The following is a 144,179-nucleotide window of genomic DNA, read 5'->3' as shown; positions in this document are numbered from 1 at the left end:
ACACTTTGTTCACGTGATAGCGACACCATTAAATTGGTATTGACCTCCATACGATACAGCTCATGACACTGTGTGTTGATTATGCTGGTATCCATATGGAAAAGTATACTTAGCCTTCGTAAGCAAATCGTTTACAATGTGGACGTGCTATTCTTTGGTGCCTATATGCCGTATTCTCCCATAATGTGAGACCTCCGAAAGAAGAAAGTGAGTATATCCATTATAGCTGACTAAGAATGTTAATTGTGAAGGTAAAAGCCCAAAGTAGGGTGGAATTTGTATCAGTGTAACTTGATGTCTTTGCCATTTTGCAGACGAAAGACAACACAGAATAGTCTGTAACACTGGGCGGTCGTGACGCGATTCGCCCTATTTAGCATATGTCTTCTTTTGCAACGTCTTTGGTGATGTGGTTTTACATTTTGTTTTGGCCATATTATTTGCTTGCTTTGCGATTGGCCAGCCAGCGTTTCCTTATACTCCTTGTGTATGAGTGATAACTTTTTACAAATTTTGCTCTCATTTAAGGGATTCACGATGGTATGGGACCGATTTGCATAGTATACCTTTATCTTATATTTTCAAACGCTTGTTGAATCATCTTGTTTGCTTGTTTGTTTGTTTGTATGTTTTTGTGACCGTAAGTCATAAAGCAAGCGTGAAGAGAACACTTATGTCGTAGCATAATATTGTTTGTCCCAAGGTTCCAAAACACTATTGCGGATGATATTTTAGCCAGACCATGAAGGATATTCGTGTGGTTATTATCGTGTTTACACACCTTCACAGGACGGGAAGCAGGTATCTTGGTGTGCACATGTTGCCCCGTAATAATTTCCTTCAGAATGGATTCTCATCAGCTCTGGCAAGAACATCATTACGGGTATAGGGAATGTGAAGTTCTTCAGAATGTACATGATTGTAGCCTCAATGAGGGCCCTAGGGTTGAGCTATACGGTGGGCCAGAACACTGTGACTTTCACTAGCTATCTCTCTTTTGCTATATAAGAGGTAAAGTGTATTTTGTGCAGATAACTTAACAGGTAAAGAATGACACATTGAAGTTCCCCAAAGACAATATGAGACAAATAGTTACAATTCAATTAATGAAATACCAATGATAGGCACCACAAATGGTTACAGTTCATAATTCCCAAAATAAAATAAGGTTCGTTATTCCAAATGGCTGTTAATCGGAAAATGAAAATAAAAGTTTGTTATTCCGAAGGATCATTTTCATTTTCGTATTAGCAAACCTTCGGAATAACGAACATCACCCAACAAGTTGCATCATACTTTGACGTGTCGTGAAGGTTAGGTTAGCGTGAAGCACCCCGGGGCTCTTGTGTATTATGTTTAAAGGACCAAATTAAATCGGAATGATTTGGGTTAGAGTTGACGTCCTTTGTATTGTCTCTGATCTCTGCTGGCACTAATTAAGCCGCCATGTTTTTTAACAGACTCTGAAGCTGCACACTCTCCTCAACCTTTCTTTTGACCCCACCCATTTTCTGTAAAATGGCAAAAAAGCTACACAAACAAACAACAAACAAACTACCCATTTAATAACTAATTGAGATCCGACACGTTTCCGACTAATTCTATGCATTAAGTTTAATATGTTGATTTTTTTTGGGGGGGGGGGGGGGATTTGCCTAATACTTACAGAAGACGCCGTCTCTGTCAAAGGTTGCTGTACAAACGAAACAAGATTTTATCTATTTTTCCCATTTTTGCAACTGATGTCACAAGCAGCCACCCACGAAAGGAATGTATGTTTACTGTCGCTGAAAACTACCACACTAGTGAACTGCCTGACTTGACTGATAAAAGCAATATATTGTACATTGAAAAGTGTCACCAATTTTCACATTTGATGTTACCTACGAATCAAATTGCCTTTTACTGTTGCTGAAAATAATACGCTTGTGAATTGCTTGCCTTGAATAATAGAAGAATTACACTGAGAGCGTCACTAATTTGCATATCTGATGCCAATTTACTCAATTATGCCCAGAGAGATGAAGAATCAAATTGTCTTCTTAGAATGTGTCTCTGGATATATACAGAATATGCATTTATATTATATTCCCTGATTAACATTGGTATTTTTTAAATGTAATGTCAACATTCATCAAGGACTCATTTATCAGGCATCAGTTTCCTATAAGCTATGCAAAATATTGGACTATTCCGATAGAGCTGCTGAGCTACATCTTCCGCTTGGCAAAATAAAATGAGGCAAAATACGGAAAAGACACTTAGATAGAGAACCTTTCATCAAATATTGCTTTGATACATTTTTGTAGAATTTTGTGTATAGGATAGTTTGAGACCTTGGATTATTATGCTTGAAGTTATTGGCAAATTATTAAGTAGAGACCGTAAGATACTGAGCGACTTTGGAAATGTACCTTCACTCATTTCCATATTTTAAAACAACGTTCATTACATTCTATTTGAAATGAATTTTGAAGTAGTTAGGAATGAATATACTGTAAATTGGTACTGCATGTGATGGTAATTAGGGTTTATATACCAGAAGACTAGATGTCCCAGATTTGTTTCAATCCTTCTTTTTTAACCCAAAAAAACGTTTCTACTACGTGTAAAACAGGGTACAAAATGTGTGTTCTGAATTAAAAGTATTTCGAAATTTCACGTATTAAAACCTTTGCCTAATTTATCATGCGACTAAGGTGAATTCTTGCATGCATACTGAATATACTCATTTGGAAGCATTTTTGACCACTTGACTACTGAATGTTTTCAATATTTAAGTCATTTCTTCCATGACGAATTTGTTTTTATGCATGTATGTTAGAAATATCTAATCATTTTTCAATATTTTACACTAATTTGCAAATGTGAGGTTATTTGTAAAAATACAGAATCATTTTTGATACACACACACACACATTTCCGCCACGAACTTTTGTGTCAAGTGAGAGTTCTGTATCAAAAAATGCAGCGTTAAAGCTCCTACCAAACCTACCATAGCGAAGAGAGTGACGGACGGACACTTTGAGAAATATTACACACACAAAAAAAATCTTCTGAACAATTGCATCTGGCATTGTTTTCTTTGACAATTTCACCTCTCATAATCTGGTAACTTAACACTTGATACTGTTTTTGCTCCTAATTTGTTAGTGTATGCTTTAGTTAATTGGAACCAAAGAAAAAAAGTCACGCAGACGTCAGGAACTTGAAGAGTTAGCGAAAGGCGACGAAATAACACACAAAGGTTTGATGTGGAAGTACCATCATAATTATTCAAGACAGTGTACACAAGCGCATACAAGGATTCATTAAGTTGCTCTCTTGAGATCGAGCATTGTGAAGTTAATGTACAATGAGATGTCACCATTAATCACAGCGCTAATCATTCAGTACATTACTAGGTCACCATTTTCGTCTGTAAAAACATGATTGCATGAGTTGATGCATCCACGTTTTAATCGTGTTAATGGATGGGGCCGGGTTTTATTCACGTGTACCAATGTGTCAATTAACTTCGAGCAGGAGGTATCATAATACCTCCCATCAGATGATTCAACGTATACCTTTACCAGCGGAAGTAATTAGTGGTTGGTTATCACTGACAGCTTTCTCGTCATAACTTGTCCACGTTTTCATTGATATACCGACAAATCATAGGCCCTAATATATTATGATTGATATCTACAGTAACAGACATTGCTTCCAAATCCTACACGTTTTGACTACTGTTTCCAGCAAACATTCGTAATGCACCCTCACTTAAAACTTGAAGACAACTAGAAATGTCGCTATGGCGACTGATGCCTCCGCCATAATGCATGATTCTCCCAGTAGGTGTATAGTACAATGTCTTCACAATGTGTGATGACAGTTTCACATAACTAGCAAAATATTGATATGACAGGTTTGTCAGAAATGTCTTGAATGTTCACTTTCCTCAAACTGGGTTTGCTATAATTGTCTAAGAGTGCAGGTACATTATATTTGGGGAATTGAGGATTTCTACTTGACTTCTGACCGACCCTGTTATAAGTTTATGCATTGAGTAATTTTCAAGGTATGAACGAAGAGTGTAATTACAGTACAAAATAGATTTTTTTTTTCATTTAAACCTGACCTTTGATCCTTAATCTTTAACCTTTGACCTTCTGGCTGGAAATTTCACAGAGAATCTCCATTAGATAATACATGTATATATTAAGTTTTAAAATTAATAATGCAAGCATTGCATTATATACTAGTATATGAGGGAAACAGTAAAATTTTGAGGAGTTGACCTTGACCTTGACTATTGACCCATGACCCCAAAATTCCCTAGATAATCCCTGCCAGTCAGTACATGCATATGTACCAAGTTCCATGAAGATACGTTGAAGCATTTGCGAGAAAAGTGAAATTGCAACATTTTCACCTCACCTTTGACCTTTTGACCTTTGACCTTATGACATGAAACTCTCTCTAGAAAATCTTTACGCAGTAATACATGTCTACAACATAAGTTTCAATGAAATACCTTTGGGCATTGCATAGATATGGGGAAAATAGCAACATTTTTAGCATTACATTTTGACCTTGACCTTTTGACCTTTGACCTCTTGCCAATGTCACTAAAATCTTCTCAACTAATTGCCTTATCATACATCATCCTTGGACCAAGTTTGGTGAAAGCTGCTTCATCCAGTTTTGAGTTATCACATAAACAGATAAATTTTAGGATTTGACCTTGATCTTTGACCTTTGACCTCTGTCCGATTTCACTAAAAAACTAATCATGTAATTGTCCCATCATACTTTATACTTGGACCAAGTCTGGTAAAATTCCAGTCCATATTTCTCAAGTTATCGCGTAAACGAATGCGGACGGACGTACGGACGGACGGACGGACGGACGGACGCACGCACGGGCGGACGAACGGACGGACAACCCGAAAACATAATGCCTCCGGCACCACTTCGTGGCGGAGGCATAAAAAAAAATCCCGAAGACTAATTCAATAACTGATCGATCTTCCTGTCGCTTTAATCAGTAAAACGCCCTGAAACCGATTCATGTAGAAACACTATAATGTATCATTATGATTAGAGTTGTTGTTACTTGTATCATTACGATTGTTATTATCATTATCATAACACAGCTATTATACCTTCATAATTGCCATTGTTATCGTCAGTAATAATGAACGTCATCCTTTTCCAGGGCGTATCCAGCTTTTTGCTGAAAAGGGGTTGGTGGTAGGGTTTAGTTTGGGTCAAGACAAGCAAAAAATGAATAGATGAAAAAAGTCCTCACAGTTCGTTTTGCTGTCACTTCTCCGCTATAAACAAGTCAAAAAAAAAAGGGGGGAAGCTCAAGCGGCCGGGGGGGGGGGGGGGTGAGGCTAAACCCCTAAAGCACCCCCCCCCCCAAAAAAAAAAAAAACAATAAGAAGCCGAAGGGGAGGAGGGGGGGGGGTAAACCCCTAACCCCCCCCCGATCCGCCACCACCCTCACCAACTTTTTCTCTCCTTTTTTTGCAAGCATCTCTATGCACTAGAATGGCTTCAGACAGTCGCATTTTTTTTTTTCATTTTCGATCTCATATTTTATTCATCTTTATGAAATAAGATTTCAGGATTCCATGCACACCTTGCATTGGCATCTGTGTTTTTGCCGATTACAGGGGGGGGGGGGGTATTCGAGGTAAAGTGTAGCGTAGTATAGTGATAACGTAATGACACAAATGCCAAGACTTATGTCAAAATGATCAGTCGCAACAATATCTTACGTAGATGATAATATACTGAAGTTGGAATATAATGTGTACCCATGTTGCAAGTCAACACAAAGACAAGTAACAAGTTTTACTAGAAACTAAGAGATGAATAGAAGTTCTGATTTGCTGTATCATTATAGCTAAGAAATTTCTATTTTTTAAGGATACGCAAACCAGTCTTCTTTTTTTTCTCAACGTTTTCGCCCCTCATATTTCTTCTCTGAAAACGATCGATAAATTTCGCGCTTTAACAAATGTTCGCTTGATTTCTTATCTTCCGGTAGATCAATAAGAGATTCCAAAATGCGATGACCTTTCAGCTGTCATTTGGCGCATGCCCGGTAAAATCTCAGAAGGGATATGAAAGCTCACACATTACTTATTCCTGCTCAACGTGTATATAATTTCCCCTTGAGGACGGAATGCAGTACAGCGTGAATTTTCACTATATCGGGCAGCGTGCCTTGACAATGCTTGGAAAGTATCCTTTTAGATAGTCTACACAGTCCCCCATGGGTAATAGAGTACCTGTAATACCGTCACGATTTATCTCCTTGGAAGCGAAAGAAAACGACTTTGCATTTACGTCTTCGGAAGATATAAAGCTGTTATTACAAAAACAAACAAGAAGATGTCAGCGTCTGATCGGCTTCTTCACATTTTTTTTTAAAACCAGAAACCATGTAGTGAAGCACGCTGCAACAGTCTTCTTTACCAAGGGTTTGCGCAGAATTTCTTTCTTTCATCATTATAGGAGACCACCAAAGGCTTTTACTCTGCTGTCCTCTTTCCGCTTGCGTTTCAATAAATCAAATTTCGCTGGTAATCAGGTCTACAAGAAAGCTACTCAGGGAGAAATCACTTGACATCATGCTCAAGCAGATACTAGTCTCTTTTTTTGCCGTATCCCGGTTTGTAGGTCTGAGAGCCCGGAAATCATACTTATGTTCCCGGCATCTTTATAGTCATGTATAACATGCTGACGCAGTTTTGTGATCCCTTCCTTATTATTCTTGGCACCGAGCCAGCATAGCAAATGTGGGACTGGATGAGGTTTCATGAGTGAAGTCATGCAAAGAAGGCACGGTGAGGATGAGATAGTTTATTCATTGTATGTAGAACATAGTGCTTGAAACGATGAGGGGTTTTAAGAAAGCTCACTGCATGTATCTCGATATTTTCCTCTTATAACTATATCCTTGTCTCATTGAGATATGCATCACATTGCATAAAGGCCTAATATGGCCACGAAATGTCAAGTTAATAGATGCACCGTATTTATTCTTGACAGCCAATATCATCGTGCACCTATTGCCTTTTTATCTTCAGATTCTGGTGTCGTTCTCTTTTTAAGATTAGAATTAGCACTGTCGAGACGTCTATTGAAAGGTCACGATTAGAATTATATGATCCTTTTCTTCTTATCTTTTTCAAAAATAGTTTTTCTCTTCTGAAGAACAGTAGAACCTGAACAGTAATTTTTAAGTGTGAATGTATCAGTGTACCGTATATCTGCTGTTGTTGCTGTACCTAAAATCGAATACAAAGACCGAATATTCCAGGCCAGAGGCAGTAAGTACTACTTTCCTTCTTCAATCTCCTGAGACTTATTGCAGTGCATGAATCTTCCGGTAGTTTGGTGATCGTATACGCACTATGCTCCCAGCAGTATTCAATCTAAGTCGTCCTGGCAACCGTCCTGGGAATCATCCTAATTTATGGGGTTTTCCTTCATTTCTCAGATACACCACACACACACACACACACAAACACACACACACATACATGCATAGTACCCGTGTATCAATGTATAGTAGGCCTATACACACGCGCAAGCACACACAAATTCACACATGGTGGATTGTGACCATTATAATATTTTCGTCAAGCTGCATGGATTAGCAAATTACAGTATGCGAAGTGAAGTTTACTTGCCCCGTCAGCCTGATGAATTAATGAACTTATTACGCGAAAATATGAGAGCAAGGATTTTAGAAAAAAAAAATAATACCTACTACACAACCCCTCATGTTAGCAGCCCTGTTAATAAGCATTACAAGGGTAACACTATGTCATATAATTTAGGTGGGACTTCTTGTAGTTTAAAGCACCTTATATTTCTAACGTATGGCAGTTCCATCTTGGTATGTGCAAGGAAATAGGATGTTCTTTATGTAATTTTACTGCTAATGATTCCACGGAGTATAGTTTGAAAAAAAAAAGTGTTTATCGTTACACATGTGAAAAGCTAACTCCAGCACACATTATAGCTTGACATTTGTTCTTTCTTATGGCTAACATTACAGCAATACGTTATTGAAATACTGTTAGTATACCAGACACAAAACCAGATAACGAAATATTACGTACACGGAAACAGGGTCAGCTGTCACAATGCATATCGCAAGACGGAATTAAATAAGAGAGAGAGAGAGAGAGAGAGAGAGAGAGAGAGAGAGCGGGGGGGGGGGGAAGGAGGCTGATGTAAGTAAAATGTGTGCGTGAGTGGCATAAACGTGTGTTGCTTTTATATAGAGAATGATTACTTTGGTGTTTCACACACTTCACGAAACAAAATAGACGAAGGTATTCGAATTGATATTTCCAACGAATCGACGGTGTTGAGTGTTAATCAGTAGGCTTGATATTTCACGTGTTCATTTGTAATATTTCACGAGATTTCAATTTTATGTTAATGTTTAATGCAAACATTCATACATTTCTCACGATATCAATAATGAAACGACTGAATCTCAAACGAATAGGCGCCAGGATCTCCCATACAGATCCATCGTGCAAATACACTTAACATAGTGTATGTGTGTACGGAGTTCGTCTTGATTTCACCTCAAACACGACATGATCTGGGCATGCAGCTCAAAGCCCGGTTTTGACAAGACAAGAGAGCAGGTGCATAGTAACGATTTCACTTCTCTTGCCAACCATCCATATATATTTAAACGTGTGCATACTGTTTGAAGGAGTCGGGAGGAAGGTCATACCTTACCGGGTGTATTTTTTTTTCCTGCTGAACGTTGTGAAAATGTTGTTTTGAAATCATAATGTGTTCTTGTTTGCATTATGGTAAACACACCAAAAACATGACTCATAGAACTTCACATATACTTACAATCAGGCAGACAGACAAACAAACGGAAAGAGCATTCTTAGATGATATTCGCAATGATGTCGCAATGATGACTTATTCTGAATGGAAGTAAGTGTAGCTGAAGGATCTACCACGATTGTTTCGATTTATTGATATTCTTTAAAAACAACAACAAAATATTATAAGTTGCCTATCATAATTACTTTATAATACACTAAGCAAACTCACTGGCATTACTCAGTCCTATCCTTGGCAATTAAAAGCGTTAGATTATTGGATAAAACGCAGATTACTCTTCTATTCGTCACAGTGACAGGGAAACACAGAGATATTGAAAGCAAACCCTCAAACTGATAAGATTATATCACTACTAATGCACCCCAAGGGAGAGATGCCCAACACAATGGTAAAGCTTGTTGATTTCCCCCTGCACTTATCACCTAATGATAATAATAATGATAATAGTAATAATAATAATAATGATCATCATCATCATCATCATAATCATAATCATAATCATAGCCATTCATTGCTATGAATTTGTCAGATTATACCATGTATTCGTTTTCAAATCTGGACTGCAACGTTAAAAAAAGAGAGACGTGAGAAGTTGTCAGAACAAAAGTTGCTAATAATGTATGTAGGCCTAATGATGTGGCGTAAAATGCCAATGCGTTTTCTGGAGAGTCTCGATTATCGATGTTGGTGACATTTAGAAAAATTCAGCCCCCCCCCCCCCCACTTTCTCTCTTTCTCATTTTCTTTCTATCTGATTTGCCTCGTCTTTTTCTATTTTCTCTCAGCGAGTTCAAGGATACTTGGGAAATCAGGTGAATCGATGCATGTGAAATTCAGCGGACCACTTGCCAAGCTGCTTCGTCTGCTTGATCTGCAAACATGGCTGGGCCACATGGCTAGGCCGGGTGATTCCTTGAGCGAGCTTTTGCCAATTGGGTCAGGGTTTGCTATGGTTCTACATGCATGGCTTCCGGATGGACACTGTACTATGTCCGTGTCTGCACAGAGGTGATTTTATCCCATCTCCCTTCTCTCTCTCGGTCTTAATCTGTCTTTCGTGTGGCAGATTTTTGTACACCGTACTCCACTGTTCTATCGCAGACTCCATCTAATGCCATGCACTTTTGCCAATTTACTGAACAGCTTTAAAAAAGTTATCCAATTCCCTGCTCAGTGGGAACGAATTAAGTAGTTCTAACACCATGTCGAAAAAGAAATAACAGGGCTAAACGACACTAAATATACTCGTGTCTCCCATCTGGAACCCATCTGGAAAGTACCATCACTGTGAACCCTGCGGACTCCTCTCTCGTTTTGTTAGAGATCATCAAGAGCTTGTGGCTAGAAATGTAACTGAAGATATCCAACGAGCGATACTTGTATTCGATGTCAAGTTGAATTTGATAAATTGCAAGTCGAGTTCCTAGTGGTGATGGGGCCCGTTATGCACGAACGCATACAGTATAGCGTTCAAATCCTAGACGGCATTTTATAAAATAAACGAACATATCATAGTGTCAATATTATACCATTCCGTTTCTTCTATGGCCACTGAGCTGAGCTTTGTTCCGCCCACGTTTGAGAAATGGAGTTCTACATTTTGGCTCAAGCCTACAGAGAAGGATGATACACTTAATAGTTCAAACTAACGATCTGTGTTGTGTCGAGAAATGTCCAATTATACAGTCATCTGGCAAACGTCACCGAAGGAATTACCAATGCAGGCTTTATGAAAAAAGTTATTTCATGGAAGTTATAGGTTGGGATGTTTAGTGTTATAGCTATTCCACTAACTGTCATCAGAGTATAAGAGGACATCGTTCCGTTTACACATGATGGATTTTCACGATCGATCCATAAAGAAACTACAGTGTGAAGCAGAGAATGTCGCTGAAACAACCCTAACGTCATTTCTCACATTGATGATTTCACCTGGAAGAGAAAAAAAAAATGACCCCATGTCGAAGATATTGGGAACAATCACCAGAATACAGCACCCCATAGGACAGACAAACATACCGGAACATTTTTGTGCATGTATAGGCATTGTCATTTTTTGTTTTTGAAACTTCCTGAAAATGTTCGTTATGGCATGCCCATCATCGTCTTCTGCGAGTCTTCAGACCTTGAATGTGTATAAAGAGATTGAGGGTAAGAAGTGGTACTTCCTCTCTCATTTCCGAGGATCCATTATTTAAGAGGAGATTAATAGCGTATGAGAGTTTTGTTTCCAGTTTCGTTTTGTTCCTTCCCCATTTTTTTTTTTTTTTTGCAGCCTTCAGGTTGCTGTATCTCTTCCCGTAACTCCTGACGGATTGACTACTACTTCTTACGTCGTCTGGCCTTCTCTTCTCTTCCAGATTAATCACTTCTCGATAAATAGTGACGGTTCTCTTCTTCGCACAATCGGACACATCACTTCTACAATCCTACAATTATAACGAATATTTCCCTGAGATACATATTATTGAAGATACAGGTTTTTACAGCCATCGTGTGATCTTATGTGTTTTATAGACTTAGTAAGTTTTCTGCCTTTTTGATTATTTATCATTTAATACTTTCATGCCATCATGGTCAGCAATACTTTTTTTTGTGCGTCATCATTGTTTCTTTTTTCCGTTTAGCTTTCAGGATTTTTCACATTTAAAACGTTTTGTGTTTGTTCAATAAGTATGCAGCTGTTTCTGCCACTGACTTTAAGATCGATTGCCTTTGTAAACATTATTGTTGTCGTCTTTCTGCTGATTCTGCTTTTTTGTAATGTTCCTCTCCATTCCTCTCCAAATATCCCTTGCGTTATAAGACAATACTTCATCGGTGAGTCAAAATCTTCTCCAGATTTAACCCCCAAAAACAGACAGACACGCGCGCACACACACACACACACACACACACACACACACAGAGAACAATGTAATCCAAAAGCATTTATAATGACAAATTCCCTGCATACCAACAGCATCGCTGCGTTGTTGTCTTTCTGCTGTATTGGTATTGTTGCATGACTTCCGGCGCATGCAGCCTTTAATTTGATTTTCTCAGTCGCTCTCAGTTAAATTCATTTGATATTTCAATTAAGGTAAGTAACACTTAAACAACTTGACCTTGACTCTACACTTGAAGCATTGCAATGGTTGTAGGCCTACTCTTTATAAAGGCTTGTTCAAGGCAAACTGTTCATTAGCCTTGTTTCGAAGGCTAGCGAACACTTTGCTTCGTGTGAGGGGTCATATTGATTAAGATACACCATATAGTTATAATTATGGAACACTATAAAACTTCACACCCCCTCCCCTCAACTTAGATTCCCACTGACTCCACGGCACTGGTTATGTCGGAACGGGGTGAGCAGGTAGAATTTGCAGGCAAGCAAGTTATTAACATGGCAAGGGCAAACAAGGCGTTCGGCAATAAACGGAAAAATCGGTGAGGTGGAGAATTTTGAAATTTCACGTTCTGTCTTGTATAGGCAGTAGTGATATCGGTTTTTGTTTTGTTTGTTTGTTTGTTTGCTCATTTCCATCTGAGAAGATGGATGGATAGCCCACATGCAGCTACGTTAAGCTGGTCTTCCATGGGGTCCAGTTGGATGTGAGGTGGGACCACTTCACCGGGTTAAACACCCTGCCCTTTGCGATGAATGAATGAAGCGGGATCTTTAGCGTGCATGAGTTGTTACTCTCTCATACACGGGACCTCCATTTTATGTCCTATCCGAGGGACAGAGTGTTTTGCCTTGCCTCTTGCTAGAGGGGACGGTATGCCTACACTTAACATTGCTCAGTCCAGACTCGGATTCGAACCCGCGCCCTTGGGATCGTGAGGTAGACGCGCTACTGACTGAGCCAACTCACCGCCCTGGGGAAGGTGTTGATCATTTTCGTCTCATTTGAACGCCAATGTTTGTTTCTTGTGTGTGACCTGGCTTAGTTTATTGCAAGTACAGTAGACATGGAGTGCATGCAACTACACTTTTTCGTTCTTTCTTCCTTTCTTTTTTTTTGTCTTCGATAAGTTGGGAGAATTGTAGCAACAGCGAGCTCGACACTGCTCGCTTCCAAGAAATGCATCAAAAGAAAGACTTTTACTTACAATATTACTGTAAGAGAGCAAATTGCAAGAAAGAAAAAAGAAAGATGAATAATGACTGGGCACAATAGAATCATAAATTCCTCGTGCTTGACAAAACAGGACTGATAAACGCTTCACGATGTAAATGGAGTGTGTATGTGTGCAATGTTTGAAAGCCGGAGGAGTCTTGAATTTTGATAGACCGAGTTCATGCTACCGCTTCTGCTGCAAATGTCAGATATCATCAAATTTCCTACCATGGGACGAAATCAGTATACATGAAATTCAACAGACCATACAGTTAGCGTTTGTTCACGCGTATTACTCTTGGGCATACATGTCTATACGCAGCACTTCGCATCTCAAAACCTCTTTCACGTTAGCTTTCCTGGAATTTTCCTGAATCTTTAAGTGCACACCACACCATATTCACTTTGGACTCGTTAAAACAACCTCTCCCTACCCCCCCCCCCCAAAAAAAAAAGTTACAAGGGAACAACGGCATATGTCTCATCAAACTGACCAACAACAAGAAAGTTCAAGAATTTTTAAGATTCACACATTCACGAAACAGCGATATTGCGTTCAACTGCATTTGAGAATAAATTCAGAGGATTTTCAGTTATGAAACTTCTACCAATCATATATCGTCTTACCTTAAAAATCTGTATTTTCTGTTCGGATGTCATTTTAATCAAGGTGTCAATATGGCATTGCACTTTCATTGAGTTGTTCGTCAGTTTAACTGCTGCCATAATGCAGTTGAGAGAAATGATTGTATCTATCTGTCCTTCGAAATTTCCTCTCCAATGGCTACAGTATGTTGAAAGGGGCAGGCGGGAAATAGAAGAAATGCACCGAAGCTCTGCGGTATGATAATTATTATATTAGATTAGGCTCACTGCGCTTTCCATCCTAGCAAGCAGTAAGCTCTGAATGCTTCCGAATGCATATAGCAGAGTTCTGAAGGCAACCAAACACCAACCTGAATGTCTATTGGTACCCAACAGAAGGCATAGTGAATAGTTTAGGAAATGCTGAACCTCTAATATACATGCAGTTCACTATATTTCCGAGTTTTCATGCCGTGATGGTGACGCATGGTTATATGGAGAGAGATTAACATGAAAAAAAAAGTGGGCCTACATTTTTTAAAATTTAGTTGTCGAAGAAAAAAGAAGTGAAAGCGTTACAGGCAAAAGTAACAGTGATCTTCCTGAGTGATGTTTTAATTTGCTGTGATCTCATCTGTTTTTATGCCTCCGCCACGAAGTGTCGCCGAAGGCATTATGCTTTCGGGTTGTCCGTCCTTCCGTCCTTCCGTCCTTCCGTCCGTCCGTAACCGATTTTGTGGACAGCGTAACTAAAAAACTGTTTGAGGTATCGTAATGAAACTTGGCATGTGTATGTATGAGTGAGTGAAGTTGTGCCTATCAACTTTTGGGTGCACATACTCAAGGTCAAAAGTCAAAGGTCTAGGTCAAATGGTCAAAATTTCACTATTTCCCCCATGTCTATGCAATGCTTGAAGGTGTTTTCTTGAAGCAAAGTGTATACATCTACTACGAAATGAAGATTCTGTAGACAGAGTTTTTGGTCATGAGGTCAAAGTTCAAAGGTCAAAGGTCAAGTGAAAATGTTAAAATTTCATTTTTTCTCCATATCTCGGAAGTGGTTCGTGGTTTCTTCATGGAACTTAGTACATATGCATGTACTGACTGGCAGTGATTATCTAGGAAATTTGGGGGTCATGGGGTCAAAGGTCAGAGTGAAAGGTTAGGGTTAACTCCTCAAAATTTCACTTTTTCCCTCATATTTATGCAATGCCTGCAGGATTTTTCTTGAAACTTGGTGTATACATGTATTACCCAATAGAGATTCTCTGGGAAGTTGCTTGCCAAAAGGTCAAAGGTCAAGTGAAAGTGCTAAATTTCACTTCTTCCTCCACATCTCAAGAGTGACTCAAGTTGTCATCATGAAGGCCCCCCCCCCCCCTTAGCCCCACCGTTGGTACGGGACTAAGCAAAAATTTACAAGTGTAAAAAGCCCATAGGAGAACCATGCATTATGGCGGAGGCATTATACCAGTCGCCATAGCGACATTTCTATTTGTTACTTCTTTTATGATACTCTTTTTGGAAGAGCGTGTACAGTTTATTGGTTTTGCGCAATGGATTTGCAATCTGGGCGTATCGCTTGATTCGAATTGATCGCTAGGTAACCCCCCCCCCCCCCCCAAAAAAAAAAAAGGCTTTTTTTTCATTCGCTAGAAGAAAAAAAAATGACAGACGTCGTTTAACCCTTTATGACTAGAAACTGATGGGGAGGGGAATTAATGCGGTGAGAAAAGATTGGGTGGTTGGCAGGGCCCGAATGATGTTATGCAAAGGCCATTGTCCTCGTCAAGCGCTTGCTTATGATGATGGTCTCCTGAATTTCTGTACATCAAGAATTGCCTAATTTGTCTTTGAGCAAGAGATATACTGTAACTTATATTTGCATAAATGTATGCACAAAATAATTCATTTTCATTTTAAATTGTGTCAGGGGAAAAAGTTGAATATTTGAATTAATCATTTATTTATTTTAATTGTCAGATTCAATTTATACTGTGCTCAATTTGTTTGTTCAATTGACTTTGTATTTCATTTATGTATGAAAAAGAAATTCAGAAATAAAATCAGAATCAGAATCAGAATCAGATCACCCTACCCTAGTTAAAGACGGAGAGAGTGGATGGCGTCAGCGAAAATAGATCGTGTATTGTATACTTCTCTCTGCGAAACAAAATAAGGACTTTTCTACTCGTGTCAACCTACTTTAGTGTCCACGATAATGTTTATGATTAAATGAATTGTTGGTCCATAAATGCATGATTTTCATTATAATACTGTTCAATCTCTCTCGAGCACAATGTAGTTTCCAAAATGGTTATATCCTTACATAGGCCTATCATTGTACGCATTGATACGACGAATAATATACCCTGTCATGCAGTATTCTTCAATACTCTTTTGTGGATAATTCGAGATCATTCGACAATTTAATAGAACAATGTACTCATTAAGCCATGAACATTCTCAATGACATCGATATGCATTTTGATACCCTGCATCATTTGCAAAATCACCATGCTATGTTGTACATCATGGAAAGTGTCATGAACAATGATACACGCCCATTTACAAAGGGATCTTCTAATTTTATAAAGGGATCACTGTCAAAGACATCTCCTGCCCTACCCAATGCATACACGGCTGATGCCGTATTATTGTCATTGTCTTCAGATGTAATAAAGCAAACAGACATAAACAGCCTGTACAGATTCCTCGGAGTTTCATTCATGATCAACACGCTTGTATGATTATCCCTTATAGACTGTGTTCGACATTATGCTATGATTTATTTATTTTTGTACTGTAATTTTCTGTAAGTGTCTCGACAGACAAGCAGTTGATTTTTTTAAAAATCTCACCTCTTTATAATTTCTCCACCTGATCATGAGTAATGAATGTATGCCTCATTTTTTATATCATGTTAGTGTGCCATGCGTTTGTTATCTTTAATTGACAGCAAATTTAATTTACACCCTTACACTTCGCAAAATATGACTGTACGTACTACGTACTTACGGCCTAACTATTGAACACCCTGAATTGTACTGTTCATGTATATGCATTGTTCATAGTTGATTGGACGAATACGGAAAAAGATTCAAACCAATCGAAATTTTTATGAGCAGAGAGAAACGTTTTCCATCCTCCTTTGCTTTTATTTATGTAGTATAGCGATATGAACTATACTAGTAAGACTTTGATCCGCTGCTTTCAAGCGTGTTGGATGCGGTGAAAACTAGGGCCCTTCTTAAATCATGGACAGGTAATAATCCGGAAAAAAACAACAACAAAAGAACCGAAGTCTTCATGATTGCAAAGCGATGACTGGAATACATAGAGAACATAACCATCAAAGAGATTATCAGCGCTGACAATGATATGCAAATAATTTCTGCACGCTTTCGCATCTTTTGTGCGAGATATAATGGGTTGGTATAGTGCCATTACAAGGAAGACATTACATTAAGACATTACATTACATTACATTACTATTAAGGAAGACAACATAAACCGACTGTTTCATCCATAGGGTTTAAAATGCTATGAAGGGATCGATGTTATAACCACATGGAACCCGGCCTGAGGTTGAGCTATCAGAATTCCTGTAGCAGCAAACTTAAAAAAATGTTCCGCTATCTCTTCATCATGTGTATCGAACCTGCCATGAATAATGTTCTTGACTATTTAGTCACGTGATATATCACTATAGGTAGCCTTTGGGGAAAAAAAAAAACACTAAAAGGATTTTTTATAAAGAAATGGAGTATTGTTTTAATAAACGAAGAATATGTCATCTAGTTACAATGTTGTTTTGCACAAGCAGACACAGGGATGGTTTATTTTTAATAGTCACAGAAGACCACGCATTAAAGATCATGTATTTACCGTTTAGGCAGCCTAATGAGCCCACTGGGCAAACAGCAAACTTTCATTGACATTTAACAGATGGAACAAACACGCCTGCATTCAAACAGTTTACAGCTAAACAGAAAGCAAGTTTGCACGACTTCGGCATTTTGTACGACACAGAACAATGAGGATGGAGTCCAGTTGTAGTTTGCAGTTCTGTGTGTCCATGCTCCCGGCCATATCAACTGCACACTACTTTTGAAATTGACTCTTGAAGGGACGACGCACGCAACGGTCTGACATCGTCCTTCAATACCAGTGATTAGTCATAATCATTATAGGCAATCAAAGCCGCCCCTCTGATGGCGCTCATGGCTTTAATTCCACGTAAATGAGGTACGTGTGGACGAAGCATGTGTAATGAATATGCTGATTAATCGCCAACTGAAGCCGATTAAGTGTAGGCCTAATACTATTAGGTACATTACTAGCACGTACGCCATAATATCTACAGTGCATTATTCATCCCCCCTCCCCCCCCCCCCCCCTCCCCCACCATATCCTCAAACTGCAGTTTGCGCTTCCTTTCCTCGGCTTCCCCAATTGGAGGCGCAACATTATTAGGCACTACCTTTGAGAACAGCGAATGGGCGATGCCTCCATATAACATGTCTCCACAGTGCAGAAATCATGGGCATTACTGGTGAATCCAAAAATGAATGAACTCTAGAAGAAAGAAAGAAAAAATCCTTACAGAACGTTGCCAAAAAAAGATACGAATCGGATAAAAAATAAGGAAGATAATTACTGATGACATTTTGAAATTTTCACATTTCTTTGGAACACATTTCTTGACCAGTTCTTATAGATATTCACTGAGCGAGATGATGCCATGCCCTCACAATTTTTCATGTATATGTTATTTATGAAATTCAGAAAAAAAAATTGTTTTTAGCTAATACAGGTAAAACATGTTCTCACACCAAAATATACAAGAGTTAACATTGATTCATTTTTTTTTTTTGGGGGGGGGGGTGGGGGTGGGGGGTGGGGTGGTGTTAAGGCAAGTGTTACTTATACTGCCAAAATATAAGATTTTTATGTCATCCCTCTATAAAATGAATAAAAAATTGTGAGAGCATGACACCATCAACTTCTTGCTTTGAATTATTATTCATAACGACTGGTTACAAAGTGTTTTCCAAAAAATTTTGAAATGTCAAGATGTCATAACTTTCCTATTTCTTATCCGATTTGGATCATTTTTGCACTGTTCTGCTGGGAATTTTTCCCATTCTTATGAAATTGATGAAATTTTGGAGTGGAGTTTTTCGTGTGTGTGTAGATAGACAGATTAGACATTGATATAAACATCAATTGGCAAGAACATTCTCGTTGTTATAGCCTTGGGCGCAAGCGATGTGAAGAAACCGAAGAAACATTATACAATAAAAGCAAAAAGCAAAAACAAAAGCAAAAGCAAATCGACCTCTAAATTTTCTCCGCTCAGCTCAGCAACCGACAATACTTTCGCCAACGTGGGTTTGTTTTCCACATCGAAAGACAATAATCACTGATGTGAAGCGATGATTCCGTAGGCAGAATCAACCAATCCGTTCACTGCTGTAAAGTGCAAACACTCCCTACACGGATGCGCATTGCCTGCCCATCCCCATATCTGCTGTTATGTTATCCTGTCTTCTTTATAGAAAACCTTAGGAAATCTTTATATTGCGCAATTAAGATTTTCTCCTGCCTAAAGTACTCGGAGTTGGCCTAATTTTTTGTCCCAAACATCAATTTACAAACAAACCTACCATTTCCATACCATTTTTTTTTTTGTCATAAATAATATACAGGCATCTTCAACAATTTATCATTCTATCCCAATACGTCTCTTATAAAAAAAAAAACAACTTCTGTTCACAAATTATTCCCTTTTTGTCTTATATCTTAATTACACACCCCTTGAATTCAATGATATTGTACCGTATAGTTCAGATAATATTTCACTTCTTCATATAAACTCTAGGAGTTTGAATAAAAATTTTGAATATTTGGAAAATCTTTTGCAGTCTTTAAACAATTTTGAATTGTCTGTTATTGGAATAAGTGAAACTTGGTTACATCAAAACTCCCCAGATATCTTTAATTTACCCAATCATAAATTAGTTAGGGCTGATCGTCAAGGAAAAAGGGGTGGCGGTGTTGCGTTTTATATTGCGCAAAATTTACAGTTCAAAATCCGTTCTGAAAGCACGTTAAGATATGCAGAAACGTTATTTATTGAAATTGAGAACCCAATCTCTAAAAACGTTATCATAGGTTTAATTTATCGACCCCCTGATCTGAATTGTGAATTATTTTGTGATGAATTGGATTTATATCTCCATAAAATAGGTAATGAAAGTAAACATGTTTTTATTTTTGGTGATTTCAACATTAACTTTTCCCCCACATCCGATAACAATAATTCCCTTAATTTCATGCATTTAATGTATTCATATGGTTTTATGTCGATTATCAATAAACCCACCAGGATAAATCCACACTCATCAACTCAGATTGATAATATATTTTCGAATGTGTATAATAATACAATTATGGGGGGTATATTATGTTCTGAAGTTTCTGATCATTTACCAATATTTTCACTTTGTGAATGTAAATTGGGTCGTAATGAATTACATGATAAAATATGGTATTATGAAGAGTCAAAACGTAATGTGGAATTATTGAAACATAATTTATTTTTAGAGGAATGGACAGATATTTATAGTATTAACAATGTTGATTTGGCATATAAATGTTTTAATGATAAATTATTGTATTATTATGAAAATAGTATTCCTTTATGTAGAATAAAAAGTAACCGAAGTAAACCAAGAAATCCTTGGATTACAAAAGGTATTTTGAAATCCATAAACACTCGTAATTTTTTGTATAAGTTACATATTCGTAACCCAACTGAATTCAATTTGAATATGTACAAAGTTTATCGATAAATTGACAAAATTGATTAGTTTATCCCGCAGATTATATTTCTCTGATAGAATGAAAAAGGTTTCTTCGAATATTAATGCAACATGGAAAATTATTAAAGAGGTCCTAGGTAAAAAGCCTGATTCTCCGCCAACGGATGATATCACATTAAACGGTATTAAAATAAATGATCCCAATATGTATGCTAATTCATTTAACTCATTTTTCGTTAACATCGGTCCGGAACTTGCTACTAAAATTAGCAATACTTCTGCTCATTTTACAGATTATCTTTTTGACCAAAATCAAGAGTCTATTTATTTTAATCCAACAAGTCCCAGTGAAATCATTAGTATCACTAAATCTTTAAATAGCTCTAAATCTTGTGGTTCTGATAAAATAAGTATGGTGTTATTGAAAGAAATAGTTTATCCACTCGCAGAACCGTTATGTTATATATTTAATCTTTCTTTATCACAAGGTATTTTCCCTGATCTGCTGAAAATAGCGAAAGTTAATCCTGTTCATAAAAAAGATGATCCTCATGAAATTAGCAATTATCGTCCTATTACTTTATTGCCTAGTATATCCAAAATCTTAGAAAAAATTGTTTATAATAGACTTCTTAAATTTATTGATAAGTATGATTTACTTATTCCCAATCAATATGGTTTCAGAAAAAATTATTCAACTGATTAAGCACTAATACAAATTTATGATAAAATTACGAGTGCTTTTGCAAACAAAGAACATGTTGCAGGTATATTTTGTGATTTGAGTAAAGCATTCGATACTCTTGATCATTCTATTTTACTCACCAAACTTAGTCATTATGGTATTCGAGGACAAGCACTTTTATGGCTTAAAGATTATCTAACTAATAGAAGACAATATGTTATTTTTAATGGTTGTGAATCTGACCCCCTTTTAATTAAATGTGGTGTTCCTCAAGGTTCAATTCTGGGCCCATTATTATTCCTTCTTTATGTTAATGATATCATAAATACATCCTCTCTTCTCTCTTTTGTTCTATTTGCTGATGATACGAATATATTTTATTCTCATAAAGATCTTAAGATTTTAAATGATACTTTAAATATTGAAATTAGTAAAGTATCAAATTGGTTTAAGTCTAATAAACTTTCTTTGAATATGAAAAGACTCATTTTATTCATTTCAAACTTCATTCTCATAATGAAGATACGTTGATACATATTAACATTGATGATATCCCATTAGAAAGGAAAATGAATTCAAAATTTCTAGGAGTATATATAGATGAAAGTTTGACTTGGAATGAGCATTTACATCATGTTACAACGTGTATTTCTAGAAATATAGGGATAATTTCCAAGCTGAAGTTCTTTCTTCCTCGTTCAACTTTATTTCTATTATATAATTCCTTAATTCTCCCATATATAAGTTATTGCAATGTTGTATGGGGTACTTGCGGCTCTACCAAAATAAATTCTATATTTAAATTACAAAAGAAAGTTATACGTATTTGTACAGGATCGCATTTTCTGGCTCATACTGATTCTTTATTTCATGAGCTTAAAACATTGAAGGTTTTTGATTTTAATATTATTCAAGTAGCAGTAATTATGTTTAAATATATACATCATCAACTTCCATCATCGTTTGATAACATGTTTAGGTTCAATACTTCTGTCCATTCGTACCCTACTCGTATATGTAGAAATTTCCACCTTTTGAATTCCAAATTATTAGTGACACATAAATCTATAAGACATTCGGGTCCGGATATTTGGAATAATCTCCCGGATGATATAAAGTTTTGTTCAAGTATTTATTCTTTGAAAGCTTCACTTAAACGATATTTGATACAATTATATTCTCCAAACCAATTGAGCTAACAAATATTTATAGTATAGATTGTCATCTTATTGTCAATCTCTATTTTCTTCCTTCAACTGCATCTTGCACTCTCACCTGCAACTGCACTGCACTCACCTGATCACCTTCCTCCAAGAGAGTTATGTCGTTGGATAGTCATTTTATGAGGCCTCCATCCGTTTCAAGCTTAATCGCTTATGATGGTGGTCTCCTGCATTCAATTATCTCTGTTGTTTACTGAAAAAATACTGTATATTTTATTTTATGTTTCTGTGTATCTACATTGCTCAATGCAATCACCTATGTGTATCTATTTATGTACTGTTATCGATTTATTTCACTGCACTTGTTATTCTTTGTCTTTGTACTTTTTGAAGTTTGCATTCAAATTGCATCTGATTGAATGCAGAAATAAAAGCAAGCAAACAAGCAAACAAATTAAAAAGGTGTTTGCTTTATCACAAGTCTATATTTTGTTATAAGTTTACGGATTCTTTTGTGCATGGTTGTCAGATTTCTCCCCATGTTGTTCCATTTCTCCCCGAGGTGTTCAATTTCCCCCGAAATTAAGGGTTTAGCAAATCATTAATACACGAAAATGTCTAATATATATGGGGGTATCACTAAATACTCTACTATAAGCTTCAGAATCTATAGTACATAATTATGATCATGACCTAGCTTGACAAATTATTCTAAAAGTTATAAGGAATATTAATGATGATGCAAAAATGCCCCATTTCCGGTCTCCCCTACACTTTCCTGCATCTTTTTTTTTCGCGGATACCCTCTGCAGTTTAATGGAAAGGACCAATAATTGAGTTACAACACAAGAGAAATCCCATAGCAAACTATCGGTTTTCACTCTTACTAGAACAGTCTATTGCTAAAGTTCGTCTCCAGTTGTAATAGGCATAAGTTTGTAAACTGGTCACAATGTGTTCATTGAACTTCAAGATATTTGTTTTTGCGCCATGTGATACTTGAACCTTGTATCAAAATATTGATGTTGATGTCTGCCGGTACATCTACTGTAGTTTGTTTGTTTGCGTTTTTTATTTTTTTTTTTCACTTGCACATTTATGTCGTGATCGGGCCTTGCGAGATAGATACGAAACCCGCCTGAATTTGAGAAAATAACATAAGACAGGTGGAAAATTAGCGGTTTGCTTAGAATATGCGTCATTCACTTCTTCACACTAAACAGTTGCAAAAAATTGAACAATAATGACCATACCATGACCTGGACGTATAGGCAGAATTCGTTTGTGTAAGAGTGTGTATGTAAGAGTATGTACATCTGAGTAGAAGTAAACGTTATTACTAAAAGTAGGTTCGTGTGTGTGTGTGATAACTTCATTGGGCGTAACAACGTGGGATTATACTGTTTAAGGGGTTTGCGGCATTGTTGGAACCCCTTATATCACTAATAATGATAATAACAATAATGATGATGATAATAGTAATAATAATAATTTCCCATATGCTATAGGCTCTTAGCTGGTTTAATATTCCTCTGAACAGACAGATTACGCCACTGCACTGGAAAAAAAAAACTCAGAATATTGAGATTGCTCTCTTTTAAAGACATTATTACCTAAATATTCTTCAAATCTGCAGTTTGGAATTGGTAATTCGATAAATACAGTTTGCTCTGGGTAGGTTATTATATTTATACCTCTTGACATTTTTACCTCCGACATAATTAACTCTGACATTACCTCTGACATAACCTCTGTCATTACTTCTGACATTTTTACTTCTGATATTTTTACCCCTGACATTTTTACCTCTGACATTTTTTACTTCTGACATTTATAACTCTGACATTTTTGCCTCTGACATTTTTACTTCTGACATTTTTACCTCTGACATTTTTACCACTGACATTATTGCCCTGACATTTTTACCGCTGACGTTTTTACTTCTGACATTTTTACCTGTGACATTTTTACCTGTGACATTTTTACTTCTGACATTTTTACCTCTAACATTTTACCTGCACATTATTACACCAAACCGGGAGGATGGGAGGGAAGGAGGGATGGGCCTTTACATCATCTCGTTTGACACCTCAGTGTCAGTCGCAGATATTAAAAAAAAAAAAAAAAAAAAAAAAAAAAAAAAAAAAAAAAAAAAAAAAAAAAACGTTTGTCCATTACAAAAAGTTGACTGGCTGTGTCGCTTGAATGTGGGGCCCCAATTTCTGCATTCCTATGATAGCTCCCAGAAACGATTCCTGTCACGATGGCTATTACGGCTTGATGAAGTAGTGTTCGATGTGTCATTAGGCTGTCAACATGGTATTCACGAGCCTCTAATTCCTCCACTGCTGATAAGGCGTCGGTGTGACAGCGGCTGCTGTCCATGGCCGACACATGTCCGCGTGAAGTGCTGGAAAATTCACACCAGCCCTGAAACTGATTTTTGATATTTAGATGCGAGACATGGAGGGAAAATAATAAGAATTAACGTATATAAAGTATTTAATGAACGATTCAATACAAGTATTTTCAGACTTGTTATCTGCTTATACCTGCACTGCTACCCTGAAATGTCCCGTACTTTGTGTTTTGAGTAAAATTTATTTCTCTGTTCTTGCTTTTGGTTTTTGAAGCTGAGCTCTTCATATATGCAGACTGTTTAATTCCCTTTTGGTCACTTAAAACTACTTTATGATCCTCACTTATCTATGCCTCGTACAATGTAATTATCTTTTTCCAGATACGAGAAAAAGTCTTCTATCGCCCGGTTCACCGTTACCGTCATTCTCGACAAAGTCCTCGTCATCGACGACGAAAGCGTTGATGGTGATGTTCTCGTCTGAAGAGCTGCTTACTCCCAATGATTTGAACACTTCTTCTCGACTGTATAGCGACTCACAATTATAAGGCATTCTTATCTTCATTGACGTCGCCAAATACGAGTGTCAGACCTTCAACAGAAACGCCCGAGTCTCTCCAAGATATTGAGAATACGTTAGGTTCGTCAACAACATCGGTTGTTCATAAATCCGAGTTCGATGTCGGATCAAAGACTGGATCAGTGAGAATTTTCGTAGCCCATCGACGACCAACGATTCTTCCCGCCTTGGAGTATTCAGCAGAGACCTCGACATCGCCACTTGGGGGCGACGTCGGGTCTGTGGTCGCAGCCATGGTGGATGCACAAACGGCTGAGGATTTGGCGAGAAGGACCGATGCAGATGTGGACAACGCCACCAGCGCCTCCTCCGAACTACCCAAGATCCATCTCACTATCTTCACGGACTGGTGGCATGCCACCATTCTTCTAGGCATCGAAGTCATCTTCTACCTGATAACACTGGGTATTATCTATTTCATGAGGAGAAACAACATCCGCTGGCCCCAGGTCATGCAGGACGATTCGGATTCTCAGTCAGATACCGATCCTTATGGATAACCGTATAGATAACCGGATGTTCGTGGAGATTTATGAACATCTATAGACTTTGATTATGTATTTGTGTAATCGAATTCATGTAAAAGAAATACATCAAGGAAACAAAATCTAAACCGCCATGTCATCCATGGCGTTTAACATATAATAGGCCTTTAAAGTGTGTATTTGAGTCGTATTTAATCAAATGATGATATCAAAATCATTGTATATCGTTTTGTATTCATCACTTATGACAGCACAAACTATGACATTTAAGCCACTACATTATGATTCTTTGACTCGTATCACATAGAGGCTGATTTGTGTATTCCTTTTGATTATCTTTGAACAGTTGCATTAAAATGCACGGTACAATTTGCACAGAATAAGTATTTTTGTGTATGTTAACTTTTACGCTGTTCGAACAATATAGATTTATATAGTCTGAGAAAGGTTTGCTTTGAGTCAAATACAAATGACCGATAATCAACGATAGCAACTGAGGAGCATAAGAACACTGCCAATAAAAACAGATAGCGAAGTGATATCATGATTATATCTGCTATATACCAGACGTAAACCTCAGATCATGTCCTTCCTCACAATCTATGTTTTTGGGGTTTTTTTTTCGCTAGCCTCGTATTGGTGCTTTGGTGTCTTTCTGTAAAAATGCAAGTGCCGCCATTTTAACTTTCTCAACTCACGCACTTTTCCAATACATTTTATGTAAACACTCAGCTTCTCTCTCACACCCAACTCGATCAAAGAAAGAAGGAGGAGAAGAAGAAGAAGAAGAAGTAAAAGAGAAATTGTTCCGAATCCTATGTACACTACGTATCTATTCGTCTATCATGCGGCTTAAGATTATGAGGTTGAGAGCTTCCACATAAAGAATGCATGTATAATCTAGCATGTATGGACAGTCATTGTATTCTTGTTTTGTTTTCTTTTCGGGGTTTTTACGTTTGTTTTGTCTAAAGTCTATAGTTTATATCACATTTTAAGGTATATAAGAATTTGATATCGATAACACCCATCACCATATGCACAAACTCTCCCCCCCCCCCCCAATATTTCGTTGGTCATTTCTATTCCAGAAAATTAATTTGTGACACAGGACATACGGGGGGGGGGGGGGAGTGACTTAAACCCTGTTTTAACAGACCTTACCGCGGCAACGTCACGACAAAGTCCGGAGAACAAAATTCCTATAAAATTCCAACAAAACTGCAGACGAGCAAAGGGGTACCGTTTTAACAGACACACATTGAAAACCTTACCCGGGCTGGTTTCCACGGAGAGGGTGTGTCCACTGACGAGACTACCACGCCTACCGGCCAGCGCGGCCAGTGCGGCCTATTGTTCTGGATTATGTACAATGTGTACATGCAATCACTGATCTCTGGTTCAGTCTATCAAAGTGATGTTACCGCAGTTACGTTCAAAAATAGAAGGGTTGCCAGGATAATGTCGCGGTAATACCAGGGCAATGCGAGGGTAGAATTTGGCAAAAAAAAAGTTACCGCGACATCCGAGCAACATTTTGCTGGTATTGTTTTAAGAGGCAAGGTTAAAAAAAAGATACTCTGACGTGACGTTACCCGGACGTCGCTGCGGTAACTCTAGCTTGAAAAGCTCTATTTTAACATAACGCAGTACCTATATGACTATAACAAACACGGTCTCGCGGATATCTTGAGACACTTAGTTTCCAATGAGGTATCACAGTGTTAAAAAGAAATCAAATGGTTAGATTTTAGCTAAAAATCAAGTCGTCGACACGTTTAGAAGTGAGAAACAAACATGTGTGGTCAACTCCGAATAACATTTTGGTCCCAGGCATTTTGGTTAAGGTGCCTTCCTAAATTCTTTAGGGATATTTAGGCTTTGCTTTTGTCATGTAGACATGGGCATAATATGGGTCGCATGTCGAGTGTATACGTTTGTTAATATTGTTAAAGCGCATACTAGTATAATAACCGCAGTGACGTACACGGCCGTCTATCATAGCCTTGTATGAATGAAAGCTAGCTGCTAATTTTTGGAACGTAGATAATAAAAGAGATAAAAAAAATAAAATCAGCAAATGGTGTTAACACCTTACATGATTTCCTTACCGGCTCCTTCACGTTCATGATTCTGTGTGTGTGTGTGTGTGTGTGTGTGTGTGTGTGTGTATTTATTGTAATTTTATGGTCAAACCCTCATAGGACTACTTTGGAATACAATCTTATGAATTAAAACACATGGAATGGAGAGAGATATTTTGTGGAATTTCGGGTTTTTCAAAAGATTGAAGTGTGTAAATAGTTTGATTATTCTAATGAAATACATGATTTTTACATCTAGGATAGAAAAAAAAAAGGATGCCCTCTAAAGAAAACATACGAAATGTTATTGTGGAAATGACAGAAGCCTAACAGAATTTAGTGATAAAGGCTTGGAGGTAACACATTACAAAGTGTCGAGAAGCTTTATATAAGTCTGGAATATTGTTTGGTTTTTAGTGGAATCATAGCTAAGAGCGTTCCTAGTTAACTGAAGGACACATTTTGTTGTTGTTGTTGTCAATGATTTGTAAATTAGTGTGTTTTGGTTGCAGTTTAAGGTTCTGCATGGTATTTGCTTGTAAACGAGTCTGTTTTTAGCGCGGAGTTGTCTCTTTCCCTCTTGATCTTTTTTTTTTCTTTTATCCTTCTTTTTCTCTCTCCCCCTCTTTCCCTTCTTTTTCGATCTCTCTTTTTTCTTTTACTGTCTTTTTTTCTCAATTTCTTTTCTTCTCTTTCCCCCTACATTTCCCCATGTACTCCTGTTCGAAAAACTTTCGTCTGTAAGCTTGCACTTCTTGCGGAGGCTATATTGGGCATGAAAGCAGTATACCAATATTTGTCATAAAATGCATTTGCGTGTGTGTGTATTCATTTTTCGGGTGTAGTACGTGCGTGTGTTGTTTGTGTGCAAGTATGGGTGTGTATAATTGTGTGTATATGTATGTGTGTTGTTTTTTTTCTTCGCGTGTAGTGTGTGTGTGCGTCTGTATGTATGTGTACCAGGTATTTGTGTATAGAAAGCCGGGGAGGGGGAGGTTGACAGGTGCAAGGGCAAGAAGGGGTGAAGGGGAATGAAAAAAAAAAAAAATACGTGTCATCATAAATAGCAGGGTTATGAGGGGCAGCTGTGGAGGGCTGCGGGGGAGTGGGGTCTTTGCTCAATATACAATATGACTAAATTCTGTTTTGCTGTAGGCCTACACTACAGTTGTGCGTTTGTTTGTGTGTATGTGTGTGTGTGTGTGTGTGCTTTTTTCTTACATTTCAATCTTTAATTTTGATGACTGGAATGTCAGGTGTGTCAAAATATCCAGTTTTAACTTTTGGTTCGGATGAATAATATTACTGTATGTAACATTATCCGAGACATATGTCAGTAAACGAGTCAACGGAAGAATAAAGATTATTGAAAAAAAGGTGTGTGTGTGTATGTGTGCGTGTGTGCAAGTGCGTGTGTCCATGCGTAAGCGGTTTGTTTGTGCCAAATTGTCTCTTGTCACGGTCCAGCTCGGAACGCTGGCTTAGCTTCCATGCTGGATACTTCGTTAGGTGTTTGTATATCCATTTTGATTTGTATGCTGTGTCGTGTCCCATACATGTGACTTATTCCAATGACAGTCCACCATAACTTACTATGCATTTATAATATTTAAATTTGCAGAAGCATATGTATTTTATTTCAAGTGAGTGTCTGTCTCTGTGGTTTTACACTCTTTTAATCTGAAGGTGTTTCGTGTGAAGTTAAAGTATCACGGGGAAACTATTGTATTGGATAACGTACGATGTACATGTATATGTATTGACACCATGAAGCCAGTTCAGAGTTCTCTTTGCGCATGAGCAGAAAAAAAATCCGAAGGCATGTTGGTCTTCAAATTCTCTGAGAGAAGCATCCGCGCCGTTATGTATTATTATTCATGTGATCCTTACAAGTACTGGTGCCTGCTTGCACATTCACCCGACAGCAAGCTTTGTGTTATGCTATGCAGGCTTGCTGTCGTGTGGATGTTGCCAAAATTGCCAAATTTTGGTACTGTTAATAGAAAAAAAAGGTTGTTATTGCATTCATTACAAAACTCAATGAAATGGATCCCTGCTGACGTGTCAACTATAGCTGACATTCCATTCGGTCACTCACTGTTTGCACATTAATTTCATTCTTTGATTGAACATGAATTTCATAATAAATTGTTACATCGGGTCAGCTTATGCATTATGCCGCTATGAAAACGAGAGATATCAAACCAACTGAGAGAAAAATAAAGAGTGTACATGAGCTAATTATGCATGGCTTTCTGTCGCATAGTTCGTGCAGATTTTCCCCATGATGGCGGGATGCATGGATGAACAACAGCCCCACAAGCGATTCGATCATTACTGGAAGAGTCGAGTCCCATGTAAGAAAGTTGATCCGTGTGCAGAAACCCTTAAGTTGCACATCATGATACGTGGAAAAATGAGCAAAGAAAATGGGATTCCATCGGGATTAGAACCCGATTCCTGCGGAGCTAGCCCGGTGCTCTACCGACTGAGCTATAGAAAGAAATGATACGTATTACAATTGCCACCGGATGTCTATTTTCAGTTTTTGATTAAAGGGGCCCTGAAATCCAAATGCATGTTGATTTGTGTTGATTTATGATAACCTCATAATCAGACAACGAGAGAAAATAACTTTGCGGAAACAGCCGCTTGCAAACAAAGCGACAAAGACCCTCCCTACCTATATGAACCCCAACTCTACATCATACCCATTCCCACTAATCCACATAGACTTCTGTCAGCCTATACCCAACCAACTTACTTCCCTAAATCCAGACACCCACCCCCACCCCATCCGGGAGTATGCATTAACCTCCTATACCCTTCCCTTCCCTCCAAACCCGCATTCATGAATAAATGAGGAAAGCGCTATATGTCACATCTATTTTGAGAATTAGTGAGGGTCATATTTATCGGGAAAAGATATCAAGCATTGAGGTTGTTGTTTTTTACGAGAAATAGAAGCACAACAACGAATAAAGATAATGCAGGGGGCAGAGAGGATTAAAACTAAACTACAGGGTATGCATACACTACCATTTCAACAAATACAACTTTATAATCCCAAATACAATGTACTGTAATTTCTTTTCATGGTAATATTCTTTTCCGCGCAATACAAATTGTATGTGCATGGTTGATACAATTCTTTAGTTTTGGCAAAAGGCGGTGTTGTGATTGTGATCTTGAATAAACAATATTGTACAATCATCATAAACTTGATTATGCAAATGACCGTATTACACCATTGATTCTACGAGAAATTCCTTTGGAAGTGTGGAAATGAGTGATCGGTCTTATTTATTCTTTGTCAAACGGTTGTTCCAAATGGCAAACCTTTTGCCTGTGTAGGCGAATTGCCTGTGTAGATCTGCATTGAAAGGTCTTAGTTATTGAACATAATTGGTTTAATTTTTCCTTTTTAAAAGTTTCTGCAGTTGTATAAATCCTGCCAGGCCTTTAACATTTTTAAGTAAAACAAAGGTGTTTTAAGTGATAGTTTTGACCTCATACTCAAGCGGCAATGAAAGATACATCTACAATGCACTCTCGTTTTAACGAACACGGTTATCGGTTATAACGAAGTAGAAATTCAGGCTGCAACATCATCCGCTCTTTGTTGTTTTTTTATTGTTCGTTTATTACGAAATTTCAATATAATGAAAGAAAAATGCCAGTCCCGAGGTTATAACGGGAGTCCACTGTAGTACCTTCTGACCTGAAACTGTAATGAAAATATACTTTATAGCTCACCCTCTGTGTTTTGTCAAATAATTCAACATTTATTATCTTAAAATCACCATCTTTTAAACTTTGATACATTATAGGTTCCACCAATAATGATAATAACCAGCATTTATATGGCGTCAATTTGAACTTAGTCTGATTTAGAATACTTACTTACATTTAATATGTTGTGATAAAAATGTACTTCTCCCCAGTTTTCCTCTCCCAAAGCAATAATTATTTATCTGATATGAATGTTATGATTAATGTCACTGGGCACTGGCTGAAGATTGACTCTCTTACGTCTACATATGAAATAATCACAATAGTCTAGCACACCTGTCGGGCATAAATATAAAAACAGACAATTTGTGCAAGCACAGAGTGCCACAAGTGCATAGGTCTGAACTTCTATACTAGAAGTGATATTGCTATGAATAATACACTGTAGGTACATTTGCTATTCACACTGTATGTGACTTCATATTACAGACTGCACATCATTTAGCCAGTAATAGAAGTTTTGCGTAAGTTTCCAACAGACATCTACAGTCAGTTATGGCATCAGCCTTGTACAAAACATTTGAAACTTACATAAATAAACTCATCTGGTTACTCATTATGAAAGGCATGATATCAATCTGCATCACATCATTAACATAATTACAATGTGTCACTTTCATATTGAAGTTAAAACCTGGAGTGCTGTCATCTATCGCTAAGTTTCATATATGATAAGATTGCATTACAATATTGCTAACCTAGAAAATACAACAGAAGTAATTCTAATTGAGAATGGTATGGTTTTTCATTTATTCTGGGACTAAAATTCAAGTATTGATTACTTTCCTTTTGAAAGGTCTGTGTTAGTCAGAGCAAGAAGGCACTATAATAGGAGCCTAGGACCTCCTTGTTCAGAGTAAAATCACTGATTTGAGCAGTATAGATATTTCACATAATTATTTCAGAATCCTTATTTTTTGTCTTTACATTTACTACCAGAGAAAGATTTTTCATACACCATATGGATATCTAAACTACTGATGATTGTATACAGTCACGCTGAGTCTTCATCTCCTTGTAATCGTTTTGCAGTCTAGAAAATAAATGTTAAATGAACCATGTACAAATGATGTCATATTGCTACCATATTGTGTTCCAACACCATAGTATTCAGCAAAATTGGAATGAGATGTTTCACACCTTCCCCTTCCTCACAGCCATCTAAGAATGTTTACAAACATTAGTGACACACTGGTTTGCGCACTTGTTTCATTGCAGTAAAAAAAAAATAAAACAATAATGATAATGATAATAATAATAATGATATATATGTATATATATTATCTCATATACATGTATATATATATATATATATATATATATATATACAGGGGCGGATCCAGGAATTCCGTAAAGAGGGGGCGCGTTTACAAAATTAAAGGGGGGCGCACGCACCCCTCCCCCCATTTTTTTCTTTTTATTTCTTTTGTTTCAACAAAAAATAAAGGGGGGCGTGCGCCGGTTGCGATCCTCCCTGGATCCGCCCCTGATATATATATATATATATATATATATATATATATATAGATATATACATATATATATATATTGTCTTCGGATTTGAATACCAGCATCTTTGCATAAATAGTCAACAGACAATTGTGTACACTTAAGGCTGACGATATAGCAGTAAATGGTAAATACATGCATACTTCAGAAAGACAAAAAAGAAAAAAAGCGAAATGGACAAAATCTAAAGACATGGCAGCACGAACACATTTCTAAAGGAAAGAGAGAACGATACTGATTGAGTACCATAACCGGTAACTTATCTTACCTGTAACAGCAATCCTATTAAGGCTGTAATGTTTGCTCACGGCAAAACCACTCAGAAATGGGATCATAAGTGCAAACATTTGGAAGATTATCAAGCATTATAATACTCACTTTCTTGAAAATAAACACCGAGTAAGCAAACAAAGACAAATATACCACAAAGTACAGCACTGAAGTGTGATCTCAATCACTGATACAGTATCAACAATGTAGCATAGCACTAATATTTCTATTTGGAATGAAGTCACTCCAGAGGATAGTATACGAATAATTTATGAGTTGTGAGTGCATAGGGCACGAATACCGCACGAGGCGCGAGATAAGTCACTGGTCTATTCAACTGAGGCGCGTAGCGCCGCGTTGAATAGACCAGTGGCGAATCTCGCGCCGAGTGCGGTATTACGTGCCCCAATGCACGAACAAAATCATAAATTATTCGTTTTATACAACACCTTGTCCACAATCACAGTACTAAATTAGTCACCGCTAACTCAGGAAGGCCCAAAAATAAATGTAACAATTAGGCTGAGAATTGTAAACCACCCTGTGTACTGCTTTCAAACACTCGTCATGATTCGACCACACAGTCACAGGTACCGGTATCACAAACTCCGCAGGGTCTATACCCATTCTACGCTAACGTTAGATCGAGTTAGGCCCGACTGTTAAGCCTACCTGAGATGTCGGTAGATCTAGTAGTAGGTCTAGACTTTCTCTATTTCCGAAAATGATTTTGTATAAAAACACAGAAAAATAATCAAATTACGGTTTCTCAACTTGAAATGAAGTCTTGATTTTGGGATCACTGTGGTCCACGTAGCAGATCAGAGTCAAAACTAAAAACACAGCAGTAGGTAGGCCGCAATACATGCAACTAGCTAGGTAAAGTAGCTGCGCGTACACGTTAACGTTGCAGTACACTGTACTCCGCCGCGATTGGTCTGTTTACCGGCAGCGCATCGCAGCGCAGCCGGCCAGCACGTACAATGTAGTTTGCAGGCGCTTTGCTGCTGTGAGCCACAGAACTCTGTGAGCGGCCATGCATTAGTAGCCCCCCACGAAGCCGTGCTATAGTACCTTCGAGTCGTGCAATAGGCCCATGCCAGGGGCCTATTGTATGGCTGTCACTCTCAATGAGTTTGATAGGTATTTTCTATTGAATGTCATGTGACATGTTCTTGGCCAATCACAATTCGACATCATTCTGAGGTGTTGTATAACATTTGATACACAGATGAGTGAGTTTATAAGATTAGAGCAGTGTATAAATGAATGCAGTGTATCATCAATGGTTGAATTTTCTTCATGGAAGCTCGGGACTGCCATCACCAGCTGAGTTCATACAGCTTGGATGCACACTCAAGCAGGCGATCTTTGAATTCTACGTGATTATAATTACACAAGGGCACGGGACTGAAGCCGTGCTGAATGCCCCACCAGCTGGCTGCGAGGGCGCCAGACACTTTTCCCTGGCCAGAGTGGAACATGGAGTTGTTGCAAAGAGCCTCCCAGCTGCTACCCGACGACAGCAGGGCATCATACCTGAACCAAGAGAACATCAAGTGCTACAAACATATCTATAGTTTTTGTCAAGATAAAGAAGAGAACAATGATGGATATGATTTCATTAAAATATTTCCCTAGCTATAATGGGCTACCTCCATTAAAAAAACTTGTAAAAGTGGAATAATCAGGTACTCCCTCAGTAACGAAAATGGCTACAATGAAATTTTGTTTCAGCAGAGTAAAAATATCTATATACATGTATCTTTATATTTTGTTTTGCTATGATGAAATTTGATATAACAAAAGAAAGCAGCCAGTCTCAAGGACTTCAATAGTTGTACAGGGATTTGCCTGTATACAAATTAAGTGGAACTGTAAGGAGAATAAACTATTCAATTTAGAATACAATGTACATTGTACATGTATAGGTAACATCAGGATAATATACTTGAGAAAAATAAAGTGTTTATAGTTTTCTGAAATCTACTAAAATGGCAATATTCAGTAAAGATGTATTTCAAAATAACACAAAGAATTTCTCATATAATCCTGATCTGAAAAGAGCATCATTCTATTTCACAACTTTCTGTGTACTTCAACATAACACAAAGGATTTCTCATATACTCCTAATCTTAAAAGAGCATCACTGTTTCACAATTTTCTGTATTTTATTTTTCATCAACACCAAAATGACCTCTGGTGCATGAATTTGTTTCATAACAAATTGTACATACGCTATAAGAGTTGCATCCAGTCCAGTTGACCCTAGCTCTTTGTTGGGGAGAGCAAAGCTCTGGTAGAGCATGTCACGCTTCTTTATGTCATATTTCCGAGGGAAATTTGGCTGCCGCTCCCCATCAGTTATCCCCCGCATGTGAAGATACTCCCTCCATGTCTGTTCAAACACCTGTCAAATTGAAAAGATGTATTCTCATATAACATGATATTAGATTTATCACGATTAACCTATTACATAATGGTATATCAAATGTCATAAATATACTGTATACATCAAAATCTATCATATTAGTCTATTATATTACATATCACATTATAATCATGTTGTAATACATAACACTGTATCAATATAACTCATATATTCACTGCATAATGTAAAATATCATATTGTATGCGCAAGACTATACGACTATATATTTCACGATATATCTCATCCTTGTCCTATTTCCCACCTTTTTGTTAATTTTTCACACTATCCTCCAAACAATGATACCAATCTGAGGAAATGAAAATTATTCATTTGAAGTATTTGTCATAACATTTTTGTGCAGTAAAGCTCACAAACAAATTATATTTGGGAATACACATATGCCTAGATTCCTGTATCTCGTTATTTGCACATGTGAGATCAGCAAGATCAGCAAGATTGAGATGATCCAGCGGAGGGCAGCCAGATACACTCTAAACCGATATCGGAATACATCAAGTGTATCATCAATGCTGCAGGAGCTGGGATGGACATCACTACAACAGAGACGTGAACATCTGCGTCTTGTGATGTTCTACAAGATCCACACCCAGCTTGTACCATTCAACTGTGAGGCTTTCATCACCAAATCCACCAGACCATCCAGAGGTGTGAACACCCAAGGCTACCTCATCCCTCAATCCCAGACACAACAGCACCAAAACTCGTTCTTTCCTAGAACTGTTAGATCCTGGAATGCCCTCCCTGACGATGTTGTGACGGCCTCTTCAGTTAACGCCTTTCGTCTCCTGCTGACGGAAGGCAGCAACAGCTAGATTCAAGGCAGTTTTTACTTGCACCCTGTGAATTATTGGCACATGCACCTTACCCCTATGACACACACTATCACCAAGTTCTGCAAGAATCTTCAAGGTTGAAGGAAGCAGACTACTGACAAGAAGACAAGAAGAAGAAGAGATTACTGGTATGTTGTAAGAGCTACTATGGAAGAGTTGCATCTACGGTATGTCTGTACAGCATATTGTTGAACTTATGAACCCTCAAGTAGGCTCTACATGAGACATTGGCTGAGGTATGCACCTGGTATGTTGACATGTTCTGGATGACGTCTCTGCCGCTTGAGGCCACAAACTCCAAAATCATGGGGAGGGTAGTCAGGAGTCCCGCGCCCCACTCTCGCATTTCTTTTTCTTGTATGGCGTATGAAGTAAACAGGGCTGCCGTCACTGCACCCATGTAGGCTACAGGGTGGTGATGAAGAATCCTAGCGATGTCGACAGTGGCTGCTACTAGCTCCCGAACGTGTTTGGCCTTGTGGTATCGCAGTCCCGCACACAGGCCTCGCAGAGCTGCTGAGGAGTGAGTTGCGTGGTCGTTGTAATCTTGGAATATGCCGTCTTCGAGATCGGCCGGCTGCAAGCGAGAAACTTCCCTTAGCATGTAGGTACTTATAGGTCGGTTGTGCATGTCGGTGGCCAGACTATCGGCGTATCTCATTGCAATATCACGGATTAAATCACCACCGGTTTTGCCCGTTGCCACGGATTGAACCGTAGCTACGGTGAAGACGCTCTCCTCGGGTACGGGCCAGGCGGGCGGGCCGACAGTAATTGCCCCGACACCACCAAGCTGTTGAACTACCCGCTGTTTTTCAGCGCTAGATTCCGCATGTCCCCAGTCTTCATTTCTACTGCCGAATGCACTACCTGTCATACCAAGAGTTAGAGCAGCTTGGAATGATTCAAGAGACATGATGGCTCCTCATCACAACGTCTAAATGACATGATCTAGATATAATTTTATGTCTACATGCATGTCTGTATCCGTGGATACGGCAGACGCGTTTGGAGCTGAATAAACTAGAAATGAGTGCGTGCTGTGTTTACAAATCTAGCGCCACCACATGTCAAAGCAGAAAACATGAACAGAGACTAACATGACTGCTTTTCGAGCGATGTCCATGTCCGGAGTTGCATGGCCTTGTCACTGCTGCATTTGTAAGTCATAGTTTAGGCCGAGCTAAGTCCAGTTCGACTGGAAAGTGGTTTTGTTATTTTCGTCACCTGTGTGGTCCCAGAACCAAGTAACCAAGCAGTTACGCCTTCTTCATCAATCAGTCACTGAATCGAGGTACACCGTCACATCAGTACTGTAGTCCCACAGTAAGTCTTTCTGTGTGACTCTCTAACGTTAAGACTTAAGTCTCTTTCTCTCCTTAGTTAAAACTTCCGATCATCAGAATGTAAGTACATTACAGTAAATATCAAAAGCAAAATGATGTTCATAATTAAGTTGACTCGTCTGTGACAACTTTTTTCAAGGTGTGTGAAATGCTAACAAGGCCGGGCAGATGTAGAGGCAATTTTGAATGGTTGACATAGTTTTCATAACATGTTGATGTTTAAATCATCTGTCTTCTCCCAAGTTCCTCTCTGCAAATTCGTAGGTATGCTCACTTTTGTTTTTTTGTTTTTGTTTTTTTTGTTGTTTTTTTTTATATAGCCACACAGAATCTCGGTTAATATTTCAGAAGAATATGTTACTTTCTCGCAAAAGAATACATGACACATGTAGTATGACCCACCCATTTATTTTAAAGATAATGTATAATTTCTACAATGGTTGTGCCTCTTCATTTTAAAGGAAGAGCAGTGACAGCAGCTTTCAAATTCTCATCAATGTTAGTGAATAGTAGAATATGATTAATATACCAGGTACTTCTTTATTATTTGTAACAGTGTTATTGAATATCAGTTCGGGAAACCCACTCACAAGGGGGGCCCCTCCTTATAAGTAACCCGTCCCCCTTATAAGTAACCCCGTCCCCCTTATAAGTAACCCCCGGGGCACCCCTTATAAGGAGTCTCCACGCTTTTTTGCAATGCAACGCGAAAATGAAAGGACTGCGGCAATTCGCTTGATTATGTCCATAAAGCTTCACAAGTTTCCTAGTTACTCACGAAATTTGAGCAAAATCGGTTTGAAGCATCATATCTAAAATCATGGATTTAAATGCGATGTCAAACGACCCATGCGAATGCTGAAATGCGAGCGATTACTGGCGCGAGTGTCGCCAGGCGCGGCGGCGCGGCAATGCTTGAGTGCAGACGTGGCGACTGAGTACGAGAGAGTCTCCGTACTCAGTCGCCACGTCTGCACTCAAGCATTGCCGCGCCGCCGCGCCTGGCGACACTCACGCCAGTAATCGCTCGCATTTCAGCATTCGCATGGGTCGTTGGACATCGCATTTAAATCCATGATTTTAGATATGATGCCTCAAACCGATTTTGCTCAAATTTCGTGAGTAACTAGGAAACTTGTGAAGCTTTATGGACATAATCAAGCGAATTGCCGCAGTCCTTTCATTTTCGCGTTGCATTGCAAAAAAGCGTGGAGACTCCTTATAAGGGGTGCCCCGGGGGTTACTTATAAGGGGGACGGGGTTACTTATAAGGGGGACGGGTTACTTATAAGGAGGGGCCCCCCTTGTGAGTGGGTTTCCCGAACTGATATGCAATGCAGTTGGCTGTATTTTTTATTATCATTATGTTATGTAACATTTAATCATTATTATTGATCACTATTATATTTATAAACAGTAATAGTTTGTGTACATCTGCTAGCTTCAAGATTTACAGACTATAGTAGAAGATCAAGGTAGTGCCTTCATAGCAGAGTTTGACTTCACTGGCAACTAGCATGCTGAAGATGGCAGCAGGTAACCCAAGCCTCCGCTCTAGATTCCAAGGCTGCCTGGTGAGTGCAGTGGCAGGAGACTGCCTTGGTGCACCTTATGAGGTCAAAGGTGTGCCTGCTAACACCTTCCAGGAACTCGTGCAGTTCTTTCAACAGATTGGAACAGATATAACAGAAAAGGGTACGGAATTTGTAAAAATAATAGGAAGCTAATATTTTTATCAGTTTGTAACATGTTCTCATTGAAAATGCAGAGTTCGGGTGTTTCAGTTTTTAAATATAATAGATGTCTAGATGGTAAACTATATGAGCACAATTTCTTCTAGAGAGAATGATTCTCCCTTACCCAGCAACTGTCTTGATACAATTGTCTTTAAGAGCATGAAACGCTTTACATTGTACACTGTACAAGAAATGTAAATGATACAATGTATTACGCTATTCATTTTCCTCATGACAATGCCATATGAATTAAGGTGGTGGTGGTGATGATAGATGATGATGATTATCAAAGGCTAATGAAGTTGTTCAATTCTGTTATACTGCTACATGCTTTAGTATTCATTTCATTGATATTTCTACTACAACTTTGTGAAGGATGCGGTGAGGATGCAGACCAAAAAAATAAAAAATAAAAAAAAAAAATAAGTTGGGAGATCCTGTACATATATGAGTTTTGCAAACAGTCACTGAATAAACCCATGTTTGTATATATTTGAATATGTGTAGTGAGTACTATCTGCATGTAAAAAGAAAAAAAAGTAATTTAAAGAGTTTTGTGGGTGAAAACTGTTTTTGACAGATTATCTCTGCTACACCGATGACACAGCAATGGCTCGCAGTGTTGCACAGTCCCTGATTGATAATAGAGGAAAGCTCAATGGCAGCGATTTGGCCAAGAAGTAAGTCCACATTGGGCATTATCAGTATCATAGTGCATATCATATAGCAGACATCTTGATGTTGATCTAGTCTGCTTGATTTGACAACTTAAGCTGATGTGAAGGATACCTTTGTCAAGTGTACTTGTCATTTATTGATATCAGTTTGTATTTTGACCATCCTACCAATAGGCAATACTTATCTCTTAATTTTGTTACGATCATATGTACACCAAAGTTCTCTGGATATGAAGATACAAAGAAGAATATTCATCAAGAAAACATTTAAGCCCAGATTTTCAACAGCGTTAGTAGTGAGAAACTGCAACTTTGGGATATTGTCACTTTTGAACCAAAGGTTCAAGTGAGCTATAGCAATTGTTCATCATATAACATGTGCATCATGCGCAAACTTTTCACATTATCAGCTTTTTTTGAAAATCCCATGATGGATTTTCACCAAACTTGGCAGGTAGTGCCCCTAGGTTTATTGGATCTGAATTTGTACAAATGGGCACCATGCTCCCACTGGGGGGGGGGGGGGGGGGGGGGGGGGGGGGGGGGGGGGGCAGGGCAGGGCAGGCAGGGAGCCCAGAACCCTATTAGAGAGAATCTTTAAGAAATTCTATTCCATTAAAGGGCAAGTCCAAGATAAGGTCCCCTCAGAAGGCAAAATTTCATCTTTGCTCAATATTGACATGTTTGGTATCATTTTGAAGCTTATGAGTTGAAGTTTTGATTTCCATGGAGGAAAAAATGATATTACGTAAATTTATGCAAATTTCAAGGGCTTCATTTGCATAAATGTGAAACACACTGTTACGTATGGGACATTTATAAAAATTAATATTTATTCAAAGGAAAGCAAATGATATTTGATTAATATGTGGACATAAGAAGTTCATCAAATAGTTTAACTTGGTATGAAAATTTAGGGATTATGCAAATGATTATGCAAATTAGCTCGTGTCCTATCATGAGATGTCCCATACGTAACAAATTGAGGTCATTTTTTTTAGGTTTTTTCTGAGATTGCTAAGGTTATTTGAATGCCCTTTTGGAAAGTTCTAATTTATTGTTTAGAGAAGTTAAATAACATAGAAAGAAGAAAAAATAGTAAAAGAAATATTTTTTATTAGGCAATGAAATAATGTTACGTATGGGACAAATGCGTTACGTATGGGACATCCTCATACATATTGCATGTGAATGCATGTAGCTAGCTGGGAAGGTCTCTCAGTACACAAATGGTCAATAATCCTGAAGAAAGCATCCCAACTTTGCAGCTACTTTTGAGTTATAGACACTTGAAACAATACATGTACTTGACTGAACAATTTTCAGAAAGGGGGAGGGGGAGATGGCAAAATACACAATGAAAATCAGCATTAAAGGGATGGTGTAGTTTTTGTAGAAATGGGGATTCAGTTTTCAACATTTTTCGAGATGATTGGAAACCAATTATATGAATTATTAAAGAGCATACAATTCTAAGACTAGAGGAATTCAAAGTTTATCTGATGGAGATCCAATTTGAAATGACTGAGATATCAAAAAACAAACAAATACAAAGTAAAATGAAGTGGTCTTAATAAAAAATGTGACCCATCTTTTGTTAGGACACCACGTTTCTGGATATCTCAGCCATTTCAAAACGGATTTTTGTCATGTTAACTTTAAATTCCTCCTAGAATTGTATGCTATTTAAATATTTCATAAAAGAAGTGCTAATTATCTTGTAAAAGTTGAAATCAGAATTCCCATCTGAACCAGAACTATACAGTCCCTTTAAGTAGAGACCTCTGATTTAAGGGTTCTGAAACCGAATACACAAGCAGATTGAAAAATTGCAGTTCAACTACTACATTGTAGTATATTGGGTACTGTTCACCACACAATGTAGAGCTCTAGCTATGTTGTAGCTGCATTGTATAACACATGTATGTGATGATAATGAAGATGTTACTTCAAATTAGTGTTTTTTGTACCATTTTTTTTTTTTATTGCAAGTGATAAACAAATTGTCCTTATTCAGTTTTCAGAAGTAGCCATGACAAAATTCATGGGTATACATACTGAGGTGTGACTCGAATCAATGACCTGATTGCTAGACAGACATCATATATCTACTCGATTACTGGGGTTCCACGCAGCAGGTATTGCATATTTATTAAAATTACCGTAATATTTCTTGTGTCAAGTTGTGTTTTTATCGAAACTGAATGGCAAACTGCCCGTCATCAATGGAAGTAAACACTTCAATGCTATTCAATCTTTTAGTAGTAACTATCCTGATAAAAATACAGGGCATCCTACATACTCAGATTGGTCATAAAAATATAGAATATGATTAAATATGATTATGATGGTAAATATTTGGGGAATATTGTTCCCTTGACAATCTGGATCAGTATTTGAGTAATTTCAACTGATTCTACATCAATAATTATGCAAAAATTTGTTTATGGGTATTTTGCAAAATTATTTTGCAAAATACTCATAAACATGGTTCTCAACACACTAAACAAATGGGGGACAAAGGGCATGCATACTCAGGTTGGTCATAAAAATATAAAGATATGATTGAATATGATTATGATGGTAAATATTTGGGGAATATTGTTTCCTTGACAATCTGGATCAGTATTTGAGTAGTTTCAACTGATTTTACTTGAGGTTGAAAAAAATGTTCAAAAAAACAAAAATTTTCTGGTCCCATACGTAACGGCACATATTTTCTCTTCTGGAATATAATTGTGATGGTCATTTTTCTCCATTTTTTACATGATTATACTTCTCCTAGATATCAATCACCATGATAAAGTTCAATAAGATCAAAGGCCATTAACACCATTTTTCAGGTCATAAAAGTCTCTGAATGTCCCATACGTCACGCGCGTGTTATCTTGGACTTGCCCTAAACCAGAAATGCTGAGAGTAAATACAGCAGTACTGAGTATACTTTGTCACTTAATATCAGTCATAAAGAATGAAAATTTCATTTTTTTTATATTTTGGTAGATTACGCCACAGGTAACATGTGTGCCAATTTTCATGATGTTATTGTGCAATCGATGGCCGAGATCTCAGGGGGGATTGATTCCCTTTTGCTTTTTTATTTAATTGTTTCTTTCAATTACTCAAAGACTTTACTAGATCTAATCAGATGTAAGACCATAGTGAAATCTGAACAGTTATATCCTGTTCTTCTTTCTCCTTATTCTTTTCTTTCTTTTGTGTTGATGCTGTGAATAATGGTTTGTGTCCTTTCTGCTTTCAGATTTGCTGCTGAATATATCCAGAGTCCCAACAGAGGCTATGGAGCTGATGTTATCTCTATCTTGAAACCTCTGGGGGAGGATCTTGATGATGTCTACCAGCCAGCCAGGACACAGTTTGGGGGATCTGGTTCCTATGGCAATGGAGGAGCCATGAGAGTGGCGCCAGTTGGTCTGTGTCCTGCCGACAACTTTGACCAAATGATTGAGGTGTCTAGCATCAACTTTTGCTACATGCATTGTTAATTTCTGTGTTAAGATGCTTTTGATTGCTTTTCATAGTGCACAAACTTTCTTCAGCATATTCATGATTTCGATAGCATCATTAGCCTGTTGAGGACGGCCTGATTTTGCTACAACACACATATCCCATAGACACCTGCCCGAGTATATTCGGGACTCGTCCTCAATAGGTTAATGCTGTAATTGCAGTTATGCTCATCCTAATGATGATGATGATGATCTGCTATAACTACTACTACGACTACTACTACTATTTAAACTACTGTTACTTTATAAATTATCATGTTACGACTAATGGTAGTAGAAGTCATAGTGATGACAATAATAACAATAGCTAGTTTTTACAAAGCGCATTTCAGACTTTATAGGGAGCTTTCGTTACAGGACGGAAAGACTGAGAGTACACGAAAGCAATCGGCTGTGACAGTCCCTGTACTTGGACTCCCGTCCCCATATCTAAGCAGTTTCGCTTTCCTGTTTGGATGGAGGCGTAGCGACAAGATCGCTGATTGGCTGGTTGAATCCAGCCCAGCATAGGGACCGAACGGTATTTTGGCCGAGTACCATTCTCGTTTTCCCCAGGACAGGACGTTTCTCGGATTTGATCATGTGCAGAAGCAAAGTTTGCACACAGCACACTCAACTACCGGCCGCGTTGTGCTTGCGAAAGCTCACTGTTAAGAATTTAAGTGGAAAATTGAGCAAAGAAAATGGGATTCCATCAGAATCTCAAGAATTTCAATACACTTTACAGACTATTTATTACCCTGGTCACTGGATACATTATTTCCAACCAGCACTGACAGTGCTCACTCTCCACTTCGTGGGGAGCATTCCAGCCGGTCATTATTTCACAGGCGTGCACATGCTGATCAACCAACATAAACATGCTCATCCTATGGGGCACCCATTTATACTCCATGGTTGAGAGCAGCAATATGGGCAAGGTGCCTTGCTAGAGTAGTAGCTAAAAGTAGCAGTGGTTTTAGCAGTGATATAAGTAGTAGTAGCTAAAAGTAGCAGTGGTTTTAGCAGGGATATCAGTAGTAGTAGTAGTAGTAGTAGTAGTAGTAGTAGTAGTAGCAGTAGTAGTAGTAGTAGTTGTAGTAGTAGTAGTAGTAGTAGTAGTAGCAGTAGTAGTAGTAGTAGTAGTAGTGGTAGTAGTAGCAGCAGTAGCAGTAGTAGTAGTAGTAGTAATAGTGGTAATAGTAGTAGTAGTAGTAATAGTAGTAGTAGTAGTAGTAATAGTGGTAATAGTAGTAGTAGTAGTAATAGTAGTAGTAGTAGATGTATTACCATTTTATTGTTATCATTTCAATATAGCCACTTTTATATATACAGTCAAACCTGCCTTAGCGGCCACCTGTCTATAGCGACCACCTGTCTACAGCGGCCACTGAAAAATCCCCCCGAGAGAAATGCCCTGTTAAAGACCCTGTGTATAGCGGCCACCCGTCTAACGTGGCCAGCGGCCACAAATTTTGTTTCCCGCGGTAGATTTTAACCTGTCTATAGCAGCCAAAAACCCTAAGGAGCCGTAGCCGAGATGATAATTCAGCGTGTTTTTCTGCTTTGTAGCCATGCGGGCAACGTTCGGTGATAGTCACCGCGGCATTCATCCCTCATTCAGTCATAATAATGCACTTTTGTTAAGCTTACTTCACGACAATACACATACTATACTGTGCAACAATTTCATATACACCGGCATGGTTAAATGCATGAAATACACTGTGTGTGCATACGTACTCACATACAATTATGTACATGTACATGTAAGGATACAACGATGATAAGCAATGCACACAAAGTTGGATTACCTGTCTATAGCGGCCACCTGTCTATAACGGCCACTTTTTCCGTCTCCCTTGGGTGGCCGCTATAGACAGGTTTGACTGTACCAGGTAAGTTACCCCTATTCATGATCCTTTGGACATGTCAGGCAGCTCGTCAGAGTGCCCAGCTGACCCATGCCAATGCCAAGGGCTACAATGGGGCCATCCTTCAGTGTTTGGCGGTTCATCTGGCACTCCACTCAGACCCGTCATCGTTTGATGCCAACACTTTCGTCGACAGGCTCCTAGAGGTGATGGAGAAAGAGGAGGTGGTGGCTGTTCCCCCTGAAGCTAAAGTCTCCAGGTATCTGCACATCATGCAGTCTTAGTCATGCAGTCTTAGAATATAAAGAAAATTCTGCAAAAACTCACTTTTCTAGCATAATGAAAGAGCACTTGACTATTAAACCGCTTTCAGAAAGCAGGGGGAATAATTGCTACTCTTAACATAATTATGTCAGTATCAAGTTGATGGAATGTGTAATTTTCATGAAAAATGAATTTTTGTGGAATTCCCTTTATATTTTCTTTGTATTGGTGTCCACACATGATGCCATAACCTCAAGAAGTCTCCTCATCCAGCGATTCCAACACCAAAACTTTAAAAATTCATAACTTTTGCATCGACAGGAAAGGAGATGGTACACCTGAGCAGGATGAAGCAAAAGTATACTGCCAGAAGTTGAGGTTGATGAAAACTCTTCTGAAGGAGAATGCAGACATCAAGAGGATAGCTGCTGAGTTAGGTAGGAGCAACAGCATTTCAAACACTAATATCTTGTGTGTAGGAGTGTGTGTGCATGAGTGTGTGTTTGTGCACGCATACACATACATGCTATGAGCAATGAGCTGGCTTGGACCCCGTTTACAGTGAGCGAAAAGGCCGGGCTCGGCCGCGGCCAAGCCTGGCCTTCATTTCAGTGTATACGCGCAAAAGGCCAAATGCGGGGCCAAAATTGGTCGCGCATTTGGCCACGCTCTGGAGGTGGTCTCGGCCGTGGCCGAGCCCGGCCTTTTCTCAGTGTAAACGCAAACTGCGCCAAATGCGGGTACCAAATTTAGTCTGGCTTCCAGACCCTCTGCTGTACTATTTCGCTATTCAGGATATTAATGCCCTCAACGTCGACAGCTAGCATAGTTTAAGGTGGTTTTGTCCTGCAAAGGATTTTTCCTTCGGCAAAGGCGGCGGCGACGCGTAGTCCAGTTGGCAAAGGGTCTGGAAACCAGACTACAGTGCACTCTTGTTACAACGAACACGGTTATAACGAAGTAAAACTTCTGGTCCCAAAATTATCGCCATTAAAGCCTATGGTACAAAATTCGCTTATAACGAACACGGTCATAACGAAGTCTTTTTCGAGCGCCACTGACAAAGAAAAACAAAAGAAATGTGCTCCGTTATAACGAAATGCGGATCGCTTTCGAAAATACGTAGTGGAACAAGCATTTATAGCTTCTCTGCATGGGCGAACGCTTCACATCACTGTGTGTTCGCTCCGTGTGTCACGCACAGTTTCCGATGGGTAATCTGAAATTATTAAAATAACTGTTCGTTTTATTGTTCTGAAGGTTCTTTATTACAAAACACACAGTTTCCGATACACCTAAAATGTCCGTTAGTTTGGAAACGAAATAGGGTTTGTTATTACGAACATTTTGCCGTTAGTCCATCCAAAGGTTCGTTATCAATTTAAGGTTCGTTAATCCGACAATATGAAATATGGTTCTTATTACGAAGGTTCGTTAGTCTGAAAATGATAGAAATTCCAAACGTTTGTTAATCAGAACATAAAAAAAAAGTTTTGTTAATCCAAGAGAGAAAAAGGTGAATCCACTAACCTAGCTTATAATCATCTGAAGATATCCGAACCTTCGAAATAACTAACCTTTCTCATTTTGTGATTAACAAACCTTCTTCAGAATAACAAACCTTATTTCATTTTTGGATTAAAAAACCTTCGGAACAACGAACCTTCGGAATAGAAAACCTTTCTCAGTTTTTGATTTACAAACCTTCGGAATGACGAACCTCATTTTATTTTCCGATCAACGAACCTTCGGAATAGTGAACCTTTCTCAGTTTTTGATTAACAAATCTTCGGAATGATGAATTTCATTTCATTTTCCGATCAACGAACCTTCTAAATTATGAACTTTTGGAATAACGAATCTTCGGAAGAGCGAAGCTTCAGATGAACAAACCTTCGGAATCCCAGGAATGGCGAAACTTCGGAATAAGGATCCTTCAGAGTAACGAACTTTAGTACAAAACGAACCTTTGGAATAGCGAACTGTAACCGAATCCTAAACCATCATTTTCTATACATGTATGACAATACAAACAACATTATGCTCTCTTTTAAATGAAATATTTAAACAAAATTGAAAAGGTACCATCCCATTCCATGTAGCTTTCCAGTGTATGATGAGTATTCAACAAACAGAATATGATTTAATATGCGTGGTTTCCTTGTTTTCGCTTTATATTGTATTTGTTCGGTGTTATAACGAAATCGTTATAACGAAAGAAAACTGGTGGTCCCGAGCATTTCGTTATAACGGGAGTGCACTGTATACCAAATTGTGTTTGTTTACAAGCAGAGCGCCACTACGACAAAATATCGAAAGGTTTGAATTAAAAGCCTGGGCCGAGCCCGGCACTGTAAACAGACAAAATTGTGGGGCTCGGCCCCGCAATTGAGGCCGGGCTCGGCGGCGGCTCGGCCCAGCCCCGCACTGTAAACGGGGTCTGAGTTAATGGCATGTCAGCCGTGCAAAATCAAAGATTCGGGGCTCTGATGCTTGATGGGTCCAGATGAGCTATCTGGTGTTTTAGTCATACTGTCTCCTCCGATAAGACATATGTACTATAGAATTCCCGAGTTATGAGAAAGTGGCAATATATGCAGCATAGAAGAACCCACCTCACTTCATGCAGCCTGGGTTTCAGGCCCTATACTAGGGTTCATCCTTGTCCTACACACACTACACACAACACACACACAAAGACACACACAAACACACTCGCACTCACTAACACACACTCTCTCACACATACTCCATAACAGTTTACATGCTTGCAGATGATACTGAACCTATGTTGGTCATTGGAAGCGACTAACAGTCATCAGCAAAGGGCACCAACAGTGCCATCTCAACAAGTTATATTGATTTCATGACATTTTGTCACAAATTTATAAGGCTTTGTGACCAGTAGACTTTTGTAGTAGTGGTAGTGCATAAGGTCAAGATGACCAGTGGCTGCATGAGAAAGTCATTCAGCTTCACTTATCAATGCCTCCCCCAACTGGTCACCATCATGCCTTATGAAATGTTGGGAAGTTGAATTATGACACTGGCTAAAAAGAATGAGAGAAATCTGATGATACATTAAAAAGTCAAGTGAGTTCTGACCCTGCACCTAATTGTCACACCTTCTTCCAATGTTGACCCCAGGAAACGAAATATTAGCCCACAAGAGTGTCCCAGCTGCTGTCTACTCCTTCCTCCGCTGCCAGAAACCTGTGAGGGGTATCGACCTGTCTTGCGCCCTCGAGCGCACCGTGATGTATGCCATCGCTCTTGACGGGGACACAGACACCATAGGGTCAATGGCAGGAGCCATTGCAGGTGCATTCTACGGGATTGAGTCTGTCCCCAGTGGCTGGCTTACTGTCTGTGAAGGGGCTGATCATGCAATGGCTCAGGCTAGCCAACTTCACGATATCTTTTTTTGATGTGTCATGACATCTCATCATTCCCATTTAGTTGTTTACCTCTAAGGCAAACTGTTTCTCATATTGTGTCAGAATATGGTGCATCAAAATGTCATTTCAAATTGCTGCCCAATCCCAAACTGAAATGTGAAAGTGCGTTTTGCATTCTATCTCTTAAAATTTATGGAGTCTTCAACCGCTTGAAGATAAAACCACTCTCTCTGCTGTAAACATCACCAACGAAATGACAAAATATTTTCAACACCAATAACATACAAATTGTATGATGAAACAGCAAAATCAGTCACCTAATGAGCCATCAGTCTGGCTGCAAGAAGAATGTTTCTTTTCCAACCTCCCCCCATCATTTTTGCCTTTGCCAACTCCCACCCATGATGATATCCTCTGTCAACTCAGGTGATTCAAAGCCATTTACCTTAAGTTAGCATTTTGATATTTTGATGCAGTTTATTGTAAATTGTTTGGTGTTCAAGTAATTAACATTACCATGCAATTGAAAACCTAGTTGATCTTTAGCCAAGCTGAGTACTAAATCATGTAATATTAACCTGTACAATATGTACTGCATTTTGAATGGAAACAAGAACCTTTCATTCATTCTACAACTGTTGGCATCACAAAGAAAATTTACTTATAATCATTTTGTTATGAGAAACATGAGCAGTCATTATTACTCAAAGAGTTGTGACTGTAAAAATGGATTCTTGGTATATTATAGAAGTCTGTCAAAACAAATTTTGTTTATTTACACATCTATGTAGGTTTTTTAAAAAATATATTTATTTCAGGAGTCGTAAAAGTGAAAGAACAAATATGTAATATATTTTCCACTAGGATGAAGAAAAGGGTTTCTGATATCATTTCTGATGTGGATCAAACTACTCTCTCACTTTTAAAGCACCAAGCCAGCTCAGAGTTCCAGTTTGCCCACGAGCAGAAGAATTTCATTTGTATAGACCGATTCGGGTTCGTTGAGGGCAGCAGACAATTTGTGGCACTGGGCGCAGCCATGAGCTCATTTTGAGGTGTCTTAACCGACCCTCCCTCCTCTCCCCCACCCCCGGGCAACATGTTTATCACGCACTTGTAACAAAGGTTCGCGCGCTAAGCAAGCATTCGTGCACTCAGTACGAGACACCTATTGGCTAAAACGACCATGCATCAGTTTTTCATTCCGTGCGCGGAAGGGGGTGGAGGAGAGGGGAGGGGGGGTCGGCTAAGACACCGCGTTAATGGCGCTGTCCATGCCAAAAATACACATAGCGCGTCACAGAATCGGTATATTGACAGGCATGTTTGGTTTGAAATAAAGTATTCACTGAGATAAGTATCTGTAATATGATTATTATTTATGTCATCCTTATAAATTGTGCTTGCCATTACATCAACCTGACAGCAAGCCTGGTATTTGGCAATATCAATGGAAAAAGTTTGTTGAGACACTCAGTGCAAAGCAATGAAATGGATGCTCTCCCAAGTGTTGATTGATGGACCATTCTGGTCACCTGGTTTACTCAAGTTCATTCTTTGCTTGAAATAAATTCCACATATTGTCACATCAGACAAACTTGTGCATTATGTTGCTTTGAAAAAACTAATGAACTGCCAAACCAACTGAGAAATTAGCCATGTAAGGGAGGGGGTGGGGAATGGGGAATCAGGTATCAGTCACACATGATCATCTTGAAAACTTGAGGTTCCCAAATCAAAATATATCTAATGATATTATGAAATAATATGATATGATAGAATGGGAATACAAATGCAACCTACATTGTGTCAACTGACACAATGTACCACAATCATAAACATAATATGGCAAAATTAGTTTGCAGGTATTTTAAAACAATAGTACCTACATTTGGGGCCCCATTACAAGTAAATGTCTGTGTGCAATTTCTGTCAACCCACTGGCACTCCATATGTATCATGAGTAATGCATTACAATCCATTCTCTTGGCTCTGCCCTCATGCTCTGTTTCTTTGTCAGAGGTTGTCGTCCCCATGGAAGAAGTGAAGCTGATATTGGATCTCTTTGGCACAAGTATATTATTACCAAAACCTATTTTACCACTCTGCGCTCACCTTACATGTCACTAGCGCTTTTATCAAGTGAGGGGAAAAATATTGAACACAGTCACCTGTCAAAGCCCATGGGTGTACACATCTTCAGGAGTATTCCATTGACCTGAATTAACATTGACACTTGGGTACCAGTGAACGCATAGTGTGTTGACTTCAATATATAAGCTCCCAGTGTACCTTGTAAGTGTATTATTTGATTACATTACTAATAGTAAGATGAACAATATCAAATTGAACACTTGCCATGTACAGCACGTGAGTTCACCATTTACTTCACTTTGGTAGTGGTAGCATGGCGCTATGGTCCGACTGGCATGTCCACTGCCCCAGCTATCAATAGAACAACATCCCACTCAGCCATCACAGAAACATCCATGACGAGAATGAACGCTCAGCCATTCCCAAGGGCAGAATGACAGAAAGTAGCTATACGTGCTAAACCTGCAACCTTACAAAGGCATCTAGCAGGGTGTGGAAAGAAATGCCTTCTTGACCACATTAACTTAGCTCAGGCACCTCCAATCTACCTGCAACTCCCTTACTGGGTATAACAGTAATGAAAATGAAATTTTTCAAGAGTTCAGCTGCACACCTACACCTGGCCCCCAAAAAATTCATTCAGTTCGCAGGCCTACCCACGTTAAGTTATGTAAATCTACACCTGCCAACCTGTCACAGTACATTGGATAAAGAAAAAATAGGAAAGGGGAGGGTGAAAGATAAGTGACCAAAAAGAAAAAGACAAAACAAGGGCAATTTATAACCATGCTTGTGACAAATGGGATTAAAGTATGAGATAGGGTTTGTCAAGTTTATGAAATATGAAATTTCATCTGCACTCTAAAAAAAACAAAAACAAAAACAAAAAACAAAACAAAAGAGGGAGAAAGAAATCTTATGGTGTCAAGATAAAACTACAAGATTGTCGGATGAACTGCATCTGTGTTTTCTGTTCCAGTGCCTTATTAGTGCTAGTGAACGAAGGTAGTGATATTGGGCCCACGTGTGATTTTGCTATATCAAAAGTTTTCATAGACTTTTACATAAAATCTCAAGCTCAATATTTTGATAAACCAATCACATTCAAGTGAAGCTGACATATAAGATGAGTAAATCAAATATTCAGAAGCTACAAATTGAATCCAATAGGTTCTGTCCATAGTTGCCATGATGTTCTTCAAAAATTATAGTCCAGTAAAGTTCGAACACAAGATTTGCAGTATGCAAATTCAGAAAGAAAAAAGAAAGAAATGTTCTGAACAGTGCACGGCAAGTTCAATTGTGTAACTTGTTTATATTCCCAAATAATTGCTCTCTGAAACAATTTGGCCTTCAAAATGAAACTTGAATCAAGGAGTGTATGCATAACCACTGAATACATTTTGGGGTTGTGCCATCAAACTTTCTAATATGTCATTTCAATCTACTGTTAATCATGTGAAACTGTCTTCTTACATTGTCAAGATTTACTGTAGACCTATTGAAAGAGTAATGTGATATAGTGGAGGCATCACTCACTCAATCCCGTAGCCACTGGGGTCGTTGGGACATGAGGAAGATGCAGCAGTGAAGGCATGTATATACCAGTCACCTTGGCAACATTTCTAGTTGCTCAATGTTTGACTTTCAACAAAGCCTTGTGGGTTTCTAAGGTTATGCTGAGTTTGCAATGGTTTTTGCCCTAACAGGCATCCTGCTACATAACCATTAATATGGCCAAGTTTGTTTTCTTCATTTTTGCATTAAGATGTTAAAGACCTTATTGGATCACGTTTTGTAGAAAGGTTAGAAATTTAGTTTTCCATCAAATCACCACGAAGGCTTTATATGACTTTATGTGACCCCTCCTCTGGTAGGGTGTGCCCGTAGAAGACATTTGTTGTCTTGCTCTATTCATCTTGAAACATAATTACTTTACATTTGATGATGAGTACTAATCACATTAAGAGGTCTATTCATGTATAGTCAAATGCTCAATTACACACAAATTATTTCTGATCACAAGGACTTTCTGGATGCCTCTTTGAAGCTGGAACAAAAATTTGTTGCAGCGTGATACCCTTTAGACATCATACAAGCATGGAGGGACCAAGCGATAGCAAAAAGAAGCTCATTCTTACTTAATCGTGAAAACCACAAACCCAAAGTCTCCACACATCCAAGGTTTTTAGCTCACCTGAGCCAAAGGCTCAAGTGAGCTATTGCGATCGCCCTTCGTCCGGCGTCCGTCGTGCGTCGTGCGTCGTCCGTCGTCCGTCGTCCGTCGTCCGTCGTCCGTCGTCCGTCGTCCGTCGTCCGTCGTCCGTCGTCCGTAAACTTTTTACATTTTCATCTTCTTCTGGAAAACCCCAAGACTGATTTTCATCTAACTAGGCAGGTAGCATCCCTAGGGGGTTAGGAACTCAATTTGTTAAAATGGGCACCATGCCCCACCCAGGGGGCCCCCAGGGGGGCCCAAACCCCCCAAAATTAAGGAATCTGTCAAAATCTTCTTCTCTAGAACCAGAAGTGATAGAGCTAAGTTAGTACTATGGGTTAGTACATTGATGACTGTAGTTTCAAGTTTGTTCATGGCAGAATCAGGGGTGCCCCCCTTGGGACCCAGGGGAGGGCGGTGGGGAGGGGTTCTAAAGGGGCCTAAATTGTACATTTTCATCTTCTTCTTGAGAATCCCATGACCCATTTTCACCAAACTTGGCAGGTAGCATCCCTAGGGGGTTAGGAACTCAATTTGTTAAAATGGGCACCATGCCCCACCCAGGGGGCCCCCAGGGGGCCCAAACGCCCCAAAATTAAGGAATCTGTCAAAATTTTCTTCTCTAGAACCAGAAGTGATAGAGCTAAGTTAATACTATGAGTTTGTACATTGATGACTGCAGTTTCAAGTTTGTTCATGGCAGAATCAGGGGTGCCTCCCTTGGGACCCAGGGGAGGGGGTGAGGTGGGGTCCTAATAGGGCCTAAATTGTACATTTTTATCTTCTTCTTGAGAACCCCATGACCCATTTTCACCAAACTTGGCAGGTAGCATCCCTAGGGGGTTAGGATCTCAATTTGTTCAAATGGGCACCATGCCCCACCCAGGGGGCCCCAAGGGGGGCCCAAACCTTCAAAATGAAGGAATCTTTAAAAATCTTCTCTAGAATCAGAAGTTATAGAGTTAAGATAATACTATGAGTGAGTACATTAATGACTGTAGTTTCAAGTTTGTTCATAGGAGATCCAGGGGTGCCCCTCTTGGGGGCAGGGGGGGGGGGGTGGTTGGGAAGGTCCAAATGGGGGCCTGAATTGTACATTTTCATCTTCTTCCTGAAAACCTCATGATGTATTTTCGTCAGACTTGGCAGGTAGCATCCCTAGGGGCTCAGGATCTCAATTTATGAAAATGGGCACAATGCCCCACCCAGAGGGCCCCAGGGGGCCCCAATCTCCCCAAATTAAGGAATCTTAAAAAACTTGGGCCCTTATTGTACATTTTCATCTCCTACTTGAGAATGCCTAGTCAAATTTTGGTAGAGCTGTGAATGATTCAGATTAGTGACTGCGTGAAAGGTGAACTTGCGATACTCAGGTGAGCGCTAGACCCGCGGGTCTCTTGTTGTATTTCCACATACCATCCAACATCAGTGCAATTCATGAAAGAGGGTAGGAAGGAATGGCTGACACTTTACAAGTTCCATCACTAGCCCCTAAATTAGTAGTACATCCCCTGCAGGCCCAATGGCAACCACCAAATCTCCAAAGTCTGCTTACACAATCACAAGTCCACAAACCGATCAGATCTACTGGCAACCAAGAACGTGGGAACAAAAGCTGTCAGATTTGCAACCATCTAGTAGCAGATACAGATATCAAACCTTCAAACCCACACCTTCCATCCGATGTCTGAGGATTGCAACAGTAAGAATGTAACAGCCTAACATGCAAACAATGTCCCCTGGCTGTCTACATCGGGGAACAAACTTGATTCAACAACCACATAAGCACTATAATCAGAAACCAAACAATATCCAGTCACACAACATTTCAACACAATGAACCACACAATAACAAACCTACAATGTTGCATTACATACAAAGACATAGAAGCCTTCAAGGACAGACACATGAAAGAACTGAAAAAGATCAACACAAGGAGCTTCCGGGGACAGGGCCTGAATGTAGATATGTCATGACTCACGAATTACACTTTTTACAAATAATACTCCGCTCACAATTGTATATTTTCTCTTGTACTCTGCTGCAATGCGTGCCAGTCATTATAAATGAGTAACAATGCTAAATATTAGAATGCACCCTCTGTTTAGTACAATTATCATTATCATTCGAAACATATTGTGACTTTTTAGTTTGATTTTGAAAAAAAAAAGTTTATATTCATGATCATGTTGCTCTCAAATAGCACCTCAAGATTATGGAAGTTTGTGTATGTTGAAGTTTTGAGGGAATATACTGCTTGTACAAATTTTGCATCACCATCGAATCAGAGGGAAATACAGCATTTCAAGAATTAGTAGTGAATCAATCATATAATGGCAAGTTTTAATGTATGATTTATATACTCATTTCTTGTAATGTGACATACTGCTGCCAAGATGCGCGCTGGGTGCTATATAGGATGCCCAGCATCTATGCATTTAGGTGAGCATCGGTATCCTTACTAACACAGTGGTACAATGTAGTATGTTACAACCTGTTTTTGTTCTCTCAGAATCAAAATCACTTTACAAAGGGCAGGGAGCCCGAACATTTGTATGTCAGAAAATAAACGGTTTGTTCAAGATGGGACTTCAGGTTTTCAACTTTTTTGTGTGTGTGAGTAAGTAAACAAGGAAAAGTAGAAATTACGCGGTGCGTAATATATGTCCCCGCCGGAAGTAGCATTTAGTAGCAAAATGTACAATATAGGTAAAAAGATCAAGGTCAAAGGTCAAAGAAGTCAAAGGTCAAAATTTTGAAGCCCTCACCTAGTGCCATCACATAAAGCAAACGGAATCTAAATCGGGTTAGAAATGGGGAAGGAGTAGCATTTTGTAGCCAATGTACAATGTAGGTAAAAACTCAAGGTCAAAGGTCAAAGAAGTCAAAGGTCAAAATTCTGTGTAGAAGTTTTGAAGCCCTCACCTAGTGCCATCACATAAAGCAAACGGAATCGAAATCGGGTTAGAAATGGCGAAGGAGTAGCATTTGGTAGTAATATGTACAATACAGGTAAAAAATCAAGGTCAGAGGTCAAAGAAGTCAAAGGTCAAAATTCTGTGTAGAAGTTTTGAAGCCCTCACCTAGTGCCATCACTTAAAGCAAACGGGGTTGAAATCGGGTTACAAATGGCGAAGGAGTAGCATTTTGTAGCAAAATGTACAATATAGGTCAAAAATCAAGGTCAAAGGTCAAAGAAGTCAAAGGTCAAAATTCTGTGTAGAAATTTTGAAGCCCTTACCTAGTGCCATCACATAAAGCAAACGGAATCGAAATCGGGTTAGAAATGGCGAAGGAGTAGCATTTTGTAGGCAATGGACAATATAGGTCAAAAATCAAGGTCAAAGGTCAAAGAAGTCAAAGGTCAAAATTCTGTGTAGAAGTTTTGAAGCCCTCACCTAGTGCCATCATATAAAGCAAACGGAATCAAAATCGGGTTAGAAATGGCGAAGGAGTAGCATTTTGAAGCAAAATGTACAATATAGGTCAAAGGTCAAGGTCAAAGGTCACATCTGAAATTCTGTATAAAAGTTTCAAAGCTCTCATGTAGTGCTATCATATAAAGCAAACAGAATCAAAATCGGGTCAGAAATGGCGAAGGAGTAGCATTTTGAACATTTTGATCACACACGGACGCACGGACGGACAGACGGACACACGGACACACGGACACACACACGTAAGGAGCCCGTTTCATAGTCCCCTGCTCGAACTCGTTCGGCGGGGACAAAAAGCTCTTATGAAATATGAAGGAGTACATGTATATAATTCTGAGAGGAATTCAAAGTTTTTTGATGAAATTGGTTTAGGAATGGCTGAAATATCCAAATAAATTGATCCTAGTAGAAGATGGGACCCACCTTTTATTAGGATCACTTTGTTTTACTTTGATTTTGGATGTCTCAGCCATTTCAAAACCAATATTCCTCACATAAACTTTGAATTCCTATTCAGATGGTATGCTCTTTAACATTTCATAAAGCGGTTTCTAGATATCTCGCAAGAAGTTAAAAAGCTGAATCCTCATCAGACCCCATACTATATAGGCCAGTGGATTGAGGCTGAATTTGGGGGTCAACTGGCAACTATCGTATAACAAACAAATTTTGTAATTTTTTGAAAGTAAATGTGTTAACAAACTTACCAGTAAAATTTACCCAGAAGTTCTGCTCGACAACATGCCCAAATGACGTCATCAACATGGCCACCCCCCAAACCAGAAAAATGAATGGGAATTTTAGGATATCTCAAGTTTCCATTATACAACTGACGTTAATCATGAGATAAGTTGCTAGTGTATGTATTTCTTATTTCCTGCCTTTCTTCGAGCAAAATTGGGCCCATTTGTGACCTCTTTTTCAAAAAATCTGAGCCCAAATTAGGTCATTTCTATGGCAACTTTATGCTGAAAACAATGTTTTTCTCAAACAAAAAATGCATCACCTTCTCAATGATAAACACCATTTTAAATTTATATAAGTAAGTATGTAAATTCATAGCTATTTGATTGACTGGAGTTGAGACCTAACCTGTGAGAGACCACAGTTACCATGGTTACACTCAAACTTGCCTGTAGCCATTATAACACAGCTATCCAGAAATCACAATTTTCATTATTAGTGGTGTATTATGTATCCATCTCAGTAGCTGGATTTTTTGTTGTTTTTTGGTTTGCATTCGGCAAAATCATAAGACAAGCTGATATTTCGTTCAACTCAATTAGGCATAGAATATAGATTAACTCAATTAGGCATAGAATATAGATTAAGTCAATTTCTCATAAAATGAGACCCTCCTCCACCTCCGCCCCCACTCCCAATAAAAATGGGTAGTTCATGGCTGTTCCTTTCTTGCAGTCCTGTAGGGTGTTTCACCAAAATTTTCATTGGTTTCAGTTTCACTTCATTGGTTTCAGTGTCGCTATCTCACTTTTCTGATTGGTATGTTTTAGTCATGAGGACTTGCTAAGTGAAACTGAAAACACTAAGTGGCACTGATCTCACTGAAATCAATGTTGGTGAAACGAGTCTTGCATGGACTTCTGTACGATATCAAAGCAAGCTCATTATACTTGATGGACTACTACAATAAATACTGTACTTCTGAAAGAAATGAAGCACTGTTAACAGAAATTGCATACACATTTTGTCATAGATCACTATCAGACTATACATACTAACAATCTCTTCTGAAAAAAAAATGTCTGAAAGCACAATGTTTTGTTGATACCATTAGGTTATAAAAGTATTTTGAACAATATATGTTTCAAAGGTTGACTATGTATGCCCTCATATGCGCATCGTTTGGATAGGTGATCATCAATAATCATCAATAATTCCACAAATGCAGGGAAGAAGATGGTAAGTCATTTGTCTCTGCCTTACCCTTCCCTAATTGTTACTTGCTAAAACTGTATGTTTATATTAAAAGTTTTAACTGACACTCATTCTTTCCATGGAGCAAACAGCACAACCTGCTTTAAAGAGAGTATCTTATATGAACTAAACGTGCAATTTTGTTACTGCTTGAAGTTTTCCGATAATTACATTATTTTTATCTTTACTATGGCAACAAAACGGAATTATGTGGATGAAGTTTATAAAATTAATACATATATGCAAATTTTATATATTGTGCTCACACAGTAGAAAAGTACGTAGCAAAATATTTAGAACATGTATGGCATTAGTTTACATGTTGAAGGTGAGAGTTCTGGAATGGGGAGGCCGGAGGGTGTGGCCAACTTAAAGGCATAATTTACCATTTGCAGATGAAACAAAAACCCAGCATTAGTGCTTTAAAATAGTTCTAAAATGTGAGTTGGGGATAGAAACAACCACTGTGAAAATTTGAATCAGTAAGATCGATGTTAAGTGCTGTTAAATATACAAAATTTGAACAATAGTTATAATCAAAATGTTTCCAGACTAAACCATATACCGTTACGGTTTATTGAGAAAAACACTGACATCTCCTTATATCTTAGGCTTTATTGCAAAACTTTTATATGGGAGGGTGTTTTGTGGTATAACAGACCTACACATATGCATGAAAATCGATATCTTGAACATTTTTCAAATGACTACTCCCAAAAGTAAACTGGACCTTTAAGATACATGTATGCTATGCTAAAAATCTACAAAACAATTGAATATCATGTTAATCTCATACTTAAAATTTACCAAACTTGTCAGCATCTGAAGCAACATTACATTATTTAAAGCCAATTTTTTAATTAGCAAAAATTTACAATATCCATGCTGGGAAATTTTCTATCAACCGAATAATGAATCAACTGTCATTTATACATAGAGCAAGCTGATTATAAAACCTGTCTATCCAATATGTAAATTTGTCATATTTTAGGAAGAGAATTCTAAGCTGCTGTGTCAATTGTTTGATTTCTGACCCAAGTCCTTTTCTATGGCTTTTCATTTTTCTCCACTTTACATATTTTCCTTTTAGTTGTTTCTTCTCTTCTCTTTTTCTTGCTATTTCCTCTTCCTTCTTTGTTTGTTTGTTTTTTGTTTTTTGTTTTTTGTTTTTTTGGGGGGGGGTTCTTTCTCTTGTTATGTTTTAGGGCTTATTTTCGTTCTCAGTTTTGCTCTTATCTTTATTGCACTTCTCTCTCCCTCTCTCTTTCTAGCCATCTCTTCCATGTTTTCCTCATTCTCTTTGTCAAGTTATTTCATCAATTTATCCTCTTCTCTTTTGAAGTATGATCTATACTTTTATTGTCTCTTGAAACATTATACGGAAAGAGGAAAAACACAAAATATACTCTGAGTTTACTTTTTGGTCACATCTTTATTGTAAATGGCAGGTTATATTACTATTATTATTATTATCATTACTATTATACTACTATATGTGACTAAGGGGGAACTCAAACAATGAGGTTTATTCCGTCACAATAGAGAGTTCACGTTAAGGGGAATCGAGACTGCTATAAGGGGAATCATTCGCTCTCTCGAACAATGAGAGAAGACAAAAGATTCCCCTTAATGTTCCACCTACAGTAATTATTATTATTATTGTTATTAGGTGATCCGAGTATCCTCTCGGATCACCTGTATATGTACGGATTCTTTCTTATTATCATTATTATTTCTCCTTAAAAGTTGTGTAGAGGTTAGCTCGAAAAGTTCTTCGACTTTCATTTTCAAACTTATGCCAAATATGTATCGTGTCCCAAAGACGACAGATCTAATGTAATCATAATGGTCAGTCGACCGTGACGTCACTATGACATCATTATATGAAATCACATTTTCATTCATATCTCATTAATGGAATAGAATTTCTCAATGAAATTTATGTCTCATATAGCTCACGTTAAGCGCTTTCTACTTATATTCACAAATTCATTTCTTCACTTAAAACGTGCGCGTACGCACGCATTGAAATATTTACATGCTCCAATTGAGCTCAAATTTTTTTGCACACGTTTCAGATCATTTGGAGCATTTTTTGAAAAATTGAAAAATATGGACGGACTCGTACGCGCGCGCGCATATACGCATGCACAGCTCGTATCCAATAGAAATTTCCCGTTTTCTCACGTGGATCGGATGTCTATAATGCCGAGGAATAATTCTACCAAGTTTCAAGTCAATCCAACTCAATATGACGTTATACGGGCCCGTCAAAGTTGAAATTCCGCGCGTGCGTCAATGGCGATATACAGTGTAACTATGCCAAAAAACCGCCAATTTTAAATCTAATTTTACTCATCAGGATGGACGGTGACCCCCCATTTTCTTTACATATTCTGAAAGCTGATGAGTTGTACATATCATTTATTCATGGGTTGACGATGCTGGAAAAATGATTAAAAGATATCAAATTTTTCAATGAAATAAAAGCAATTTTTCAAAATGACGTCATCAAATTTCAAGTTCACTCAAGCGTATCTCACTTATCCTTCTCCGATTTTCACCCAGAATGTTGTAGCTTATCAAATGCTCTTCCATTAAGGTAGTATCAAAATTTTGATTGGATGACGGCATCACCTCGTAAAAATGGATGGAAAGTAACCTGTCAAATTTGACCAGTTTACGTGTTATCTCTATGGGAGTGCAGTTTTTCGGGAAATGAAAACTGACATTACGATCTTTTTCGAGCACTAGCTCACTTATCCTTCGGTGAATTTCTCCCAGATTTTAATATGTTGTAGCTGAGACTTTGGACTTTCGTGAATATGCCCTCCGTTTTTTCATAAGACGTCGGGATCACGTAGAAAAATTTGGTCGAAATTGGCACTTGGCTTCGATGTAGCGTCATTTTTCTTAATACGCAGAGCCTATGGCTCAGTGGAAAGTGCATCCGACTTTTAATCTGAAGGTCCCAGGTTCGAGGCTCACCCCTGCCAATTCTTTTGCTTTTTTTTATTAAACACTTTTTTCTTCTTTTTCTTTAGTTAGTCTTATTCTCCCTTCCTAACATTATCTTTTTCTGATTTTTTTATGCTTCTCCTTCAAATTTCTATACAATGCCTTAACCTTTTCTTTATTTTTCTTTCTTCCACTTTCTGTGCAATAGATCAAGAACAACAAGTCCTTTCAACCCCATATTTTGCACATGTTTAGTTCACGTCATGAACATCACTTCATAAAATAACATCTTCTTCCTCCAACACTATCTTGGGTAGGTAAATTAGGGTCAAAGGTCAAAAGTGTTCAATCCTGTATCTTGGTGAATACATGTCCTATCTTTCCCACATTTTGCACACTTAATGACCATGTAGCAAGAATCATTTCACAAAATAACAACTTTTTGCTCAGAGGCCATCTTGGCTGTGTAAAGTGGGGTCAAAGATCAAATATACTTCATTCTGTAATCCCATTAGTGTATATGGTATCACCGTCATATTTTGCACACAGATGGACCTCGATAGGTGGATCATTTTGTAAAATAACGACGCTTTGGTCGGACACCATTTTGGCTGTGCAAATGAGGTATTATCTCTATAGTATGGGAGTACATTTCTTCTGGAAATGAAAAATGACATGACCGTCTTTATCGAGCACTAGCTAATTTATCCTTCAGTGCATTTTCCCAGATTTTGATATGTTGTAGCTGAAACTTTGGGCTATCATTCATGTGCTCCATTTTTTATTGGAAGTCCGGATTACGTCGCTTAGCTTCAATGTCGGGAGATATGTCTCCCTTTCGGTGACTTTCTTTGCAATAGCTCAAGAAAAACAAGCCCTTTCACCCCCACATTTTGCACATGCTTAGACCATGTCACATACATCATTTCATAACATGACAATAAATTCATCAGACATCGTCTTTTGTAGGTAAATTAGGGTCAAAAGTCATAACTGTTTCATCCTGTATCTTGGTAAGTACTTGTCCTATCTTTGCTATATTTTGCACACGTATAGATCATGTTGCACGAATCATTTCATAAATTAACTTTTTGCTCAGATGCCATCTTGGGTGTGCAAAGTGGGGTCAAAGTTCAAAACATGCTCTTTCCATTTTAAATCTGTAGTCATGACAGGTTTGATTCCCAGCTTTTCTTCGATGAGAATCTCAGAAATCTCAGAAATCATTTATATATCGGATCACCTAATTTGTCAGTCTTGACAAATTCTCGAATCTAGTTATTATTATAATCATTATTATAATTATTATGAATAATTCAACGATAAAAGGGGAGTCACGTGGATGCTGGGGGAAAAAATAACACATCAATTGTAACCTTAAGGTCTTGCTTTACAATCCATGTCACTGTAAGCAAATAGAGGTACGTGAGATAATACATACACGCACAACAAAACAACATAACTATTACAACGGCCAGAGAATAAAATGAGAATTAAAATAGAGATGAGGTTAATTAGCAACCAGGGTGCTCGTAAAAACGGTTATGTTGCAAAACATTTGTCTTTGGTGGGAAAAAAAACAACAACTTTCAAACCTATGATATAACAGGAAAAATCAATTTGAAATCTTTGGAGTTACATTAATGATTTATTGAAAGTAATATGGATTATGATTAACTTGCCAAGAATACTAGGAGATACCACTTAGATTGCTGGTTGGTGTTTCATTTTTTGGCATCAAAACAGAAACAACATAATATAGCTGAGAACATGGAGAAGGGATGTATGTGATGCCAATGGCTATGACTGCACAGTAGCTGAGAAGGGGTCACTAGAATAATGACAATGACATGGCTGCACTATATGGCTACACTGTATGGAAAGGCAAACAAAGGTATGCCCACTGTATTGCGCACCTGACCTTGCAGCTGCATGGCCCTGTCCCTAGGGAAGACAAGATCAGGCTGAGTGCTCACCAGGCGGAGTATGCACATGATCGTCACATAGTTCTTTACCTCAAGTGTGACATCCATATTAGTATATTTTAATAAATAGAATACACAAGCAAAATGACACTTGACCAATATGTTGAAATTGTACTCATGAGCATGTTCCTGATTAGATTTTCTGGGTAAATTTCATGTGGGATATTGTCAGGACGTATACTTTATAAAAAAGTTAAAATTTGCTTGTTATACGATAGTTGCCAGTTGAGCCTTTTAAAGCCACTTTTTAGCCATCGTCAGCAGGCCTAATACCATCCCTTTAACCCGTTGAGGACGGTTATATTTTGCTACAACACGCATTTCCCATAGACACCTGCCCGAGTATACTCGGGACTCGTCCTCAACGGGTTAATCTGCCCTTTATTTACACCCCCTACCCTCACAAGAAAACCCCTCATACCCCGTGCACCTACACACCCACAAACTCCATCCATCTCTCCAATACCCAACCTCTGCACCCCCACACATACACACACACAAAATAAAACATAGGTATATTTATATACTGCTCTCATCACTATTTCAGAGACTCCAACCCAAAGCACCCTCTGATCTGGAGATTCTCCCACCTGAAACCCCTAGCAAACGGGAGACTCCAACTTGATGTGTGCAAAATTCCTACGGTTCTAGATGCTCTCTGGTGCTACCCAAGGCCTTTTTTTTTTCCAACATACAATAGCAACAAGTAAGAAATCTTTTCCAACGGGAGACACAGAGCCAGGGCGGGAGAAATTAAATCTCAAGCGGGAGAACGGGAGATATTTCAAAGATGGATTTTCGGCGGGAGATCTCCCATCGAAAACCGGAATGTTGGAGTCTCTGCTATTTGTGAAAAAAAAAAAATCTAAATAAAAAAGATAAGAAAGTGTATCACAACAGATTGCAGCATATTTCAAAGGACTCAATTGTGAGATCAGTAAAAACATCAGAGAAACAGATAAACAAGTCAAGGCCTTAGCTGTGGTTGTGCTATAGATATGGTCATCATTGACAACACAAACATATGGCATGGACTCACAGCCAAAAACCATAGATAAGGAATATCTGTTACAACTTCCTGTCACAGAATTCAGAGCAACAGATGATCCCTGCATCATTTTCCTTTTTTCTCTCTTTTCTCTTTAAGTTCAGTTCCTATCTTCACTCAACTTCCATTATTATGGCACATTATGCATTGTCGAAATTTGCCTCGTCTCCAGAATTCCAGGTGAAAAAAGGCTCTCCATACATCTTGTGCATGTAAGGATGTGTGTGTGTGTGTGTGTGTAAATTCCATGTTCTAACAATTACATACATTGTATTTGAACACGTGATCATTTCACTCTGTTTCCATACACACATAAAATTATTCACAATAAACATTCACAATAAACAAAACACTTGTACATAACACAGAACATCCATATCTGTCATATAGTCAAACCATGTTAATTCAATTTTATTGGTATATTTCAATCACACAGCCATAATCTTCAATATTGAAACAATGCCTTTCATTGACTCCAGCTCAAAAGGCATACCAATGCTTTAAAAGTGAATCTCAAGTGGGACAATACACCTGGACATGGAATGGCCATTCCAACAAATTCATAAACACCATACTTTAGGCAGATATTATGTCATGCTATGTTTCAGGCATATGAAGACTCTCTCTTTTCAATCAGGTCATAAATTATGTACTTTTGAGATAGGTCACAACTGAATTGTACACATATGAAAGCAATCATCTCAAGAAAATGTCAGTAAGTGGGCAATGTTCACATGTGACAGAGAGACCATAAGTTGCATACTGGGTTCACAAAGTTTGACACAACAGACCAGTCTACTAATATACTCAAATTAAAATGCTTACTATCGTAACAAAACTTTTTGCCTTATGACAGGTTAATTTGCATAACACTTGTCAACTTCAAAAAGTAATGTAATGATTATGCATGCAAGCCAGATTTCAATGTTTTTAGATGAAACAGGTAAATGGCTGGCTTTGTACTGGATCCCCAAGGAAAGTAATTTTGATGAATTCGAATACATTAGTAAATCGGCCTACTCAAGATGGACATAAAGTAGACTGGTAGGAATGAAACATTCTACATGACTCCTCTATGAAAAGGAAACTGAATGATTTCCCTCCAGCTACATACCCAAAAATTAAAAGTACACTGTATGTCAAAATGCATAATGGGGCAATTATACAGTAAACTGTAATTTCACACACTTTCATTCTGTGCACACTGAAAAGGGCAGTATCTGGACCAAGACTGAAGGTTACACCATGAATATTTGCTAAAACTCATCTTCTGCTGTGTTCCAAATTGCAGTCTTCTTAAAGTTCCAACTTGTCACTCAACACTTCACTCTTCATGATAAAGCACAAGGACAGTCCACCAGATGCAGATGAAACTGGTCCTGATGCTTTACTCCTTGCAGTCAAAATTCTACAGTATAGATCACTTCAGATGTGTATTCTCACAATATTGCAGGTGTAAGATGGTAGGATTTCACCTGCCATGCATGCCTTACAATCAATACAACCAACAAGTCCTTGATTCCAATCAAGCAATATTCCCTGTTCACAGTAGTAACAAACCAGTAATAAAGAAATTCTTTGTGCCAAACTTCCCTCGCTGTAAATAAACCATGGACACATATCTTTGCAAACTCATTCTGTACACAGCACTATGCCTTTTCCTCTCTTAGTCCATGGAATTCATCTTTATAATAAGGTGTGAAAATTCAGGGAAAGAACATTCCTTGTCAATCCTTTGTATAGCATATAAAAATGAAACAATCATTTAATAATATATTTCAAGCATACTTGTAAACATTTCCCATGGAAATATGCAGTACACTCATCCGTGAAAATTACGACCTGCAGGGGGGTGTTTCATAAAGCTGTTCGTAAAGTTAGGAACGACTTATGAGCGAATGGTGATCAGTTCTTGTGCTGAATTATGGAAATTCCGATAAGTATAGCACATCAGAACTGATCACCAGTCGCTCGTATGTTGTTCGTAACTTTACGAACAGCTTTATGAAACAGGGCCCTGGTATATGTCATAATCTATTTTTAAGGTGCATTCAGCATAGTTAAAACCCATTTTAAAAAAAAAATCAAAAAAAAAATCGAGGAAAAAAAAATAGATATCATTTCGGCTTTCCTGACACTTGTCTGTACTTTGACTTTCTTTACAACCAGATTGTGTCATTCTGGGTCACAAAGCATTCACTGAGAAAATGGCTCACAATCTCCTAAAATCCAACAAATTCGATCAAAATCCCACAGATAACCCACAGTACAGCAACATTTAATGGTGCAACTGACACAGAAATGGTGAGAAACTACTTCCTGTCATCCTTTGTTCTATTTCAGGAGTTAAATGGTATATTCCCACTGGGCTATTTCTTTTACTTGCAATAAGGCCCCGTATGCAGCTTGCATTGGTAGCATGCTCATTTCAGAAGTTGTGATGGTTAGTGCAGCAAAAAAAAAAAAAAAAAAAAAAAAAATTGCACAAACCTGCTACCTTTTGAACAGCCATACATTGCTCCTGCCTGCCAATGACAGCACAGGACCAGTATTTACACTCTACAAATAAATGAAGAGCAACCATCATGAAGCTTGTCACCTACGAAGCCCTGAATGCTTACAAACCTTGATCATTATTATGTGTGACTATATACCTTCACGAGTGTGTGTAAAAGCAAAGGGATTCCCACTAAAGTTAGGTTTGAGGCTTTGCTTGTTTGTCAATACTCCAAGCAATACTGTGTGACCAAGGCCACCCCCCCCCCAAAAAAAAAAAAATAATAATAATAATAATAATAAATAAATAGATAAATAAAAATAAAAATAAATAAATAAAAGGAAAAAAAATACAAGTAACAGAACAGAAGCAAAACTGGAATGGTGGGAAGGGAAAAATGAAGTTGAAAACAGTTAAGTGGCCATTCTCAAAGCCATGATATCCAGACCAGCTGTATGTACACTCTTTACAACGGCCAGTCTCTTGCCTGAGAACAAATTTTCACTCCTTGTATGCTCATTAGTTTCTTTGGGACCACAAACAATAGAGAGATTTTAACAGAGCTTCAAGAGACAGGCACAATGACATCAGTAAAAAGTCCAAACAATGTATGTCCTCTGCACAGCTGCTTTTAAAAGTTCCTATTACAGTTTGCTTTGCATTTTTCTGCATGAGACACACAGCTAGGATATTAACAAATACTAAAACACAAGAACGAATATTGCTTTTTCATAAATTAAAGAAATACCTTTCAACTTTACATGCAGCCATTTCCTAAGCTTACACACATTTATCATGTGATGATGATCATTAAGCTTACAAACAGTCCTCATGTAAAATCTGAATGGAGTCTGCTCATCGTTTCCCATTATTTTCACATCCATAAACAAGTAGAGTCATGCTGACATGAGAGCCTCTGGTTTTGTTGCCTGTTTCTTGGAGCAAAGTTATACCATTCTACACAGATTACATTGATGGTTGACCATTTGCCTTCGTATTACTCTACCAAGCAAGAAACCATTCATCCAGTCTAATGTTAATTTGTTCCTGTTAAATTGCTCGCACTGAATATTATTAAGGCAAATACAAATATAAAACATGTATAAACACTTGTACTGATTTCATGCCATCACACTTTGAAATAATTCTTGAGTGGGATAAAATCTTCCCTCAGAATTTCAAAGAAATAATGAACCAGTAAACTGTGGAATGCAACTGTATTGATGGATGTACTGAAAAGGGTAAAAAAAGATATGTTCATATGGACTACTTCTTTTTTTTTTTTGTATGTCAATACAAGCTCCTTGGGATTCTCTATATTATTCCATGAATAACAAGCAATGAGTGACTGTCCATCGCACAAAAAGTCTGAATGTCTATGCTGATGCTGTTGTGACTGCAGTTGTAACCATTCCATAAAATAGAATTGATAGAAGACACTACAGTCTCTCATCAAATACAGGGCTGCCAACCTTGAGTGAGAGTTTGGAGTGAGACACTGAGGGAGCGAGCAACTAAACCCAAAGGGAGAGTGTGGCTGTGGCAAAATCTTGCAAGTTTGGGCTTGGGCATGAATGCTCTGATTTTCAGGGATTTTGGAGGCATTTCTCTTTTTTTACTCTGTTTTTGAAGTTCAACATGAGAATTCTTTCATCAGAGTGAGACAGTTATAATTTGGTGATTTGAGTGAGTCTCACTCTCATTGCATGAGAGTTGGCAGTCCTGCAAATAGCAGGTAGGGGTGGGGGGGTTCATATCAGTAAAGGACAAAACATCAAACAATGGATTCTACTTTAATACACAATAAGCTTACAATTTAAAAGTCATCTCTAGGTTTAACAATGATACTAAAAATTTATAATCATCATTATTACAATAATACGAAATTATAAAGTTCATGGAAGCAGTGTCTGATGATTTTCACGTATAGTGAGTGTTAACACCTTTCTCACTGAGCCACTTGCCTCTCACACAGGATAATCTTCTATATAGATCCTATGTACATCTTTGTTTCAATGACCCACAAGCACTTGTGTCCTGGACTTGATAAAAACTTGTTGAAACAGAAAACAGTGCCTTTCTACATTCTTATCTATACCATGAATGCATCAGAGGCAAAACAGAGAATATTATAATTAACTCATGACAACATGACAAACAGAGTATTGTCAATAACTTAGTAACTTCCTCTACAAGAAAGACCACTTGACAGCTTTGGGTTTTCAAGGAACATATTACAGTAAAAGACATACTTATAAAAACAAGGGCCCCTTGTTATGAAGCACTCAAAAGCAATGCAGTTACTATGGCAGCAACTAGACAATGGCCAATCAGGTATGAGAGGCATGGATAAGTTGAAATCATGCAATAATTGCACATCTTTTCTAGCAACCACATTCAATGTGCGAATTTGGCATACTGAACAGTATTGCGACCTCATTTACATGCCTTCCCTCTCTTAAATATTCCAAAGTCGGATACACTTTTTTCCCCCTTTTATCCAGTTCGGCTGACGTTACACTGAATCGTTTGACAATACTTCACATAACATGCGCATAAGCTCCATCTTAAAAGTTTTGAGGCTTTTAATACATCCAAATAGTCACTTTAGTATTGAGCAATTGACAGAGGTGCTCAGTACCTGTATAAATATTACCATCAGTTGCCTCAACACCTTACAGAGTGAATGGTATCAACATACACATGGACAAAGCATATTTGACATTCATTCTGGAGCTTGAACTAAGCTATTGAATTAATTATATACAAAATAACAAGCTAAACAAGAAAATGCCATAGTTCTTATCCCAAAATACACATAATCTCTTTTCTTTTCATTCTCATAAACTTTGGTTATATTGCTCTTTTACATATTTACATGTTTTAATTTTCATCAAAAATCATGTTTATCAAAGTATTTGAATAATGTGCAAATTTTGTCTATAGTACAATACACTGAAAGAAATAGAAATCTCTTTGTGCGTTTACAACAGCAGAGTACCTTAGCAAAAGATTGAAACACCACTTCCACTCCCGAGTTCATCTCCCAATAATCCCCAACTAGAGACTGAACTAAACTCCCCTTTTAATTATAAAGAAATGCAGACATTATTGCAGTTTGAATCACCATGCAAAATAGTGACATCATAAACACAATATCAATATCTGATACAGATCCAACCCTGACGAGATTTCTTGAAGTTATTCTTGTGCCATGCATAGTGTGATACAACCTTTCAATAAATCATTAAGACCTTTTAGATCTGGTTCCTATTAATACCTCTTAATGTTTTTGGTTTCAATCGCTACTTATATAATATGCACACATGTAATGATATATATATATGTATATATATATATATACCTCATTTATCACTGAAGGTGGAGATAAAACAAAATATTTTCCTTTTTTCTCTAGAAAGAATGAATCAAGAGAGCAAGTAGCAAGATGGTGAGAGTAGAATGGTGACAATGAAACAATTCTATATGAAACTGACAGCAAGCTGAACATGTAGGGTCTGTCATCTTAGCCTTCTGAATGGACAGTCGAATCACCAAAGTATTTCATAACACAGTCACTCTTTATTCCTTTCCATTTTTCAGGTGAGTGAGCCTCACTGTGGAACACCATTTTCCACGACTCAGCACCATGACAACAGCTGGCCTAATTCTGGTCAAAATTCAATTTCATGCTTTCATGCTCCCTGTTTGGCAATAAGACTCCATACACAAATTCAATAAAACAGCACTACCACCATCATCTTGTTTTCCCTACAAATATCAAGAAACAAGTCATCAAGGCTTATGTGCCTCAATGTACAAGACATGAATACCACAAAGGATTCACTTCCCAGAAAAACAACAAGGTCTATTGGGAATAATACAGAGATGAAGAACACAGCCTTTTCAATCCCACCCTGGTAAACACTGAAATGGATCACACCACCACGCCTGCTACATTTAACAGTACTGACGGTGACACACATACCAACATCATCCGCAAATGAAGTTCAATTTCAGATCAAGCCTCAAGACACTGTGGGCTAATCTCTGAAAGTAGCAGGAAGCTGGTCAGATAAGCAGATCACCTGAGGGGGGGGGGGGGGGGGACTGCTATGACAGGAAGAAGACAAAATCAGGTGACATAATAACAGAGACAGACAATGCTACTGAGTAAGTGAGTAACCATCAGACTGGACAAGCATGGGAGGATAGAGGGAGAGATAAATAGTGCTGTGTGCACTGCATCTATAGTATTAGGACAGAGACATACAATTCCAAGCACAACTTGCAAGCAATGGGTATAGAGTTCTCTGGTATCTACATCAGCTGATCTACCACATCTGAACGCTGAAGGGTTCTGAAGACACCGTGTGTTTTGTTTTATTTCCCCCAAAAGGGGTAAGGGGAGTGATATTAGACAAGGTGAAGGAGGGTCAATGTGGGGTCCTACTACCCAGACTAAACACCAATACTCAATATTAATCTAGTGTTAGAGAAGTTCTGATTATTTGTGCTGCGAAGTGGTAGTACACTGTGCGCTATTGAAAGATGGGTGACAAAAAGTTTTTGCCCTACACACATCTTCCCCTGCCCATACTACAAAAGAAATCTCTGTTTGTGCAACAGTATCCTCAGAAAACAGTTAGTAGGGTTAGAGAAAAATATTCATGCACTGCTCCAGGCTAGGCCAAAAACCACATCTACGGCAAATTTCCTCTAACAGCACATCATTCAATCACAGGGAATAGTTCAGTCCTGACAAGAGTGCATACTATTAACTGTAATCTAGCGTTCAATTTATATTCATCAGTTGAATCTCTCCTCCATGTCAAGTGAGTGTTGCAAACTTGGCAAACTGTGCAACACTGCCCAAAATGTATAAAATTGATGAAGTTGTGGAATGTGTCTGATCACAAATGCATTCACAAATACTTAAGTGTGTACAGCAATACTTAGCAACAAAAGCCAACAAGAGATTAAAAAGGAGAAGAAAACTGGCTCATATTATTATGGCTAGCAAAGAAAGCTCTGGTGGTAGTCACATTACTACATTCCATTGATGACATCTATCTCCACTCCACTAAAATAAAAGACCCCTCTGTATTCATACCACTGGAGGTTACAAAACCCATTCACAGGAAAAGTCACAGACATTTAGGGAATACTTAGCCACTTTCACTGTAACATGTGTAAGCAACTTGAGCATAACTATGATCCATGCTGATTTCCAAACCAAACATGATTAGAGTACATTTAGTGATCACTGAAAAGGATATATCTTGGAGAGAATCTATTTTCAAACCCCTCATACGAGACAAAACAGCAGGACAACAGGCAGAACTGATTGTAATCTGATTATTGGAAGCAATACACAAAAATACAAGATAGTAGACATGGATCCTATCGATCACAAAGAGGAGAAACATATCACTCTCAGCTTCACAGCATTTTCCATTCCACTTCTAGACCCTAAAACTATTTTGGATTTACAATATGTCATCCTTGTAGGGATTCAACTCTTACAACAGAAGTTGGATATGACAGCCATAAGGGTTTGAATCACGGAAATAATGCCACATTGAAAAGTAATCTGAATAAATCAACTGTGTGACCAATAACAATATTGAGTTTGATTATATTCTTATGCAGTTTTGATGTAGAAAAGATATCTAAGCATCTTGTTCAAAAACATGCTAGCAGGACACCTCATGTTATCACAAAAATTATAATTCTATATATTCATAAATTCTGAAAAGTGATCAGTAGCGAGAGGGGAGTGAGCTATAACTTTTGGTGTCAATCTGAACAATTTCTCATATACTTAAGGAACGTTCTTTATACTCCACTGCCTCTCAGGTACTGAATAACACTCTTTCATAAAATCTTTCATGCTTAATCTTTCTACCTTTCATAAAAAGGAGGCCACCGCAAAGTAAGAATAAAAAGCTCAGGCATAGTGTTGAAACATGTACAGAAACATTGCTCCAGCAGAAAACTGCTGTGGTCACTAACACTACAGAGCCATATGAAAGAGTCTACAATCCTATGTTTGCTTCCACTGCACTGTCAGGAAGTACTTGAAGAACTCATACACTGACCACGAGAGTGCAGTGGCAGGCATCTGAAAGACCACTCGCGCCTGGACCCCCTTGAAGTAGCCGCGCACCCCGCCTAGGTCGTAAATAGTCCTACAGGCATGAAGCATGCCATTGATCGACCTGTTCTCCCGTGTGACACTGTGCTCCTGAGTGTTGAGCAGTGTCTTGCAGACGTCGAGTGGCGTTGTCACAGCGGCGGCGATGGCACCTGCTGCGGCCCCTGACAGCATGTGGCTCTTTGGGTTGTACTTGCGGTCAGAGTTTAACAAGTCCTGGCCCAGCTCATACGTCACAAAATGCACTGTCTGGAACGGGATATTCATAGTCAACTGCGTCGTATAGCTGCGGTAGAACGCCGTAGCGCCCTCCGCTCGCCATATCGTCCTCACGCAGTCGGTCACAGTTTTGTAGGGACTGTTGTACATCTGCATTCTCTGCTTGATCACTGAGTTCCAGCGATTCCAGAAATAAGACGAGGGTTTAGTAGCGGTGATAGTCAGCAGACCACAGATCAGATGGCGTTCCAACCAGATGGGTGTTGTATTGACAATGTTGCCAGAGTAGTCACCAAAAGTGAAGTTGTCAGTGAATTTTCCAGACATGGCCAGGTAACATGATTCATCAGGAGCCATTGTGTTGATGACAGCACCAGAAATAAAAAGGGAAAGGAAATTTATTAGTAATCAAAATTAAATATTTTTGTTTTACTTGTAATGCATTGCAACTGCAACCATCAGGTAAGCACAGAGCAGAAGCATATCCATGAATAGCGTACAGTGACATTAGTTGCTCTTTTTCCATGGAGTAGGTTAGTTTTCTTAACAAAGTACATAAAGTTGAATGCTGATGAATCATCCACACCAACATCCTGGATAGTATTCAATATGTTGGTTACTTTCCTGCTTTTATGACATTCCTAACAAATACATTTGCAAACTGCATATTTACATGTACTGGTAAATCCAATTTCTCTTCCAGCAGCATTGCCTTTTTAGGCTAATACATTTTCTCCTTCCTATAACTCACCCCTACAGAAGACAGAATTAGCTCAGATGTATGAGAACAAATGTCAGCAATTAATTCACATACTTGCTAGGATTAAAAACGAACAAACAAACAAACAAACAAACAAACAAACTTGATCATAAAATTATCAGACTAGCACACTGAGAAAATGCAAACAAACAAATTATTCAGCAAGTTTGCAGCTCTTTGGAGGCAAGGTCATTCCTAAGCCCACTTTGAGTGTTCATTCCAGGAAAAACAGCAAACCACACACCCCATGGCTCCTCAAATATCAACCTGTCTACAATGAGAATCCTGTTTGAAGTTTGAGAGTCATTTCCGTTGACAATCATTGGGCAATCACAAAGGGGGGAGGGGGTATCCCTAAGTACTGGTAACAGACACCCATGTCAAAACACTATGACTTTTCTGTGTCTCTTTTACACAAATCCCAGATTTCAGTTCCGAGGGTGTTCTCTATTAATGTATTATGAACATAACATGTTGTCAATGAAAGAACAGGGCAGAAGTCTACCACCCATCTTTGTTCTTGTCTGTTTCATCTCATATTGGTGCAGATCTACAACTACTTTTATGTCTACAACCACAATTGTACAACAACCACAACTTCTACTACCATTTCTAACTCCTACAACATACATATACTACTACAATCACTTCTACTACTTCTTAGTTCTTTAGCTACTTCTTTTCTTCCTCTCTTCTCCTCCCCTCCTCTTCCTTCTTCACCTAGTTCTAATCTAAAATCTTGGGAAGCATGGCTGATGCATCCATATTCCCAAAAATTAATCAGAAGTTTATATGACTGATGGTCAACTATATACATTTCTGTGAAACTTTTGATCACCTGGACACAAGCAAAATCACAAACATTGTTATGGCCCACATTCCAAATGGTTATGATAGAGATAGTGTGTTTACCTGAGGGACAAGATATCAAGACACAATTCTTCAAACCAATTTTTGTATTGTTCATCAAAGCATTACTCTCACACATGTGCAAATCGATAGCAATATGTTGAAGAGTTTGGTTTTGTTTGGTTGATTTTGTCCTGCAGGGGTCCCCCCCCCCCCCCCCACACACACACACGCTTACACACACAAACTCAAAGACAGCAGAAAACATAAGTACCCAGTAAACCTTGGCACAAAGGGCAATGACACCAGTTCCTTGAATCTTAGCCTGACTTCAAGACTGTTGAATCTCACTTTAAATGAGGCTAACACTTTGTATAACAGTACAATTTTGTATCCTGCCTTTTGTAAAGAGCTAAATGCACTCTGGAATGCTCTCTGGATAATTTGATTGTAGTGTCTTTCTTGCCACAGACTCAAATTTCAGGAAGAAATACTAACCTTGGCTAAATGTTAATTGAAAATTATGGGGCAATAGTCAACAAAATGAATCTATAGATACATTTTGGCACTTGACATGGACTGAAAAAGATCCAGTATTTCATATTCCTCAAGAGTGCTTTTAAGTTAAAATAAGTGATTGACCTGCATTTGTTATACAGCTATGGCGGTGTGTAATACCATTCAAATACAGCTACTGTAAAAGTGATTTCTTTCACATACAGCATGGCTCGACACTAACTTTTTTGTTTGGTGGCCCGATGGGGCCACCGAAATCCTAAATTTCAAATTTTGGTGGCCCGAGAGAAAAATTTGGTGTCCCGAAAAAAACCCAATAAAAAACATTAGAAGTCCTTTCTTTAATGAGTCAAATATTTAAGTTTTATGATCGTCAGAATTAGAAGTTGGACATATCTACTCATAAATAAACTTCAACAAACTTGCATCACTCACTCTCAGGCACTCATTCAGTTCTTTTCATCCATCCTTTAAACAAATTTAACTGCTAATTTCCGGCGCAAAAAGTTACGAATTTATTGACATACTTTTCAAAAAATTTTTGTGGCCCAAGGCGGGCCACCAAATTTGCCCTTTTTTGAAATTTGGTGGCCCGACTTTCATTTTTGGTGGCCCCGGGCCACCGTTAGTGTCGAGCCCTGCATACAGATACTTTCGCGGTTTCCATCGGTGCCAAATTTTTCGCGTGCGTTTAAATTTGCGGTCGGGAAAATCTGTGAATTCACAGTCAGCAAAAACTGTTTTATTTTGCACATGAAAACCCAAACTATAATCCAATTATTCTTTTATTTATTAAATAGAAATTGAAATTAACAGCAGGCTTACCTGAAATCCCATCTCTCGAGTACTTTCTTAACATGCTTGTACCTACATAGCGCGGTATCGCTGTGTGTGTGTTGGCCATCAATACACTCAATGCGCGGAATCTTTGTGTGTGCATGTGCGCAATAGCGTTGTAACAAGCGGCGCATTCAAAACATTTTCGCGTGATGTTAAATACGCGGATCAACCTCAAAGCATGAAAAACCACCACGAAAGAAACCACTTTTACAGTATTTGACTGGTGCTGTGTTGTGCTGTTTTTGACAGACAGATTTTGAAGTTAGTAAGAGGAAATATTTGTCAGGACAGTCACTTAAACTTTGTAAATGGAAAACTGGTTCTAACCCAAAATTAATTTGCAAAATTGGCACTATCATAGTATTCCTTTGATAATTATAATACATAGCACCCTACCATAAAGTTTCTGAACATCATTTGACAAAATAACAAATTGGCAGACCATTGGATGCTTCCCAGTGATACAACCAGTGCCATAAATGCTTTAGTTTGTAGTTACACCATTCCCCCTTTTGTATGTGTCATCCCCTTTGGAACTTTCTGTTTGCAGCACTACTTAACAGAGGTTTAGTTCCCATTCAAACTGATAATAAATGTATGCCACCACATGAGGATGTATAAATGGTGGAATAGTGATGACAATAACAATTCTCATAAGCTTTCTAAAATAACAGAAACCCTTCAACTCTACTGGCACGGAACAGCAAATAGGCCTACGGTATAGGGAAATGGTCTTTATTGCTGGGGCCCAAGGAAAACAGTCTTTGGTTCGCTTTAAACCCCAAATTCATATGTGCAAACAAAATAGGCCATTTACTGAACTGACACATTTCAAAAAGTTATGCATACCTTTAGGCAATAATTGTTACCAACAAAAAAGTTTGCCAGGTCTGCCTAGCGCAGCAATATCCACTGCATATAAAAGTTGATATGAGGGATTGAATTGCATTCAGTAGGAACATGGAATACCTCGTTACAAGATCATCTTAAAAAATGTGCCCAACTTTAACTTACACGTTATCATGTGAGCATAGTTAGAAAATCTGATGAAAACATCATGGCATCTCCACTGCTTGTGCATGTATGACATTAGCACATAGCCTACTAACAAACTCTTGAGAGTTCTTAAAGGGATAGTACAGTATTGGTGGAGATAAAATTTGGGCTTTTAAGTTTTTGCAAGATACCAAGAAAACACGTATGAAATAGTACAGAGCATACCATTTTAAGAGGAATTCAAAGTTTATTTGATGAAAATCAGGTTTGGAATGGCTGAAACATCCAAAAACAAAGGAAAACAAAGTAATCGTAATAAAATGTGGGTCCCACACTCCACTCTGGAGCTCTGTTTTGGATATCTCAGCCATTTCAAAACCAATTTTCATCAAATAAACATTGAATTCCTCATGGATTTACATGCTCTTTCATATTTCATAAGAGGTTTCTCATTATCTCACCCAAAAATGTTAGATACCTGAAATTAGGTCACAACCAAAACTATACGATCCCTTTAAAATGTCTTCTTTCTTTCAGATTTCCAGGAAATGAGGTTTCCTAACAAGCACCTACCGTCCACTGGATTCATTGCAGCATCGTGGATAACTGTTGCCAAGCTTCCTGCGATTGCTGTCAAGGCCAAAAAGGAAAAGTTAGGAAGGCAGTAACATGTTTTCAGTACATACTGTATGGAAGGCACTCTCTTTTTACATCAACACACAGAATACCTACCCTCTACATAATTTATGCCTACCCTTTACATAATTAGTGAAGATTATAGTCACAAACAAAAAGAGCACAACAATTGGGTTTTGGTCTTTTGCCCTCTCAGGGTAAACCCACAAGGAATAAGATTCATCACACTATCACGTAGGAGATTTTAAATACTGTTTTCTGCAAATAACGAAAATATACAAACTACAGGAATAGTGTCTGTTGAGTTACACACTGCGCCACAATACTTGAACTACTGACAGTCAGACTGTCAGACTCTAGAATTTAACTTGATTTCCCTTTTGCTCCTGCTGATCATTTGTTTTGCATTAATTCTTCTTTCTATTCCTATCAACTTTCTCAGTCATTTGCTCTTTTTTTCCCCCAATGGGATAAGACTTTACCATAAGCAGTCAGTCACATAATACACTGTATTGGTACTTGAAACTTCATCTTTTAAGAAAAATTAGTTTTCAAAATAGCCATGATAATAAGATGTTTCTAATCAATGGTTTGATGCAAAAATTTTGGTAAAACGATAGAAAAACATTTCTATCAGGATAATAATTCTTCTGATGCTCCTTTTGCTTGCTTGCCACACAGCTAGTGGCATGTCTTTCTCTGTCCTGCAAAATAATACAGCAATCAGATACTACAAGTCAAAAATGAAAATGCAGTTAAAAAAAAAAAAAATCACCCCAAAACCAAGAACAGAAAGTAAAGACTGGCAGTCCATGAAAAACAAATTTCATACTTGGCCACTTCGGAGTAATTCACAGCATATATGGAGGTGGCTTGAAAAGGTCGTGGTTTGATACTAAGTACACTATCTTACTTTAATCGTCACAAATTTTACAGCAACTGATGGAGAGAAGCTAACACCAGGCTCCATTGCAATGTAGATAGTGTTGGTCTTCAAAGTGAGTTGATCATTCTTTATTTTTTCCTCTTCCCAGGAAGAAGTGTTGGGTGCCCCACATGCTCATTCTATAATCAATAAAATATCTGTCGTTCCTTTTGAACACCATGCTCTGCATAGACATTGTCTGAGGAATGTGTTTGATGGAAGTTTGATGAAGTCATCTGTTGCAGAGGAAATACCCGACATCATGTGACCTTCTCACTCTTTTTACGTTCTTGAGACTTGGATTTGAATACTCTTATCTCTCCACCCCCTCCCCCCTCCGATTCCTTTGCAGGACTGCAGGAGAGAGTGAGGGGTTACGTTTTAACAGACACACACCAAAAACCTTCTCCAGGTAGGTTTTAGTGGTAATGTCAGGGTAAATTTCCCTAGCCTGGCTTGGAGAGAATTTGGTAACAATTATCGTGACAACGTCTGAGCAAGATTCTGCAGGGAACGTTTTAACTGGCATGGTAAAAAAAGACTACCGGACACTACCTAGATGTTGTCGCAGTAACTCTAGTTTGAAAAGCTCTGTTAAAACAGGGCTTTAGAGTAAGAAAAAAGTGCTTTGATCACATAATTCATGTGTACAGTTTATCTCTGTTACTGAATCATGACACAAAGCTAAAAGAGGGCATGGACAAACAAAAATTACTTGTAAAATGGCTACTTAAACTCACTGCTGGACAACAAAGTGAATGGGGATTGGCCTATTCAAAGCATGTAGCTATAACATAAAATCAAAGGGAAGTGGGAGAAACGATTTTTGTCATGCCTTGCAGGGGCTACAAAAATCTTAATGCCACTAAAACAAGTCACAGCAACACTAATTACCCAATTTCTAATTTCCATATCTACATTTTCTCTACTATATACAGACATATTCAAAATGAATAGAGAGACATTAAACCTCTCTGTCAGAAAACCAAATCTCTTTCTGTGTTTTCTGATCATCAACAAAGTCTCTTTACCCTACTCTCTCAACAAAAAGGAGAAAAAAAAAATCCAGAAGAGCTACCAGTGCCTCCTTAGGTAAACCAAGACTCACCAAACCTTACCTGAAATGGGCAGTGCATAGGCTGTGTATATTAAATGCATGGGTTAATTCATTTATTCAGAAACAAACATGCCACTGGACTGCATTTGTTCCAATAAAATGAAAAATAACACCTTTAAACAAAGAACAAAGAATGCTAGTATACCACCCAGAGCAGGATTCACCCGTCCCTGTGCAGTATCCATCCCAGTATGGGTCAACCACCAGGTATTAAACATGGTGCTGTTCATATCTTTCAGGTATCACAAATATACTCTTATCTTACCAGCCTCAGTCATGAGCTGATGTATTATCTTCACTATGCCTTTAAGAATAATGAAAGTATCATGGTCAAGTAAGACATTTCAGGAGTCTAAAATTTACATGTTGCTGTTTTCTATGTCCTCATGTAAGGGCGGACGTCCACTTGGGCGCGGACAAGCCCCGGAAGGGTTGCGGAAGCAAATTTTGTTATTTCGGCATCCTGTCCGCGACAGACGCGGAATAACTTTGTGAATCGGCTTGTCCTGGGACATTCCTAGGACTGTCCGCGGACTGTCCGCGGACTGTCCGCGGACTGACTGCGGACAAACCTAGGAATCACTCCGGAAGAGCGCGAAATACCTCGAAATATGCTAATCGTATCCGGGCAGCGCGGAAACATCTAGGATTACACCAGGAATGAACGCGGACAATCAGGATGCCTTCCGGACAACACAAGTTAGGCATGCGGACAAACTGCGGACAATACCAGGAAAATGGAAAGGTATAAATTTGGCGCTGACTTTGACTTTTCCTCATTTGACTGCTAGCCGTCATTGATGCTCCTTGTTGTGCTTCCGCAGTAGCGGCTGATATTATATTGATATGATTGGTTAATATTATTTGATAATAGAATGTGACCACCAAAAGTCGAAGAATAGGATTGTCTGCATGTCGGCTGACGACTCATTTTTTTTTTTTTTTTGATTTGTCTCATCTGGGAGAACAATTTTTTCTCTGCCTACAGTCACATGGATGATATTCGCAAACTTTTTGAACCATATATATATATATATATATATATATATATATATCATATACATAAAAATGTAAATGTATATACATATATATATGTATATATCATCATTTTGATAAGGTAGTCCACGTTTGGGCAAGGTAAAAAGATAAGTACCAAAACTGCAACAAAGTTCATGCTGTATTCACCAACGGTTTATTTCTTCACAAGAAATAAACCGTTGGTGAATACAGCATGAACTTTGTTGCAGTTTTGTTACTTATGTGTGTATATATATATATATATATATATATATATATTCTTTATTCCCTTTTTTTTTTCCTGCTTAGAGCTTACTAGCCTATTGTCAATGAAGTGTAAAAATGGGGAAACATTTTTAACCTACTTTAATTTACTTTTTTTTTTGGGGGGGGGGGTTCAGCTGGGCTGTCAAATTGGACAATCGAGTTTATTTGCAACCAAAACAAAAAGAGAAGAAAAAATTATTAGGTAATAACAACTACGAAAATCATTCAGGTAAAGAATATTTCTGAAATGATTTGTGATGCTTAATGTGCACTTTTAACACTCAGCAAAAAAACAAAACAAAAGAAAGACAGAAATTTAACACTGATTTATTGCTATTTCTCTCATTTCACTTGAATTTTGAAGTGACAGAAAATTCTTCATTTTCCTCCATCATCTTTAGCTTTCATTGTTATATTACATTGTAATGAGACCACAAGTATATCTTTGCAATTGAATTCATGCTTTTTAGTGTGATGAATTTGTCTTTTGTTCTAATATGTTGTATCATTAGAAAGCATTTACGTATGAATAACAACTTGTTCATGCGTTCGTGTTTATATAATACATTAACATTTAGCCAAAAATTCTATGCTTTTTTTTCTGAGTGTACTTCCACCTACTTTTGTGATTTTTCAGCTGGGCTGTCACATGGGACAACATAGTTTGTTTGCAAATAAAATACGAAAACAACATAAAGGAAAATGTATTATAGTAAGTAATAGGAACCAGGAAAGTCACTCAGATGAAAAATAATTTCTGAAAAGATCAAATCAAAACAAACTTACTAGGAAGTTAGGGGGCTGATTTTACTTCTTTCTGGTTGCTTTTGGCACAGTCTCTACTACCTTCTTCTTTGCCTTCTGGGACCGGAAATTCCTTAGATTTACCTGTTCTTCATCACTAGACGAAAGGTGTGCCTGTGATGGAGATATTTGCATGGGGGCCTCGCCTCCCTTCTTGCTAATTTTGCGTTTCATTGGCATGACGCTCGCGGAAAGTGTCGACATTTTCGTGTCTGGATCACAAAATTTCCGCATAGGTTCCGGACACTTGCATATATAGATCCGCATCGGCTCCGCGCTGTCCTAAAACATTCCTGGTGTCTTCCGCTTTCATTCGGGAAGCTTCCCCACACCGCGGGATTCTTTCTGGAGCGTGTGCGGAAGGAGCGGAAGGGTTCCGGACAAGCGGGACATCCTCAGGACATCGTCAGGACAAGTCGCCGAAGGTGTCAGGAAGTTCATTTCCGCGTCCAAATTTTGGTCTCGATCAAAATTTGGACGCGGAAATTTTTCTCTCTCCCGAAGGTGCGGAAACGCCCGGACATGTTTAGGACAGTGAGCGGACACGTTCAGGAACGTGCGGACAGGTTCCCGAAGGAGTGCGGAATACCAAATTTGCATTCCGGGGCTTGTCCGCGTCTTGTCCGCACCCTAGTGGACGCCTGGTCTAAGACAAATTTGGATTTGAATGATATGCTATACAAAGCACACAAATATGAAATTTGGTCATTCTGTGGATGCAGTTTTGAAAATACAACTTTTTGGTGCATTCAAGAAAGCTCAGCTTAACAGAAAAGAAAAAAAAAATGTTTTGTATGCATTCTATGAAGTACCAGATTATCAACTGTAATTCCTCATAAATGAAATTATCACTCTCTTTCATACATCAAAGTGGTCAAACTAAAAACTAACAAATGAAGTATTAGTATTTGTAGCAGTAATTACAATGAAATAAAACAAAAACAATGCTAACTAAAACAGTAATGGATTTTGTTGGTATTATTATTGTTATCATTATCATTATTACTACTACAACTATTATTATCATCATCATTATCAATGTCTCAGGAATCAATATAAATTCAGTTCAATAAATCCCCTTTTATAATGTGCATACCTTACCATCAAATATGTATCCCTAATAATAGTAATGTATTGAGCTCCCAGACGACCTTCTCAATCAGCTCACCAAGCATCTCAAGCAAGGCATTCATTTCTTTTTTATTGGTTTTCATTCACTTTATCTATCTACTTCAAGACGAATATCATGTGTCAAGTATGGTGCAGATTCCTGTCTTTTGAACGAGTCTCTTCCCTGTACTGATGTAAACATCACCTCACATCTCAACCTCCCATATCAAATTAAAGTTACATTTCTCACATCATCATCTTTACTAAAGATGCTGACAAATGATATATCAAACCTTTGGTGTTACATGACTGCAGGCTAACTAGGGCCTATGTATTTTTTAATGCGTGTGTCTTTCTGGGAACTGATGCGTAACTGAAGAGCAAGACAATATAAAACAAACAAGATGAAAACTAAAAAATACTTAAGACACTACCTACCATTCACAAGAGGATTTTTGCCTGGATGTGCACTCAGCACACTTTTCACCTTTTCATAGCAGGCAAAGTAAAGAGCGTGGGCAGGTCCTGCCCCCAGTGCCACAGCATTGATGCCCCGGACAGTTCCATTAGCTCCTTCATTGCGTATAATTGTTGTGAGCCCACTGAAGACATTCTTGTATATTGCATTGGGTGAGGGCTTCATAGACTGCATACGCGTCTGTAGTTTTGAACAAAACAAGAAATGAACAAAATGGATTAAAAGAAAGTAGAAAAGTAGATTGAAAGGTGATGAAAGTACACAGGAATTATGGGCATGTGAGCCCCAGTAAATTTACATATGTATGAGAATGAGAGTGATTATAACCTTAATGGAAGGGTGAGTCAGCTCTGGGATATGATTATTACAAAGGGTTTCAGTCAAATGATGCAAAGTACATTGTGATAATATCATACAGGGAATGTTCAAACTCTCTTGGGACTGATATGGTTTTCTTTAGACTGACTAGGGACTGACAAGGTTCTCCTGGGACTGACTACCCCTCTTGTGCCTGACTAGGGAGCGACTATGCTCTCTTCTGGCTGACTAGGGACTGATGAGGTTCCTTTATGACTGACTAGGGACTGACTTGGTTTTCTTGAGACTAACCAGAGCTCTCAAACTCTTGATTATCCAAAGAGATAAATATCAAAGCAAAACAAGCTAGAAATGTTGCTATGGAGACTGGTATGCCTCCACAATATCACATGATTCTACTAATAGGTCTAGGGTCTTAACACTGTGAGACGATAGTGTCACATAATTGGCCAAAAACTGATATGTTTGTCAGAAATGTGTGCTAAGTGTTTACTTTCCTTGAACTACCAATGTAGGTTTTATTTGGGTAGATGGCTAAATTGTTTAATAGAAGAAAGTACATGTATTAAGGAATTTTAGCACATTCACTTGACCTTTAACCCGTGTCCTTTGACCCCATGGCCCAAAATTCTTCATACAGTGTATATTCACTAACTGGTAACATACAATTTTCATGGCAATACTTAAACTATAAATTTTCAGAATATTGGGGAAAATTGTTACATTTAACATTTTCACAAGACCTTTGACCCCACAGCCGAATTTTTTTTTTTTTTCAGAATCATGCAGCAGTGCATGTATACCTAGTTGAAGTGTGGTTAAAACATTGAGTGAATTCCAAGGTATTGATAACGAAAAAGAGTAATTTCAGCATTACATAGTAGAATTTTAGCTTTTTACCCAGACCTTTGACCTTTGACCCCATGGCCCAAAACATTCCCTAGAGAATCTCTACCTGGTAATACATACATATATGGCCAAGTAAAAAAAGAAAGTAGTTTCTCGTCCGGGTTTTTTGAGCAAGGCGATGAGGGAGGTCCTTACTATTTGATATCTTACTATTTTTTCGAGGATTGTCAAAATGAAAGTAATATGAGTTTCTCGTCCGGTAATTCTGAGAAAGGTAACGAGAGAGGGCTTTATACTATTTTCTATATCCAATTTATGAAATGAAATATCACTCTGGTAGCTGTGTTATGAGAGACCAGGTCCCGAGTGTATGTCTTGCCTGCACTCTGTGCATTTTCAAACAAATAGATATAATATGTACGGTACTTGAAATGAAACTTCATGCATGCAGAAATACATTTGCTTTTTCTTTCCACTACAGATGTCAAGGGAAAATGACCATCTTAATACTGGTATTTAGTGTTGTAATGGCATTTCTGATACCAGTGTACTTGCAATTTGATGTATTGTGCTATTAATTGAAACAGGTATAAAACATTCTATCAACAAATGTACGACTGAAATAAATTCCATGATATTCAAAACACTGCTTTATTTATCATTGGTGTTTATGACTTTTTGTGTCCACACAGCTGGTATGTATCTGCATCTCTTCACAGCACAATTGTAGCACATTCAACTGGAAACTGGCTGGTACAATTGCAGATGGATGTCAAAATGATACTGATATGGCATTATAGCATTAAACATTTAAAGATGTTTCTTATGTTCTAAAAAGACATTTGATAATCACTCATCATTTGGATGATGAATGATTGTATCACACTACAGGTGATACGACTCACGGCCGTGTCCGTGAATTCACATCGTAAAGAAAAGTATCCCGCAGAAATACGAGACAAACCAGAATCCGTGGAAAAGTTATTCATTTTGTAGATACACCCATTTAATAATTCTACATTTGCTGGAAAAGCGCATTCATTTTCTCTTCAAAATAGAACAATACATCGCCGTCAGATGCAACGTTACAGAGCAGAGCAGAGTGTTTGGGCCTCTACACATTCGAATGTGTTCATGCGTGCGTGCAGACAGCTGACAGACCAGGGGGATGAGGACCCTGACAGCTATAGATACGCGGCCGGCACGGCCACTGCACTGGCACCGTACCTTCCGACACTGCACACACATGGTACATGCACATAGTCACAATGACATGAAAATGTATACACTGTACATACAAACTCGATACAATCCTCACAAGAATTTGTACAGTACAATTCATCCGCTTAAAATATGAGAAACGGGGAAAATACGAACAATGCGCAAAATATGCGTGGAATATCAGCGATTGTTCGCAAAAAATGTTGCCGCTATCGCGTTCACGACGTACCGAGTGCGCTGTACATCACAGCCCAGGCCCGCGCGCCCATCCAACTACAGTTCGACTGCTTTGTGGGTAATTCCTTCTTGCCGAGCTCGCAGTGTGAAATGCATGCGTTATTACATACGCACTACAGAAGCTACAGCTGTACTCGATCCAGCTAAGTAGAGGACGCAAGGCGTAATTAGAAATGAGACATCACGATTGGTAGGTGAATTGTCAATTTTTTTTTTTCGGCGGCCGAAAAAATAGTAAATATCAAAAAGTGGCCAAAAAAGTCGATGCGGCAACTGAAAATCGATGCGGGCGGGGAGCGGGCTGGGACGAGAATTATGAATTTCTTGGTATTTTCAGCGCCATTTTGAAAATAGTAAATAGTAAAAAAATCGATGCGGCGGCCAAAATCGATGCGCGCGAGGACGAGAAACTGGTTTCTTTTTTTACTTGGCCTATACCAAGTTTCAAAAAAAAAAATCCTTCTGAGTTGCATGTACATTGTAGATAGGTGAGGGAAATACTGAAAATTAAAGAATTTGACATTGACCTCTGAACAAGATGCATATATTATTTTGGTATTTAACACTGCACACTGGCACTGATCCAATGGTCCCTGACCAGTAAAAATCATTGTCGGACCAGTAACTCTTTCAGGAATTTGCCAGTAAAAAAATAGAAAAACTGGGTACCTACTGGTCAGACAGACAGGTCAGACCAGTAGAAGAAATGGGTTAGTGTATAAAAGTGGGAATATTGTACATCTATATGAATGCTTGTAACATTGAAGAATAAAACTAGAAATGTCGCTACGGCGACTGGTGTATGCCTCCGCCATAATGCATGGTTCTCTTAATAGGTCTATAGTACAATGTCTTGACAATGTGTGATGACAGTTTCACACAATTGGCAAAATATTAAAATGACAGGTTTGCCACAAATGTGCTGAATGTTCACTTTCCTAGAACTAGGTTCAATTGGATGAATGATTAAAACGCCAGAGTGCAGGTATTTGGGGGAACTGATGATTTTTATTTGACTTTTGACCCTTTTACAAGTTCATGCATTGAGTAATTTTCAAGGTATTGAGAAAAAGTATAATTTCAGTATCAAATGGTAAAATAGTATTATCTAAACCTGGCCTTTGACCTTTGACCTCACAGTTCCAAAGAGAATCACTGTTAGGTAGAACATGCATAAATATGTAAGTTTCATGATAATACCCTGAGTTACTTTTGAGATATGGAGGAAGAAGTGCAATTTAGCACTTTCACTTGACCTTTGACCTTTTGGCAAGAAACTTCCCACAGAATATATATTGGATTATACATGCATACATCAAGTTTTAAAAAAATCCTTCTGGCATTGCATAAATATAAGGAAAGTAGTGATATTTTGAGGAGTTGACCTTGACCTTTGACCTTTGACCCATGACCCCTAACTTCCCTAGATAATCACTGCCCATCGGTACATGCATATATACTAAGTTCCATGAAGATACCTTGAACCATTTGCGAGATATGGAGAAAAACATGAAATTTCAACCTTTTTTTCACAAAATAACCTGTGACCTTTGACCCCGTGACCCTAAAATCCAAACAAAGTATCATCCCCCCAGGATATACCCTCATACCAAGTTTGATGCAAAACCACCTCACGGTTCTTGAGATATCGACAAAAACAAAACGGGACGGACGGACAACCCGAAAACATAATGCCTCCGGCCACTTCGTTGACGGAGGCATAAAAATCTATGTATGTACATTTTTTTATTTCCAAGTTATGATTTGAATAAAGGCAAAATCCTGGTCAATGTGGTAAAAACCATTAGTTGGTGGATCTCTCTTCCTTGCATTTCATATGTCTGAAGTGTTGCTTTATTAGGATAACTTTTATTGTTATTAACAATTTAGCTCTCTATTCTACATGATTAACATCACAGAAATTGTGTCATATTCAGTACTGAAGATGGTCAACTGGAATGCTAAAATAATATTCACGTTTCATGTGTACAGCTGCACTTGTCACATTAAATTAAGTACAGCATAGTCTAGAGATTCCAAGCCATTAGTGAGCGTAATGTTATGAATAACTTGTGCAAAATTTAAAGGGTCAAATACGTATAATAGTCAACTACTGATTTTGCTCTAATTTTCACCATTAGTGAGTTTTGTGGTAACATTTTCATTCAAAGTTTTGCTTAAAGCTTGGACATAACCCCAACACATCAGCAATTTCCCAATCATCCTTCTCTATCAACTTCATAAAAAGTAAAGTGTGCAGTTGAAACAGATGCAAAACACTTTCTTTCTCTCACACAAACTGTTAGATATGTTTGTACACATAAATGTGGATAGACTGATAGATGGAGGTAATAGATAGATTGACAGATATATCACTTCCTTGTTCATTACATGTCACATACACATTAGCCACAAGATTGTTAATCCTGGACTCCATGGCACAAGGAAGTGGAATGTGACCACAAGGCCATCAAGGTCATATAACTTGTAAAGGTATAAAACTCCCCAAGTCATGTACTACAAGGTAATATGCTTTGCCATGTCATTACAAACTGTGGCACAATTAATCCTATCACTAAAATTGTAAACCAGCTCACAGCAAACCTATAGGAAAGAGAAAAAGGCTCTGTAGAATTTTGTACTTTTTTTCCTTGCTGTGGTTTCAAAGGAACAACATATTTCCTATATGAAGAAAGTGATTTTTCAAAAATTTGATTTAGACAAAATACAGTACACTATTCATCGCATAATCAGGCATCTGATAATCGGGAACCCTCGCTTAAATGACATACGCTTCCCAGAAACATTTCCAATGCACGTTATTTTCACTGGTTAATCGGGCAGGGACCTCTGATAAACGGAACACTTTTTCTTCAAGTGATCTTTGATTTTGTTGATATTTTACACAAAAAATCTACCTTCATCTATCTTCAAAGATTCCCTATCAGCTGTTGTTTACATCGAACTTACAAAGCAAGCTTCGGACTGGTGTGTTTTGACCACCGTCCATCCAGTACACGTACATGCATAGCCACGAAAGCGCCGTGTATAAGTATCCATACCATTGCGAAACACATGCTTTCGCGAACATTCTTCTCCCCTACATACGAAAGGCCATGTGCTAGCTTACAATTCTTACTCACATCCAATAAAAAAAATGCCTTGCTCACACAGCTCAGGCTGTGTACGTTGTTTAATCTCAGTCATACACTTTGAGGGCAAAGTCCAAATTCCTCGTCTCTGAGTGTTTCAACTTTCAATACACTGTGATCAGTGTGTACGTCACAATCTTCCTCAGTTGTGAATGGGCAAAAGTTACGTGATTGAAATGAGGGCTATGAACAGTTTAAGTATTCAGTTAAACGGGGGAGAGAGTGGGAGGGAGAGCGTGAAAGATGAGAAGGGTTTAATGTATGTATGCAGGGAGAGCTAGAGGGTCACGCCGAGGGGTAGTGTGGTTGTGTATACCGTAAAGTTCCGTGTATAAGACGCACCCGTGTATAAGACGCACCCCTACTTTCGGACCCAAAATTTAAAAAAAAAAAAAAAAAACGAAAATTTCCACGCAAATATTGCGAGTGTCATACATATTATTTCAGCTCAAAATATCCCTAGAATGCAGCATGTATTTGCTCTATTTTTCGTTTCCTATTATATTTTCTTTTAACGGTATTCATCGGACATCGGCAAAATATGGAAGACGCAAAATGCGAGACTTGTCTCGGTACTACTTACTTGCTATTGTTTCGCCTTTCAATCGTGGTACATGTGTCATGCATATCGTACTCATGAGTGTACAGTACGATCTTTGTGTCATACATAGCAGAGGGTGTCTCGCATATTGACGCATGTCAGACTGGAAGGTTCATTACGAAAAATAAGAAAAACATCAACAAGTGTAGCAGAGGGATCATACGGCAAGACGTACGGTGCGTACGGTAAATACACTCATGCACTGTTACCAGTAACATGTGTGTCTCTTGTACCATGCTTGTATGCACAGTGCTAGCCTTTTGCAAAAGGCATGCTCGCTATAATTTCAGCACACGCACACAGAGAGCAATGGACTTGCACACACAGCGCACAACGGGCAAGCGCGCTTCGATCCGATCGCTGTGTGCACGCGAGTCCATTGCAGGAGCCTCTCTGCAAAAGACTTGCCAGCTAGCTAACTAGCTACAGTGTAGCTTTGCTATCCTAGCTGGCCTCGTGAAATGAAGAGCAAACGAACGACATGGATATGCATGCATGCTTCACTCATCATTCATATTTACGGTGACAGTGTCGATCCTACTCCGTATTTTACAGCTTTTGTCTATGGCCATGTTGATACTAGTACATTGATAAGTTTTACGGTATCGGTAATTTAGTAATGATACCTGTACATCGCGTATTCCAGCTACTAGGTTGGCTGTTGGTAGCTTGGTAGACTGACATCGGTAGCATACAGCAGTGCTGTTACAGCGTTGTCTATGGCCAGATTGATACATCGTTACTGCACAAGGCCGATGTAAGTTTATCTCGTATTTGCAGCTTTTGCGTATGTCCAGATTGAAAGATCGCTCATTTATCTGTAAGTTTTAGTGATTGCTTACCTTCCAAACGTCGATGGGCATACATGGCCCCAAGTTGGCCTTATAAAATTGGGTGTACATGACAGATTTTTTTCCGTGATTCGACTGTACCCGTGTATACGACGCACCCCCGATTTTCAACGTTTTCCGATGAAAAAATAGTGCGTCTTATACACGGAACTTTACAGTATTCATGTACATGTACAATACGTCAGTATGCATGTGTGTGTGTGTGTGTGTGTGTGCACTACATGTACATGTAGTATGCCGTTAGTGTATGGTGAGTGCTCATCGCGATATCGGGCACCCCGCTTAAAGGGGCCGTGTTTGCTACTCCCAACCTGTCCCGATTATGCGATGAATACTGTACTTGCTAAGGATCTACACGTAGTTACAACCAATCAAGGATAAATCAAGCATGCACTGTTTATTAACAAACCCTATATAAATGATGTTGGACACAATTAATTTGTAATCCTAGGCCAATTTCAATGAACTTTGCTTGTTTCATGTGTGAGGGTATTTTTGTTCACACTTGACTTTTTGTAATACCTGGTCTTAACCCTAGTGCACTATAGAGCTTGAAATTTTCAAAACTCCCACAGTAAAAAATATTTCACATTTACAGTTGGTCAACTCCTTCAGACATTTGCACATGAGGCTGACTGTCTTTACTTTTACTTTACTTGACTTTCCAGCATTTCTTTGAAGGCAGCATAGAAGGACCATCCCAACAATTGTTGCTTGATATCCTATTCTAGGATAAAAACATCACAGGATTTGCTGTCAGTTTTTGACAAGCTGTGATTTTGACATGACAGTCACTCCAGAATTGCAATTTCAAGTAGTTACAAGTTTTTAACAAGAAAAATTTCCCAAACCAATGAATAAAAGAATGATTCATGACACTGAGCCAGTAGCTAGAGGATATTGCACAACACTTCAAGATGAAGTAGTGGTTTCTCATCATTACAACATGTGACGGTGAGGCAATATACTGATTCACTGTCTTTCCTGAAAAAAGACAACAACACACAATCACGTTGGACAAATCAGTACTAAATACAGCGTATGGTGAAAGTGCCCAACATTCTTGGGTAAGCCTAAATGAGGGACTTTCCCCATGTTTCAACATGTCAGTTACGCAAGTTGCTAGGAGTTACAAAACTTTAGTATTTAGTTTTTTTCTTTCAAAGTGCTGCACCCAGGGTTACATTAAAAAACAAACAAACAAACAAACAAACAAAATGGGTGAAAATAATTCTCAGTGTTTTGATATATATGCAAGAAGATTTTGTGTTAGTGATCTTAGCACAACAATAAATGAATGCCAATACAATACATCCCATAAAATCCCTACATTTATTTTTTTTCTCTCTCTCTCTCTGATTATGGTGTCAAACAGTATAATGCTAGTGCCCTGTTGCTATAGTGTGGCAGTGGCAAAGCATGCATGTGGAGCACAGCAGCAACACGACCAGTACCAACATGCCTACTACCAGTACTATCTGTGCATTTTCAATCCAAAGACATCCACAAGTAATCTTGGGTATAGTTTGTGGATTGATATGAATCTTTCTGAATTATAATTCACAAGGCAAGTGCCAAAATGTGTCTCGCCCATTCGTGTAGAAGAAATTAATGTTTTTGTAAATCCCGGAAGTTCATTGATCCCGCCTATGACCTTTGACCTTGTGGTGACCTTCAACTCCCCAAGGGACATTCACAAGCCAAGTTTGGTCACAAACGGACATATGTGGATCAAAAGTTAGGAGCCATAACCAAAACGCGCCGTAAAAACTTAACATTGGGCCCTAAAAGTTCATTGACCCCTGTCTGTGACCTTTGACCTTGTGATGACTTTCAACTCCCCAAGGGACATCTACCATCCAAGTTTGGTAACAAACAGACATGGGGATCAAAAGTTATGAGCCATAATCGAAATGCGCCGTAACAACTTAACGTTGGGCCCTTAAAGTTTGTTGACCCCTGTCTGTGACCTTTGACCTGGTGGTGACCTTCAACTCCCCAAGGGACATGTACCATCCAAGTTTGGTAACAAACGGACATATACATCAAAAGTTACGAACCATAATCAAAACGCGCCGTAAAAACTTAACATTGGGCCCTAAAGTTCATTGACCCCTGCCTGTGACCTTTGACCTTGATGTTTGGTAAAATGTGTAACTTTGTATAACCACTCTTCCCTCCAAGTTTGATTGAAATTAAAGTCCTCAGTAGAGAGTAATTCAAGTTTTTGTTGTGTTACGGACGACGGACGGACAGACGCTGCAGGCGATCCCTTGAGCAAATATCTTTCCAACGGAGACGTCTCCGCGACGTCTCCAACTTATCAGTGGCAGCAGTCGCAGAGACGTCTCCAACATAAAAATGTCTTGCGGTCTCACCAAGGAGACGTCCCTGAGATGAGTTATGGCAGATGCAAAAAAAATTTCAAATATGAGGGAGCCGTAGCAGGATCACCTGACTTGATCTCGGCAGGATGTCAGCACGCAGATAGGTCAAGTGGTTTTTAAAGTAGGTCAAACAGCGTCAAATCGAGTCGCGGAGACATTGCTAAGACGTCTCCGCGACCTCTCATCAGTTTTTCTGGTCTCCAGCAGGTCTTGGCGACGTCTCTGAGACATCTCTGAGACATCGCAGAGACGTCGCGGAGACTTCGCAAAAAATCGAACATGTTTAAATTTCTTGCGACTAACTGGCGACTAATCGGAGACTCTGTAATTTTCAGGAGACATCTCGGAGACGTCGCGGAGACATCTCTGCAACTAGCAAAATCTAGAGTCGCGAACTAGTCGCGAACTAGTTTCAAGCCCCGTGAGATACCCCCCTCCGGTAGGCTTGACAAAAATCACATTAACATTTTGGAAAAAGAATTATAAACACTTTACTATTATTATTGTAATTATGTTAAACATATCATGACAGGGATGAATTAGCATTGTCAGTGTGTAAGGTCTCACATCTGGATTAAAAATGGCTTACCAGAGCACCATCATTTTTTCATACCAAAGCTACTAAAGTCAGTCTGGAAAAAAAAAAAAATCTTCCTAAAAATAGGCCATATAAGCCTTTCAAAATCTTATTAGGTGTGGCTGATGAGGGTGAATCCCTCAACAAAATACAAATAGTTTGGATGTTGGACATATCTTTTTTTATGTTTAGGGGATCTACATTTCTTTCAGCATAGATTCAGAAAACACACATGAAAATTTTTAGTGATAAACTGTAATTTTTCTTGAAGGATCTCTTAGTGGATTTTGAGAATATGGTAAACCCTTCTTGCGAATCTCATGGCTGGAGTGAAATAAGCTGGTCTACTACATGTAAGAAAAGACATGGAATTGTGTATTTTGCATAATTTTTTTTTTTTTTTTGGTTATTGATTTTTAACATACATGTCTATGGAGCATTGGGCCCTGTTTTATGAAGAGTTAAAATTGATTATATAGTTGATTTCAACTGTAAGTCTATGGCAGCCTATGTGGTAAGGAAACTTAAAATCGATTTTATCTTTTGATAAAACGGGGCCCTGGTGTTACAGCATGCTGAATCATTTGACGAAATCAGAGTCAATATTGAAATGGGGCCCTGGTGTTACAGCATGCTGAATCATTTGACGAAATCAGAGTCAATATTGATCAACTGGTCTTTTCAACACATGCATTATGGTATAATATCCATTCTTAGTGATAGCCTTCACAGAAACCAAATATTGGGCACGAAGCCAGGAGCTTAACCTATCAAACATGCAAGCCAAGTGGCATAAAACATCTAGTAGTGGTGGTAAACATACGGGACAATACTAGTGTGTTGACAACTCTATGTATTGCATCACACATGCATACATACAATGTACATACCGGTATCTTGGTTCATGTCTACTCACAACACTGCTAGATACTTGTACTGCTCAAGGTACTATCAACACACAAATGAACGGTTTTAAGTATTGTCATTTGATCTTCTCAGCACATCAACATGAACTATATCAGAGAGTAGATGGGGGAAAAATATTTGCAGTATTAAATTAGGAACTTGACCTTTAAACTCAGCATCTTTTCCTTTGCATAATCAACTTGACAACGCTTTTTAATGTCAGACGGACACAACAGCTGTAGTACAAACCAAAACCTGGCTGGCTGGTGTACAGAAGTACTGTGTGTTGTTCTCATGGCATTGTGGTACTATAGACAGTGTATGCTATTAACAATACATGTGGCATATGATCACTTCCTTCCCTGTGTACGGTAGTTTACAGTGCTTTAGTTAGTCTCTCCCTGACAATACAAAGAAAATATTACTAAATACAGTATGTAAAACCAAGCAGATATTCTTGGGTGTCTAAACAGGCTACCACAATTCTCTGCACATGAGCCACTTAAGAAGTATTGATAGAGTATGCCTGAAAAGACTCCCAGGATATGATTCTGACTGTCAAGTTATACCAAAGGTATTGCATAAAAAAATTATAGAAATCTCTATCCCAACCTCAAAATATTCCTCCATCCCTCCAGTCTCCCCTAGGCCTCCCCACACCCTGCAAAGCCTGTCCATCTTAAAACCCATATCTACCCAAGCACAAAACTTTGTTGGAAATTAATATTAAAATGCACATTGCCCTAGCACACCATGTAGGCCCTACATTCTACATCATGGTGACTTTATGCTGGGCATGAAATGTAAAGTCTTGCACTACTTCTAACACTCTTGTGGCATTGTATACCATACGCGCCTTCCATACTGTGATGAACTTGAAGAGAGCACTGTGTCAGACAATTGCCTCTGTCCTTAGCATATGTCTGATCAAATTCCTCTAATTCACAAGCTCGCACTTGAGGGTTTTTGCACAAATCCAGACAAAAATGAGCCCCATCGCAGGGCAGCAGTTCTGAAAGGAGGTGCCCCTACCAGCAAGTCTTGGATGTGTCAACTCATCAGCAGAATTGGGTGGCCAGCCAAGCATCTGACAAAGACCACAGCCATAGACTCTTCTAAGAACACTAGGAACATACAAACAGCGTTTCAGAGGCCCTTTCTTTTTTATGTGACCGAATTATTTTGCTAAGATTTTTTCAGAACATCAGCAGGAATGAACATAGAGTCTTTTTTTTTTTAAGGACAGGTACACACATGGTATGCTCTAAACAATTTCCATAATCTTAACTTTCTTAATTTTTCTGTCTTCACTCCAATCCTTAGGAATGAACCGAAGCGTAACTCCAGATGTCCAGCACTGCCAACATTCTACAGTACTCACCCGTTAATCAGGAATGGCTTTAGCGGGAACCCTGCGTAAGTGCAACAAAACTTGACGTAACAAATTTTTCACATGTATGTTATTTCCACCACTTTATCGGCTGAAACTGGCTGAAACACTTCCATTGTCTAATATTAATGTCTAAAAAAGTAAATAAATCCTTGGAAATAATTGCAAGGTTTGATTTCTTTACAAGGGTTCTTTTCTAAACAGTTCCAAATATTACGCTGATTGCACAGTCTAATCATTTCCTGTTATACAGTAGGACGTAGCATTGTCAGCTTCTACTCATGCATTTATCACCCCTTCAGTGCGATATGGATAGTCAATTTCCCCACGTGCAGCCCAAATGGTCTTTGTGCATAGTATGCATGTAAGTGTGTGTGTTTGTGTGTAACAGACAGCATAAGGAGGCATGAATATGAGAAAATTGAGTTCGTTGCAATCACTGTCATCATAATGTGCAATGTTGTTAACACATATTAAGTTAGCAGAGCTGCCTCTTTCTCTGCACGGATAGGGTCATAGGCATTGTGACTGTGAACTCTAAAAAGGGTTATTTTGTGGATCAAATGAAAAAAGGTTTGTTCCGATGATGCCTTTGCCAAAATTCTGAGACTGATGTGGCACTTCACCATTTTTTGCCATAGCACATGTGATTATCAGTAGATTTGATAACTGTGCACGGTTTCTGGTAATGCCCACTGCTGGACCCTGTCTTGCAAAACTTGTGATAGAAATCAATTAATCACAAATCTCTTGAAAGCTGCAATCAATCGCAACCTGTGATTGATTGATTGCAGTTTTCTGTCTTAATTTCAATCATAACTTCTTTATAAGATGAATTTGCATTCAATCGTAAAGTTGCGATTGATTTCAATCAATCACAAGTCTTTATAAGACGAGGCCCAGGGCTTCATATTGTGTGGTTTGCAAGGGCTAACACCAGCCACCACTTAAGTAGGAGCACCGCATAAACGGGAGAAAAATTTGGTGCCCAACCCCTCCCGACTAAGCAGTGACTACTATGTAATCAAAATCATGGAAGTTCAAATGAACAATCAGGGAGATACTTGTGTGTTACGTGCATCTCAATGGGCAAGAATAATTTTTGAACCAGGGAGGCTTTTATATTCTTGTAAAGAAAGTACAATATACACAATGCTGCACACCGGCACTGGTCCGATGGTCCCTGACCATAAAAACATTGTTGGACCAGTAAAACATGGAAAAACCGGGTACCTACTGGTACTGGTCTGACAGACATGTTGGACCAGTAGAATAAATAGGTTAGTGTGCAGCCCTGATATACAATATCTATGCTTTAAGGGAGTCTCCTGCAGGATCATGCAGACATACCGGAAGCTGCTCTGTATGTTCCAAGAAATCTTTAATTGTCATCATCAAGCCACAAGAGACTGCTTACATTGCATAGGCCTACAGCTCAGTACAAACTAACAACAGGCACTGATCACGCATCAAATGTACTGGCAGGATATCACTACTTAAAACACCCCTTCACGGAAAACACAAAGACAAAGTGCGTTAAGTAGTAGCACAGAGACCATCAATATTTGATCCCTGCACAACAGAGAGCTATTTTGGAAATTGTCCCAATTACTTTTGCAGTAACCCTGCTATGACGGGGACTGTTTATAAATCTCGCACCAAAATCTGATTTGTAAGGTTTGTGGTGTCTTGAATAAAACTAGTAAAGGAAAAACATCTAAAATCAGGAAAAGGCAGGAAATACATGTAAGGTGTGTATTGCAACTGTGGTGAACTTGCACTGCACTGGAACAAGCCTGCATAAACAGTATGTATTTTTGACACTTTGTCAGCAGCAAATTGCGGTGAAAACGCTCACTGTATAAGCACATGTTCACATTGTCCTCTGCAGCATTTCAAAATCACCCTCATTCAGCCTTATACAAGGCTACCAAGTCTCACGCATTCTGAGTGAGACTCAAGCATTTAGGGGTTGTCTCACGATCTCACGCACGACACCCATTTTTCTCACGCATCGGGCAAAGTCTGCAATTTGGGCCCATAATAAGGAGCATACATGTAGCTCAAAGGATTAAAGTGATAGTTACAAATGAAGGTAAATTTTCCTTTAGTCTTTCAAAATAAGTAAAAAATAGTCACTTAAGTATGCACCTGATCGCACCATTAAGAGCTAAAAATTGAAAAAGGTCCCTACCGTGGGAGGCCACGGTGGTGTGTGTGTGTGTGTGTGGGGGGGGGGACCCCTCCCACACCCTCGCTTGCGCGCTCATTCGCTCGCTGAGATGCCGAGTCGTGAAAATCTCACTCATAAAAAAATTTTGAACTTGGCATCCTTGCTTATAACATACCACAAGCCGACAACCCACTATATTTATCACATCCCATTGCATCCCATCCCCCATCGCCCCCCCCCCCCATTCCTTGCATTCTCTTCACTGTCACAGTACAATTGCACATTTACCATGTACGGTACACTACAAATAGAGTCAATGGGAATATCCCTTCTGACTTCCAGCACAAATGATTAACTCATTCAGAAGGCCACATGCTAAACTGCTGAGGACTGAAATAGAGTCACATCCATGCACAAGGACGAGACAGCTGCGAATGACCACAAAATGACACACACTAAGCATGAATAGCTTCCCCCATCATGGCTGTTAAGTACTACATGGAAGCACAACATGACGAGTGCTAGTCCTGTGCATTCATGACCAAGTGCATGTGAGGGTATAGCACGTGGTACATTCCGCAACAACATTTAAGTTCACCCTGCGAAAGAAACTCCACATGACCAGCCAGCATAAATTACTTGCGAGGTGGTGGGGCAGACATCACGGTCCTTCAGAGTCATGCACAGATCCCTACTCGAATTAAATTGCCCTCTGATCCAGGACACACACACACACACACACACACACACACACACACACACACACACAAATCCTATCCAGTGTGCATCAATTTCATGTCATTTTTTTCATGTCATTTCATGATCTTATACAGAAAACCCTGACACATTTTGTAATTGCTCAACATGTCAGCACCAAACCTACACAATACATTGTACTTCGTGTAGACCTGGTTACTGTAAAACAAGGAATGTTTGGGTGCATTTTAATTTCGCAATTTTCGTGAGCACCAAGATACCAGTACGCAAAATTAAAATGCACACGAAATTTCTTGTCTACGCTATATGCATTGAACACCAGTGGCAATCTGCGAAAATTTCATGCCACGAAAAAGGCTGTCGGCTCAAATTCACTAAAATTTTGTGCTGCGAATATATCATGTTTAACAGTATCATAATTTGAGGCTATCTTCTGTGATGTACAGAGGAAAGCAAAGATAATCTGCTACATTTTTGCATTAAAAAATTAACATGTAAATACTTGTGGCTCAATTTCCTGTCTATCCATGCCGCACCAGGACATGGCTGCACAAATTCCACAACACAGCTGGATAACCTTTCCTGGTTAACCAACATTCCGTGCCCAGACAAATTTTGTAGCCAACACTGCATCGAAAGTGAGAAGACTTGGAACGGATAGACCAGACACACCTTTACATCAATATAAACCTCTGAAAACAGAAGTACATACAATGTATAAGTAACAGACACAATAGAATGCACCACTTTTTATCACAAAACTGTCTACTGCTGAATGTTTTAATGAACAGCAGCCACCGCAAGCACAGAGTGACTACAAAGACCAAAATTATAAAATATCTTCCTTATTAATTCTCTGAAGTACTCTCCAACTACATTCAGAAAAATGTTCTTTTTTCATTGGAATGCAGCCACCTAAAGAAAAAAAATAATAATAAAGGATATCTATGCGAATGTGGACATTCAAAAAACCTCAAACTATAATGGCTCTTGCAATGTATACTGGAAGCTCAACATATATTAAGCCTGCAAACAGTCTTCATAATTCAAGGACCCATGGTTGAGGGCACAAGGCATCTCCTCCAATTTTAGAATTTATATGTATACCTTATGTGACCAAACCAGGAAATAAGTTGATTCATATCCAATACAAAATTTGTCATCCACCAGTGTCCACATGCTAAGAACAGCAGTGACATAGTTGAGTGCAGTAAACAGACACAGGCCATGTTATCTCTAGAAGATATTGACTGAGGTATACCATTCCATGAATTTTGAGTACCATCCTGTCAAAACATTACTGTTACAAAGTCATCTTTTTTTATTTTTAAAATCTAACATTAATGCCATCTGGGTAAAAATGTATAATGTCTTTATCTCCTTTCTGACATACAAGAGTAAAGACAGACAGACACTCAACAAAATTCCTTTGTCCATTATCACATCTTCAAACACATCTCATTCAGCCAAGGATTTCTGTATTTGACCTAATCTTCTAGAGTGCAAACAGAATTACATCTCAGTGAGGGTTACCCTCCAAATACTGCATGATAAAAATATGCAGAAAAAAAAAATGGAGGACTCAGAGCTTAAACCACATCTAAGAGAAATTCCATTATATGCTGTATGATAGCAGATAACAGCTTCACAAATGTGTCTTTAATTTCTATGCCCACTTGAATTTGAGCTTTCTAAAAATCTTTTCCTTCTACTGAGCACCACTAAAGTCGTAACAAAACAAAATATATCATTGCTCATCCCAAGATTAAACTGAAATAGAACAAACTCATAAATGAGCCTACAATACATCTCCAGCATTAACCTTACATCCAGATGTATTCCTAATTTTATTTTATGAGACTTTGGGCAATATCTAACCACTCAACTGCCTTGTCATGTATCATCTACATACAAAGCTTGACAAAAGTGTGTAACCACAATGTACTTACGACACATTTTTAAATTTTAAAATTACATTTCAAAAATTGTATTATCACATTAAGCCCATAAGTTTCACCAAACTTTGCTCTAACTCAATTTGCCAAATTGATTTGTCAAACTATAGTGTATGTCCACATCGCTAACTGATGTAAATGTACTTAAATGATCTTTTAAGTCATAACATTCTTTTTTTTTACTTCAGACTTATAACATTGCAGACTGATCTCTATCTCTTCATACGGTCTCTGTGTGTTGGAATTTAACTGTGGTGGCTGTACTTGAAATCATTATGTGCCTCAAATATCAGATAGAGAACAACTCCTGGCTAATGTATTGGCACCAAGCAGACAGGGAAAATATACCGGTACTCATTAGACTATGCTAACAATGTCAATAAAACTAGACATTGGGAAATTGAATTTCTTTCTCCCTTCTTCATCGACTTCTACAATTCAAACAACAATGTGAATCAAGAACTGTGCATTCACTCTAGAATTACCTTGGTACTAAATATTGTACCATGGGTAATTTGTTGTCACTATTCTCATTGGTGAAATACAATACCACAGTAATACGACATCACATGATTTCAGTTGGTGTCGTTCTCATTCACAAAATGCAGGTGTACCATAGTATTTCTGGCCCAGAAGTAGACCTCTCGGAAGTAAGTACTGTATAATTATACATGTGTCGTTATCTCCTACGGGGAGAAGACAGGAAATGTGTCTGGTCACAAGAAAAATACCCCACAGTGAGGTGGTTGGTATTTTGTGACACGATTCACACTCAAAGCTTGCATGCACACTATGCACAAAGTTTGAATTACCATCCCAAGTACCATGGTATTACAGGCGGTATTTTGTGAGGTATTCACGTTATAAAATATTTCACCATAAGTGTGAATGGGGTCATAGCCACACTTATTGATTTCTCCTGCACCTGCCTACAACAATGCAAGCTGCATAGGTGCCACATAGTTGTAAATTCTCCTACTATCAAAAGTGACATAATTGACACATCATGCTGAGAGTGGAAATCAACTCAACTGGTGCGGCACATTGTGCGACCTTATTCATACAAGAGCTCTTCTACCTGCCAGTGAGAAAAAGGAATACTGTAAAACCAGAAATGTTTGCGTGCATTCTACTTTCACAAATTTTGCGAGAGCCAAGATTTGCAAAATTAAAATGCATGTGGAAGTTCTTGTCTACACTATACAATGTATGCATTGAATGCCAGCGGCTATTCGTGAAAATTTCGTGCCACAAAAAAGGCCATCACCTCTAATTCGCGAAAATGTCATGCCTTGCTTTACAGTTACACATGTTTGCTGTTTTCTGCAATAAGTCCATTATTGTCATGCTTTATGGATCTCAAAAACACTGACCATTCTACAGGGTGCCAATGTCTTGCATTCTGTTACAGCGTAGCATATCTCATACATTACAGAATGTTTGTTGCTGTGATGTACTGTTCATCAATTCATTTGGGACAATACCATGTCTGTTTCTATCGAAACATGGATCAATAGCTTCTCCCGCAACACACTGACAATATACAAATGTACTGTAGTCAGGTAGTTTCCTCTTACAAGACAGAGAGAGTGAACTAAAAAGAAGAGGTGCAGCTTAAATACATTGTATTGTTTCCTTGATTGTTTGCTTGATTGGTTTTCAGCTCCATCTACAGTCCAACCTTTCCTATCTGGCCTCCCTTTATCCAGATCTCTATATTATCCGGATGCAATCTCGGCGTGACCTTTTTTTCCCCAATCGAATAACTATGGGGAAAAGGGGGATTTCAGACTCAAACAAAATTCCTGCACAAACTAACATGAATTAAACATTATTCTTAACATAATTAACATACATCCAGATCTAATTTTCATCTAAATAATATGCATTCAGGAACATGGACAGAAAACTTTCCAGGGCACAATACAAGCAAGCATTCTTTGGCAGCTGCCTGTATTAAACATTGAGTTTCCCATGTCCGGCCACATCCCTTATCCGGATTAGCGCCGGTCCCGACATGTCTGGATAGGATAGGTCGAACTGTACTTAAAGAAGAAAAGAAAAAAACTTTAAGAAAATAAAAATAGGCATAAAATAGCTGTATGTACAGTGTACCTGTCCATACGGAAGAAACTGGAGAGTGAGAGAAGAAAACAAAGCAAAAGACTCCAAGCAGAAGACTTGCTCTACTAATATTGTCACTTTGCTACATTCACTTAATTCATATTTTCCGGTGTCGCTCCCGTAAATCATTTTCACAACCCTTTCTTGACATTTTGTTGTGTGTCTGTACATTTGTTATTGTTGTTGTTTTTTCTGGGTTTTTTTTTTTTTGGGGGGTGGGGGGTGGGGTAAGGAGGCATATGGCAGAGATCTTCTTTATTCCCATACGTTTTCATTACCCACGCCGATGAAAATCGGCAGGGGGTTATGTAAAGGGTTCCGTATGTTTGTTTGTTTGTTTGTTTGTTTGTTTGTTTTTTGTTTGTTTGTTTGTTTGTTTGTTTGTTTGTTTGTTTGTATGTTTGTTTGTTTGTTTGTTTGTTTGTTTGTTTGTTTGTGTACAAGATAACAAGAGAACGGGTAAACGGATTTGCACGAAATGTTCAGGGAATGTTTGGATAATGACAGGAAAGAATCGATTAGATTTTGGTGATAATCGGTTGACCCTTGCAAATTCTGTGTGACCTTGAAGTTTTGACCCCATGGTATAGTGACCATTCCGAAAATTTCCCGTTTCTCACTTTGCAATTTTCCGCTACCATACGAACACATAAACTCCCCAACGATCCGACTTCGCTGCTCAAATGTTCGTAAGAATTCCGAAATTTACGTTTAGGCCTATTTGAGGGACTATGTCCTTCTAGATTTATGAAAGTTCGTTCTCCGTCATCACAAACTGGCCCGTATTTTGATGATTTTTCAAATTAACATTGATTGTTTTTTTCGTTAGAGGAGCATTTTGCTCGGTCGCAGTCACACTGCACGATATGCGTGCTCAATGTCAATGCGTGTGCAAGGCCGCTGAAAATGCATCGCGCTCTACACTGTTGGTGCAAAATTGCACCGGGGACGTTGCGGCGCTCGTTGGTAGCCGAATACTGGTGCAGTAGACATTTGCATTCAACCCTTGCATTGAATAATTCCCGTAGACACTAATCATAGGGGTAATTGCCTAGGGGGTACGTAAATTTTGTTTTTCTTTTTTGCTTTTGTGGATACCATCAAAGATCGTACACTCATACGACCTTTGATATTTGATGATTTTTCAAATTAACATTGATTGTTTTTTTCGTTGGAGGAGCATTTTGCTCGGTCGCAGTCACACTGCACGATATGCGTGCTCAATGTCAATGCGTGTGCAAGGCCGCTGAAAATGCATCGCGCTCTACACTGTTGGTGCAAAATTGCACCGGGGACGTTGCGGCGCTCGTTGGTGGCCGAATACTGGTGCAGTAGACATTTGCATTCAACCCTTGCATTGAATAATTCCCGTAGACACTATTTCATAGGGGTAATTGCCTAGGGGGTACGTAAATTTTGTTTTTCTTTTTTGCTTTTGTGGATACCATCAAAGATCGTACACTCATACGACCTTTGATATTTGATGATTTTTCAAATTAACATTGATTGTTTTTTTCGTTAGAGGAGCATTTTGCTCGGTCGCAGTCACACTGCACGATATGCGTGCTCAATGTCAATGCGTGTGCAAGGCCGCTGAAAATGCATCGCGCTCTACACTGTTGGTGCAAAATTGCACCGGGGACGTTGCGGCGCTCGTTGGTGGCCGAATACTGGTGCAGTAGACATTTGCATTCAACCCTTGCATTGAATAATTCCCGTAGACACTAATCATAGGGGTAATTGCCTAGGGGGTACGTAAATTTTGTTTTTCTTTTTTGCTTTTGTGGATACCATCAAAGATCGTACACATCGTATATCCCGTAAGAAAACGGCGTATTTCTCGATTTTTAGCGCTTTTTCCGCGACCCGTCGTGTAGACAATACTCTTAAAACTGGACTTAATTCGCGCGCGCTTGGAAAAGTTCCGATTCTGCACTTTTGACGGTGGAATTTGGGATTTTCGATGGATTTTTGGAGGAGACTTAAGGACTTTCCTGTACGTGAATGAGTGTTAATACCGTATGTGTAATGATGTGATTTGCGTGTGATGTGACTGTAGAACCAAAGATCGTACACTTCAGTGTACGATCTTTGGTAGAACTCACTGGCTGGTGATAAAGCACACTGGCAATTAAGTGGCCGAATTCTGGTAGATGACCGAATGCACATTATGTTTACCCCGACTTTGTACTTAGGCGTGGGTCTGCCGCCTTTGACGGCCCCTCTCTAGTTTTTCTTTTTTTGAGTTCCTGCTAATGCAGTGAAAGGACCCGACTCACTGTACACACTGTAAGAGAAAAATACCTGTATTTTCCTGTTCTTGACCTTTCTTATACATTCATAATTCTTGTCTCAATATAATGCACACACAAAGGGATACAAATACCACTAACAAATAACAGTACACAATCCAGTGTTTGTTCTATCTTCACCTAATATGAATTGATGCTGCACATTTGCCAAAACAGTGCTCATGAACAACGTCGACGACAAAAGTTTCTTGACCCTGATTGGCTAGAGTTTAGACAGCATGCATACCAACAAGAACCACTTTAATCATACACACACTGACAAGGACCACTTCAAGAATACACATAATGAATCAGAAAATTATCTTATAAGTGCTTGGGTACACATGATCATTGTCATAGGATCATTCTGTGACGTCCGCCTGTTACACATACTCACCTACATACACTCACTTACACACAAAACATAATACATGTACACTTGTACACACATGCATACATTTACTGTACTACAAACAAGAGCTTCTGTTTAACTGCTCAAGAGCTTAGCAAACTCAGAGAAAACACTTGGCAAAGAGACCACACACCCACTCCTAATCCACCTTGCCAACATACAGATGTACTACCTTTGACCCTCTCAAATAAGCCAGCAAATTAGAATTTTCTCTGACAGGCAGGAAATGCAGTGACACACTTAAGTCTATACCTAAGCATACATTCCCAATGTCACTGTCATGTAATGGCATAGTAAAAACAATTTCATATTTAGGCATGGTTATGCTGTGTGCTTATCACTAACTACATATGCTGTTAAAGCTGTTGGGAAAACTTGGCAAAATTTCTTTCCTTTCACAACAGTTTTGATCTGGACATCATCCAGTACATACATGGAGGCAACTACCTCAAAATTGATCAAGGTTAAATTTTTGGTCATTCAAAGGAAAGAGATTGTTGGTTTTTCTTCTTCTCCCTCTTCTTCTTTTGATAAAAAAAAAATACAATAATAAGCAGGTGATAACTTTGATATGAATTGAGGACCAGTAATAATTACTATGCACATATACATGTAACTAATATTACACACTGGTCTGTAGATCAAAACCTCACTGCACAGACAAAGTGAAACATGTAAACAGCTATCTTATAGCCTCTTGTTGCCATGGTGAAATGAGGGTGGGCCTACAGTAATTGCTATTTTTGTGAAGGTCATAGTGTGACCTGATATAATTCACAGCACAGAATACAGTCAATACTAGTGTCCAGTGAAGCTGAAAAGAAAAAAAAAAAGCAGGCAACAACACCCAAAATGAATGCCAACAAAGCAGTATGACTGCACTGCGTGGTCACACAAAATTTTGGTGGCAGCCATTGAAAGGTCCATAAAGGAAAATGAAAGCCAAATATGTGAATTGCGGGAATGCAGCAATCCACTGTATTTAATAGTAAAACACATCAGGAAAAAGAGGACAATCTGTTCAAAAGTTTTGGTGCAGCAATCACTAGATGAGAAGACTACAACACTTTGCAATGTCATGTACAATGTATGGACAATCATTACTACATCTGATCATTATAACTAGTTACCTCCGCCAAGGGAGGAGGTTATGTTTTCGTTACCGTTGGTTTGTTCATTCGTTCGTTTGTCTGTGCGCAAAATAACTCCAGAAGTATTGAACGGATTGAGATGAAACTTGCAGGAAAGTTTGAGAATGACACAAGTACCAAACGATTAACTTTTGGTAATGATCTAAGAATTTTTAGGGAATTTATGAAGGATTTTTGAAATTTTGGCAGTTAGGGTCAATGAACTTGGGAGTTCAGGCTGGGCGTATTTGAGGTTTGCATGCGCGCACTTAAGTGCGCGCCCTAGTTTCTGCTGGGGCGAGGCGCGCTGTGCATCTGAGGGTTTATGACGTAACAAAGGCTTCTATATTGGGGATCTCGGGCAATTTTTCAGTGGGTGGAAATCACTGATCTCCATTATGGAAGAGCAAGATCATCGATGGAAAGTAACTGCTTGGCGGAGGTCTGTGCTCTCGGAGTGCTTTTCTAGTTGCATCATGCATCTTCCTTCAAAAATTCATAAATCAATGACATACTACTGACACACTATGTTAAAAAGCCAGTTCCATCTCTAACATTTTCATTGAAACATTTTTGAAATTCCTTCCTAGAATTAGGCAATAACCTTCCCCCAACAGAAGCTAAGTTTCCTTGTAGATGTCTCTGACAGTGTAGCATCTGATACAAAACTATATTCTAACAAGGCAAGTGCCATAATGTGTCTAGCCCATTCGCGTACAAGAAATTGTACGCAAATGGGATATAACAGGTTAAAAAAAAAGAGATATAACAGATAAAAAGAGAAATAAAAGGGTGAAGATTTCTCCTATGGCAAAAAAGAAACGTGCCATAAAAACTTAACATTGGGCCCTTAAAATTTGTTGACCCCAGCATGTGACCTTTGACCTTGTGGTGACCATCCACTCCCACAGGGACATCTACCATCCAAGTTTGGTCACAAACAGACCTATGAATCAAAAGTTATCACCCATAATTTAAATGTGCCATAAAAACTTAACATTGGGCTCTGAAAGTTTGTTGACCCCTGCTTGTGACCTTTGACCTTGTGGTGATCATCCACTCCCCAGGGGACATCTACCATCCAAGTTTAGTCACAAACGGACCTATGGATCAAAAGTTACGACCCATAATAGAAATGCGCCATAAAAACTTATCATTGGGCTCTAAAAGTTTGTTGACCCATGCTTGTGACCATTGACCTTGTGGTGACCATCCACTCCCCGAGGGACATCTACCATCCAAGTCTGGTCACAAATGGAGTTATGAATCAAAAGTTATGACCCATAATAGAAACATGCCATAAAAACTTAACACTGGGCTCTTAAAGTTCGTTGACCCCTGTTTGTAACCACTGACCATGTGGTGACCATCCACTCCCCAAGGGACATCTACCATCCAAGTTTGGTCACAAATGGAGTTATGGATCCAAAGTTATGACCCATAATAGAAACGCGCCATAAAAACTTAACATTGGGCCCTAAAGTTCATTGACCCCTGCCTGTGACCTTTGACCTTGAGGTGACCTTCATATATGGCAAAATGTGAATCTTTGTATGACACCTCTTCCCTCGAAGTTTGATTGCAATTGAAGCCCAGAGTAAAGAGTTATTGAAGTTTTTGTAGCGTTACGGACAGACAACGGACGGACGGACGACGGACGGACAGACGCTGCAGGCGATCCTTAGTCTCCCCTCACCTCCGGTGGGCTCGACAAAAAATGCCCAACGGCTATGGGTGTTTCATTCATTGATTGTGTTAACAATTGCTGGTACCTCCACAACTACACACTATTTGAATCTTACTGTGCTTGTCAAGACCTGTGTTTTCAGAACCCAGCACAACCTGGTACAAGTGAAATATGATCTCATGGCAAGCATTTTGAAAGTATGGGAAGATCTGCTAGCTTCGAAGAACAAGTGAAAATCATGTTTATTTTACAAAAATGTCTGTGATTTCCTCATTCATGAAAATATCCGTACCCAAAAAAATACCAGTTTTACAGGAGCTGGTCTAAACCCACTGCACATGCATGGGCGATAGTTTTGCTTTACAATTTTCTAAACAATGAACTCAATGATTATGAGGCAAAAAGAATTAATCTTTATGCATAATATATTAGTAAAGTACTTGTACCCAAATGATGAAAGTCGTGCATGGAATTCATACACTCACAGTCCCAGCCAGTCTCCTTTGAAGGCTGTGTGGTAAAGATCAATTACAGTCTGAGCAGAAATCAGTAAAATGCAAGACAAGAATAGATAAAAGGCAGCACAATATATCCCTAATCTTTCATTGTTTGTGAAACCAACAATAAAAAAAAAATGTAATTTACATACAATGTACAAACAATAAATTTGAGTAAAATTACACATAAATGTGCAACTCCCAAAATACTTTTTGTATGTGTATTTGTGTGCAAGTCAATGTGAACAAAATTACACAGGATCTAATACAGCATATACACTGTACTTGTACCTGTGCAGCAGAGGGCATGAGTAAGGTATAATCTCTATTTGTCTTTGCCCCTTTGATCCATCAACCTGTACAGTACTGTAGTGCATTCCAGCAATGTAAACTGCAGAGTCATGATTGCGCAATGCAAACCATGTGGACGTGCTCTCAGTGAGCACAGGTTGTGCAGAATATCATTTCCTTTTTTGTGTGTGCTTGTGTGTGGGTGCTGGTACCTCACACTAAAAGAGCATAACTCATACATGATTGTACTTAGAATATGTGCAATTATTATCTTTGTCATCTATATTCATGTCACTCAGAGGGTAACATTTACATGTTACTTTCTAAACAATGATTTCTGAGAAAATAGCAGTGAGCAGATTTGCAAGAAACATGTGCCTATCATAAAAATAAATTGTAAACAAGAGCACTCGCACAGGAGACACGTTCATGCACATGTATCCCCCGAACCCGTCTCCCATACCCCATCTGGATTACTTTTAGGCCAGAATGTTGTATAATGTGGCAACTGTCGCAGGATACAATAAAATCCGATGAGAAATGAAGCTACATGTAATATATAGCACACACAAGAAATACGACATGTCATTTACCGAAACTTACGTCAAAAGGAAGACACGGCCACACAAGCATTACAAATATGAATTTAATAAAGAAGCCAATGCTCCAATGCCAATGCAAGTCACGGTCAAGAAGTTGTTTACATCCAGCGAGTAAACAGTTCGTCCAAAGCCTCTGAGTCTGACTTTCTGGCGTTTTGATCCAGGTCTACTTGTGACAAGATCTTAAAAACAGTTTCAAGATATCTCGCCGATTTAGTAATAATGTTAAATTCTCCCTGGTCCTGGCGCCTTATGCCCGTGCGGCTTTCATTTAACCGTAGATCAGAAGGGAGTTTGACGGCTTGATAGGCGTCCCGAATTGCGGCGAATTCCGCTTGCAAATCCTGCTTCCCAGATTTAACACCTTGTTGATGGGCGCAGTAGCTTGTCGACAGCCCGGCGGTCAAGGCCCCATTATCTTGGGACTGAGAGCCAGGAGGGAATGCTTGATCCTGAGTGGCCTGGTCTGGCGAAGTAACTATTGCCTCATCGGGCTCCTGTTGGGAGGGCTGCGAAGAAAGACGTGTAGAGGAGAGTGTCTCTACCATAAGGTTCAAGCTATCAAGCTTTTCCTCCAACTTGCTAATTTTCTCCTCCATAATTTTCTCCTCCATAACGTAAGACGGATGTCTTGACCTTGACCTTGCACAGCACAAGAGTGAAATTGCGCGCACTGCAGTGTAGTAATAAAACCTGCAGTGCGCGCAAAGATACTGTGTGGGCGTGTCTTCCCAGACTACAGTCCTATAAAGTTTGAACAATGACAGCGCTGGCAATGAAAACTTTTGTTACCTACACTGTAGAATAACTCCCCATAAACCTCAATAGCAAGTTTGAATAAAATCCGACAAGAAATGTGGCTTATAGGGCTCACACAGGTAAATAATTCCCCATAGATACGTGTGTTAAAATGCAAAATTCAAAAAAGTCTGAATAGCTGGGAGAAATGAGGTGTTTCATCTTCACTAACCTGGATAAGTGAGCTATACCCTGTCATCCATCAAATTTCCAAGGCAGGTTCTTCAGCTCAAACTCTGTCCAAGGGTCCGCAAAGCCAAACTATGAGTTCTTTTCACTAAAAAATCACCTACTTTCCGTACAATGCACCCAATGAAATACAGTCCCTTCAAATTCCATGAGAAAAGCTTTCATCTTCAAACCAAAATGCAGTTTGTAGAGGAACTCATACTCAATATCTGCAGCTATTCAGTTTTATGCCAAACAGCATTAAAGGACAAGTTCACCTTCATAAACATAAGGATTGAAAAAATGCAACAATATTAGTAGAACACATCAGTGAAAGTTTGAGGAAAATTGGACAATCGATGCAAAAGTTATGAATTTTTAAAATTTTTGTGTTGGAACCGCTGGATGAGGAGACTACTACAGCTTGTGAGTCATATGCGTACAACAGTATAAAGAAAATATAAAAGAAAATTCAACATATTTTCACTTTTTTCGCAAAATAAAAGAGCAATTGACTTGCCTCTTTCTAAGGGCAGGGGGAATAATATTACCCATAACATGTATCGGTAACGAGTCAGGGGAATGTGTACTTTCTTCAAAAGATGGAATTTTGTGAAATTCTCTTTATATTTTCCTTATATTGTTGTACGCATGTGACATCTAAGTTATTCATACACTGCAGTAGTCTTCTCATCCAGCGGGTACTGCACAAAAACTTCAAAAAATCATAACTTTTGAACGGATTGTTTGATTTTCCTCAAACTTTCAATGATGTGTTCTACTGATATTGCTACATTCTCTCAATCCTTATGTTTATGAAGGTGAACTTGTCCTTTAATAATTTTTAATTAGTTTTTTCATTTATTTTGGTATCTTTGGTGCGAATTTGTGAAGGGGTCTGGGACATTCCATTTTACTTACAGGTGTGAGCCCTATGTAGAGCATATACAAGAAATGTGACATGGCCTCCAAGTCGGAACACTGAGGGCGCCGTCACCACAAACTGTTAGTCCTTCATGTAGAATGACCACCCATACACCTCCTTAGCTTGTCTGAGTAAAATCCAGTGAATAACAATCAAGTTATTGCCTAAATAAGCATTTTTACAAATTTTGACATGATCAGGGTGACCTATGACCCTGTAAAAGGTGGAACAGTGAGGGCAGCGTTATCAATAGGTATAGGTGTATAGATTTGACTATGATACATTTACATACCAAATTTGAAAAAAAAAAAAAAAAATCGCTCAAGAAATAGGGCCAGCGTCGCACACACAAGCAGACCCTGTTAAATTTACATTGTACCTTTTCATGTATAAAGACAAAACAAGCAAGGGCGTCATCACCAAAAACAAAAGGCGTCTTCGTTTTACCATAATACACCTTCATGCCACATTTGAAGATGATCTACGAAGAACTGCAGCCAGTAGAGCGCTCACAAGAAAATCTCTGCGGGGGACGCGCGGACGCAGCGGTGGCGCAACAAGGCCAAATCCATAGTATCCTCCGAACTCTGTTCAGGGGGATACAATAAACAGATGAGTTGCTCGCTAGCAAAAAAGTACCTCTATCCCTTGTAAATATACAGGTGCCCTCAACTCATCTCCTAGATATACACTTGTAGTGCTCTTTTTGTAAAACATTAATGTGATCTACACCTTTAGCAAAAGCTAATATTTTATTTACCGGTAAGTTTAACCACTTGGTGCAGTGTTTTTTAACAACTATAACAACTACAGGTGCACACTTTCCCATCAGACAGTGTCGCTTCAAAAACATGTTTGAAAACTTCTCTCCAATCCACCTTGTGAAATGTACCATGGCATAGCTGCCTGTATTCCAAAAAGGGGTAACCTCATTATGTTCTACAATAATACCTTTTCAACACTGTAGTTGACCCCCTATCAAAAGTGGGCTGGAATATCCTTCAGATTTTGTGACACATATTTTCAGTCCAAATCAAAATATGGCTTTCAGACAGGAAACAGCTATAGCAAGGCTACTGATTCACAGCAAAGGCATATTTTGAAGACAGAAGTCATTTACTTATTTTATCTCGGATTCAAAATATGAAAATTACACATTTTAACTAAAATTTCAGAAAAAATGTACATGTATCTCAGTTCAAAAACAGATTCAGAGGTGCAGTGCAAAGACAGAATGCAATTCAACTCCTATTCCTTTGAACAACTCTTCCACAATGCACTTGTTGCAACACAAGATATATTTTCTGTTTAATGTTTAATAAATAAGACAAGTGGGGTTTTTTTTCGTCCAAATACTGTCACCTAAATGCAATTCTTAAATAAACATAAACAAGGGCTACATTTATCTTCTCCACTTAACTTCTCCATGTTTGAAGCACATTTCAATACCCACGATCAAAATATAGGTTTGCAAACGCCTTTAATATGTATTGCATTCCTCTAGTTGTTGCATTTACGGTATCAACTCTGTTGTCAGTCCATTGGGAGGCTTTGTCAATATGCAGTTCCATTGTGCAGTTTGACTCGAGGAGCAGAGATGTGTACAATAATAGTTGACAGTGGTTGGCATGGGCAGATCCGAGCCATAAATGTGTACTTCAAAACAACTTTGCATTATCAACTCCACAGAAACAAGTTTCTAGCTCAAACGCGCTTGCGATCACACTATTTTTTTTTTTTTTTTTTTTGGATGTTTCAGAACTCCACATTCAAAACAGTATTGTGTTTTTCAACTGCCAAAAACTCCCTGAATGTTGTTTGGAAACCTTAATTCTGTGCCAGAAGTGAGTTGATAAACACATCCTATGCGTCAATGTAATAATATATTACTGTAGTCATGCATGTTCAGTCACAACTCTTCTCTTGAAAGATAACCACCATACTTACAACTCATTTTGCTAATACTGTAGTCCCAAAATTAGCATTTCAACAAACTACAGTTACACACAATATACACTGGTAGTTCTTTCATTTGTTTTTTAGTGAAAAATACCATGCATTATCATAAAGTAATCAAATTAATTTTCTTTGTATAATGGTGGGGGCATCATTGCCAAGGAAAAGGTTTCAATTTCTATGCAGTCAGAGAGATGATGATGCAGCAAGCAGCTTTGAACTCAGGTTTATAATGTACAGCCAGTTTAACATGCGATTCCTAACCATGTTCATAAGCCAGCAAGTTCTTGTGTGTGTGTGTTTGAACTGGAAACATTACTTCCACTGAAGCTGCTTTAAACTATGGTTTGTATTATCAGAAATTATATGACAGTACACAAAATGTGTCAGCATTAAATTATCAAATTCATCATCTCCTTACCTCCTACTCTATTAAAGTAAACTCAAACAAGTGGAGAACTGCACTTTCAGTACATTGTATCGCTACCGGTACCTTACTCAATTTGTTCAGAATGATATCATTTTAGGTGGATCATCAATTTGCCGCATTCCTTTTTTTTTCTATCTTTTTTTCTTTTTTTGTGCTGGGTTACTTTCACTGTGGCTGCTTAAATTATGTAAAATTGTTAACATATACATGAATGTTACAAAAATATTCTGAGAGCATTAAATTACCAAATCTGTCACAGAGTCTCTGTACCCAAGTCAGAGTGAAGGGTTGTTACAATGTTTTACATGCATTCTGCTCTACTGCCCTTCTGTAAATCCATGGCAAGCATGACTTGTGTTTGCCTCATGTCCATGATAGATGAGCTTCCACTTTCAGGTGCAAAAAATAAATACCTACTTCATACATACAATGCCTGCACATGTAATTTTAACAAAATGTAACTGAATTTAATAATCCCAAATGCACAGCCATGTATGACTCAGATTCAGAGCCTTGATGCATTGAACATCGCAATTTATCCTTCGAAGTAGAATATCTTTGTGAGGAAGCCAAATTACAACTTGTAAATAAGCTACTCTGACAAAGCCCAGGCCTCGAATTTCACCAGTTTTAGGGACAGGCAATTTTTGGTTTTAGGGGCACTCTCTCTCAAAATTTTTTAAGGGCAGCAAGGAAAAGTTGCAGTAAGCATGGTAATTTTGAGAGAGGCATTGCGGCAAATTGCCTTTTGCCTCCGGGTAATTCGAGGCCTGAAAGCCTTCTTGCACAAGACTCTTTTATTCAGCTCATATTTTGCATGGTAGTATTACTTGTAGCAAGATGTTGCAGTAAAATGAATGTTTTTTATAGATTCACAGAACAACAGAAGGGAACAACATGTCACTCTCGAAATGGTGGCCTCAACAAAGTTTCTGCAGGGTCCAGCTAAACTGTAAATCCAGAAATATTCACAGCATGAAACTTGCAATTTATAGCCTTGCTACGAAACATACAAAACTTTCACAAATTTTGGCTCCTCCCAAAATTCGCCAAAGTTTCACGCAAGCAAACATTTCTGGTTTTACAGTATTAGCAACTCCATGTGAAGTTATATTTGTACATGTACACTGTAAGACTGACATGATACATGTACAAGACACTGAATAACCTGCAAACTTTCACATTTAAATTGCCCGTGATTCTTCAAAGTTAAAGGGATGGTACAGTAATGGTGGAGATGAAAATTGGACTTTTTTTTTTCATGAGATCCCACGAAAACACTTATGAAATAGTACAGAGCATACCATTCTAAGAGGAATTCAAAGTTTATTTGATGAAAATCAGGTTTGGAATAGCTGAAACATCCACAAACAAAGTAAAACAAAACAATCATAATAAAATGTGGGTCCCACACTTTGTTACGATCACTCTGCTTTGGATATCTCAAGCCATTTAAAAGTCAATTTTCATCAAATAAATGTTGAATGCCTCAAGGAATTACATGCTCTTCATATTTCATAAAATGTTTCTCACTACTCACCAAAAAATGATAAAAACCTACTAGTTAAATCTCAACCAAAACTAGTTGTATATGATCCCTTTAAGAGGCTAGGGCACATACTATGTGGTATATTTCGCAGTGTTTTTCGTGGTGTTTTTTTTTTTTTTTTTGGGGGGGGGGAGTTTTTTAGTCCACTATTTGCAAAATAAACTTGCAAATATATTACAAATAGAACAATGCATCACTTCCAACATAGAAAAACATTGACCCACAGAACTCTTGAAAAGAGATCATAGTTATAATTCTTATCGCTCGTTTTCCAATATGGCTCATAAGTGGGAATTCAACCACACATGAAATTGTCTTAGCTGTCAGTGCAAATTTGCAAAATACGAAGCCCGAGTATACTATTGCCTCATTTCATTGCTAGGACCCTCTAACAAACAAAAATTAAATCATCCAGAAGTATAGTAACAATCATATTGAGTGTGTGTGAGTACATGTGCATAAATTGTATACTCTCAGGAGGTTCTGCACAGTAGTTAGTACAGCCTTACAGGAAGAACTTAAATAACAGCACCAAGTCGCAAGAGTTTAGGCATCCACTGATTCAGTCATTGGCGTTTTTGCTGTTGCTGTTGAATGCATTCACTGGTGGTAATGCAATTGGGCATTTCCGTGAGTTGTGCGACATGACCACCAAAATTTTACCCGCATATTTCAGGACAACTGATAATCTTACTTTGTTAGCCATAGTTTGAAGTGTGTGAAACCAACTTTACCTTTAAGAAAAGTTCCCTTTTGTGCATTTTTACACCTTTTGAAGCCAGAAAGCATTTTTTGACCTAAAAATCCCTAAAAATGCATTTTTGTTGCTCTTTGTGATTATTTTTTATATTTGAGGCTCAAATCAAACTTTGTTTGGTTTTACAAATCAAAAATATATTAATCTAGCAGAAAACAAAGTGGAGACCTCGATATAAGATATGTACTTCGGACACCAGCGTGCTCTTACATAGCTCGAGAAGCTGTTGTAACGTGAGTTACCGAAACATGAACTTTTTAACCTAGCAATTTTACTATGCCCAACTGAGACATGGTATTTTGGATTATCAAATAACTATGCAGCACACATCCAAGAAATATGATGGGACCTATAGTCTTTGCTTCAAATTCTCATAACAGAGGTCTTAAAATTGTAACGTGAGTTACCATGTAACGTGAGTTACCACAATGTAACGTGAGTTACCGACATGATTTTTCTTTAATACCAAGAAATTATATGAAGGTTGTGATTGTAAGTAACCAATGAGTACATGATTGCTGAACTCTTGTATTAAGATTCTATTTCCAGTATATTGTTATTCTCTTGGTCTCTCTCTATCACCAAACCAACTGGTCTACATGTACAATGTATTAATTACACATGTTCATCACATGTTAACTTCTGAAAGAAACTGTTCCATATTTACTATTTAATATTACAGTGCATGTATACTGATCTGTTACGAAAGGGTTTTAGTTGTTAAAAGACATTTCTTCTAAAGCTGCATGGACCTTGTTCCAGCAAATTATCAAAATTTTGTGATGACTATTAATAGCCTCCTGATTGGGATAATCACTGTATGATTACTCTTGAAAAGTTCTTGTTTTTGTAATTCAAGTGATTACTATTTGACATTTCATAGTTTATACCTACCTGTATAGACCAAAGCCATTGTTTATGAGGCTGAAACATTTACATGTATGAACAATTTTAAGATTGGATCTCGCTTCCTGCTGTTTTTCTGAGATTTTTGAGAACTGAACATTGTGAATTTGACACGCTTATGTGTTTTATACTATTCTACTCTGAGGTTTTAGCTATATTGTTGCAAAATCCTACAATGAAACTTTTCCATGTTTACTATAATTTACTTTACATGCTGATCTATTACCAAAAACTTGTTGAATGTGAACCTCATTATCAGACATTTTCTTTAAGAGCTGGACAGTCATGTACACGTACCTTAAAGCAAAATATGAACATTTTGTGATATTAATAGTTAGCCTCCTGATCACAAAATATTTACTATTCATGTTTTTCACTGGGATTTACTGCTTCAGTCTGCTTGATTACTCTAGAAAATACTGGTATATACTTTTTACATGTATGTACAATTTAAATAATGGCTACTTGACATTTCATAGACCAAAGCCATTGTTTTTTAAGGCTAAAACATTTTATGAACATGTTTTATTAAACTGATCAATACTGGTAGCAGATAACTAAAATTTATCTGCAGTTTCTGTAATTCAAGTCTAATTTCTGTACCAGTTTCGTATAAGAATTTGTAAACAAATCAAACGTACAAACAATTGATTATTGAGTAATTCAAACAATTATTTAAATGATTGGAATATGAATTGCATTGTTTAAAAGTTAAAAGATTTATTGAAATATTTCATTTCTGAACCTTTAAAATCTCCACAGACTACTTAAATGTACAGGTCTCTAGTCTCGTGACTCAGTGTATTGAATGGAATAGTTTATGGATGACTTGTTTTATCTTGATAGCCTGAAATCCATTTGAATCTAGTAAAATAAAAAAACAATCAAATCAAATTCTCAATTAAATCCTCAATTTCTGATGTATTTGTTAACTGGAAAAGAGTGTAATTTAATGAAATAGACTCTGTTTCATATCATTTTGTTGAATACAATTTTTGTCTCAGTACAAATGAAAGCTTGGAAAACGACTCAATTAAAAATGAAATTTATCTTCAAGTTGGTATTCTAAATGTAAAGTTTCCTGCCTTTTGGTAATCTCACGGATAAAATGGGATTGATTACTGTCAGATCAATGTTCAAATCAATTTAGATTCTTTATTCATGGAGTTTGTTTGTGAAAAAAAGTTGTCTTGGTAAGTTTTCTTTGGATTATCAAGACAAAAAATCGTCTTGTGATCATGTGGACAAACTGTAACGTGAGTTACCGTAACGTGAGTTACCGCTTCACATGACGATACCTGGAGAATATAAGACAATTTGAATTTTTACCATACTCGGTGATGTATGTTGTTAGTCCATGACTTTGACACAATAGACTTTAAAGTCTCTCTGTTTCTTGTTTGAGGAAACTTTTGAATATAAGACATGCCAAATTTTTGCATGTCCAAATTATGTAACGTGAGTTACCGACATTTGTAGTGTTTTTTCTCATAGTTCTCATAAGAGTCTGTGGATGTAATGTTGCTGTGAGGTAGGATGGAGGTGCATGATACTCATTCACATATAGTAACTCATATCACTTATTAGGTTTTAAGGATATTGATCTCAACAACCTAATTTTGAGTTCAAAATGTAACGTGAGTTACCGTGGAAATGCCCAATTATTTCATGCTGATGTAGCCCGACCAGACGCTGTTACTACGCTATGCGAACGCGACGTACCATGTACAGCGACTGGGCTGTGTATAGTTAATGCTGATGAAGAAACTAATCATGGAACACTGTGCTTATCATGTGTGTGAGTACCTGCTAGCTGCTACATGGTTCAACGTGATGCCTGTTCAAGCTGCCTGGAAGTGCCAAACCAAAGCCAAAGCTAGGGTTGCATGCAGCATGCAGCTAGCGCTAGCCTGGCCAGCGTGGATGATGTAGGTATGTGGGCATTATGTGCCATTTCAAAAGAGTGATTGCTTTGCTTTAACTTTTATGCATCCTGAATGAAAAGGAAAATCCTTTCTCTACGAATGAATTTACAACCAGTTACAGCAGATACATACGCAGGAAACACTTCCAGCTAAGCCAGCGCGCAGCGCCAGCGCTTCGCCTTCGGGAACCAACGGTCCGCTGCTGCATGCATGCATATCGCAATGCAAGCAACGTGGTCGTCACGTCAGTCTGAGGCTGAGCTTGGCGATCACACACGCAATATGAATGGGTTGACCTTTGCCTACGCGTACTACACGCACACGCGTGTTAACGTTACTGCACAGGCGCCTGCACACCCACCACATTTATACCATGAAACTTATCGACACTCCGATCACCGAAGAACACACATTCAGCTCATTCTTCGCTATGGAAGAAGAGCTGAATGCAAATAAAATGCAGACGGAAGCGTCTAACAGATAATGGATCCACATAGTGATTCCTTCCCTGTGTCATTTCCTCCACATGTCGTTACAAAAGAGATTACTCACTTTCACACTATCGACTGGATACATGACGCAGTGCTCGGCCATGCCGGCGAACGCACCGGCCACTAAGTGCGTGGATAGCCTAGAACTCTCGGGCAAAGTTTCGTAATCATCGTACTGTACAACACATTCCGCAGAGGAGCTCGTCTTGTCAGCTGCATCATGATTGTCCATTTCTGAGATGCGCTGACGAAGAGACGGCAAATCATAGTCTAAAATCCGCGGCAGTTTGTGTTGAATGTGCAATGCTTCCAGCTTAGACGAAGACAATTCGGCCATTCGAGTAAAACTCGAAGTCTTCTCCATGGGGATAATTTTCGATGGAGCACGTTACCGCACGCGTGTTGTGCCAGTCGCAGCCATCTTGTGATGAAAAGTAGGCTTGGTTAACGAACGAGCGAAAAAGGCGTACATGAACCCGGAAGTGAACGTAAGCGCGCGTACAAGGTTATGTACCTAGATAGGTTACTTGTACCGGTATGGAGTTCCAACCACAGAACTCTTACACATAGAAGAATCATACCCATTCACAACCCGCTGAGCTCGGTGTCGCCACCGCGCACCCCGGATGCGACGCCTCAGTGCACACGCCGCCATGTTGCTTAGCGGTACCTCCGCAGCTCCTCGCGAGTACGGTACGGTCAACTCACTGATCGGACAGTATGACAGCCGCTATAGCCCTTGATATTTACTTGAACTTGTAAACTGTCAAACTGGTACTTCTCAATCCAGCGTTGACCACAGATTCATGTACTCATTTATGTTATTTATTTCACACTCTTCCCTGAAAGTTGTCTGTATTGAACTGAGAACAGGTGTTTTTTCCCCTTTCGGATAGATCTATTTGACTTCGGAGACGTGATCTGCTTTGGTATAAAATAATCTAAGACGCGCGCCTGTCCTTGTCTGTGTCCTGCCATTTTTCTGATACCCCTCTCACCCCTATGTCTTGCATTTTTCCCCCTCCAATGATATTGTAAGAAGATGTGTGTTCGTGCTTTTGATTTTTCTCCCATTAAACCGGTCAAATTAAATTTCCAGTCAGTCCAGTTGTAAAAATCAGTGATTTGTGGATATGATCATGTAATACATCTTCCCCATCTGACACTCGTTCAACATATGAGAAATTTGGAAGACAACATCACCTTAATTATCTATATTCCTGCTGTTATCATTATCATTAGTAGTGTGTAGTACAATGTAGTTACCACTATTGCACATATTGGTATAGGAAGCAATATGCCTATAGGCATGTATACACTGTATATCTGTATACATGAATAAAACAGAAATCGAGTTCATGCTAATCACCAACAATTTATTTCACCACACGATTTGCAACAACACTTGAGAAAGAGCGAATCGCTCAAATATTTGTGTGCTGTAAATAAATTGTTGGTGATCAACATGAAATTGGTTTCTGTTTTACTTTCGATATCATGATATTGCTGCACCAACATGTAGACTACCTGGTACTCAATCAATCAATATATATATATATATATATATATATATATATATATATACATGTATATATATATATATAATTATCTATGTATATATATATATATATATATATATATATACATAATATATATATATATATATATATATATATACATATATGTATTCACACACTCACACACACACATTACAAGCATGAACTCCTTTCAAGATTGTCTTCCACAAAAAACAGAAAGTTAAGTTGGACAGAGTTAATTTTCCTGATTTTTTACAATTTATTTGACATTCATCAAGGTCAAAGTTGATCGCTGAGAATCAACCACAGTAAAGTGATATACCATTTGCTTGAAGTACACGTACCATTATCATACCTAATACGGCGGCTATAATCACAGGCAGTACATGCGTCAGGAACATATTATGCAAATGATAGGCAAGACCACCAGTGTCGCAAATTTGTGACAACTATTGTAATCACAAAATCAAATGCATATACATGTACATCTATAATGGACATGCAATAGGGCAACAACATAAAATTCATGAATAATGAACACTGTCTGGCAAGATTATCTAAGGCAATACATCAATATAGTGCACAATTTCACTTGCCCTTGATAGCTTCAAGCGTGATTCAAAAAGAAAATCCTAATGAGTGTAAAAACACACTATGGTATAGTATGAAAACATATTGTGTTGATCCGCATGCACTATGGCAATATAAATCTACGAATTATGAACACTGAAAAGAACACCAAAGGCATTCCTGGCAACAGTATTAAAGGCAATACATTTGTAAATGTAAGATTTCACTCGTACTTAGCTCAGCATGATTCAAGATTAAATCCTTAGTAATGAGTTTAACAAACACTATCCCATACACTGTGTAGTATGAAAACATAATTTGGTAGCAACATGTAAGCAAAACAAGTATCACAGATATACAACAAATGTTGTATATCACGAAAGCAAATGCCTGTATAATCAACTATCATGCAATATAGCAACAACATAAAATCCATAAAGAATGAACACTGTCGGGCAAGAATATCAAATGCATTCTTGGCATAACAATATCAACTAAAGGCAATACATGAACATCTGTATAATGCAAGATTTCACACGCACCCATTTGCTTCAAACGAAATTCAAGGTGAAATCTAAAGAGTGTGAAAACATACTACACTGCATCTCAAAGTATGTACATGTAGGCAAAACAAGTGTCACAAATAAGACAACTACATGTATTGTATATCATGAAAGCAAATGCATGTACAATCACTTAGCATACAATATGGCAGCAAAATAAAACCATGAATAATGGACACTGGCAAGAATATTAAAAAAAAATACCAAAGGCAATACTGTATAATCCAAGATTTCACTTGCACTTGTTCGCTTCAAGCACAATTCAAAATGAAATCCTTATGAGTGTGAAAACATACTATATGGTATAGTACGAAATGTTAACGTGGCAACAATATGTAGGCAAGACAAGTCTCGCAAATACATGTATGACAAATATTGCATATTGCTCAAATTTACATAAATTTACACTTTTTTCATGTACAAAGCTGTTTGCCCCAACTCACAACGTACAGAGTGTAATATAGCCCCAGGGCCTAAATTAGGCCTAGATCTAATTGATCTTTTTTATTTTGCATAGTAGTTGGTGGTAAACAGATATGTCGACGGCAAACACAAAATCCAGTGTCTGGGACTACCTTTGCTACTGCGCTCACAAGAAAGCCAACATACGACCGATCCGCCTAATTGTAACGTTACTTGGGGAATTACTACTTCTTATTCTCATCATGGCTTGGTGTCAAACTTACCTGTTTCCAAATCCTTTTTTCAAGTGATTTGTGCAGTTTACAGCCGCACAATATAGCATTTTAATGCCTCGCTCAAGGTCTCGGAACGTCAGAAAAACACGGTACAACATGCAGTCACTGTATGTGGATAGCGTCTGCTGGGATTTGCACGCAAAAAAGTTCCGCTAAGCAAAATGGCGGACGTCACGTGACAATGAGTCGAGCGACGGCGACAAATCGGGTGGCGAGTGATTCTTCTATGTGTAAGAGTTCTGTGGTTCCAACTGGTTGTGTACTGGTTTATTCAAACAGTTGTCAGTCAGATTTCTATTGATGTACAAAAGAATTCCACAGGTGCACTTGTGCCTTTGATGATCGATGTTCGACGCCGCCGTACGGATTGCTGAGCAATCTGAAGATTCATTTTGAACGTTATCATAATGTTGACCATATTTAGCTTCTTTATTTACTAAATGAAATGAAATTTCACTTAATGATAAAGCATGTAAAGCAAAAGTCATTCCCGTCCAGAAATTTGTGCAAAAGTGTAAATCAGAGCTGTATCATGTGAAAATGTTTAAAACCGTACCATCCTGGAAAGCTGGTTTTTGTCACTTTTCCGCTTAATTTCCACAAATGAAACTAATATGGAATAAACTTCAAGTATAATTCTTTATTGATAGATACATCAGATTAGTGCCCGGGTATGCCCAGTCGAGTAATTTTCATCTTTATTCATGGGCGTCACGGGGAGGGGGGGGGGGGGTGCGTTTGGTGCGGACGCACCCCCCTTCAAACAAAAAAAAAAAAAAAAAAATCACCACTTCAGTCTGCGAGCGACCTGAACGCCGGACGCTAAATAATTATTCTTGTTTTTCATTTTTTACTCTTTGTCTTATTTTGCACCAGGGACAACAATATCGTGGGCAAGAACAATTCTCATCCTGGTCTCTGTCAGCATTAATTTTATCTACGAGTATTCTACAGTTTTAATTATACTATTTTTACCGTATCGACTGTCCGTACGGTACGGAGCACGTACATATTTGCATGTATGTATGCTACTTACAAGTATGTAGGGTCTATGTACAGCACGTTACTTCTGACCAATCCATATTGATAATGCAGCCCAAGTGCGAGCCTTTAATAGCCTCATTAAAAAAAAAAAAAAATGGAGAGGCAAGTATCATTTTACCCACCCCCTATAATTCCCGAGACGAGAAGATTTTCTTGCCTTTTTTGCCAGAAAAAAAAGTTTACCCCCATAAAAACATTGGAAGGGCAAGCATATAATTTTGCCCTCCCCCCATAATAATTAGTAAGATGAGAAGATTTTTCTTGCTTTTTGACAGAAAAAAAAGTTGCCTCCATAAAATGTTCGAGAGGCAAGCACACCATATTATCTGCCCCACCCCACATGATTATTATTCAATGTAAGAATTAATACAAGAAGTTTATTTAAATTACACCATTTTATAGCAAAAATTGTTTAATAATGATTTACATCAAAATGTACTGCTACCTTAGTGGGACTGTTTCAAGTCGATAAAACACGCAAAAACCTGCATCAAATTGCACCATTTACCGTCATCAATATGCAAAATCTTCTCATCGTGGGAGGGGGACACCCCTCCCATACCCTCCCCCATCGCTTCCTCCGCTCACTCTTGCTTGGTCGCGTTCATGATATTCAGTGTAAATATTAACACAGGAAGTTTATTTGGATGATACTATTTTATAGGCAACTTGTCAATAACAATCTACATCAAAATATACTGCTACCTTGACTGTTTCAAGTCAATAAAAAACGCCAAAACATGCATCAAATTGCACCATTTACAACATCAATATGCAAAATCTTCTCATCGTGGGAGGGGGACAACCCCATCCACACCCTCCCCCTCGCTCACTCCGTTCGCTCTTGCTCGGTTGGGTTCATGATATTCAGTGTAAATATTGAAACAGGAAGTTTATTTTGATGATACTATTTTATAGGCAAATTGTTCAATAATAATCGACATCAAAATATACCGGTACCTTAAACAAGTGGGACTGTTTCAAGTCGATAAAACACGCAAATACCTGCATCAAACTGCACCATTTAAAACATCAAAATGCAAAAAGTTCTCACCGTGGGAGGGGGACAACCCCCTCCCACACCCAAAACTCTCGCTCGCTCCGCTTGCTTGGGTTCGGTCGCGTTCATGACATCAGTGTAAGAATTGATACAAGAAGTTTATTTGAATGATACCATTCTATAGGCAAATTGTTCATCTATTAACAATTTACACTAAAATGTACTGCTACCTTAAACAAGTTGGACTGTTATAAGTCGATAAAACACGCAAAAAAAAAAAAACTTGCATCAAATTGCACCATTTACAACATCAAAATGCATGAAAAGTTCTCACCGGGGGAGGGGGACACCCCCTCCCCCAACCTCCCCCACCCTCCCCCTTACTCATTTTGCTCGCTCTTGTTTCGTCGCGTTCAGTGTAAATATTAGAACAGGAAGTTTGTTTTGATGAAACTATTTTATAGGCAAATTGTTCAACAATAATCGACATCAAAATATATTGCTACCTTAAACAAGTGGGACTGTTTCAAGTCGATAAAACAAGCAAAAACCTGCATCAAATTGCACCATTTACAACATCAAAATGCAATTTCAGTTCTCACCGTGCTAGGTGGGACGACACCCTCCCCCTCGCTCGCTCTGCTTGCTCGGGCTCGGTCGCGTTCATGGTGTAAGAATTATTACAAGAAGTTTATTTAAATGATATCATTTAGGCACATTGTTGAATAACAATTTGCATCAAAATGTAATGCTATAGTATACCTTAAACAAGTGGGTCTGTTTCAAGTCAATAAAGCACGCAAAAAACCTGCATCAAATTGCACCATTTACAACATCAAAAATGCAAAAAGTTCTCACCGTGGGAGGGGATGACCCCTCCGACACCTTAAACCCTCGCTCGCTCCGCTTGCTCGGGCTCGGTCGCGTTCATGACATCAGTGTAAGAATTAATACAAGAAGTTTATTTAAATGATATCGTTTACAGGCAAATTGTTCATTAACAATTCACATTAAAATGTACTGCTACCTTAGATAAGTGGGACTGTTTCAAGTCAATAAAAAACGCCAAAACATGCATCAAATTGCACCATTTACAACATCAATATCCAAAATCTTCTCACCGTGGGACGGGGACAACCCCATCCACACCCTCCCCCCTCGCTGCCTCCGCTCGCTCTTGCTTGGCTTGGTTCATGGTATTCAGTGTAAATATTGAAACAGGAAGTTTATTTTGATGATACTATTTTATTGGCAAACTGTTCAATAATAATCGACATCAAAATATACTGCTACCTTAAACAAGTGGGACTGTTTCAAGTCGATAAAACAAGCAAAAATCATGCACCAAATTGCACCATTTACAACATCAAAATGCAAATAGTTCTCACTTTGGGAGGGGGACAACACCCTTCCCCCCCCCCCCCCCCCCCCCTTGCTCGCTCCATTCGCTCGGGCTCGGTAGGTCGCTTCGCTCCCTCGCATACTAACAGCCTCCCCTCCCCCCCAAAAAAAAAAACAAAAAACAAAAACAAAAACAAAAACAAAAACAAAAACAAAAACAAAAAAACAAAAACAAAAAGAGATGAAATCCTAGCTACGCCGGTGTCCTTTCCCCGGTTGGTTTCCCTAAAAAACCCTAAAAGTCTTGGGATTGAGAGCTTCCTGAATTCAAAACGTCTGTCCAAAATATCTCGTTACATTTAGTGTCAAAACGCACCCCCCTTGAAAAAAAAAGGCTGGTGACGCCCCTGTTATTTCATCATTTAATTGTTGAATTTCTGTTCGCGCATCCTCGTGTCTGTACCACGTACTACCTTTTATAAGAAGCGAAAAGTAATTAACATCACAAAGACATATCTTCCTTTGAAAGTGGCTGGTGATTATGCAATGAGACACGAGTCAATTGTCTTCGTATCGGCGCGGCAGATCCTGTTTGGCACATGCTTCAGTGTTTTTGAGCGGCGGCTTCGAACATGGGTTCAAAAGGAAATAAGACAGTTGTGACTCCATTCTCTTGAACCTCCTTGCTTGTACCGGTACTAGTACAATGTACAACTGGTACTCAAAGAGGTTCTATAAATCTCTTTGCTGGTACTATATAGTCTGGCACGTTGGTACCACTAAAAAAAAAAAAAATGTGAATTTGATTTACTCAGAAGTACACGGTGGCGAAATGGCATCGCCCTTCCCTTTATGGTTAAGTAACAATTGAGCCAAGTCAGAAACAACAACATTATGGTAGAGTACCGTATCGTTTGTTGGGGAAATAGTCTGCTGTCCTCATCCGTATAAATTTTGATGGGGAAGTTGCACGGTTTTTGTTTTTGTTTCGTTTTGTTTGTTTGTGCATTTTGTTATGTTGATATGTTTGTTTTTGTTTTTGTGTTTGTTTTTGTTTTTTTTTTGGTCCCCATAATGATAATGATAATAGTGCCCGATATTTACCGAGATTGAACAAGTAGCCTACTAGCCAGAAGAATACAGGCTAGAGATTTATAGTGTTGATGGAAAGACGAAAATGCAGCAAAACAACCGAAACCATCAGAAAGACGAACTAAAAGACGAGCTAGTAAAAGCAAGGGGAAACCCCAGATAAGCTCAATCAATGATAGACAAAGGGACACTTGAAGTTTGGAACTTATGAGTGATACAATTTTCAATAAACTTTGCCGGATTTTCTTCGAGAAAAGAAAATTTGATAAATAATAGACGATTACTTCTTGGTTGATGTTATTTGCGGTCATTATAGGGCCTAATGTTGAGTTTTGTCATGGTTGTAGGCCTATCAATTAACTTGCACACTCTGATCCGCTCTTCTAAGAAAGAAATTCTTGAGTTTGAGTTTGAGTTTATTTATTTTACCACGGTAAAAAGCTTGCTATCAGCTATATAAAAGCTGTTTTTCAGCAAGGCCGTGAAATGATAACAAAAACATAGAAATCATACAATGAAGAGAAATGCAAAAAGTCCATAATAATTACAAACGAACGTAAAAAAAAAAAGAAAAGTGAAAAAAGTCACAAAGTATGCAAAGTGTAACATAAAAAGTATATACAATTAATACAAGAAATCAAAATGAGAATTGAGGAAAAGAATTATACAGAAATACACAAAGGTTTTAAGAAATTGACAATCATAATATCACATTGCAAACAGATTTAAACGTTTGAAAATAACAGACGAGCTTCTAACGAAAGGGAGGGGGGGCAAATGAATTGACACACCTGTTCTGTGAGCAAATGTTTGATTATACAAAATTAACACTTGAATATAAGTTTGATATAAATTGTTTCAATCATACGAATCTTTTCTTTATTTCTGTTATAGATAATTTGATGTCATTAATTGTCCTGAGACTCAAAGGGAGATCGTTAAAGAGATTAGAGGCTGAATATAGTGCGCTTTTTCTTAAAAAATTGGTTCGTGGTTTTGGGAGAACAACAGTGGTGTTATCGTTTCGGATATTGGTAAGACTGAGATCTAAACTGAATCCTGGAAGAGAGTGAATCAGGGGCGAGGTTATGGAGCAATTTAAAGATGATTGTCAAAGCCTGAATCTCCCGTCGATTTTTCAATGGTTTAACATTCTTCAAATGAATGATTTATTAAATGAATTCAGGAGCTAGTATAGATGCACAAATTGAGTACTGTTGTAAACTGCTTGAACTTTTAGAGTCTGAATAAACAAATTGACAAAATAGGACCTACATAAATAATCAATAAGACAAAATTATATACCAGATGAATAAATAAATAAATAAATAAATACATATATATATATATATATATATATATATATATATACAAATATGTACATATATGTGGGTGCATATATATATATATATATATATATATACACGAGTTATCTTTATTTTATTCTTATTTGAGGTAGTAACACCTCACTGTTAATATCACTGTGAAAATTCATTCGCACTGTCATCCCTCATGAAGAGGAAGGATCCTCGAAAATTCGGATTATTCATTGAAATCAAGATTGGCATTTAATGCATTCCTCTGTTGTGACATTATTATTGTTATATATATATATATATATATATATATATATATATATATATACATATTCTTTTTTTAACAGTACTCTGGTGACAGTACGTATACTTCAGTATGATAGACGATTTGACACTGGTAGGGGCCTAACATTGATTGATTGAAAACTGCTCTTCATGTTTGTTGAACATGGTCTCGTCTGAGGTTTCTTATTTTTAATAGGGCCTAATTTTCTCTCGGTGGTTCAGGCATCCACATTATTTTCATACGCAATACTGTTCCTATACGGCCCACGAGTTCTACAAAAAAAGGTCCATGAGTTAGGCCCACGAGTCATACAGCCCATGCAGCTCAACACTAGGCAAGGCCCATATAAGAGTCCGACAATGTGCAAAATTTAAGACAGTTTCGATGTAAGGGCCACGAGTCTGACACTAGGCAAAAAAAAGGTTCATGATCAGTCGATCCTCGACACTATAGGCCAACATGCCCCACGAGGCCGACATTGAAAACTAAAGGCCCATGAGTTGGGCCCGCGAATCATACAGCCCATGCGGCTCGACACCAGGCAAAGGAGTCCGACAATGGGCAGATACAGTTTGTGTGAAGGCTCACGAGTCCGACACTGTACCATTTATTGTAGGCAAAAAAAAAAAAAAAAAAGAGAGAAAAAGGTTCGTGAGTCGATCCAACAAGCCCCACGAGGTCGACACTGTGTATAGGCTCCTACATTAGACATCGTGATGTGTGAGCATCAGACTAGTGGACCTGATTTGCCTATTAGTGTCGAGCTCGTATAGGCTGTATCACTCGTGAGTGTCGGACTCGTGACGTGCACCCGTCCCCAAGGCGGTCTGGTTTTTTTTTTTCTTTTTCATTTCCCTTTGTTGCATGTGTGTGTATGTGTGTGTGTTTGTGCGTGTGCGTGTGGGTGTGGGTGGGTGTGTGTGTGCGTGTGTGTGTGTGTGTGCATGTGTGCAAGTATGACAGGGATAGGGTAGGGGATCTTTCGTTTCGTATAATTTGGTGAGAGAGGTGAAGATATTGGGGGTTTATTTTTCGACAGATCTGAAATTGAGAGAAGAAATGAATTATAAAGAGATACTTAATAAAATAAAAAGATTATTAAGCTGGTGGAAACAAAGAGATTTATCTTTGATGGGTAAGATTCATTTACTTAAAACATATACGCATTATCCAAATTGAATTATATATCATCGTCAATTGTTGTTCCTTCGTCGGTATTTGCAGAGGTTTAAAAAATCTGTTTTCAATTTTTATGGAAAGGAAAAGACCGCATTAAAAGGTTATTTTGTATCAAGATTATGGAGAAGGGGGACTTAGAATGATGAGTTTTGAGTTGTTTGTTAAAGCTCAAAGAGTAATGTGGGTGAAAAGACTTTTTTGTGGGGAATTAAAAGAATATGACCTAAAAAAAAGTATTTTCAATATGTTTTTAGGTCAGTTGGTGGCATTTCAATTTTTCAGTGTAAGTTTGAAACAAATAAACTTTCTTTGAAAGTTCCGAAATTTTACAAAGAGATTTTTCAAGCGTGGCAAGATTTGGGAAGCTTGAGAAATTTAGAAGAGGGAGATATGGATCAAATAGTATTTAATAATAATCTTTTTTTATTTAAAGGTAAAGTGATATGTAATGAAAATCTTTTTAGGAAAAATATTCATGGATTATGTCATTATTTTAATGGAAAAGGTATACGGCCGATTATTTATTTTCAAAAAGCAGGGTTATGTAGTGAGGAAATTGATGTTTGGAGGATCTGTGATTTAATTTTGAAAAGTGGACGGTTTAGGTTATCCTGGGTCAGTACTAAACCTTTTCAAGTGTAAGATATTTGGTTAAAAATCACATGGAAAAGAAATTAGGATTGGTGACATACCTTCGAGAAAGATTTACACACATTTTTTTAACTGATTTACAACAGTTATATACATTGGAAGTACGAGATCAACAGAGTAATTTTGTCTTCTCCCCAAAAGTAACCCAAGATATTTTTCTCCAACCCAGAGTCACAACTCTTATCCCAAAGCTTAGGGAATTTCAGTTTAAACTTCTTCATGGTGCACTTTATATAAAAGTTAATCTGTTCCTATTTGGGTTTGTTTCGGATGATCTCTGTTCTTTCTGCAAAAAGAGCACTGAGACATATATTCAAATTTATTTTGGGAGTGTATTAAGGTGCAGGATTTGTGACAAATCATTATTCAGAAATTTAATTTAGAAGAACTAGGAAATATGAATTGGGAAGTTATTTATACAGATATATCCCGAAACTCGTTAAAAGTCAAAGGATGGAATACAATTATATTGATGATTAAATATATTTTATATTTAGCGAGACCAGAAGGGGAGGTACCAAAGTTTAATGATGTTATGAAGTATTTCAAGATGTGTAAAGAAGAAGAAAATGAGATAGCGAGTAAAAGAGGAATATATATACTTTATATTCTTTCAATTATATATATATATATACTTTATATTCTTTATATTCTTTCAAGGCTAGATTGAAAACTACATTACTGTCAGATTACAATCTATGAATATAGCATTTGAATATATATTTTTTTTTGTATGATCACATTTCTTTTCCTGTAAATTGGATTTAAAACTACAATAAATATACGCAATGTTTCTGTGTCTATCATTTCATTTCATTCCCATTATCTTCAGCATCACCACTATCACTTTCATCTTCATTATCACATTTTTCTTCATCATTACCCTGTCAACATCATCATACATCACCATCATCATCATCATCATCATATTTCACGTTACTCTTATTCGTACCTATGCACTATACATATATAAAAAAACATAATGTATTTACAGTGTTTTCTATTTTGTAGTATTTCTCCATTCCGCAAACAATATAAATTTTTGTGTATTATGTAGATAGGTCCCTGGGCTGCCACGTGCTCAAGCTTTTGCTTATAGTGGCAGTCCTTCTTCCGCATAATTTCTCAGATAATTATTTGGAAAATTGGTAATACGATTTATAATTTGTTAATGAAATCAATTTACACATCGATTTTCCTTCTTTGAATCATGTACTTGTAATCTGCTTACTGATATTCCATGTGATATTACTGAAAATAATTTTGATTTATGTATGAAATAAATCAAACAAACAAACAAACAAGGAACAGTTGGAATGCATTTGTTAAAGTGGGAACATTGAGGTATACCGAGGATGATATGTGATTTTCTTTTTCTGCTTTGAATTAGCCGTACATGTATCTGCGAGTTATTGTCATCGTTGTCGGGGTTTTTTTTTTTCTTCTTCTTCTCCTCCTTCTCTATTGCTTCTACCATTTCCACATCATTTCCACATTATGATTAGGAAGTATTTTTATTGTATGAGAAACAAAATGGCAATTACACGGCAGAGTTATCCCAGTGTGAATAAAACCTGAAACTTGAAGGCTGAAGGCACGGGGATGGGGGGGGGGGGTGGTGGGGTGCATGTTGGCGTTGTGTTGGGATGTGTGTATGTGCATGTGTGTATGTTTTCTCGCAAATGGCGTCGGGTTTTTTTTTTTCTCTCTCGCTCTATTTTTTTTTTCTGTCGAGAAGCAGTGAAATATGCCCCGTTTTGTGTTTTAAGCAAATTATTATGCTCCCGTTTTGCGGGCTTTTTGCGAGAATATGTGTTTTAAAAAAACAAAAAGCGGATTTCGTTTCCTTGGTTAAAAGAGTTACAATATAAGTTTGACATTAGTTTACACAATGTTGGTGTTACTGCATTTTGGCCTTATTAGTGTAAGATGTATGATGTTTTGTTTTGTTTCTGTGAACGTTTCTAAAAAAAAAAATGCTTGTCCAGATTTACTTAGTGAGTGCAGTGTGTGCGAGTGACTGTGTTCGACTAATCCTTTGACGGGGACCCACCAGCAAAAACATTTGCTTTTCTGTAGGTTAATTTCCCCGCATTTTTAATATAACATACTTCAGAGTGATGATCTAAATCCATTCTGTATTATGAAACATTATTAATTACAGTTCAGTCTGTGCATAAAACTACACACATTGAATTTCAAAAATGTGTTACCACTCATTGATCTCTGTAGATGTTTATCACGTTAATGTAGGCTAATTTGTGTGAAAACTTGATAAATGAATGAAAAGATATATAGTGACTGTCCTTTCGTATTGTTCTCTGTTTTCTGCACTGACTCTGACTGAGTGCATGGACAAGACCATTCATCCAACGCTGAGATCACACTCCAATCAAACTGCATGGGTGGCGATGGGGGGGGGGGGGGGGGTGTGGAGGGGTGGAGGGACGTGCCCCACCCCCCCCCCCCCCCGAATTTTTCTGGGGGATCGCCCCCACCCCATCGATTTTTAAAGGCATAATTGAACATTTTGCAGATGAAACAAAAGCCCAGCGTTTATAGTGCTCTAAAATGTGAGTTAGGGATAGAAACAACCACTGTAAAAATCTGAATCGGTAAAATCGATGTTGAATATTGTTAAAATATACAAAATGTGAACAATCAGTTACACTTTATTGAGAAAATACAGATATCTCCTTATATTAAGGCCTTATTGCAACAAAAAAAAATATATATATATATGATATATAACGTTTTGTGGTACAACAGACCTACACAGTAGTCATATGCATTAAATGCCATATCTTGAAATATTTGCAAAATCACTATTCCCAAAGGTAAACAGGACCTTTAAAGCTTATATAGGCCCTGTCACACCTTTCCGGGCAAGCTACGCGGGCTTGTTGCTTGTAAGAATTTTCCAGCACGTATAGGATAATTGGGATTTGGGCTAGTTTCGTGTGCGTCTTACCTGATACGTACGTTGTACTTATTTACGTTCTAGTTACGGACGACATACAAAGTAGGGCCTACCTGCGTTACAACTACGTGTTATACCTGCGTGGGAGTTGCCTGCGAAGTGCGGCCGCTACGAGCCTCCTAATGACTGGTGTTCTGCGTGTACTTCAGCGGGCAATCCCCGTGACTCACCCGGAACAGGTTTTGACCATGCCCAGAGGGTCTGTCAAACCTTTCCCTCAGATGACCCTCAGCATGCATGCACGCAATTTGCTCGTATAGGCCTATAGCTCGCTCCACGCCCACGGAACTGACCAGCTACACGGATATTGGCAGTATCGACACCCGCGTTCATTGCCAGTAAAACACCCATATTATTCTCGTAGAATGCCCGCAGATGACACGCGCTTCCGGCGCATAGGTAACCTATACGTACTCCAAGGGGGTCAACTGCTAATGTTGACTTGCGGCAGCTACGTGCCTCCTACTGGTGTTCTGCCTGGACCTCTGCGGGCAATCCCCGCGAATCACCCGGAAAAAGTTTCGGTCATGCTCAAAACTTGACTGCAGGTAAATCGGACTTGCGTGCGCTCCTCCGGGCAACTACGGGCAAGATACGTGCTAGGTACTGTCAGGTGCGGGCCAACTGCAGGGAGGTCCGGATAGCAAAAAATCTTTCCCCGCAAGTCAACCGGCAAAGCTTCCCCAGACTAGTATCTTATGATCTTTCACGCGGTGTATCTTTTGGTTACTGGTATATACACAGAGGCGATCACACTATCTTATTCACGGAGAGTTAATAGCGGGGGAAAAAAACTCTAGCTGTTAGCCCTACATTGTTTTACCAGCAAAGGAAAAAGAATCAGTGCAACTTCTTCAACACAGAGATAACAACCTGTGAATGTCAGGGAGGAGAAGTTGTAGTTACAAAATGTCGATAGAAATCATTAAATTAAACAAAGGAAAGTGAGCTATAGAACGGACCCAGATGGCATCATTATAAAAGTATACTTTTATGATGATTTGCCAACTTCAGTTTTTACCAACTGATATCACTGTTTCCGTATAAAATGAAACTTTAAATCTTTTATTACATTTTTTTTTTTCAAATTACGTCAAATTTTCCCTCGGAGGGGAAGTAGTCGTTCTCGTGGTTGCTTTAATTATTACAAGCATTATTTTATGCTTCCTTGTAGTAGTCACGTAAAACATATCAATTTGAATTCATAGCTAAGTGAAACTTCTGAGGGTTTTATTCATGTTACTCAATAAAGTCGGCATGACATTAGCCGAGGTCACACTGACGAAAGATCGCGAAGTCTGCGCGATCTTTGGTTGTCCGTCCAAACTGGCAGCCAATGGAAAACGAAATACAAAAGATAATTATGTCATAGAAAGATTAGAAATGACACAGTTGTTTGTTTTATAAAAAACAACAACAACACAGAGCACTTTCATTTTGTTCATCATTCCGCATCAAATTGCGTGGCGTTAATTTCATAGGCCGCTTTTGGACATCTATTGTGAGGAATGAAAATCATCCGCGATTTATTCATATCCGTTTTCCAGTCAGTGCTAGTGTGTGTGCGACATCTTCTGTTCATTATACGGGTGGGGGTCAGAACTAACTCGTAAAGTTGATCATATTGAGGATGGTGGTAATATTATTGTTGTGACGTCGTGTTGATGTTCTTATTTCAAACTATTTTAGAATGACCACCCCCCCCCCTTCATTCAAGCTGTTACGTGCGAGTCCACACCATGTTATTTCGGTTTTTAATAAAGAGAGTAACATAATGATAATAATTTTTCTTTCTTTCAAATAACTTTTATTCATATTTCAAACAACAAAGATGACATCAAACTTTTCATTTACATACATAAATTAGAGAGAGATTCAAACATAATCAAATAAATCATTTGGAAGATTAAACAAAGGTTTGCCACAGCGTGTTTTGTTTACTTCAAGTCTTTTCCGTAATTCTGATAGAAACATATCGCAATCTACGTTTTCTATTATCAACGCCTTTGTAATTACGCAGTACTATCAATTTAGGAATACACCAAAAAGCTATATTCATAAAATCATCTACTTCCTCTTCTTCATTGCTCTTTAACAAAAATGCAATATTAATGTCAACAGAAACATAAAAAACTTGCTGAATTAACCAAGAAATATGATTCCAAAAACTTCTGTTCAGTTTACATGTAATAAAAGCATGTGTTATATCCTCATCTAGCTGACAAACATCACACTTAGAATTATTATACTTATTTTCCACTTGAACAAATTCATCTTCACTGTTAATAAATTATATAACACTTTAAAGTTAAATTCTTTCAACTTATTATTTTTTACTTTAACCAAATTACGTACAAAACAATCATTCAAAATTATCTTCATCCCTAGTACACTTTCCCAGAAAAACAACACCTGGTGTATACTCCTTGCTTAATCAATTGATTATAAAAATACTTCGATGTTACATCACATAATCTCTTTTTTCCAGTTTCTAAATGTGGGGTACATATTAATGAAATATTCTGCTCTCTGTCCATCAATGTTTGAGTCAACCAGATTTTCGGTATAGCCTCCCGCAGTTTCGAATAATCAAAAATTGCCCTTTTTTTACTATTTCTAAATTTCAATGATGACATGAGTTCTTCCACCGTTTTGTATCTCCCTCCCAACAAAATGTCTTCTAATCGGATAATACCACTCTCAAACCATTCTTTGTAAAACAGAGGCTTCTTTTTGAAAACAATATTTTGACTCTGCCATAAAACGTTCTTTTCAACAGGGGGTTTCTTTCCCAATATCTCTTTGTCTATCAAGGACCAGGCGCGCATCATTTCAATATAAAACGAAGGCATATTTTTACCAAAAATGAACGTAACATCATACTCTTGAAAATCACAATTCAATAACAAATCTATACACCTCCAAAACGGTTAAACCAATAATGAGCAAGGGTTTTCCACATGGCTGTCGTGTCATCAACCATCCTTCCTATCACCTTAACCTAAAACTTAACACCAGCTTTTCCACATCCACCATTTTTAATCCACCATTTGAATAATTTGTTGATAACATCACGCCTTCTTACTTTTTCTACCCGACTTTGCCATACAAATCTAAAAAAACATCATGTTCAACCTTTTTATAATCATTACAGGAACTGAATCAAACATAAGCAAATGCATGTACTATTTGACTAACTACCAAACTTTTCGATACTATCACTCTCCCCTCAAAAGTCAAACTTCTTTTCCTCCAATTATCTAGGAGGCATTGCATTTTTTCCAGCTTATTTTCCCAGTTTGCTTTACATGTGATCTTCTCACTTCGTGAAATAAAAAACCCAAGGTATCGTATAACATCTTCTGTCCATGTTAATCCTATACATCTGACAGATTCCATCTATTTTCTCTCTGACCAACCCATAACAAAGCAGTTTTTTCTTTATTCATTTTCGGTCCTGCCACTTTTCCAAACACATCTAATTCTTTTAAAATAACTTTTAAAGACATAGAATCTCCAACAACAAAAAGAGTTGTATCATCTGCATACTGCAATAACTTTAACTCAAACTGACAGTTACAGCCCCTAAAGCATACACCTTTTATATCATCATTTTTACGTACCTTATTAGCAAGAAACTCAACCGCAATCACAAACAAAAGGGCCGATAACGGGCAACCTTGTCGGATCCCTCTAACATAATGATAATAGTAGTAGTTTCATCAAAATTGGTCATGATGTAATAGCATTTTGTGAGTTAAGATTTTGATTTGATTAGAAAATAATGATATATTGAGCAGCCACAAAATTAAAAATGAAGGAATTGATGATATTGTAAGAGGGTGAAATTGATCCAAAGATATATTTGTATTAAATTCAAGTTTTCTTTTAGCTTTCCATACTTTATTTTCCATACATGCTTCATATCATTTCTTCTCACCCTTAGCCTCCCATATACATCCCAATTTCTTTCCCCTTTCTTGTGCCTATTATACACTATCCAGTACCATATTTACCTCTCACCTATTTATACACCTCATGACTCTTTTGTTCTGCCCCCATTCAAGTTTAAGTTCAGCTCATGATCACCTCATCTTTACTTTTCATTGGTTCTTTCTTTGACCTCAGGTCACACTCTTTTCCTTATAGCATTTTGATTGGTTTTGTAGTCTATAGGATTTGAGTATGCAAATGGAAAGAACCCGGTGGGTTCTAAATAAACTATCAGTTTACCACTGGAACTCACTGAGAGAGGACCTCTTTCTTCTGCCTCTCCCTTTTTATTCTGAATGTTTGTTGGAGGTTGACTAAATGCTGCTTAGCTTGTTGAGTGCAGAGTAACTAGCTGATGATGATTTTGGACACCAGAATGAGTGTTACAATATCAGCACCTTGAGTCTCCCATGATCATACTTACATCTTAATTTAAAAAAAAAAAACGAAATCAAAGAATAAGTTTATCCATCCTTTGTTTAAGTATCGTATAGTCTTGTAAAAATCGTATTAGCAACGATGAATTCTGGGTGGAGTGGGCAAATTTGCTCAATTATCGACCCAAACGTGATTTGTAATATTTCTGTGCACCAACCAAAGGAGGAGTATAAATTATGAAGTTGTATATGTACATAGCACCATCGTTTCTGATTGAATTTCATTGGTTTTGTGTCGTTGAACGCATTTTGTACAGGATTGTTGTAATGAATGTAAGTACATTTATAACGAGGTACCGATTACTATATAGTATTATAGAATAATAGATTATATAAATATATTTCTGCGTTGGTTGTGCATGTGTAGTTGCAAGCAAGTGACTATCTGGTGATGAAAACATAAAAGAATGAAAATGTAACTTTCTTATTTCAGTGTCCGGTTGTGATAACATTCCGGCGCTACAAGCAATATTTGTTATGTCAAACACTTCGTAAAATCCGGGTCGAAAGCTGCTGAATTACACCAAAATGAAACTAATGGCTGAAATTGAAAATGATTCCCCTGTTACGATGGTGTTCACTGATGAAAACCGCAGCTCTTCCACGGGAAATTGCCAGTATGGCTCGGAGAGTGTATCTTGGACAGCGCCAACTGGTGTTTTAATAATCGTGACTGGAATTTCCCACGGAAGAGCAGCGGTTTTCATCAGTAGACAGTGACGCAACAGCGGGATCAATTTCAATTTCAGCTACAGTTTCATTTTAAATTTTGGTGTAATTCAGCAGTTTTCGACCCGGATTTTACAAAGTGCTTGACATAACGAATATTGCTTATAGCACCGGAAAGTTTTTCAGGGAGAGGGTGAGGGGGTTGCGGGACGAGGGTGGTCAGGGTCATGCTCAGGTGGGCAGAATCTGAGGACGGAATCTTCGGAGCTACGTACTTGGTATGGGTGTCGTGATTTTTCCTTTTTTCCCCCGATTTTTTTCTTATTTTTTATTTCGGTTCCGCGGCCCCTGCAATATAGTGTGACAAACAATATTTTCACATATGACATACCAGATAATGCAATGGTATATCAGATGTATAGGCCTAATTGTTTGTAGTGAAGCTAGAGTGATGAAGCTGAGAATTATCGTTTTTCTTATCTTCTTCGTATTTGTTGTTGTTGTTTTGTTTTTTCTTCATCCTTTAAGTTGCTATTTGTAGTTACATAGTCCAGTTAATGGAGAATTGCCTCATATTTGGTCCATAAATGTTCATTAAAAATACTACTTAAAGGTTTATCTTTCTTATGTCGTCATTAGCAGACATAAAAAGATAAATTTGGGAATACAACATTGTATATTGAATCATGAACTAAGGAAACAAAACAGTTTGGCCTCTTTAGAAACTTCTCTTTCACCGTGATGAGCTCACTTGATTTAGTGGTTCAACTAACAATGGTTCTATCACAAGTTAGTAGGCTTTTCATACTCCTATGATAACAACTCTGCCTTCTTCCTTGGGCTTTTTAACTTCTGTAAAAAAAGACAATGTAAGATATAATAAGATTGATGAAGAATTTTTTTTTTTGGTATAGTCTTATTGGATTTGATTATGCACTATGTACTCTTGCATGTGCATGTGTGTGTGTGTGCGTGTGTGCAGTGTGTGTGTGTGTGTGCAATGTGTGTAGCATGGTTTTCTGTACATGGGGAGGGGTGGCATGGGCACACACATGTACGTTGTAATTACTTTTTTTAAAACAAATAATATAATCAAGATATAAGGGGGAGGGGAATATGTCTAAAAAGATGTCTTGATCATTTATGTTGAATCATGATGTAAGAAATTTTGAATCATTGAAGACTTTTGTGCAATAATGCTTTCTTAGCATGTATGTATTTCCTGCGATTAAGCGGGATTAACGAGTCTGATGAGTTGATCAAGGAGAATACTTTAAAGGGACTGTACAGTACTGGTTGAGGTAGGGTTTCATGTTTTGAACATTCCTAAGTGAGATAGTGAAAAGCCTCTTATGAAATATGAGAGAGCATGTAATTTTAAGAAGGTTTCAACGTTTATTTGATGAAAATTGATTTTCAAATGGCTGAGATATCCAAAAAAGTGCTAATAATAAAAGGCGACATGCCCCAACTTTATTAGTATCTCTTTGTTTCACTTTGTTTTTGGATATCTCAGCCATTTCAAAACCGATTTTCATCGAATAAACTTTTGATATCCTTTAGAACTGCATGCTCCTTGACATCTCATAGAGTGGTTTCTGAATATCTCACAAAATGTTAAACGCTAAATCTTCACCTCGACCAGAACTGTACACACCCTTTAAGATTTTATGTACACATGGTTGCAGATCTTTGTATAACTTTTTTTGTATGACTCTGTATAAACATTTTCTTTGCATGTACAACTTCATGAGATCACGCAGCAAAAGCGAGTGGAATACACTAGCTGTCATTTGTGTGTGTGTCTGTCTGTGTACAGTGCACTCCCGTTATAACAAACATGGTTATAACGAAATTTCAGTTACAGCAAAGTTAAAATTTAAGCTCATAACATTATTCCCTCTTTTTTCTTTATTGTTTATTTGTTTGGTTATAACGAAATTTCGATATAATGAAAGAAAACTGCTGATCCCAAGGACTTCATTATATCGGGAGTCCATTGTACTTGCTTCTCTGTGAATATGATTTTGGCATTGTCCAACAAAATTTGGATGAGGAATACAAAAACAAAAGTAGGGTCCCTTCTTTACATATACTCATCTCTCACAATATATATCACATCAATTATTACTCTTGCACAGCCACCATGTATGAGTAGTTTAATACACACAGAGACGCTTTGTAAAAGGTGTGTTTGCTGTATTGTTGTTGTATTTTAGCATTTTATTTCATTTATACAATGTCACAAATAACACACTGGCTCATCACAACAATACCATGCTGGGAACTGTCCAGTTTGTAATGACAATTCAGCTTCATTAAAATCCTACATTACCATGGCAACATTGCACACATATTATGATTGTGAGTGTAAAAAAAAAGGTACACCCTCTCTACAATATGAACACAACCTGTGCAGTACTTTTCTTCCATATTATGAATGCTTCTCCCTTGACTATGATTATGCAAGGATATGTCATGCCATGAGATTCAGAACGTAAAAACAAAATGGCAGCTGCTTGAAACAATATTTCTCATGCGGAGTAACACTCAAAAAGTCACAAGAAGCAACCAACATTGATTTAGTGAATGGACATAGTGTCATCTCCTTGTCTTTTACAAAATGCACATACATGTACATACTAATGACTATTCTTAATTTTCACTTGTTGATTCTCTAATAACATGAAATGTTCAAAGAGATCTTAATGTACACAGGCAACAATGCACATTTTTGACTGACATTTTATACATGATATGAACACAATGTCATCAGATCTCCGCTATTACACTATGTACCAGGCTTCCCTTTCTTTTCTTCAAATTTGTATTGACCTTTGACCTTTGTCATACATTGTAGCTGAAGAGCTTGCACATTTATCTCTTCCCTTTCACTCCATTCCAAAGTTTGAAACTTGCCTACTTGCTGCTTTCCATCACCATACCCCCTCCCTTTCCCTAAAAAGAAGAAGAAAAACTAATTATAGGGACTATGCAATGCAAGTGCATATTGACTTGTATTGATTCATAATACCCTGACATCATTTATGCACCCAAAAGAATACCTAAATATGTGCCACATATTTCATAATAATTTCTCTACTATTTTTCTTCAAATTACCTGGATATGCTCGCAAAAAACCCTCCAAAAACAAACAAAAAAACAAACAAACAAAAAAACATCTCCAAAACTAAGATTCTGTCAGTGTTAATCACTGGAAAAGTACTAATATGATTAACAAGAGACATTGGAATGCTCTTTTCCCTTGACTGAGCATATTAAACTTGGATGATTCCATGTTACTAACTTGATTGACAAAAGGTAGTGCAGGGAAACATGTAATATTTCTTAAAGCTGGGGTCCAGAGCCCTTAAGTGGCAGGCCCTGGAAGCTTTTCAGTTATAGATGCTCTCTGGAGCTATATTTTGGAACACTTATGATAAAACTAAAGTTGACCAAGAGAAAGTCAAATCTTAAGTGGGAGAAAATGTATCTGAGGCAAGAGACACAGCTAGAGTGGGAGAAATTCACACTCAAGCAGGAGAGTCAGAGATTTTGAGAAAATGACCTCAAAGCAGAAGAGTTAGAGTCTCCACTTATGAACAATGACTAAGTCATCATGACATGGTCTGAAAACAAATGAATCTCAAAAGATTCTGATATCTAAATTGTAAATTAATGTCTATTTTTATCTTTGAGCAACTGCCCAGATAAAAAGCTTTGCTGCAAAGCTAATGAACCGTCTCAGCATTATGTGGGCCTCCCAGACTTCTTGAGGTAAAATGACATTGTGAAAGATTACCACAACTCCTGGGGTGGCAAGATCTAATTCTCCCTAGCACATATAAATGTAAACAATTCGTCACTAGCGGTCAGGTCTGTATGCTGGCTGTACACAACGTTCAAATGAATGCAGTGATTTTATGCACCCATGCACAACACACAAAGATCAAGCCAGGTCATACTTACGGTCATGAATTGTACACTTCTGGTAATGCTGATTTACTGTGCAGCAGGCACAGACAGACTGTATATGCGGTAAGCACATAAGCACATCTAATTTTTCCCTTTTTAGCATGACTAAAGCATTGTCATTTCACAATAGAAATGTATTTTCAGAGCTCATAACTTGATATTTTCCTTCCCAACATGTAACAATTGCTGAAGAATCTGCAAAACTCTGAGACAGAAATAGTGCTCCATGTTTTTCAAATACGATCAAGTAGAGCTCGTACTGTGCATTGGCACAGGGTTGTCAATACATTG

The 144,179-nt window shown here is 38.2% G+C and overlaps 3 protein-coding genes across 3 annotated transcripts; 1 reads left to right on the top strand and 2 right to left on the bottom strand.

Moving 5' to 3' along the window:
* Positions 1-34,647: 34,647 nt before the first annotated feature.
* Positions 34,648-37,527, bottom strand: LOC139736644 (ADP-ribosylhydrolase ARH1-like). Its single transcript, XM_071647393.1, has 3 exons — positions 36,856-37,527; positions 35,564-35,736; positions 34,648-34,864 (listed from the first exon to the last, which is right to left on the bottom strand). Exons 1-3 carry the CDS (start codon positions 37,525-37,527, stop codon positions 34,648-34,650), a joined length of 1,062 nt encoding a protein of 353 aa, XP_071503494.1.
* Positions 37,528-39,483: 1,956 nt separating this feature from the next.
* LOC139736633 (ADP-ribosylhydrolase ARH3-like) lies at positions 39,484-49,960 on the top strand. The gene is made up of 6 exons (XM_071647384.1): positions 39,484-39,652; positions 40,274-40,373; positions 43,633-43,840; positions 45,816-46,012; positions 46,339-46,454; positions 49,165-49,960. The coding sequence occupies exons 1-6, from the start codon at positions 39,484-39,486 to the stop codon at positions 49,443-49,445; spliced, it is 1,071 nt and encodes a 356-aa protein (XP_071503485.1). The 3' UTR covers positions 49,446-49,960.
* Positions 49,961-67,949: 17,989 nt separating this feature from the next.
* LOC139736625 (mitoferrin-1-like) lies at positions 67,950-120,966 on the bottom strand. Its single transcript, XM_071647376.1, has 4 exons — positions 120,617-120,966; positions 84,243-84,462; positions 78,502-78,558; positions 67,950-74,137 (listed from the first exon to the last, which is right to left on the bottom strand). The coding sequence occupies exons 1-4, from the start codon at positions 120,917-120,919 to the stop codon at positions 73,638-73,640; spliced, it is 1,080 nt and encodes a 359-aa protein (XP_071503477.1). The 5' UTR covers positions 120,920-120,966; the 3' UTR covers positions 67,950-73,637.
* Positions 120,967-144,179: the final 23,213 nt, after the last annotated feature.

This window comes from Diadema antillarum, unplaced genomic scaffold (assembly GCF_040938485.1).
Source record: "Diadema antillarum isolate AM-2024a unplaced genomic scaffold, OU_Dant_1.0 seq00000659_RagTag, whole genome shotgun sequence".
Classification (NCBI taxonomy): domain Eukaryota; kingdom Metazoa; phylum Echinodermata; class Echinoidea; order Diadematoida; family Diadematidae; genus Diadema; species Diadema antillarum.
The sequence above is the reverse complement of the archived record's forward strand: the minus strand, read 5'-3'. Positions and strand labels throughout refer to the sequence as shown.

What these genes read in the sequence shown, in the direction of transcription:
- LOC139736625 (XM_071647376.1), bottom strand. Translation starts at nt 120,919, where the DNA reads ATGGAGAAGACTTCGAGTTTTACTCGAATGGCCGAATTGTCTTCGTCT. An exon ending in ATCCAGTCGATAGTGTGAAA is followed by an intron (nt 84,463 to 120,616) that starts GTGAGTAATCTC and finishes TCAAAACTACAG; the next exon opens with ACGCGTATGCAGTCTATGAA. An exon ending in CAAAAATCCTCTTGTGAATG is followed by an intron (nt 78,559 to 84,242) that starts GTAGGTAGTGTC and finishes TGGCCTTGACAG; the next exon opens with CAATCGCAGGAAGCTTGGCA.
- LOC139736644 (XM_071647393.1), bottom strand. Translation starts at nt 37,527, where the DNA reads ATGTCTCTTGAATCATTCCAAGCTGCTCTAACTCTTGGTATGACAGGT. An exon ending in AGAACATGTCAACATACCAG is followed by an intron (nt 35,737 to 36,855) that starts GTGCATACCTCA and finishes TCAATTTGACAG; the next exon opens with GTGTTTGAACAGACATGGAG. An exon ending in CTGGATGCAACTCTTATAGC is followed by an intron (nt 34,865 to 35,563) that starts GTATGTACAATT and finishes CTCTTGGTTCAG; the next exon opens with GTATGATGCCCTGCTGTCGT.
- LOC139736633 (XM_071647384.1), top strand. Translation starts at nt 39,484, where the DNA reads ATGGCAGCAGGTAACCCAAGCCTCCGCTCTAGATTCCAAGGCTGCCTG. An exon ending in CCTGAAGCTAAAGTCTCCAG is followed by an intron (nt 46,013 to 46,338) that starts GTATCTGCACAT and finishes TTGCATCGACAG; the next exon opens with GAAAGGAGATGGTACACCTG. An exon ending in GAGGATAGCTGCTGAGTTAG is followed by an intron (nt 46,455 to 49,164) that starts GTAGGAGCAACA and finishes TGTTGACCCCAG; the next exon opens with GAAACGAAATATTAGCCCAC.